Here is a 140909-nt window from a genome sequence, read left to right as displayed (position 1 = left end):
CAGGGACCCATCAAGACCACCACAGAGACACTGAATCGATATGCAAAAGCAAAGAACCTTTATTCCAAGCTGTTGAATGCAATGGTGAGAGCAGAGAGCCCCGAGCCCAGGCAGGGTAGGGTTTTTGTTTTGTTTTGTTTTTTTAATCATAGTAGAGGTTGGGGTGAGGGGATTTTCAGGGTTCAGGACTCTGAATAGCTGACATTTGTCTAGGGGTATCTTGATAAAAGATAAATAGGTGTGTGCTAGGCTCAGGGACATCTGGTGGTCTTATCGAATCTTACCTAACAGTTGGAATGTTTGGAATGTCAGGTACTTCCCCTTAGATGCTGGACCATTCCTGGATGGTGCCAGGGTGCTGTCAGTTTATGGCTTTTCCTGGATCTGGATGTTGCCTGCCAGTAAGCCTGTCATGGCAGCTGCGTGGTCAAGCTGTTTTGAGTCCCCGGCCCCCCCCCCCCGCCCCCCCGCCCACACACACACAGGTGTCCCTTCGTATCAGTAGAACAGTCACTAAGAAAGGCATCCTTTGCAGTCCACTCCCTGGTCCATCTGTGTCTGCTCCTCAGTGGGGCTGAGGAGCACAGCAATGTCCTGCTTTATTTGGTTAAGACTGCATATTTTAAGAAAATCTGCATTTGGTTGAAACACAAATTATGTACCAAAGTATTCTAATATTTAATACTGCAAGCACTCTGAGCCCTTCCAGTTGACATGCCATAATTCTTTCAATATTTGGAGGGAATCTATGGTTGGAAGATGATTGACTTGTATGTTATTATGAATACATTTCCCATTTTGTCGCATTATTTTTTGCTTGCTTTCTGTCACTGAATAATCAGTGTCAAATGTGTTCACTGTTTCCACAATGGCAGTTGTTAGGATCCTGCCCTCACCCCGCACATGCACAGCTCCGCACATGCACAGCTCCGGGTCTTGCATCCTCAGGGGGCGCTGATGACTATGTGCCCGGCCAGCGCACATGGTCACACAGTCTGTGCCTTAAAAGCCAGATGCAGACCCCACACTCGCTCTGCTCTCCCCCTCCCCCTCCCCCACCATCCTTCTCCCAGGCCTGGTCTCCTCTTCCCCCAATAAAGCTCTCCGTAACTAGGCAGCCACGGCCACGGCTGGTGACTTTTCCGCCACTAACCAGCGCTGCCACCAGCGCGTTTCTCAGCCTTTCAGCAGTGGCTGTCACAGCATCTAAGCTGTTGCTAGTCTTTGAAATGCATTAAATGCATCAAATTTAACAAAGAAGCCCCAGCTTGTCGATATGTTTCTTTCCTATTTTCTTCTTCATCGTTTTTTCATTGTGACAAAACGTGCCTCGGTGAGGCGAATTGTTCCGTTTGTCCGTCTGTCAATGCATCTGACAGTGGTCTTTAAGTAAAACAGTCTTAATAAGGTTTTTATCTCTGTGTAATCCAATGCAAATACATGATTACTTTTTAATAATTCATATGTACTTTCTTCAACATTTCCCTTTGCTCTCCTTTCTCTCATGAAGTCATGCTTAATGTACTCAAAATTCTGATTGTGTGTCCTTAGGACTTTAGCAAGTTAAACTGATGCAAGCTGATCAAACCCAGATAGAATTAGTTCTATGAAGAGCCATAGCTGTTAGTAATAGTTTGTGATGTTTCCCTCCTAACACCAAGCTAACTTGTTACTTTAAAATTAAATGCAAGAGGGAACAGAAGTGATATCCAAGCAAGGTGTAAAGCTAAGGCCGCAGAAGGTGACCTTTGTTCTTCTGGTTAAAGCTTTATCTATGGTAATTTTTATATGAATAACTCCAAAGAAAAAGAATGAGAAATAATTTTCTTTTTTTTTTTTTAAGGCATGAGCCACCACCGCCCAGCAAATATTTATTTATTTATTATGCATACAGTGTTCTGCCTGCATCCCTGCAGGCCAGAAGAGGGCACCAGATTACATTACAGATGGTTATAAGCCATCATGTGGTTGCTGGGAATTGAATGCAGGACCTTTGGAAGAATAGCCAATGCTCTTTACCCTCTGAGCTATCTCTCCAGCCCAAGAAACAATTTTCAATACTCAATACTATCAAGCAAGAAGTTTCCTCAAGCCCCCAAGGGAATGGAGACCCTCATCCAAATGCCTGACTTTGGGAAAAGGACTTCTTCTGGGGAGGAGACTCTATACAATTTCTTAACCTTACTATATGGACCTGTTTTCCTCATAACACTCCCAAAAGGGAAGGTCTGGATGTCTTATACTTTTCCCATTAGACTGTACCATTCTAATTTCTCTGTGTTTATTAACTAAACTCTTGCCCTTAATGGCCTCAGGCTTTAGATCTGAATTGTAGGCATTTCATCCTTGGGATCAGGTGTGTCTAGGAAATCTCTAACTTTCCTTTTGATGTAATTAGGAGGGTACATTGGAATTCCTGGTTCTGAGGTGGTGGGGATTTTTTTCCAAAGACTTATTTTTGTTTAGAGAGGCTACTATTGTACACATTTGTATCCTTTACCAAAGCCCACACCAAATTTCCAAAGGCAAAGGCATTAATATCGAGAATCATTAAAAATGAAAGTAAAAAGGTGCTGGAGAAGTGTGGTCTGCGATGTTGAGATGCTGGAACTTGTCAGGCAGCAGAAGTCACCATGTGGTCCACGCCACTCGGCTAACATAACATCCTTGTAATTTCCAGGAGATGTACTTAGACCGAACACTGCCACTTAATTAGGTTATAGGATTTGTTTCTACCTGGTTTTGTTTTCTCAAAAAAAAAACAAATAAACAAACAAACAAAAAGATTGTTATTGTTAAGTGCCAGAGACTACCTGACTAGAACTGGAACTTCAAACCCATTTTAAGCCAAGCCTACTGAAAAGTTTAAATCTCCATAGTGAGTAATGCCACCAATGCAATAAGCCAATCAAGCCAAATTAATAAATCTAGGCTTGATGTGAGCAGAGCAAAGTCCTCCTGGTGCCTCTCAGGAAGGCAGGGGATGGAGCACAAGAGCACATTGTTATGAATTTGCATGCGTGGGATCCCCAGATGGCCACGCCAGGGTATCCCACGTGTGCAGGGAACCATGTTGGCATGCTGGGCAGATGCAATGTCGGGTTGGCGGGTGACCCACACCATAGTGTCAGGGTGGCGGCAGACAGTCATTCATGACCCAGATGCTGCATCCACGTGGAAAAGGTTTTTTATAATAGAGAGGAAGAGAAAGATAACAAAGAGGGAAAGAAGGAGGGGCGGTCAAGGGTTCACACCTCATGGGAGAAGAGGCAGAAGAAGAAGAGAGGAAGGAGGGATTTCCTAAAAATGAGGCTTTTACATCAGGATGCAGGGTGGCACCAAGGGATGGGTCGTCAGGATATTAACACACATGGCAACCAGGTCTTAAGTAGCCTATAGGTGTGATCTTGAGAAGCGCCAGGGAGGACTGACTTTGGCGGGCTTTCTTAGGGGGCGGAGCCTAGGGAGAAAGAGAGGTGTGGCTTCCACCTAATCACCCCAGACTCCTTGGGTATATGGTCACTCCTTTTTTTCTTTACTTTTAGTACAGAAAGACAAGACTATAGTCTCAGAACTGAAGTTGAAGCATGAAAGGACTGAGTAGGAAAAGCAATCAATCACAGATGATCTCAAACAGTGTAAAGACAACCTCAAGCTGCTTTCACGTAAGGGGCTTGCTAGTGTGGTTCTCTTTGGATTTCCTTTCTTTCTACACTTAACATTAAATGCAAAGAGAAGAGTTTTCCGATGCTCTTTTATGTACAAGGGACTCAGTTCACCAAGGGGTTAAACAGGTATGGAAAGAGAGAGGGGAGAGGTGCTATTGGCTCTTGGTTTCTTTCCACACGGAAACTCTGGCCCTGGATGCCCGTGTTGGCAGCTCTGGACACAGTGATAGCTACAGCTCTGTTTGTGACAGATCTGGCCAACGCATCTCCACGAGCCTGTGTCCTGAGTCTGTGCGCTGTCCTCCCACCAGAATCTGGATTACACTCGTTCTGGGGACAAGCAGAACTGATTTTTTCTTCTTACCTCTTAAAACAGCTAAGTGCTAGAATACCAATTTAGAATCATTGCTTTTATTTACATAAAATAAATCTGTTTAGAGAGAGGATATAAAGTAGTAAGTTTTTTTCTAATGTAAGCAATAATTTTCTTATGAGATTTCATGTAATTTTTAAATTAGTATGTTGAGATTCAGAATATTATGATGATATAAAGTAGTTATAATTTTCCTTGGTTATGATAAAAGATAAATTAGATATGAAACTTTAGACTTACAAATATAGGATAGATGATAGGATGTTTTCTTTAATTTTGCCAAATACAAATAGACTAGATATTGTAACTGTAATTCTTGCTTGATAACTGTTTTGTTATATGTAATTTTTTTTTGGTTTTTTGAGACAGGGTTTCTCTGTGTAGCTTTGCGCCTTTCCTGGGACTCACTTGGCAGCCCAGGCTGGCCTCGAACTCACAGAGATCCGCCTGCCTCTGCCTCCCGAGTGCTGGGATTAAAGGCGTGCGCCACCACTGCCCGGCCTTGTTATATATAATTTTATTATGTTAAAGTTAAAACCTTCCTTTTTGATTAAACAGAAAAGGGGAAGTGCTGTGGGGTGTTGTTCTGTATGCTGTGAATATGTGTTGCTCTGATTTGTTGATAAACAAAACGCTGATTGGCCAGTAGCCAGGCAGGAAGTATAGGTGGGGCAAGCGGAGGAGGAGAATTCTGGGAAGAGGAAGGGCAGAGTCAGGAGTCACCAGCCAGACGCAGAGGAAGCAAGATGTCAAGGCCGAGCTGAGAAAAGGTACAAGTCACATGGCTAAACATAGACAAGAATTATGGGTTAATTTAAGTGTAAGAGCTAGTCAGTAATAAGCCTGAGCTAATGTCCAAGCAGTTATAATTAATATAAGCTTCTGAGTGATTATTTTATAACCGGGCCATGGGACTGTGGGGGCCTGGTGGGACTGGAGAAACAATTCTGGCTACAAATGTGTATTTTCTTGAGCAAACTAAAATATACCTGAGAGCAAAAATATAATTGCTTAACTTTAGTGCAATCAATTCAGACTCTTTAGTTAATCATAATGCAACTTACTCTTAAGTATTTAGAGAAATGTTTTCTTAAAAAGTCAAGTTACCTTTTCATATACAGCAGTTTAGAAAGCATGATTTTTTTTCTTTTATCTGTTCTTCCAAGCATATTTGATTTAGGAAAGAATTGTAGCTGTTTAGGTAAGCTTTTATTAACAATTTGGTTGTGAAGTAGAGCTAATTCACATTCAAGGTGTGTTGTGGAATATTATTTTAAGATGTGTTACATTCATTTATGCTATGGAACATTTGTTTAATGATGCAAAGTTGTGTTGCATTCTTTTACACTGCATTTGTTTAACTCTGTGAAGCTGTGTTACTTTGCCTGTCTAAAACACCTGATGGTCTAATAAAGAACTAAACAGTCAATGGCCAGGCAGGAGAGAGAAATAAGTGGGGCTGCCAGGCAAAGTGAATAAATAGGAGGAGAAGGAGGGGAGGATGTCAGGGGTCAGGTCAGCCACACAGCCACTCAGCCACAGAGCCAGCCACAGAATAAGAAGTAAAGAAATGTATGTAGATAAAAGATAAAAGCCCAGAGGCAAAAGGTAGATGGGACAATTTAAGAAAATCTGGCTAGGAACAAGTCAAGCTAAGGCCAGGCATTCATAAGTAAGAATAAGAATATGACTCTGTATTTATTTGGGAGCTGGGTGATGGCCCCCAAAGAGTAAAAAATCAACAATTACAAAAGTGAACTGATGTTACCTACCAATATATTTCTTGGTTGGATGTAAAACGGATTTTTTCTTTTCATTCTTGTAAATTGGGTCAGTTTGTTTATTAGTAGCACTTTCCCAGGGATGGTAGTGTTCCATGCACAGTGACACACCTAAGTACTGCTTCACAGTGTACAATCCAAACACAGAGGTTAAGGTTCAGGTATGGTCTGTGCAGCATCATAGTTATGACAATATCCTAAAGAATCACCGAATTAAGTTTTCATCAGCCAGTGAAGACTGGGAGGGAACGTCAGTGGGTTGCCTTGAATGCTCTATAAGAACACACAGATCTAGCCAGACATTGGGACAGGAGTTTAAGATACAATTTGCTCTGTGATGTTCCAGGGATTGTGATATGTCTGCTATCAAAAGGATAGACATCCGCATACAGATGAACTGAGGTAAAAATGCAGGCTTGCTCCAGAAATGTGCTTCTAGAAATCTGTTTTGTGGACATTGGTAAGTACACAAAATTTCAGCTACTGGGACAGGCCATTTGCTAAAACAGTCAACATTGTCACACTACAGACTGAACGCAGTGCTTGAGAAGGTATTGTGGGAAGGAAATGCATGCCATGTTAGAAAAACAACAAAACACCAAAGAAACAGGTAAAACCGTGTTGCCAGGGTTGAGCTGCCCTGGATGTACAGAGGGAAAGAGCCTGGATCAAAACCTGAAGAATCAATGGTGACGAAAAAATCCAGTGTCAAGCCTCCCCAGCAGCAGAGGCTCTGTAGCTTTGTGCCTTTCCTGGAACTCACTTTGTAGACCAGGCTGGCCTCGAACTCACAGAGATCCGCCTGCCTCTGCCTCCCGGTGCTGGGATTAAAGGCGTGCGCCACCACTGCCCAGCAATGTCTAGTTTCTTGAGTTCTTTACATATTTTGGAGATCAGCCCTCTGTCAGATGTGGGGTTGGAGAAGATCTTTTCCTGCTGTGGGATGGTCTGTATGTCAAATTGCTCTGATTGGCCAATAAATAAAACACTGTTTGGCCAGTGGCCAGGCAGGAAGTAGGTGGGACAAGGAGAGAGGAGAATTCTGGGAAGCGGAAGGCTGAGGCAGAGAGACACTGCCAGCTGCCGCCATGACCAGCAGCATGTGAAGACGCCGGTAAGCCACCAGCCACGTGGCAAGGTATAGATTTATGGAAATGGATTAATTTAAGCTATAAGAACAGTTAGCAAGAAGCCTGCCACAGCCATACAGTTTGTATGCGATATAAGTCTCTGTGTTTACTTGGTTGGGTCTGAGCGGCTGTGGGACTGGCGGGTGACAAAGATTTGTCCTGACTGTGGGCAAGGCAGGAAAACTCTAGCAACATTTTCCCACTTTGTAGGCTGTGGTTTTGTCTTATTGACCATGTCCTTTGCCCTACAAAAGCTTCTCAGTTTTAAGAGGTCCCATTTATTAATTGTTGTTCTCAGTGTCTGTGCTACTGGTATTATATTTAGGAAGTGATCTCCTGTGCCAATGCATTCAAGACTGCTTCCTACTTTCTCTTCTATCAGGTTCAGTGTAACTGGTTTTATATTGAGGTCTTTGATCCACTTGGACTTGAGTTTTGTGCATGGCAATAGATATGAATCTATTTGTAATCTTCTACATGTTGACATCCAGTTATGCCAGCACCATTGGTTGAAGATGCTTTCTTTTTCCATGGTACAGTTTTGGCTTCTTTGTCAAAAATCAGGTGTCCATACATGTGCTGATTAATGTCAAGATCTTCAATTTGATTCCATTGCTCCACATGTCAGTTTTTAGGCCAGTACCAAGCTGTTTTTTTTTTTATTATTATAGCTCTATAGTAGAGCTTGAGGTCAGGGATGGTGATGCCTCCAGAAGTTGCTTTATTATACAGGATTCTTTTAGCTATCCTGGGTTTTTTGTTTTTCCATATAAAGTTAACTATTGTTCTTTCCAAGTCTGTGAAGAATTGTGTTGGGATTTTGATTGATATTGCAATGAATCTGTAGATTGCTTTTGGTAAGATTGCCATTTTTACTATGTTAATTCTACCTATCCATGAGCATGGGAGATCTTTCCATTTTCTGATATCTTCTTCAATTTCTTTCTTCAGAGACTTAAAGTTCTTATCATACAGGTCTTTTACTTGCTTAGTTAGAGTTACCCCAAGGTATTTTATATTATTTGTGGCTATTATAAAGGGTGATGTTTCTCTGATTTCTTTCTCAGCCCTTTCAGCATTTGTATATAGGAGGGCTACTGATTTTTTTTTTTTTTAGTTAATCTTATATTCTGCCACATTACTGAAGGAGTTTATCAGCTGTAGGAGGTCCCTGGTAGAATTTTTGGGGTCACTTATGTACACTATTATATCATCTGCAAATAGGGAAAGTTTGACTTCTTCCTTTCCAATTTGTATCCCTTTGATCTCCTTTTGTTGTCTTATTGCTCTAGCTAGAACTTGACGTACTATATTGAATAAATATGGGGAGAGTGGACAGCCTTATCTTGTTCCTGATTTTAGTGGAATTAGTTTGAGTTTTGCTCAAACATTTAATTTGAAGTTGGTTATTAGCTTGCTGTAAATTGCCTTAATTATGTTTAGGTATGTTGCTTGTATTCTTGATCTCTCTAGAAGCCTTTATCATGAAGAGGTGTTGGATTTTGTCAAAGGCTTTGTTAACATCTAATGAGATGTTCATATGTTTTTTTTTCTTTCAGTTTGTTTATATGATGTATTACATTGACAGGTTTTTTATGTTGAACCACCCTTGCATCCCTGGGATGAAGCCTACTTGGTCATGGTGGATAATTTTTTTAATGTGTTCTTGGAGTCTGCCAGTATTTTATTGAGTATTTTTGCATCAATATTCATGAGGGAAATTGGTCTGTAATTCTCTTTCTTTGTTGTATCTTTGTGTGGTTTGGGTGTCAGGGTAACTGTAGCTTCATAAAAAGAGTTTGGTAATGTTCCTTCTGTTCTATTGTGTGGAACAATTTGCAGAGTATTGGAATTAGCTCTTCTTTGAAAATCTGGTAGAATTCTGCACTGAAACCATCTGGTCCTGGGCTTTTTTGGTTGGGAAATTTTTAATGACTGTTTCCTTAGGGATTATTGGTCTATTTAAATAGTTTATCTGGACTTGATTTAATTTTGGTATGTGGTACCTATCCTGAAAATCGTCCATTTCTTTCAGATTTCCAATTTTGTGGAGTACAGGTTTTTGAAGTATGACCTGATGATTCTCTGGATTTCCTCATTGTCTGTTGTTATGTCTCCCTTTTCATTTCTGATTTTGTTCATTTGGATGTATTCTCTCTGCCTATTGGTTAATTTGTATAAGAGCTTGTCTATCTTGTTGATTTTCTCAAAGAACCAACTCTTTTATTGATTCTTTGTGTTGTTCTCTTTGTTTCTATTTCATTGATTTCAGCCCTCAATTTGATTATTTCCTGGCATCTGTTTCTCCTCGGTGAGTTTGCTTCTTTTTGTTCTAGAGCTTTCAGGTATGCTGTTAAGTCACTAGTGTGAGATTTCTTCAACTTCTTTATGTGGGCATTTAGTGCTATGAATTTTCTTCTTAGCACTGCTTTCTTAGTGTCCCATAAGTTTCTGTGTGTTGTACTTTCATTTTCATTGAATTCTAGGAAATCTTTAATTTCTTTCTTTATTTCTTCCTTGACCCATTTGTGATTCATTTGGGCATTATTCAGTTTCCATGAGGTTGTAGGCTTTCTGTAATTTTTGTTGTTGTTGAAATCTAACTTTAAGGTATGGTGGTAGGATAAAATACAGGAGGTTATTTCAATTTTTTTGTATCAATTGAGATTTGCTTTGTGACCGAGCATGTGGTCAGTTTTAGAGAAGGTTCCATGGGGTGCTGAGAAGAAGGTATATTCTTTTGTGTTAAGGCAGAATGTTCTACAGATATCTATTAAATCCATTTGAGTTATAACTTCTGTTAGGTCCCTTATTTCTCTGTTAAGTTTCAGTCTGACAGATCTATCCAGTGGTGAGAGTGAGGTGTTGAAATCTCCCACTACTAGTGTATGGGGTTTAATGTGCAATTTAAGATTTAGTAATATTTCTTTTACAAATGTGGGTGCCCTTGTATTTGGGGCATAAATGTTCAGAATTAAGACTTCATCTTGGTGATTTTCCCTGTGATGAATATGTAATGTCCTTCCTGGTCTCTTTCAGTTGATTTTAGTTTGAAGTCTATATTATTAGATATTAGGATAGCTTACTTTGTAAGTCCATTTGATTGGAAAGCCTTTTCCCAGCCTTTTACTCTGAGGTAGTGTCTGTTTTCGAAGTTGAGGTGTGTTTCTTGTATGCAGCAGATGGATGGATCCTGTTTTCGTATCCATTCTGTTAGCCTGTGTCTTTTTATAGGCAAATTGAGACCATTGATATTGATGGATATTGATGACCAGTGATTGTTAATTCCTGTTATTTTTTTGGTGGTAGTTTTGTGTGTTTCTCTTCTTTGGTATTTGTTGGTGTGGGATTATCTATTACCTGTGTTTTCATGGGTGTATCTAACTTCCTTAGGTTGGATTTTCCCTTCTAGTGCTTTCTGTAGGGCTGGATTTGTGGATAGGTATTGTTTAAATCTGGTTTTATAATGGAATATTTTGTTTACTTTGTCTATGGCAGTTGAGAGTTTTGCTGGATATAATAGTCTGGGTTGGTATCCATGGTCTCTTAGTGTCTGTATAATGTCTGTCTAGGACCTTCTGGCTTTTAGAGTCTCCATTGAGAAGTCAGGTGTTATTCTTATGGGTCTGCCTTTATGTGTTACTTGGCCTTTTTCCTTTGCAGCTCTTAATATTTTTTCTTTATTCTGTATGTTTAGTGGTTTGATTATTATTTGACATGACAAAGGGAGTTGGTTTTTTTTTTTTAAATTCAGTCTATTTGGTGTTCTGTAAGCTTCATAGGCATTTGCTTCTTTAGGTTGGGAAAGTTTTCTTCTATGATTTTGTATATTTAACAATATATTTTCTGTGCCTTTGAGTTGGTATTCTTCTCCTTCTTCTATCCCTATTATTCTTAGGTTTGGTCTTTTCATGGTGTCCCAAATTTCCTAGATGTTTTCTGTTAGGACTTTTTTGGCTTTAGTGTTTTCTTTGACTGACAAATCTATTTCCTCTATCGTATTTTCAATACTAGAGATTTGCTCTTCCATCTCTTGCATTCTGTTGGTTATACTTGCATCTGTAGTTCCTCAGATTTTCCATTTCCAGCATTTCCTCAGTTTATGTCTTCTTTATTGCCTCTATTTCAGTTTTCAAATCTTGGATTGTTTCCTTCCCCTGTTTAATTGCTCTTTTTTTTTTTTTTTTTTTTTGCTTTCTTTTAAGGGATTTATTGATTTCTTCCTATTTTTTGTTTGTCTTTTTATCCAATTTTTTAAGTGAATTTTTCACTTCCTCTTTAAAGGCCTCTATCATTTTTTTTGTTTTTGTTTTTGTTTTTTGAGACAGGGTTTCTCTGTGTAGCTTTGTGCCTTTTCCTGGAACTCACTCTGTAGCCCAGGCTGTCCTCAAACTCACAGACATCAGCCTGACTCTGACTCCCGAGTGCTGGGATTAAAGGCATGTGTCACCACCACCCTGCTATTATCTTCTTAAAGTCATTTTTTAAGGTTGATTTCTTCTGCTTCTTCTGCATTGTAATGTTCAGGTCTTGCTGATGTAGAACCACCAGATTCTGATGGTGCCATATAGGTCTTTATGTTGTTGACTGTATTTTTGCACTGGCGACTACCCATCTCTACCTCCATTCCATGCAAGTGTCTGAGGCAGCCTCTCTTGTCCGGTTGATACTCTTGGTCTAATGGGAGCTCTTTGTCTATTCTGAGCGCTTGGTCCAATTGGTGCTGAAGGATTTTGTGTCTCAGGGAGCAGCTCTTAGTGCAATGGTCACTAGTGGGCTCTGTCTCAGGGATCAGCTATTCCCAATTGGTGCAGGGTGGGCTTATGACTCCGGTGGTTGCTGGTGTCACAGGTGATGGCTTTCTTGGTGGAGAGGAGGCTGCTGTTCAGTCCCTGGGGCTCCAATGGCTTTGGGAAGGGCCACAGGATGTGCCCCTGTGGCCTAGGGGCTAGAGACCTGGTCTGCCCAGTCTGGAGATGGGCCTTACCTGTTCCCAGTTTTGCAGGGTGGGCTTATGACTCTGGTTTTCACTGGTGTCACAGGGAGCTAGGTTTTTTTGTTTGTTTGTTTGTTTGTTTTTGGCAAGGGGGCAGGGGAAGAGGCAGTTGACCGGTCCCTGGGGTTCCAATGGCTTCACTAATGTGTAGCTTTAATCTTAAATTATGTAGTCCTAATGCTCCTGATCCAGAACAATGTATGCATATAATATGCAGAAAGTCTCAAACACAGAGATAGAAACACAGTCTAATAAACTGGATGCTCACCAAAAATGTTGAACTCAGGAGCATTTGAATATTAGTGGTTAAGCAATGATATTTGTAAACTGTTTGTTGTCTTGGTCAGTCGGGGTCAGTTGCTGTTATTGGTTACTCCCTAGTGAGACTCTGGGTGATTCTGTGAAGTACCCACTGTGATGCTCTCTTTGTGGTTCAGTAAGAGAGTGAGCAGTAAAAGGGACAGACACACACAGGGGCGGGGACAGACTTGTGAGACGGACTTCTCTAGACAGGTCCAGAATCAGATTCATACAACAACCAGAAGACTGAGGACACAGGGAGCCCTGAGCAGAGAGTTCGAGTCTGGACTTGTTCTTGGTTAAATGATCCCATGGGATGCTTTTATTTCTTTCCTTAAAGTGACACTGATGCAGTGCTGGTGACTCCGAGTTAATCACCGATGTGTTGAATCCACTCAGTCGGCACTAGGGGAGAACTTACTTCTGTTGTTGTTTGGTTACAATGACATGGTGCCTATCTGCCTTCTAAATACTTAACATTTGTAACTGTATGTAGGAGCATCTGTCATCCCTCATCAGAGACACATATTTATGCAGTGGGCTGTGGTGAATGCAGACTCACAACTGGCCAAAGTGCAGAGAATGCATACATGTCAAGTGCTCAGATCAGCTGTATCACATCCTCCAAGGCTCAGGGACTACTTTTAAAAGGGAGGCAGAGGTTGTGGATAAATGCTGGGAAATGATGTACACTACCCAATGACCACATTCATGTGATAATCTACACAAGACCTCTATAAAACTGGACCATCACCATTCCATCATGCATAGGCTCATAAGGCCCACCATCACTAAGATGCTATGGCCAAATAGTAGGTCATGGGAGAAGGGGTGTCGTCAAATTAAAAGAAAAGTTGCAGTGACCACACTTTAACTCTATCGATGTAGTAAGGACAACATGGCTGTTTGGCTGGAGTTTATATACTATATGAGCAATTTGAGTATGTACTCCTCAACAAAACTGGTTTTTGACTTGCAAAATCCAGTAAAAGTCTTTGGTGCCTGTTATATCCAAAGGAAACTCTAATTCCCAAAACTCTAAAAGGCAGCCCAGAGATCCAGAATTGAGTTCAACCTGGACTGTAGCATTTCTGTAGGTTCTATAAAAAGCCAGCGTTCCTCAGGAAGTTGTGAAGCTGTTTCCCCCTCTACCAAAAGGAGTCACTTTCCCTAAAGACCTGCTGTAAGGACAAACAGCTCCCTGGGGTGCCTGTCAGCACCCACAGCCCATGCTGGCCTCCAGGCTCCTTTAGTATCCCAGGTACCTGTTACACGGCTCAGTGTGTAAAAAGCCATTCTCCCTCCCCCTCCCCTAAATTCCTTCCAGTTCAAGGGTTTCTGATAACCCTGAGCTCGCTCTCTTTCTCCCTCTCTCTCCCCTCCCCTCTCCCTCCCCCACCTCTTTCTTCTCTCCCTCTTCCCCTCTCCCTCTCTATGTCTCCCCCACCTCTCTCTTCTCTCCCTCTTCCCCTCTCCCTCTCTATGTCTCCCCCACCTCTCTCCCTCTCTCCCTCTCCCCCTCTCTCTCCTCTCTCACTCTTCCCCTCTCCCTCTCCCCACCTCTCTTCCTCTCTCTGTCCTGCTCTGCTTCTCTCACAGCCAGTTCCTGTCTGCTGGCTATGTTCAGTCTGCTTCTTTCTCTTTCTGCTCTGAACCCTTCCGGATGCCTCTGCTGCTGCTTCTCTCTCTCTCTCTCTCTCTCTCTCTCTCTCTCTCTCTCTCTCTCGTCTACAATAAAAACCTTCCCCTTACCTATACAATAGAATTGATAGTCAGTTCATCTAACGCCAAGAAACAAAAATTTTTGCATAGTGTATTTTAATTGAAAACTATTAACAATTTGTGTACAAAGTTCAATAAATAGAATGTCCTCTTTGAGAGAATTATTTTTCTTTTGAATTTCTATATGTTTTAAAATTCTTGTTAATATAGATATCAATTTGACTGCTTCAGAGGACTATCAATCAACTGCAGCGCCAACTAGAAAGAAAAGCAAAAGCAAGAATTACTAGCAGTATCACCAGGAACATCGGTGGCATCATCGAGAGGATTATGGGCAGCAGCATCAGTGTCGATATTGGCATCATCTCATGCAGTATCATCAGCATCATTGTGTGTAAGTAGGTGTGTGAATTGGAAGCTCCTTTTTTGTTTTATGCTGCTTGTTTTGGAGTGTTTGTTTCTGAGATGATGCTATCCTCACAAGTCAGTGTATGGCCACAGAAAAGCAGACACTGATTAATATTTAACAGTTAGATATCTCTGTATATGCTTAGCCACTCCAAAAACACAAGGTTATCACTGGGAGAGAAAATAATTCTCATTCCAGAATAGGAGACAACCATGAACTAACTAACATTATTTGGTCAGTTTTGGTGGACTGACTTTGTTAATTTTATATTGTGTATTTTCAATACAATTGAGGGAAAATAATTTTCTTTTGGTACCAGATAAAGCCTATGTAGCAGCATATAAAGTAGGGAATTTATTAGTCATAAGTATTAGCACCAAAAAGAGTTAGTTTTCTGGGACAAAAAATCATGTATTTTAAACCACTGTTTGTGGACTAATTTACCCTGGCCCTCATTCTTTTTACTGGAAGCTTCTTGGTAAGATCTCCAGACTACCCTTGTAGAATCTGGTGTATCCCCCATGTCATCAGACATAAACAACAGGAAGGACAGGCCTGTTGTTGGTGTTCATGCTTGGTCTGAAGTGGCCAGTTGGATGTGCAGTGTGAAAAGCTAGGTCAGCGTCCTTAGCAGGATCCTTAGTGTCACTGGGACCACAAAGAGGAGCAGACTCTGGATCAATACTGAGCTTGTCAAGAGCCAGGTCAGCATTGTGAGGAGGGTCCCTGGTGTCGCCAGCGCGGTGACCAGGAGCAAGCTCAGGGTCAGTGTGCGGTTGCCATCTTTGGTGCTCAGTGCTGAGAGCCAAAGCAACTGGACGGGCCCGTTCAGCCGTGAACGCCTTGTCCATGTCACCCGCGTCACCCGCATCACCAGGGCAGGCAGCAGGAGCTGGTTCAACGTGTGCGGTAGCCCGCAGTGCAGCAATTCTGTGCTCAAAAGAGTTCAAACGGGGCACAAGCAGATACCCTGGCTTCTTTTCTTTAACCTTTAAAAAATATTGAGATGTTACTTTTCATTAAACATTAATATCACAGTCTTGATTTTAGTCCCCAAATGTTTGTTGTTTAGTCTAATTTTATCACTACAGTCACTGATATCCTGTAACCTCTGCTTCCTTTCTGCTTGAGTAAAAGGCCCAGGGTTTTCAGAGACCTCAAAAGGGAACCTGCTCAGATTTATGCCTTTCTTCCTCTGCTCTTTTCTACCTAACATCATCATTCTCTGTATAATGGGGAGATATAAAAATAAAAGGACAGAATGTGTCCTCTCCAAATGTTATGACCTGGATTTTACATTCCAGCCAGATTAATAGAATGTGACAATGAGGAGCTTCGGTAATGAAAGGAACCTCTGCCTTCTGTACTACATAGTCCTTTCCCCATGGCCTTTCACAATTGTTCATTGGGATCCTGAGATAGCAAAACAGTGAAAGTGACCTGAACATGCGTGAACAAAGTGTGTCAGTACCCATAGCAGTGGGGAGCTGCTGAGCTGCAAGTGTGGGTTCTGGAGATGCCTTCTGACCTCTTACTCCTTAACCATGACTGTTGTATGTGTGAGCAATGGCCTATTCCAGCACCACTGTGGTGGCTTGAATGAGAACAGTCCCCATACACTCAAACATTTGGATGCTTGGTCCCCAGTGGGTGGGACTATTTTGGAAAGATTAGGAGGTGTGGCCTTGTTGGAGGAGATGTTTCACTGGGGGCTGGGCACACATGTGTGTGTGTATTCGTGTGCTTGTGTGTGTTATGCTGCTGCTGTGTGTGAAGACCAGAGAACAACTTTCAGGAGCTGGCTCTCTCCTTCCCTGGGTGAAGCAGGGTCTCTCACTGCTTCTGTTCCTCTGTGTTCCAGTCTGGCTGGCTTGTGAGTTTCAGAGCCGCTCTATGCTCTCAGCCTCCTCTGTGGATTTAGGGTTGCTGGATTATATATGTCAGACACTTGCTACTTGTAGTGCTTCCTGGGATGGAACTCAGGTCATTAGACTTGCAAGGCAAGTGCTCTGGCCCTCTGAGCTGTGTTTCTGGCCCATATATGTATGTGAGTTTTTTTGTATTGGTTCAGAATGAAAATGATAAAGAGAAAACCATGAACTTGGCATGTGAGCTTTCTCTTTTTTCAAAGCTGGGTGTCACCCATGTACACACCTGTGTCGTTATAACCTTGTATGACGGTGCCTCTTTGCAGAGATGTCTGTTTGGCAATCTGTTAGCATGTGGTGGAGAACTGATATTATCTATCTCAGTCTGTGACTTTATACTTTTTATACTGCAACTAGCAGGTGGCTTCTGGGAAAGTCTTGTGTTAGTCTGGTTTTCGGTGTGTTTAAGAGTAGAAAAGTGATGTCTTTTTTCTTTCAGACACATGATTTATTTCTTTGAAGGAGGGAAACTTTTGGTTTGCCAGACTCTGGCATGTCTAATATCTATTTGCAATTATTGCTATTGGAGTTCATATTGTAATCATTTGCTTATCAAAGATGTGGTTCCTTTCATGCCCACTCTAGCTCCTGCGTAGTTATCATACTCAACACCATTGTCATTTACTTTCCACATCATCATAAAAATTCTACATTAGTGTTAAATTCTTCTATTTGTATTAAGTATGTTAACTTCCTAGGTTGTTACTCTTACAGTCTAATGAATTTTCACTTAAATCTTAGAGGATGACTGGAAAGTGAACGTATGTGATGAAGAACATTAGAATGATTCGAGAACATTTTCAAGCTAGGTTTCTTTTGTCTGGAACAATCCACAGTATTGAAAAGACAAGCTGTCCAGAAGATACTATCTTATTTTACAGTAAAATACTATACTTTTCCACATGGTGGGAATTACCTTTGTGGATATTTCTCTTCTAGAGTCATCAGGTGCAGGCTCTTCCTTAGGATGAATAATAAGTTCAGCATTTTCAAGTTGTTCATAAACCATCTTCTTTATGTTTTCTCTGATGTATTTTTTGAGGTGTTTGTACTGTAGTGCACTCTGCTGGTCTACTGTCACCTAATCTGTTTTCACAGAAGGCCATGACCATAAGGATGCACATTCAACATTGCACTTCTCCATTTCTTGTTCTTCAGTGATTTTCTATAGACAAGAAAACTGAGGGTTACTTTGATTGATTCAGACTCATGGGTTTTGTGTTTTGGTGCAGTTGTTTTCAAAATGGCTTTTTTGTGTCCTTACATTTTACAGGATATGGGCCCAGAAAAAAAAATAAGAAACTACATAATATTTAACAGGAATTTCTCTATATATGATCAGCTACTCCAAAGTCACTGGACTATCAATAACAAATGTAAATAATGTATAACCTCAGCTTAGACTAGGAGAGAAACATGAGCCAACAAACTTAACCTAGTAAATGTTGATAGGAATGAACACATATTATTTCACACATATTTTATTAAATATTTATTATTTCTTTCAAAAAATGAATGACATGCATGGTTCTGGATCAGATATAAGCTCTCAGCTGCTGCTCCAGTGCATGCCTACCTGCCTGCTGCCATGATCCCAGGCATGTTGGTCATGGATTTTCCTTCTGAAACTGTAAGCAAGCCCTCAATCAAATGCTTTCTTTGATAAGTTGCCTTGGTCATGTTGTCTTACAGTGGTAGAAAATTAACTACATATATAATCTATGTTAAGAGTCACTAGGTTGATTTTATGCCCTTATTCCCTCTTCCGGTGTAGACACTGAAGACACCTAGAGACCAGGAGGCAGAGTTAATTCTCTAAAGTTTTCCTGAGTGATTGGTAATAGGAAACTACAAATTTAAGCTCTGGGAATGATATTTTTATTTCAAACTAACTTAATGCCTATTACTGACGCATTGCTCATAACATCAATTGTTAATCAGGAGGCTTAAATTTTAAGATACATGTGTCATTTGGGGACATTTTACAAACAGGTCAAAAAATATTTTCAGAGTAAAACTGACCTCAATTGTAACTATATTCTAAAAATCACGTTTATCTGGAAGTTACTACAAATTCTAAGAGTTTGTTTTGTAAATTTCTATACTTCTGTACATTTTCTTGGTCTCTATACTAAATTTTTATGCAAATTATAAACCAGAGCTAAAAATGCAATGGTTTTTCAAGGAGACTTTAGATCCATATGGATTGTATTTAGAACAATGAAGCTGTTAAGTCAGAGCACCTCGAAAAAGCAAGAATTATGAGAGGGATGTGATATCTGACGCTATGTATAACCTACTCAACTGTAACCACTACTAACCTGTTAAAGCTTACATATTCTCTTGTAGGAGCAGAATTTTTATAATATAAAGGAAGTAGAAGCATGTTTTAGTGACAGGACTTCAGGCCACATTTCATGTTCATGGACAAAAGGCTCTAACACTGAGTCACATCCTGAACCCTAAATTCAATCCCATTTTCAAGACCTATCAATAATTTAAACCATTTCAATATAAGTCAGTACTAAACACCTTAAAACACTAAAGTCTTTGATATGATGTATAACAAAGAGTTTTTAAGTTCTAATGTTTATAATGGCAAAGTAAGTGACATCAAGAAGTACAGTCAGGTCCTTAGCACATTGATGCACATGTATGCCTCATTTGTAGGGTACCAGTCTGTAACCCTGGATCCAATTCTTTAAGAGCAACTGAAAACCCTGATTGCTGATGAAATTCCTGGAAGTCTAACTGATATTTCAGTTTGTGGAAGGAACTAAGTGGTACCAGCCGTTGGCTACACCCAGTCCCTTCATGTCAGTGGTTTCCAACAGCTTCTGTACAAAGAAAGCATTTTTGTGTGAATTTTTCTTTCTGTAGTATCATTTTTATTAAAATGCTAGAATATAGATAAAAGGGTTCAAACAATCTGTTTCTAACTCGTTAATTTATCCCTTATTCACAATGAGTTTCCCAGACTGTTGTTAAATGGACAATTGATTCCATAGGATGAGTGAAGTTAAATTACTAAATGGAGTCTTACTGCTGCTCTTATAAACTGTATATAAGCTGCATGGATCTCAGTGTAGAACACTGCAACACTAATGATGTCGGGGTCTGCGAGTTTAATAGACATGTTGAGATAGGATATAGCCTAGCTTCAATTAAAACAAAACAAGAACAACACAAAAAAACTGATTATTTGAGGTCACTGTGTTGTTGACCGGAATGAAAATAAAGGGTCAAGAAATCCTTAAGGGGCCAGACTCCATTTATTAAAAGAACACCCACTGGAAAATTTCAACAGCTCTTATAAGTGTCTGCAAATGACTAATAGATGTAAGGAAAACAATGTTATACTCAAAGCAAATGTCAGTGCAAAATAATATTTGTATTAACTTCTTCAACATGGAAAAAGAAAGGCTGACAAAGGGGGAATTACATGGGATAGATATGGAAATAAGACCTCCATTATGAAATCTAATTTCTTCCAGAGATGCCTTAAGTAGCTGAGATCTGGGAGTTCCCATACTGCACTGATCACTGGTTCATATCTAGTGTCAGAGGCTGGAGGGATATTTTTACATAAATATTTTTGTAGTGGGTAGCCATTCCAGCTTTGATCTGGAAGTTCCAACCCCCACTGAGGCTTCGGTAATTGTCACACCTACAAGGCAGGGCCAAGAGAGGACCCTGAAGACTCGAGATCCAAATGCACAGCCTTCTCTTGGTTCCTGGACCCTGGACACTGGAGGTAGACCAAGCAGAGTTCTCCAGAGAACACCACCAGACTGTGCTACATCTTCCCCAGACCCTGTAACCTACCTATTGCTTCATTTGTGAGTTATGCCACTAAATAAACATCCCTTTTAACTACATGGAGTGGCCTTAATAATTTCACCAATATCTGGCACCCAACATGGGGTGAATTCCACCCTCAGCCTCCTCCCCAGCTGGCGGGTACCTAAAACCCCTGCAAAGTTCCATATAACCAGGGAACGCCTACACGGTTCCATTCCCAAAAAAGGGAGCAGCTAGTCCAGTCTCAGTTCCCTAGCTTAGCCCCCAGACCAGAGACTGCTGTGAGTGAGGCATTCCCCTCCTCCCTGAGTGCCAGCTCCAGCTCCCTGCCATCTCAACTTCTGCCTTCAGCTGTGGCCAGCTAAGGTCACCAGCAGGCCCTGCTTTGGAGCTGTACCAATGTCTCCTGCTGCCTGAAAACTGCTACTACACCCCCCAAAACCACAAAAGGTAAGCTAGGCAAACAAGTGTTTTATTTCAAGTAAAAGTACTTGATAATTTTACACCTTAAAATTGACTAACAAATATTGAGTAATTCTTGTAATATGGCTGACAACATTACCTCACAAGAATTTAAAAACCTTTTTGCCTGTATGATGAATGACATTTTCCTGGAAATATACGACCTTTCTAAGGCATCTCTGGCCTGTACCATTTTGGCATTCATCATAATAATACACACAGTGTTCAAACACTGGTTTAATAATGAGAACAAAGATGAGTCATTATTGGGACTGATACAGGCTTTAAAAGATAGCAATGAAGGCTTACAGAAAAAGATTATTTCTCTGGAATCTGCTAACCAGGATTTACATAAAAAGATTCTGTCTCTGGAATCTGCTAATCAGGATTTACAAAACAGGCTTGTACCCAAAATTGATTGTATTGATAATAAATATGAATATTTAATAGATAGAACACTAACTCTCCAGACACTATATAAGGAAGAAAGATTATCATTAATTGATAAGATAAGGTCCATATAATCATGTGTTTCTGAAGAACAGAAAAACTTCCATGATTCCATGAGAAATATGGAGTCCCTTGCAAGAGAGGAGGTTCACTCCCTAGAACAGACCCTAGGTGCTTGTTTGCAAGACCTGGAAGAAACTCTCAGTAAACATGGCAAGGGACCTAATAAGCAGAAGGGCAAGACCATAGAGGTTGTAACATCTCCAAATGGCTCCTATACAATGGCTTATCCTGTTATCATCCATGAGAAGCCAGCAGATGACACACACCCCGAGCCATATATGACATATACATTACAACCAATTTCAACAAGGGACTTTAAAAATATAAAGGAAGCAGTAGTTACATATGGGATACATTCCACATATATAAAACAGATGATAAATTCGTGGTCTACCTCACATAGAATCATTCCAGATGACTGGCATCAGTTAATTTCAGCTGTTCTAGAATATAGCCAGCAGTTACAGTGGAAAAGCTGGTTGAGAGAAGAGGCAAAAAATTTAGAACAACAATGTAAACTCAGAGGTTTTGTGATCTCCCAAGATCAAATACTTGGTGAGGGATGTTTCGCTGACAGGAATGTACAAGCCACTTATGATGAGCATACAATATCCCTATGCTGTACAGCAGCTCTAAATGCTTGGGAAAAAATTCCAGAACCTGGAAAACCAACTGAGGTATACACAAAGATATTTCAGGGACCACACGAACCCTTCACTGATTTTTTACAAAGGCTGAACACAGCTATAACAAAAGCTGTGTCAGATAAAGAATTAAGAAAAGTATTAACTGAGTCCTTGGTGTTCGACAATGTTAATGCAGAATGCAGAAGAATACTTACACCATTAAAGATCAGATCAGCTCCTTTGGAAGAATGGATTCAATATACTACTGGTGTTCAGTCTCTTAACTACAGTAATGAGTCTTGGATAGGAGAGACAAATCCCAGAGGTGAAAGAAGGCCCTGTGGTACCAAATGTTTTAAATGTAGTACACCAGGTCATATAAGTAGAAACTGTATGTGGGGTACTCCTAGAAATAATACTCCTTTTATGAATAGCCTAAACAGGAGACCCCAACCACCTCCTGGATTATGTAGAAGGTGTGACAAAGGCCGACATTGGACCAGTGAGTGCAGATCAAAAATAGATATACAAGGCAACCCTTTACTGGCAGGAAACACCTCAGGGGGCCTCTTGCAGGCCCCCAAATCAAACGTAGTATGAACATTCCCAGCCACTGTGGAAGAAATTCCTCTCCAGGACAACTGAATAAACCAATGCCTAATGTAAAAACTGATACTGCAATGGATGATAAAACAGCTCTGACAGATGAATCACAGTTTACAAAGAACACAATAAAACAAATATTTTGGCAGACTTCCATAAATGAACAAAAACCAAAGCTTTGAATTTGAATTAGCCGGGCGTTGGTGGCGCACGCCTTTAATCCCAGCACTCGGGAGGCGGAGGCAGGCGGATCTCTGTGAGTTCGAGGCCAGCCTGGGCTACCAAGTGAGCTCCAGGAAAGGCGCAAAGCTACACAGAGAAACCCTGTCTTGAAAAACCAAAAAAAAAAAAAAAAAAAAAAAAAAAAAAAAGAATTTGAATTAATGGCCTGGTTCTGGAGGGCCTGGTAGACACAGGTGTGGATGTGACTATAATTACACCAAAATCATGGCATCTGAATTGGTCTCTTCAAGACATAGATGTCCAACTTTTAGGGATTGGCACCCTATCTCAGATAAAACAGAGTTTGAGATGGGTTGAATGCATAGGGCCAGAAGGACAGAAAGGAAGCCTGAAGCCATATGTAGCAAATGTAGCAGTAAATCTTTGTGGCTGAGATCTGTTACAACAGTGGAATACCCAGATTAGAATTCTGACACTCTTAGAAAAGGAATACAGACCAATGAATGTTTCTAGGAATAATATCATAACATGCTATAAAAAAAACAGTCACCAACCATTCAGGCTGTACACAAACAGAGCACAACTGCTGTTGAACTCTCAGATGTACCAATGGCCCTACCTTTAAAATGGCTAACTAATAAACCTGTCTGGGTTGGGCAATGGCCTTTGACAAAAGAGAAGCTATAAGCTTTAGAACAGCTGGTTCAAGAGCAGTTAAATGCTCAACACATTGAAGAATCTAGCAGCCCTTGGAATTCTCCTGTATTTGTTATTTTAAAAAAAAGTCTGGTAATTGGAAAATCCTGACAGATCTGAGAGCTATTAATAAAGTAATTCAACTGATGGGCTCCCTACAGACTTGGATGCCCTTGCCCTCTCTGCTACCCAAAGAATGGCCTATAATAGTTATTGACTTAAAAGACTGTTTCTTTACCATACCCTTACAAGAAAATGATAGAGAAAAATTTACCTTCACAGTACCTAATTATAACAGTTCTCAGCCAGTCAAGAGATATTAATGGAAGGTCCTTACACAGGGAATGTTAAACAGCCCTACCTTGTGCCAATACTTTGTGCAAAAACCATTGGAGATAATTCATGTAAAGTTTCCACAATCCATAATTTATTACTATATGGATGATATCCTATTAACTGATCCAAAGTCAGACACATTAGAAAGCATGTTTGAAGAAGTACAAAAAGTTTTGCCTTGCTGGGGACTGCAAATTGCTCCTGAAAAAATACAAAGAGGAGATTCTATTAATTACTTAGGATATAAGATAGAGCTACAAAAAATTAGACCCCAAAAGGTACAACTAAGGAAAGATCGATTGAAGACTCTTAATGATTTTCAAAAGTTGTTAGGAAGCATTTCCAACTTACTGGGTATCATGGGAATACCCAAAGATGGACTACAAAATTTGGCTAATACTCTAGAAGGGGACAAAGAGTTAAATAGTCCAAGAGAATTATCAGCCAAAGCTGAGAAAGAATTGGCTCTAGTAGAAAAGACAATTCAAGAGCACATGTGGATCATGTGGATCCAGAACTTAAATGCATTCTTGTCATATTCCCCTCCAGACATTCCCCCACAGGTATTTTGATGCAGAGGGAAGATATTATATTGGAATGGATATTCTACCACATAAACCAAATAAGAAATTAAAGACTTATATAGAAAAGATCTCTGGTTTGATTCAAAAGGGTAAATTAAGACTTCGACAGTTGACATAAATGGACCCAGCAGAAATTGTAGTACCTTTAACTAATGAGGAAATTTCATCACTATGGAAAGATAATGAATACTGGCAGAGAGCCTGCAGTAACTTTTTGGGAGAAATTAACAACCATTATCCCAAAAGCAAGAGAATAAAATTCATAAAGAAGACTGAATGGGTCTTTCCTCACATTGTACTACAAAAGCCAATTTCTGGAGTCTTCACATTCTATACTAATGCAAATAAATCAGGGAAAGCAGGATATAAATCAGGAGACTTAAGTAAAGTGGTACAAAGGCCATACAGCTCTGTACAAAAGGCAGAACTGTATGCCATTCTTATGGTAATGATGGACTTCATAGAACCTCTCAATATAGTCACTGACTCTCAATATGCAGAGAGAGTTGTTTTACATATTGAAACTGCTGAATTTATTCCTGATAATACAGAATTAACACTATTATTTATACAATTGCAGGAAATCATCAGACAAAGGGAACATCCTATATATATAACACATATCAGATACCATACAGGTCTGCCAGGACCTCTAGCACAAGGTAATGATGAGATTGATCAGTTACTAATAGGTAATGTGCTAGAAGCCTCAGAATGTCATAAGAAATACCATGTAAATAGAAAAGGTTTGAAGAAGGATTTCTCCATCACTTGGCAACAAACTAAGGATATTGTGAAAAAAAATGTCCTACTTGTTCCATCTATAACCAAACTCCATTACCTGCAGGGAGTAATCCAAAAGATATACAAAGAAATGAAATTTGGCAGATGGATGTGTTTCATTTTGCAGAATTTGGAAGATTAAAGTATGTACACCATACCTTTGACACCTATTCAGGATTTCAATGGGCAACTCCTATGAGTTCTGAAAAGGCTGATTCTGTGATTACACACTTATTAGAAGTCATGGCCATCATGGGAATACCTGTACAAATTAAGACAGACAATGCCCCAGCATATGTCTCCAATAAAATGAGACAGTTCTTTGCTTATTACAATATAAAGCATGTTACAGGTATACCACACAATCCCACAGGCCAAGCAGTCATAGAAAGATCCAATCAAACTTTAAAGGCTATGTCAAATAAACAGCAACAGGTAACAATGACTCCTAGAAATAGATTTCATAGTGCCTTATTAACCTTGAATTTTCTCAATGCTGATGAGAAAGAAACAACAGCTGCGGAGAGACATTGGACGACAGACAAAACTCCTGAGCTAAACCAACCAGTTTATTTCAAGGATGTGCTGATCTCAGAATGGAAACCTGGATATATTCTACATTGGGGAAGGGGTTTTGCTTTTGTTTCTGCAAGAGAAGAAAAGCTATGGATACCAACAAAATTAATAAAAATTCGATTCGAACAGGAGAAACCCCTTGATGAAGAGAAGTAAAAGATCATCCACCAATATGACGTCTCTACAAGTTGTAAGAAAAATTTAGCAATCAAAGGATGGGGGAAGGGTTCTGTTTTTGTCTTTCCAGGATAATGGAAATACCCATCTTCCAGAAATCATAAGGCCTTGGATATCTGGTTGTTTACAGCAGAAACAAAGAATCTATTGGTACCAATCTACACAGGGTAAAATCTCACTGTCTAAGATCTATATCTCTATCAATCTATAAAAGTTGTGGTTCCAATTCTATTATAAAACAAGTTGGCTTTGGTGATGGAATTGGCTCACTCCTTCTCTAAACCCAAGCATATTGATAAAAGAAAAGGTTGAGAGATTCTTCAGTCCCGTATCAGAAGAGCCCTCTGGTGTGGGACAGAAGGAAACCAATAAAAAGGAACCATTGTCATCAAGATTCTAATTCTCTCCATGCTTACTCTTCATCTCTCGGAATCCTTTCTTACATGTCCTCTTTAAATCCAAACTTTCCATTTTGATAAAAAATAAGTTTTTCCAATAGCAATCTCTGAAGTCTCCAGAAGGAAGATGGGGCTCCAACAACAACTCTACCCAATCCAGAATGATGCCATGGTAATCATCATCATACTACACTTCTTGCCAGAATTTCAGACAATCTTACCCATTGCTCTAAAAGTTGCTGTGGAACCTACAGTTAGTCTAACAGATTTAACTATCTGAGCTTTCTCACAGTACCCAACAGAGATACCATCACCCCCTAAAGAGCAGGAAGCAATTCTAAGAAAACGACGCCCCTTCTCCCTAAGGTTTCATATTTTTCAGGGTTATGGATGATGGTTATAGGGTTGAGGGTGGAAGAAAATATTAAACTCAGTATTCTCCTTAAGAAAAGAAAAATGTCTCAAAAAAAAGAGAAAAGAAGAAATGGAATGGATAGGTATAAGATATTATGGTAGATTATTCTATATACTAGTAAACAAATTTAGTAAAATAGCAGCCTTAGATAATTTGCACTGTAATTTGCACTGTTATGGATTATTATATGTTGATACAAATGTAAACTATTTTTATATTCCTGTTTAAGATAATTTGTATATTGATACAAATACAGAACTATATTTGTTATAATGTACATATATTTCTACTCTTATTTGAAATATTTGTATATTGATGCAAATGTAAATTTATACCTGTCATACTTGATGTATGTTCTACTTCTATTTAGGATATTCTGTATATTGACATATATTTAAGATTATTGTCATATTGCATATTGCACTATATATTCCTACCTCTGTTATAAATATCTTGTGTATTGTCACAATTTTGAAGTCATTGTTCTTTACCATACATTTGCTTATAGACTGTTTACCTTGTTTACATGAAGCCTTAGTCCTTAGGTTATTTAGGTAGATAAGACTTACAGATTTATAGTCACCTATGCTTGTCATCTCTATAGTTATGTTAGTTAGGTTCTCCAGATTTACAGATACATAGGTCAGATAGACAGGTAATCTTCAAACACTTCATAGACCTAGAGAATATGGCATTTAAATAACTTAGAATTCTGTTGACGTGAGACACAATTGCTCCTGGCAGCACCAATTTGATCCCAAGAGAATGTTGGGCTTCTAAGACATTTCCATTTGGAAGTTTGTCTTCTTGGCACAAAATGGCCTACTGGGCAAAGAACTGCCCTTGCCTCAACTGCTGACAGTATGAATGCTGTCCTTTCTGGACAAGTGTGACACAAGGAAAGTGACCACTGTACTCTGCCAAGACAGGGTAAGATGGTCTTTCAGAATTCCTGCTTCTGAAAATGGTCTGTCAGATACTGTAGGCCTGTAGCCAATTTAAATGCACCAACAATGCTGAGAAACATTAGGTGACTGTCCAGGCTGCCAGCTGTCTTGGTCTACTCTTGCAAGATTCCCGAAAATTGCTTGCATCCATCTTCCATTTCTCAGGTACCATTATATTCCTTCTCAAGTCTGATGGGATTGAAGACTAGCAGCCATTTTATTTAGACAAAAGGGGGAGATGTAGTGGGTAGCCATTTCAGCTTTGATCTGGAAGTTCCAACCTCCATTGAGGCTTTGCTAACAGTCATGCCTACAAGGCAGGGCCAAGAGAGGCCCTGAAGACCCGAGATCTGGATGCACCACCTTCTCTTGGTCCCTGGACCCTAGAGGTAGACCAAGCAGAGTTCTCCAGAGAACACCGCCGGACTGCGCTACATCTTCCCCAGACCCTGTATCCTACCTATCCCTTCATTTGTGAGTTATGCCACTAAATAAACATCCCTTTTAACTACGTGGAGTGGCCTTAATAATTTCACCAATATATTTTAACATGTCTATGCCCAGTCCCTATGAGATGTATACTATAAAATATTTTGTGTCTGTCCTCCTTCACTTAGCATTCTGAATTATTGATACACTCCTGGCTATATGCAACATAATCTGCTGGGGAAAAGCCATCAAGAGTCTCACCCAGTTATGAAACCTGTGAACTGTGATAATGACCAGTATGGCAAGATAGGACCATGCTGTAGTAGACAGCTTCACCCTCTGTAGTATACAGATGTTAAAATATATACATATATTCATATAAGTGAAGTTTAATGGCATTACTATATTATAAGGATCAGTTTTTCTCCTAGACACCATAGTCTATCAAAAAGTGCATTGCTAGGCATAAGTAATGCTTTTTTCAGTCCCATATATATCCTCCCTCCCCAATTAGGAGATATTATGGTGGTTCTTGATTAACCTTCAAAATTCAATGGTATGAGTCTTTTGCTGAAAGACTTGAGTCATAGGACATGGAGAAATCAATCTGGTACTAACCTGGAAGCTTCATCCCTCTGGGCTAGCTTTCAAGGTATTAGAAGGTGGTTTTCACACTACCAGAGAGGAAAGATCATCAACAATCTTAACCAGCTGTCAACCCTGTGAGCTACAATAACCACCAGCCTGGCAAGCCAAGCACACAGGTGCAATAATGGTATGAATTCTGTGGGAGTAACCAACCACTTTCTCGCTGGATTTAAAAGTTCCACAAAGACTTATAGCTGATACTGTTGACAGAGCCAAACACCCACAGCTGGGTAGAGCATAGGCCCTAGGGGAGATCCTGCTATTATCTTGCTATATTGAACTGTCTCCTGAGTTTTAACTTTAGACACATAGAATATTGCATGTCTCAACCACTGTTATAAAATATTCTCTTTACAGTAGACAATAATTATTAGATACCTACAACCCCAGTTTGTCAGCGTACACAGGATAAGGGCCTGTGGAGCACTCAGCTTTCCGTGACACAGCTTTATCACAGCCTCAGATCCCTGGGCTTAGGAAGCATATCAGAAGAAGGGAGAGGAAACAGATTGTAAGACCCATAGGTAGTGGATGTCCACAACAAAACAGTATTTGCTGGCTGAGACAGGGTTGCTGCACAATTAACTCATAGCAACTTTAACTGCATGCAACAGACATGCACAAGATCTGGCCAACCAACATCCCAGCATTAATGAGGGAGGGGCTCATGAAGTCCCACCCTGTGAGGAGCTATTGAAAGCTGATGGATGCTGAGGAAGGGGACTAAGATTTCTTCAGGGATGCAGCAAGCTGAGGCTATCCACGGTCCAGTAATTTTCTTACATCCTTGTACACTAATTGCACTCTGTTGTCTTTTTTAAAGAAAACATGAATTTGGGAAGGAATAGTGTTGGTGACATATAGGGAAGATTTGGATGGTTGTAAACTGTGGTGCATCTGGTCAAAATTTGTCACATGTATGTATACAGGGCCCAAAAAAAACCTTCACAGATTTCTTACAAAGGCTGTCTTCAGCAACAAATAGATACCAAGTTCACTAGACAGATAATAATAATTAAATCTCTGGCTTTTGAAAAATGTCAATGCAGCATGCAAAAGAGTAATTAGGCCATTAGAGGCAAGATTAGCATCCTTGGAAAAATGGATCAGAGATAAAATTAATATTGAATCTCATGACCATCATGATACTTGTATAGGAGAGGTCTGAAGAAAAATAATGTCAGATGCTTTATTTGTAGTAAACAAGGGCTGTAAACAGGGCATTCCTAGAAACAATGCTTCTTCAAGGAACAATGGCAACAGAATGCCCCTCCCTTCTGGATTATGTAAAAGACAAACATTGGACTAACAAATGTAGATCAACAGGGACAGACAAGGTAATCCTTTGCCTTTGCCATCAGGAAACTCCCTGAGGGGCCTCTCACAGGTCCCCATGGCAAATCTAGATCAGTCCTTTCCTGCCATCATAGAAGAAACCCCTTCTCAGAGCAATTAAATAACCAAATGTCTATTGTAAAAAAAAAAATCAAACAACAACAACAAAAAAAAGCCCATACTGCTTGGGTTAATAGAACAGCTATAGCAGAGAGAACAAAAAATTCAGGAGAAACCATAAAGCACATTTTGGGGCAAACTTCTATAAATGAACCAAGACCAAAATTAAAAATAGAAATAAATGACGATCTCACTGAGGGTCTTGTCAGCACAGGTTGGACATCACAATAATTGCACCAGAATCTTGGCATCTAAATTGGCCTCTTCAGGAGTTAAATGTTCAGCTGTTAGGGATTGGAACATTATCTCAAGTGAAACAGAGAGCAAGATTGCTCAAATGTAAAGGGCCAGAAGGACAGAGAAAAAAATTAAAGCCATGTGTGGCTAATATAGTATGGATTTATGGGGCCATGATTTATTACAACAATGGAATACCCAGATGAACATTCCTTCAACTTCAGAAACAAACCATAAACTAACATATGTTTCTGAGAAAAATATTAGGAGGCATTATTATAAAGAACAGTCACTGGCCATCCAGATTGTACAACAACAGGGCACAACAGCTGCTGATCTTCCAAAGACACCAACAGCTCTACCTTTAAAATGGTTAACAGACAAGCCTGTATGGGTTCAGCAATGCCTTTTAACAACAAACTGCAGGCCTTGGAATAGCTGGTACAAGAGCAGTTAAATGCTCAGCATATTGATGAATCAATCAGCCCTTGGAAATCTCCTGTATTTGTTATTAAAAAGAAATCTGGTAAATGGAGAATGGTAACAGACCTTAGAGCAATTAACAAAGTAATTCAGCCAATGGGCTCTCTACAATCTGGAATTCCTTTGCCTAATCTGTTACCAAAAGGATGGCCTTTCATAGTTATTGATTTAAAAGACTGTTTCTTTTCAATACCTTTACAAGAAAAAGACAGAGAAACATTTGCCTTCATGGTGCCTACTTATAATAATTCTTAGCCAGTTAAGTGAGATAAATGGAGGGTTCTCCCACAGGGAATGTTATATAGCCCAACTCCAAGCCAATATTTTATACAATAGCCATTGGAAGTAATACATAAATAATTTCCTAAATCCATAATTTATCATTACATGGATGATATTTTATTAGCTTTTTCAAATGCAGATACCTTAGAAAGAATGTTTGAAGAAGTAAAGAAAATTTTTGCCTTGTTGGGGATTACAACTTGAAATCATGAAAAGATACAAAGAGGAGACTCCATTAATTCTTTAGTATATAAAATAGGTCTACAAAAAATTAGACCCCAAAAGGTGCAAATTAGGAGAGACCTATCACAGACTCTTAATGACTTTCAAAGATTATTTGGAGACATTTCCAGTCTACAGACTGTTGTTGGGGTAAAAAATAACTGAGTAATTTGTTTAAAACCTTAGAGGGTGACAAGGACTTAAATAGTCCAAGAGAATTATCAGCTGAACCTGAGAGAGAATTGGCTTTGGTGGAAAAGAAAATATAGGGTGTACATGTGGATTGTGTGGATCCAAAGCTTGATTACATTTTGGTTATTTTACTTCTAAGAATTCTCCTACAGGAATTTTAATGCAGATGGAAGATGTTATATTGGAATGGATATTTATACCAATTAACAAGAGTAAAAAATTTAAAACTTATGTGGAAAAAGATCTCTGAGTTGATTTTAAAAGGAAAATTGAGACTTCATCAATTAGCAGGAATAGACCCAGCAGGAATTGTAGTACCTTTAACTAATGATGAAATTGACAAATTATGGGCAGAAAGTGAACCTTGGCAAAGATCTTGCAGTAATATTTTGGGAGAGATTAACAGCAAATATCTAAAAAGTGATAGAATTAAACTTATAAAGAGAGCTGATTGGATTTTGCCTTGCATTGTATGGGAAACACCCATATCTGGAGCTTGTACATTTTATACAGATGCAAACAAACAAGAAAAGGCAGGTTACAAATCAAAAAATTTAAGTAAAGTGGTCCAACGTCCTTATAATTTAGTTCAAACATCAGAATTATATATAGGCTATTTTGATGGTAATAATAGATTTCTCAGAACCTCTCAACATAGTTACTGACTCTCAGTATGCTGAAAGAGTGGTCTTACATATTGAGACTTTATTCCTGATGAGTCAGAATAATATACCTTTGTTATTTATTCAGTTACAAGAAATAATCAGGAATAGGAATTATACCTTAAATATAATTCCCATCTGACCCCATAGGGGTCTGCCAGGACCCCCAGCACAAGGTAATGATGAGATTGATAAACGATTGATAGGAAATGTGCTGGGGGCCTCAGAATTTCATTAAAAAAATCAAGTCAATAGTAACGGTTGGAAAAAGGGTTTTTCTATAACCTGGTAACAAGCCAAGGAAATCACAAGAAAATGTCCTACTTGTTGTTTTTACAACCAAACTCCAGAGCAGGCTGACCTGGAAAGGACAGAGGTCCTCCTGACTCTGCCTTCTGAGTGCTGAGATTAAGGACTACACCACCACCACCATCGACTCAGGCCTCTTTTATATTTTACGTTTGTTTTGTTTAACTCGGAGATCCAAGTGCTAGGATTAAAGGCATGCCTCACCACACCTGGCTTCCTTTTATTTCTGTAACTCCGGGAATGTTTTTCTCTGCCTGTTTTTAATTTCTTGCTTATTCCATTATTTTACTGTACATTTACTTTAGTCTCAAAAATGTATTTATTTGTCTCTGGGTATGCCTATGTGTGCACACAAAGTGTGTGTGTGACCCAAAGGGCACTCAAAGGAATGAAATCTGGCAGATGGATGTGCTCACTCACCATCACTCACCATCACTCACTCACCCATCACTCACTCACTCACTCATCACTCACTCACTCATCTACTCCATTTGTTCATTCACTCATTCATTTGTTCACTCAGAGATTCACTCATTCACTTACTCTTCCCCTAATTTGGACATTGATTCACTCATTCATCCATTCTTCATTCACTACTTCCTTCATTCATCTACTCATTCATTCAACATTCATCACTAGTTTGCTCTTCCAGTCACTGTTCTTTCAGTCCCTCATTCACTTAATCATTCAATCACCCATTCACTTCATTCACTTGTTCACTTCATAGATTTTTTTTCAAGACAAGGTTCTTTGAGACAAGGTTTCTCTTTGTAGCCCTGGCTGTCCTAGAACTCACTCTGTAGACCAGGCTGGCCTCGAACTCACAGAGATCCTCCTGCCTCTGCCTCCCGAGTGCTGGGATTAAAGGTGTGCACCACTATACCCAGACTCACAAAGGGTTCTTTTTTTTATTTTTTATTTATTTTTCCATCACAGGCAATTTATTTTGTTCTATTCATTCACAGTTAATACAGAAAATACTTGGAAACATTTCCATATAATATTTGACACAGAAATCATCAAATAGAAGTATACAATGTTGACAGGAGGCAGTACATTTATAATTTATAACCCCAAATGTATTTATAAATTAGAAATGGAAAGATCTACAAATGAAATTATGAAGGTTCACCAAAGTCATTTAATCTGTCAGTTTCTCATTCATTTTTATGTCTTAATAATATTCTATTGTATGAATAAGCCACATTTTATTTCTCTCCAGTATTTGATAGCTATTTGAGTTGTTTTAACTTTTTTACTATTAGCAACACACTGCTGTAAACCTTCATGTACATGTTTCATAGGTGCACATTTTCAGTAGTTTGAGGTTATATTCCTAAGGGTAGAATTGTTGAGTAACAGAGTAACAATGTTTTGCATTTTGACCAACCACCAGACTGTTTTGCCAAAGTGGCACACCATTTTACAATCTCACCAAATCCTTGTTTTTAAGGGTCTGATTTTTGTACAAAAGCATTCAATCATTCTGTCAGACCAAACCAGAAAAAGTAAGCTATAGTTCAGAGCTGTTCTATTCCATTTACTATGCAAAGCCAATCTTGGCATTTGCAACTCTCAGCCCTTTTGAGTATTCTTGCAGTGTTCACCTTTTCCTCCACCACTTTTTTTTCTTCTTTTTTTCTGGTTTATTTCTATCTATTACAAATGTATAAAAAATCCTCCATCAACACTGCTGATAGGAGCAGAACCTTGAGAAATATACCTTTGGTTTGCCTCAGAAAAGGAACACATATTGTACTGTAAAGTTTATAAAATTGGCGCAAAACATTGTAATAATGTTACAATACCAGTTTTAAGAGTTCAGTAACTAATGGGGAGCCGATGGGATACATGCAGAACTATGAAAGCGATCTCACTTAGCCAGCTGTACACATAGACTGTAAATCTACATTCAGATCATTTCTGAACTAAGACTATCATCTCAGTTTATCTGTTGAGGGAGGTCAACCAGGAAACCCTAGAATATACCTTGATTTTTGCAAAAAAACAAAACAGGGGGAGGGGTTTCTTCAGCATTTCAGTCCACGAGTAACAATATCCTAACAGGCAAAGTGTTCTCTCACTGTCAACATAGAATGAACTGCTGCTGGAGGTCAACTTGGGCTTTAATTTGTATTAGCACTTACATGCATAGTAGTCCAAGTTGTTGACCTCATGACTTTAAAAAGTAACTCTAAAAAAGTAAAATGGCCCTTCTTGGAAGACTAAAGAAAGACATCCAGCCACAGTTGTAAAAAGTCTCATCAAAACAATATACCCTTTTATGAATTACGCCTCAATTAAAAAAAAAAGTAGCCCCAAATAAGAAGCAGCTCTAAAAAAGAAAATATAACTTAAGATATTTGAAAAAAAACAAGGTGAATACAGGTTCAAAAGTAATTAAGATACATTTTCTTAAGGCTACCTAGAATTAGGCTTTAAAGAATTCTACCATTTCAAGTTTACCACTAGTTACTAGATACCTATTTACAAACAAGATGTTCACCTTTTTTGTTCCTTTATCAAGAGAAAAATCTACCTTCAGACTATGAGGGTGGTGATGGGGAGGGACTAGAAAACAAGATGCAAACAATCCCATGCAAATATCACATTTTTCAAATGGAAGAACTCCAAACTGCACTAGAAGTTCCAATCACTAAGACACTTTCCATTGAAATGATTTAAGTACAACTACATGGCATCAAGGTTTAGGCCTAATATAGGCCTGACAACCAAGTCCTTGTTTTCTGGAAGAAAGGCCTCAAAAGTCCCACTCAATTCCATATAACAATACTTCAAAGATCAATTAGGTTTTCCTTTCCTTAATATTTTTGTTTTTGACTTCTAATCCTAAAGACTAGATTAAAACTTAGCTCATTTCCCAGAAGGCATTGCTTCCCTTTGCTCTATGAAAGAGTCCACCAAGACCTCTTCCTCAAAACCATCTAGCCCCCAGCCTCCAGCCTTTGCTTGTGATGCATCTTTCTCAACATCCTGAAAAGGTAATGTAGGTAAAATATGCTCATAAACATTAAAACTAGTTGTTAGAAAGACGCAATTAGCTTTATAATTTAAGTTTTAAAGCATAAATACTTGCAGCTTAATCTGCACTAACAATGATTGTCGAAGCCTAGAATTCAACATTTACAAATTCTCATTCACACACACAAAACACACTATTATCACACAACTTGTGTCTTGAGAGAATCTTCTGATTTTTAAATCTTTGGCCTCCCAGTCAATCCCAAGTTCAACCAACTTTTCCGAGTTCTGGTAGTTACCTGGACCACTGAGGCATTGCCACAAGACTTCTTCTCTTTTGAAACATCCTTTTTCTCTAGATATTAGGATAGCTACACCAGCTTGTTTCTTCTGTGGTGTATGTTGGTGTGGGATTATCTATTGCTTGATTTTTCATGGATGTGTTTAGCTTCTTTGGGTTGAATTTTCCCTTCTAGTGCTTTCTGTAGGGCTGGGTTTGTAGACAGGTATTGATTAAGTCTGGTTTTATCCTGGAATATTTTGTTTACTCCGCCTATGGTGATTAAGAGTTTTGCTGGGTATAATAGTCTGGGTTGGCATCCGTGGTCTCTTAGTGTCTGCATGAGATTTGTCCATGATCTTCTAGCTTTCATAGTCTCTATTGAGTAGTCTGGTGTTATTCTGATGGGTTTACCTTTATATGTTACTTGGTCTTTTTCCTTTGCGGCTCTTAATATTTTTTCTTTGTTCTGTGTGTTTAGTGTTTTGATTATTATGTGGCGAGGGGACTTTTTTTTTGGATCCAGCCTATTCGGTGTTCTGTAAGCTTCTTGTATCTTCATATGTATTTCTTTCTTTAGGTTAGGAAAGTTTTCTTCTATAATTTTGTTGAATATATTTTCTGTGCCTTTGAGTTGGTATTCTTCTCCTTCTTCTATCCCTATTATTCTTAGGTTTGGTCTTTTCATGGTGTCCCAAATTTCCTGGACATTTTGTGTTATGACTTTTTTGTTTTTAGTGTTTTCTTTGACTGACAAATCTATTTTCTCTATCATGTCTTCAGTGTCAGAGATTCTCTGTTCCATCTCTTGCAATCAGTTGGTTATGCTCGTTTCTGTAGTTCCTGTTCGTTTTGTCAGGATTTCTATTTCCAGCATTCCCTCAACATGTGTTTTCTTTATTGTCTCAAATTCATTTTTCAGATCTTGGAATGTTTCTTTCATCTGTTTAATTGTTTTTTCTTGGCTTGATTTGATTTCTTCCCATTTTTTGTTCGTTTTTTCTTCCATTTCTTTAAGGGAGTTTTTAATTTCCTCTCTAATGGAGTTTTTCATTTCCTCTTTAAGGGAAGTTTTTATTTCCTCTTTAAGAGAGTTTTTCATTTCCTCTTTAAGGAAAGTTTTTATTTCCTCTTTAAGGTAGTTTTTCATTTCCTCTTTAAGGAAAGTTTTTATTTCCTCATTGAGGGAATGTTTTATTTCTTCTTTAAGGGCCTCTATCATCTTCTTAAAGTCATTTTTAGGGTTGATCTCTTCTGTTTCTTCTGTCATGGTATGTTTAGGTCTTGCAGGTGTAGAATCACTAGGTTCTGATGTTGCCATATAGGTCTTTATGTTGTTGCCTGTATTTTTGCACTGGCGTCTACTCATCTTTTCCTCTGTGCGGTGCAGGTGGTGTCTGTGTCTGAGAGTGCCTCTCTTGTTCTAATTTTTAGTCTTGGTTTAGTAGGGGTTCTTGGTTAAATTGGTGCTATTGGGCTGTTTCTTCAGGGACAGCTGATTTCAGTCGTTGAATTATATACTTATGATTCTGGTGATCTGGTTTGGTGACTGGGTAGCGCCTTCTTCTGTGTTCCCAGGTCACGTTTTGTTCATTTGTCAACTCCTCAGCTGATCTTGTTTCTTCAGACTTCAAACTGTAGGCATCTGAATCCTCTCCCAGATGGGTTTCAGCTGAGCAGGGTAGTCTCACCAACACCTCCAAGTTGTTGGGTTTCACAGGATCAGCAGTTGGGCCCTGGGTTGTCCCCAGACGGAGTGTCCAGACTCGCCCTGGTTCCAAGCCACGGAGATAGCCTCTTCCCCAGGTGTTGGGGCTAGGGGCGTCCCCGTTCCAAGCTGTGTCCGCTCCTCTCCGTCTCCGGGCCTGTCCACCCCTGTGGCCCACCGCCACAGGCCCACCTGCGTCCACTTGTCTCCACCGCTGGGCCTGTATGTCCCTGTCAGCTGCCGCAGGGTCTGTCTACCTCTGCGGGCGGCCAATGGGCCTGTATGTCTCTGCCGGCTGCTGCCGCGGGCCTACCCACCTCTGCTTGTCACTGCTGCCGGGCCCATCCACCTCTGCGAACTGCCACGGGGTCTGTATGTCTCTGCCGGTTGCCGCTGGGCCTGTATGTCCTTGTCGGCCGCTGCCACCGGGCCCTTCCACTTCCGCAGGTCGCCGACCTTCGTCTGCCTGTCTCCGCCGTGTGGCCTTTCCACCTCTGTGGGCCGCTGCCAGGCCTGAATGTCTCTGTCGGCCGCCGCCGCCGGTCCTGTCCACCTCCATCTGCTTATCTCTGCCGCAGGGCCTGTCCACCTCTGTGGGTCGCCGCTGGGCCTAAATGTCCCTGTCAGCCACTGCCGCCGGACCCGTCTACCTCCGCGGGCTGCTGCCACAGGCCTACCTGCGTCTGCTTGTCTCCGCCATCTTGAATCATTCGCAATTCCAGAGGGTTCTTGATGAAGCTGGGTGGCTATGTTTCAGGTGTGCCACAAGGCTTTCCACAACTCTGCCTTTCCTCTCCTCTCTCCTCTCCTCCCCTCCCATCCCTTTCCACCACCTCAATTTCTGAGATAGGGTCTCACTACAAAGTCCAGGTTGGTCTCCTGGCATGTCAATCACACCCAGCACAGCCCTTGCTGACACGTGCAGAGTGTGTCCCCGTCCCTCGCCTTTCTACAAACTCTGGGTAGAGTGGCCTGGATGAGAGCCGGGGCCAGGAGACACCATGGACTCCCAGAGGTCACAGCTTCAGGGAGAGTCCCCTCCTGGCAGTGCACTCAGCCTGTGCACCAGCTCCTGGGTGCTCTAGGACAGTGGTTCTCAGCCTGTGGGTCACAACCCCCAAACCCACTGGAAGACAGAAATATTTACATTATGATTCATAATAGTAGCAAAATTAGTTATGAAGTAACAGCATAATGATTTCATGGTTGGGGTCACCACAGCATGAGGAACTGTATTAAAGGGTCTCAGCGTTAGGAAGGCTGAGAACCGCTGCTCTAACCGTCTAGAGAAGGTTTTAAGCCCTGGGAGGACCCTGCAGCACTGCACCCTGTTCTAAGTTGTAAAGGGACCTGAGCATAGTGGATTTTTGTATCCTGGCATTTGGGAGATGGAAATAGGATCAGGAACTCAAGATCAACCTCAGCTACCCATTGAGTCTGAGGCCAGCTGGGACTACATGAGACTCCATCTCAAAAACAGACCCACAATAAAATAGACAACACTTTGAAGGGATGTTAACATAGGAATTCACTCCTAAATCTTCATCTGTCCACCCATGGGACCCTTGTGCACACATAAGGGTGTGCAGGCTTCCACACAGGTGGGTGGACAGATGTCACAGGCTGCAGGATTTCATCTGTATTCTACATGGTATGCAAGAGATATGAAGTCTACAGCCATACAATCACATGTGTGCTCATGTTCACAGCAACACAATACATAGCAGTCAAGAGGTGTGAAGTGTCCAAATGTCTGTCAAGATGGATACAAACTGTGGTCCATCTATAAAGTGGAAAATTACTCACCCAAGAACAAGAATGGAATTCCAACAAAATCTACAATGTGAATTAATGGGAACCATGACAGTGTTTCAGCAAACAAACACAAAAGGCCCACGGTGTGTGGCTCTTCAGCATCCACGTCTAGAACAGGGTGGCCCAGGGACAGGAAGTGGCATTTCAGTGACTGCCGCTGGTTGGAAGGGGTGGGAGAGGCTGCTGCTGGGGTGGGGATCCTCCAGGGGGTGGAAATGGCCTGAGACTGTGCTGTCTGGTGCAGTGGTGCAGATCCCGGCACTTGGGAAGCTTTTGGTGTTCTCCACGCATCTGTGTTTGTGTGCATGTGGAAGCCAGAGAGTAACCTCAGAAGCTGCCCACCTTCTTCTTGAGACAGGATTTCTCGCTTGATCTAGGGCTCAGGGATTAGGCTAGACTGGCTGGGCAGCCATCCCACGGGTCTGTCTGCCTGTGTGTTCCTCCCAAGTACTGGGATTATGCCCCGGCCTGCGGGGTGTCAATGGAGGTGACCCACCTGCGGGAGAGAATGAAAGGGACGGGGAGACACGAGAGAAGACAGCAAGACAGTGTTCTGATCAAGCTGCAAATTTTATTCTCCTCAGCAAGGCTTATATAGCATGGGAGGGTGAGGGGGCAGGAAGGAGGGAAGGGGTGCACGATGTGCCCTATGTGCAGGTGAAGGACTACGTGCAAGTTGTGAGGCTGCTGGGTGGTAAGGTCACTGTCAGGGCCCATTGTTCTGTTGCTATGCTACCTGACCTGCCTGACCTGTTCTTTATCTTTGGGGGCATCTGGGGGTTTAGGGCAGGGGCTTGTTCTCTGGCCTAGCCAGTACTTTCCCATGGTCCATGTTTGGTCCCTGACAGGATTACAGATGTGTACCACCAGCTCTGGCATTCAAACTCAGACTCCCATGTGCACACAGCACTTCACTGGACTCTCTCCAGCCCATAAACTTGTTTCAGGGCTGGGTCTCACCCATTCTGCAGCCCTGGGATTCTATAAGTAGACCAGGCTGGCCTCCAAAACACACACATCCACCTGCCTCTGCCTCCTGAGTGCTGGGGTTAAAGTTGTGGGCGGGCACAGCTAGCTGGATATTTTACTGAGGTCCCACTGGATTCCAGGTACAGACATGAGCCCAGAGTTGGAAACAGAGCAGTCCAGAGATGAGCAAGGGCTGGTGAGATGGTGCAGCAGGTAAAGGTGCTTCCTGTGAAGCCTGAAGACTTGAGTTTGATCCCTAGGAGCCACATGGCAGGAGGAGAGTATTCCCCCAAGTTGTTCTCTGACCCCACACTTATGGTGTGCCACACACACACACACACACACACACACACACACACACACACACAAAGACACATGGTGCCAGGAGATCCCTCTTTTCTGCCACAGGGTGGACAGGGAAAGCATTTGTGTGAACATGTGAAGGAAGAACATGTCAAGGGTTTTGAAGGATGAATAGAAGTTTGCCAAGTTAGAAAGTCCCCTGACGGCCGGGCGGTGGTGGCGCACGCCTTTAATCCCAGCACTCAGGAGGCAGAGGCAGGCGGATCTCTGTGAGTTCGAGGCCAGCCTGGTCTACCAAGTGAGTTCCAGGAAAGGCGCAAAGCTACACAAAGAAACCCTGTCTCGAAAAAAAAAAAAAAAGAAAGTCTCCTGACCAGAACTCAGTAGAATCTATAGAAGTAAGTAAGCCTGATTTTCCAAATGGACAGGCTGTTTCCACTTGGGTAGCTGAAGCCAGCCTGGATGGTGGAGGTCATGAGGTCAAGTTTTGCCTGAGGCTGTTTCTGTCCATGGCTAAGACTATGACAGCAGACTCCTCTGGCATAGGAGAAAGGGGAAGGCGGGCAGCAGTAGTCCTTGGGGCTGCTTAGACCCAAACACAGAGCCACTGTCCAGGCCTACCACCCCTGAGGCTCCAACCCCTCACAACCAGGTGGCATGTCTGGCCTTCCTCTTGTAGGCTGTCGGCCATGGGCCTGATGGACACACAAAAAATGGATGCAGGAGGCCAGGGCTGAGAAAGGGAGCGAGATGAACACAAGTCAGTGGGGTGACCTCAGGGTGCTGAAGCCAGACCCACCCATGCAGCATCAGCCCCTAATCCTTTCCTGCCGAGGTCGGAGCTCACTCTGATGCGACATCCAGTAGGTTGAACCAGAAACAAAACTAAACAAGAGGAAGCTCTCAGATGAGGGCATGGCTGTAGAGCGGCAGTTCAACAGCAGGTGAGGGTTTGGGGGTGTGCCCAACAAGCTGCCACTGCAGGAGGACCCAGCTTCTATTCTCAGCACAGAAACAAACGAAAAAACCAAAAATCTAAATCAGAGCAGACAGACATGTCGGTCTGACCGACAGGTAGGCAGAGGCAGGACTGGTCCAGCCGGTCTCTCCCTGGGGCTGAGCGGGATGGCAAGTGTCAACGGCCCAGATGCCCCCATTCCACCAGAGAGAAGCACGCTGGGCCAGGAGTCTTGTCAGAGCAGGAACTCGTTTTATTGTATCAGGAGTGAACTTTTATAGGTTGGGGGGTGGGGGGATGGGGTGAGGATAGCGGGCCAATGAGATGATGCCATCTCAGCAGTTCTAGGCAGAGGTGATTCTAGGTGGGGTGGTGCTGAGTCACTTGTATGCAGAAGTCATGTCCCAGGACAGGTCGCCAAACTCAAGCTAGGCTCAGGAAGTTACCTTGGGCCTCATGGGGCCCAACACTCCTCCTTTTGTTTTCTGGCCCCTGTCTTAGGTCGTTCCCCACTTGGAGATCTTACCCGTCATTGAGTACCATGTATCGTAAATAGGAGTGGAGAGGGTCGCTCCATGACCTGTCTTAGGTCATCTCAGCCCACCTGAGAGCTTACCTGTCATTGATCGAGTGGAGAGCAGAAGAAGGGGGCTCATAGGAGGATACCCAGCCATGGGAGGGACCAGACTCCTGAGTGGCTAATCTTTGGACCTAATTTATCTTAATCACCTCCAATCTCTGGTGGATAAATTGTGTGACCTTATTGAACACACAAGGCCCAGTGGTGAGAAGAATAAGGAGAAGGAAGGGTTCAAGGAAGGGAAGTAGGTAGGGTAAGAATCCATGAAGGCCTGTCCACAGAGGATTGTCTTAAAACTCCTCTCCAGGTTTTCCTGGAGTCTCTTTGTCTTATCCTGGACAATCCCCTACTTGTTAGTGTAGAACCAGCATTTTTCTTGTAAAAACAAAGACTCCCCTTTTCCACAGTTAGCAGATCTAACCCCCTCCTATTCTGGAGGACTACCTCAGCCAGACAGTCTAACTGACTCTGCAGGTCAAGAATGGTGTTGAAGATGGCCTTTACTTTCTGAAGAGATGTGAGGACAGGCCTCTCTCATGGCTCCTGTGGCCATGCCTGCAGTTACTCCCAGGCCAACAAGGAGCGGTATCATTTGAACGGCCCTCATAGACCTTACTTCTGTGTAGTCAAAAGAGGGTACTGGAAGAGCCTCATCACCAGGGACCATATCATATCCATGTCTAGGATCAGCATGGCAGGGGCACAAAGGCCTGTCCATGTCCCAGGGGGGAAACTAAAAGCCATGGTGGGTCACACCTGTTTAGAGGGGGGCTAGTGTGGTTGCCAGCACAAAAGAAAGAGGAGACCTGGCCCACATCAACGGTGTCTGAACCATTTTGTGGCAGAGCCCAGAGACAGGAATTAGTGGGCAAAACATGGAGGGGCAATTTCAAAAAACGTAAAGTTGGAATGGGAAATGTTAACAGGCAATGGCAATGGTTGAGGTGGCCCTGGGCAGAGGCAGAGCCAACAATTCTCAGCAAGGGAGGGGTTAGTCTGATTGAGCATGGAGAGATGTCCCCAGGATGGCCTGCGTATCAGCATCAAGGTTAAGATCCCCTGTCTGATCAGGGAGGACTGAGGGGGGTAGAAGGGCTCGGGAACTCAGCTCTGAGCAATTTTTCTGCTCTCTTTTGGATCTGTAACTCCTGCAACTGGTCCTGCACTCCCCCACTGTCGGAGTAACCGATGGCGGCCTCCAATTCCCAGCAATCATGGTCACTGGGGTGGACAAAACTGGGTTCAGTTCCCAGATGGGTGCCTTCCAAGGAAGAACCAAAAGTACATGAATGGCCAATGCCATTTCTGGTGGCAATCCAGTAGGTCTCATTATCAGTCTTTCTAATGCATTCATGCACCCCAGTGTAGCAGGTGGCATGCATGGATCAGTAAAAGGAGGGCCAGGGGCAGGGCCCAGGTTTGTCATCTACCTTGGGTACAATCTTAGGCTTTAGCACACATACCCACTTGTTGGACCCAGAAACCTGGGACCCAGAGGTATCAATGAAATTATGACTGACTGATGGGAGACCCACTTACATATGAAATCTCAAATGTTTCCCCATCGTCTCTTCTGGATGGCTCTGGCATCATGTGGGTTACCAAATCTCCATCATTGGGAGACATCAGCATCAGGACAAGCAACAGCACCTGCATCTTTGGTCCTTTCTGAGGAAGAAGCAAAAAGACTCCCTGGAGCCGTCATTATCATTGTCCCCTTGTTGGGGTAAATATTTGAGGTCTCTGGCCGGTACCCAGATGGGTCTCTTTTCATTTTGAGGAAAGACACATCCGAACCCTCTTCCTGCAGTGAGGAGTGAGTCCGGCCCTCTCCAGGCCCCAGTTAAGGGTCCTTTCACTTGACCCACATGGTACTGTAAGTAACTGAGGAGGACCAATGTTTTTGAAAAGGAGACAAAAATTTATCTTCCTTAGAAAAATTTAAAATATTTAAGGTTAATAATGCCTTTCTTAGTTGATCATGTGGGGGTAGAGACTCCTCCCTTTGTTTTTATAATTGGGACTTAAGTGTTTGGTTGAATCTTTCCATGATGGCCTGACCCCTAGGATTATAGGGGATGCCAGTAGAATGAGAAATTTTCCAGGTGTGTAGGAAATTTATAAAGGCTTTGCCAGTAAAGCATGGGCCATTATCTTGATTTGCCTGGGTAAACCAAGGGTGGCAAAGCATTGAAGCACACGGCTAATAGCATGTTTAGCTTTTCCCCCAGCATGGGCTAATGCCCAACAGGCACAGGAGAAAGTATCTATGGAAAGAAAAACATATTTAAGTTTTCCAAATGGAGAATAATGTGTGACATCAATCTGCCAGAGATGATTGGGGTAAAGTCCTCAGGGATTGCTCCCCATCTTTTGGAGGGGAGGAATCTGAAGGAAGGGCTGACAAGACTTACAGGTCCAGACAATTTTTTTGAGATCTTTAACCAGTACCTGAGGAAACTTATGTGTTAGGCTTCTCCAGTTAACATGGGTAAGTAGGTGGAAATCTGTGGCCCCAGTAACAGAATCACAGTGAAGTACAGAAGCCAGATGGTCAGCCAGCTGATTTCCTTTGGAAAGAAATCCTGGCAAATTTTGGTGGCCTCTAATATGTCGTAAATAAATGGGATTGAGTCTCTGTTTAAGTAAGGCACAAGCCTGAATCATAAGAGGAGAAATGGGGTTGGAAATCTAATTTAATTTGGACTTCAACCAGGTTGGGCAAAAGATTCACAGCATACAGGCTATCAGAGAAGAGATTAAATGACTCTGATATGGAGTCTAGCGCCATAACAACAGCAAACAGTTCCTTAAACTGTGCAGACCCCTCCACCTCGTGGGAGATTATTTTTATAGGTATAGGTGCCTCTCCTCATCCAAGGTGTGGGAACACAACTAGGGTGTCCCCCAAGTGTCCCCCATCAGTAAACACTGTACGAAAATCAGGGTTTGGACTCCTCCACTGTTGGTGGGGATGCAAACTTGTACAACCACTGTGGAAATCAGTATGGCGGTTTCTCAGAAAATTGAGAATCGATCTACCTCAAGATCCAGCCATCCCACTCTTAGGCATATACCCAAGGAATGCTCAAGCATACCACAAGAACACATGCTCAACTATGTTCATAGCAGCATTATTCATAATATAACCTGGAAACAATCTAGATGCCCGTCAACTGAAGAATGGATTAAGAAGGGGGCTAGAGAGATGGCTCAGAGGTTAAGAGCACTGACTACTCTTCCAGAGGTCCTGAGTTCAATTCCCAGCAACCACATGGTGGCTCACAACCATCCGTAATGAGAGCTCTCTTCTGCCCTGCAAGCATGCATGTAGGTAGAACACTGTATACATAATAAATAAATAAATCTAAAAAAAAAAGAATGGATTAAGAAAATGTGGTACATATACACAATGGAGTACTACTCAGCAGAGAAAAACAATGACAGCATGAAATTTGCAGGCAAATGGATGGAACTAGAAAATATCATCCTGAGTGAGGTAACCCAAACCCAGAAAGACAAACATGGTATGTACTCACTCATAAGTGGATACTAGATATAAAGCAAAGAACAATCAGACTGCAACCCACAGAACCAGGGATGCTAGCTAGCAGGGAGGACCCTAGGATGACTGTGGTTTATAATAAGTTTTGGTTTTACTCAATTACTGGGCAAGCCTTAGTGAAACATTTCACTATTAGGATAAGAAGTTATACTGTATCAAGTTGATAATAGAAAAATAAATAAATAAATAAATAAATAAATAAATAAATAAATAAATAAATAAATAAAATGAAAAAAAAGAAAATCAGGGTTTGGGTGGGGCAGAAAAATTCTAGGGTGTCTCCACTCCAGATGGGAGAAGGAACTCATCCATTTATAAGGGCTATAATGGCAGTCAACCTTCCCCAGATACCCCTCAAGGTATGGCAATTCTGCTATTATTTCTTTGAAGCCAGGTAAAGTCAGTAATTTTAAATGGAACAGTAACAGAATGAGGTTCTGTGCCAAATATCCTGACAGAAATATCCCTGCCCTTAATAATACAATTGGCTACCTGTATTATTAAAAACAATCCTTAAAAGCAATAATAGTCAGATACTAGGTATTAAGGATGGCAAGTATCCAGGGAAGTCCCCTTTGGGGGGTCCCAAATGGGATCAGTCTTTTATTCATTTTTCTTAAGTCATGCAGGAATCTTCAGGAACCATTAGCCTTTTGTATAACAAAAACAATAGAGTTCCAGGGGCTGGTGGATGGCCGAACATGCCCCAGGGGCTGGTGGACGGCCGAACATGCCCCAGGGGCTGGTGGACGGCCGAACATGCCCCAGGGGCTGGTGGACGGCCGAACATGCCCCAGGAAGGACTATTGTTGTTTAACCAGAGCATCAAGCTGTTGTGATTTAAAGGATGTAGAGGCCACTGCTCAACCCAAACAGGTTCCCCAGGTGCCCACTGAATCTTTGGCACCAGGGGGCGAGCAGTGGCCATTAGGATTAGGGGTGAACCTGGGAAAAGTCTCATCTGAGCTTCTCAAAATAGGAATCATCCCTATAACTGGGGTGAGTTTCCCGCCCCTCCTCAAACTGCTGTTGGTACTCCTCAGTGTCAAGCACGTCCTGATAAGGGGCCTCAGCTTGGTGAGTGATAAAGGCCTCAGCTTCCCCAAGGATGTCCTGGCCAAGAAGGTTGTTGGTTATACCAGGAACCACAAGGGAATGCACCTCCCCGTGATTACCAACTGGGCTGGGCCAGGACAACCAATTAGCTGTCTCCCATGACATAGAATAACCCCCGACACCAAGCACGTGGGATCCAGGAACCAGCCACCAGGAGGAGGGACTTCCTTCTTTCAGATGATGTGCAGTCAGCCCCAGTGTCTATGATACCAAATTAAAGGTTTTTCTTTCAATGGTTAGGGTCATCTTGGGCCTTAATCTGGGCACCAAGGGTACAGTCCAGTGGGCTTTGACCACCCCTTTCCCCTTATTTAACGAGGCTGGGGATGACCCCAGGGGAGTTTAAAGGCACCTCTTGGAGGTTGAATTTAGATTTACAGTCCTCAGCCCAGTGGAATCCCTTCTTACATCAAGGGCAGGGGGTACGGGGCAGGCCTGAGCCAGATGAGGCCAGCGGTGTGCCCCTGGGCTGGTTAGAGCATTTTCTCTTAAAGTGACCTTTACCTCCGCAGCTGAAACATGTGTGATTCCCCCTGTTCTTTAGCAGTACTCGCAGGGACTCCAAGGCAGGATTTAGCTTAGAAGAAGACTACCCCACATCTTATGGGGGTACACTCACCCGCAGACCGATTGGCCCTCAGCATTCTTCACTATTCACCAGTCTGTCGGTCTGACCGACAGGTAGGGCAGAGGCAGAACTGGTCCAGCCAGTCTCTCCCTGGGTCAACAGCCCAGACACACAGACACAGACACAGACACAGACACAGACACACACACACACACACACACACACACACACACACCCATCCCACCAGAGAGAAGCACACTGGGCCAGGAGTCTTGTCAGAGCAGGAACTCATTTTATTGTATCAGGAGTGAACTTATATAGGTTGGGGTGATGGGATGGGGGGGCGGCAGGAAATGCCATCTCAGCAGTTACTAGGCACAGGCAATTCTAGGACGGGTGGTGCTGAGTCACTCATAGGCAGAAGTCATGTCCCAGGACAGGTCGCCAAACTTGAGCCAGGCTCGGGAAGTTACACTGGGCCTCTCGCCCGGGCGTTAGGGGGCCAACACGCCGCACATGGGCTGAGAGTGGAGGTGGCAGCTAATGGGATCTTCTTAAAGGTGACTGGGATGTTAGGGAACCACAGGGTTGTGCAACAGTGTATATATGATATATGCCACCAAATGAATACTTGAAGTAGGGGTTCATGTAGCCCAGGCTGTTCTGGCACTTGTCTGTAGCCCACAGTGGCCTTGAACCCCTGATCTTCCTGTCTACACCTTCAGAGTGCTGAGATGACAGGTGTGCAAGGCTGTGCTCAATCTAAAAACAGCAAATTTCACATCTTCTGACTCGTGTGTGTGTGTGTGTGTGTGTGTGTGTGTGTGTGTGTGTGTGTGTGTGTGTGTTTCGAGACAGGGTTTCTCTGTGTAGTTTTGGAGCCTGTCCTAGATCTCTGTAGACCAGGCTGGCCTTGAACTCACAGAGATCCACCTGCCTCTGCCTCCCGAGTGCTGGGATTTGAGGCTGGTGACACTACCACCTGGCAGTTTGTTTATATTTTGACACAGGGTTTCTCTGTGTAGCCCTGGCTGTCCTGGAACTCATTCTGTAAACCAGGCTGGCCTCAAACTCGGAGATCTGCCTGCCCCGCCTCGAGGCGAGCACCACCGTTGCCCAGCATCTTCCAAGTCTTACTATGCACACAAAATGCACGGCCAGGGGCTGCAGAGAGCCCAGAGGTTCAGAGTACTCGCAGCTCTTGCACAGGACCAGAGCTCGGTTCCCAGCCACTTGTAACTCAACTCTAGGGCATGGGAGCACTCCACCGGCCTCTGCAGGCGCATCCCTACCCAGCCACAGACACTTGAAAAACTGGCTCAGGCTGGCTTTCTAGCATACTCTCAAGCACCCCTCCCCTCAAACAAAAACAATACACAAAGCTCTTGCTCCACTCTGTCCCCAGAAGCCCAGTGTGGTCCCATTCAGGACCTGCCCCCATCCTCAGTTCCAGACCCTTTTAAAACCTCCGTCCACTGGGAACCAAGTGCTCAACATACAAGTGTGTGGGGCACAGATCACCGTCAAACTTCCACCTCTGGGATGAGGGTTCAGTGGTTAGAGAGCCAGATGCTCTTGCAGAGGACTACATCCACCGCGCTCATAACCACCTGTAACTCCAGCTCCAGGGGATCCGACGCCCTCTTCTGGCCTCCTTGGGCACTGCACCCACCTCCACACAAAGACACAAATAAAAAGCTCTCTCAGGTGTTGTCACAGCAGTGGGAAGGAACTCATGCTCATTATTCCTGACAGCCACGATTATTTTCACCACAGGACTGCTACATTCATGTGCCATGCTGGAGGTCCTTCTTCCAGGCTGGGCCCCAATGTCTTATTCCCCCACCCTTCTTTTCCATGAAGGCGTTCTTTAAAAAAAAAAAAAAACCTTCGGCTTCTGATTTCATTGTGGTCTCCGATGTGGGTTGGGAACCAGTGTGCTCCTTGAACACGTAGTCCGGGGGAGGGTGTCTTTCATCTGTCAGCACAGGAAGACAGCCTTTTGGTTCAAATTAGGTCCTCTCTCAGTGGACGACAGCTGCATCCCAAAGACAAGCTGGTGGTTGCAGCTCCCACAGCGTAAGCCAGCCTGCCATCTTCACTTCCTGTTTTCTTTCTTCCATGGCTCCTTTCGGAGCTTTGCAGAGACTCCCCTTCCAATGCGGTCCAGGCTGGGGAGTGAATGACACCCCCGTCCCACACAGAGACCTTGCTCCCAGTGTGCAGGGTTTAAAAAGGGTCTCCGGGAAGCGGGGTGTGGCGGTGCACACCTGCCATCCCAGTGGAAGCAGGGTTTGGGGTTCAAGGTGTGCACATACAGGAGCCGCTAAAGCCAAGGGGCCTCTGTGGATAGTGCTTCCCTAGTGTGTGTGACCCTGGGCTCTTGCCCAGCCCCCAGTCCATCCAATCAGAGGTCTAGTCCCACAGTATGGGTGTGCTAATCGACCGGGGCCTCCTTTGTCCAAATTATCCCAAGGCCAAGTATCTCAGCCTTGTTTCCTAGACACCCCGTAGTGTTCACCAGCAAACCCCACAGAACCAGAGGAGGAGGGCTCAACCCCCTTGGAGCCCCAAGCACTGGAAGGGAACTTGTGTGGGATTTTCCCCTCTCCTACTTCTCTCCACTTTTTGGGGGACAGGATATCAGCTTGTAGCCCAGGGTGGACCCAGACACTAAGATTGAAGGTGTGCACCATGGCGCCCCCACTTCTGTAGTTGGGTGTCACCAGAGCTAGGCTTCATGTGATCATCTTGCCCAGCCTGTTCTTGTTTCTATAGCTGCAATCCTGTCAGGTCCAAAACAAAGTCCAGACAAATGGCTATCTGTGGTGCCTCAGCACACCAAAGCACATGCTGGCCTCCAGGCTCACCCCCTACCCTAAACTTCTCTGCCTCATGGACTTCCCTTCCCCTATATCTCATTCCTAAATAATCCTGCCCCATTCCAACCACTCACTCTTAGACGCCTCTCTGGGTCTCCTTTGCCCACTCTCTTCTCTTCCTCGCTCTCTCCTCCCATGGCCCAATTCAGTCTGCTGGCCATGTTCAGACTACTCTCCCCTATATTGGAGAAATTATTTTGGCCACTCCACGTAGTTAAAAGGATATTTATTTAATGGCGTAACTCACAAATTAAGTAATAGGTAGGTCACAGGGTCTGGGGAAGGTGTATTGCAGTCCAGCGGTGTTCTCTGGAGCTCTGCTCAGTCAATCTCCACCGTTCAGCGTCCCAGCACAGAGAGAGCGCACAGAGAGAGTGCTGGCCCATCCAGCTCTCGGGTCTCCCGGCGCCTCCCCTGGCCCCGCCTCATAGGCGTGACAGTTGCCAGAGACTCAATGGGGGTTGGAACTTCCAGATCCAAGCTGGAATGGCTACCCACTACACCCCTACTCTGGAGTCTTTCAGGTGCCCTGGCTTTAGTCTCCTCATACCTACAATAAAAACCTTCTCATCAACCTTATATTGGATGGTCCTCCTCACTCTATACATCTGCTGCTGAATTCCCACTTCATATAAATGCAATGCTAGTATGGGGGTGGGGGGTATGCGCTCATGTCATCCCAGTATTTTTGAAGCTGAGGCAGAAGGATCCGATTCCAGGCCAGCCTGGGTTTAAGAGAGCTCCGTTTTCATACCAATCAAAGGCAGCAGGAGCTGGGTATGCAGGGAAAGTGTGCCCTGGCAAGGTTGCTGGGGTGCAAAGACCTGCACTCTGTATACTTCACCTTCAGAACCAGGCGGCTCTGACTGCTGGGCCAGGATGTGATCCCACACTGAGCCAGAAGCATGGCTGCCTGCCATCCTGACCAGACTGGAAAACATGCTCTGAAGGGTTGAACAATACAGCTCTACCTGGGTCTTCGTTTCCCTGCCTGTGAATGTGGTGGGCAGCTGGCAGGGCGGTGGTCCGCAAGTCCTGGGTCACTCCGTACCCTTGGCCAGTCTCTCCCCTTGCCACCAGCTGTGTGGTCCCAGATACTCCACCAGGGCCTCAGGATCCAACAGGGACAGACACTGTGATGCCAGTGCAGGACTGTATGGACTATAGGAGGGAGCAGGTAGCTCCTGCTTTCCTCTCCCCTCCCCAGCAGAAGGCTGGGAGTGGGGCATGGAGCTGGACATGAGGGAGGATGCCCCTGAACTGAGTCTTTCTTTATTCTACAGGCTTGGCAAGTAGATGGCAGGGGCACATGTACTTACTCTGTGTGTGGGAGCACAGGCTTAATCCCAGCACTCATGAGCAGAGGCAGATGGATCTCTGTGAGTTTGATGTTGGTCTACAGAGACTTCCAGACCAGCAGAGCTGTGTAGTGAAACCTATCTCTAAAACCAAACTAAGAGTCTGGAGAGATAGCTGTTATTTAGAGCACTGGCTGCTCTTCCAGAGGACCAGGGTTTGATTCCCAGCAATCAACTCTAGTTCCAGATCTTCCAGGAGATATGATGCTCTCTTCTGGCCTCCGCAGGAACCAGGCATGCACGTGGTACATACATACATGTAGGCAAGACACTCATAAAAACTTTTTTAAAACACAGTATTTAAGTGGGAAAAAGAGTGACGGGCCAATAGGACAGCTTGGTGGGCAAGGGCCTTGCTGCTAAGCCTCATGACTCAACGGACTTCCCAACCTCCACAAGAATGTGGTGGCATATGTAGCCACATTCACTCACCACACATATCCACATCCATTTTAGCATGAGTATTTTACCCGCACATGTCTGTACACTGTGTGCAGTGCCTACTGAGGCCAGAAGAGGGCACCAGATCCCCTGGAACTGGAGTTGCAGATGGTCTGATCTGCCATGTAGGGGCTAGGAACTCTGGTCTCTGGAAAAGCAGCTAGTGCTCTTAGCCACTGAGCCAATCTCTTCAACTTCAATATATGTAATTTAAAAGATATTCTCAAGTGGCAACAAAACGCCTGTGAAAGTCTTAGACCATTGTCCAGCAGCTGTGAATGTCCCCTGGAAGTTCTCTTCTGGCTCCACAGTGGCCAAGCATTCCCAAGGAAACACTCATGAGCTGCTGGCTGTCGCATGTTGAGGGGCTCACATGTCTGCCACTTGGCTTTATGGATGTGGGAGGGGACCCTCCTGCTCTGTTCTGATTGAGCCTAGCTTGTTGAATTGGGGCCTCTGTGTAGGGTCCAGGATTCCCAGGTAAGGGACCTCCTGCTTCAGTGTCCCAAGCAGTCATGACCGTATGTGTGGCCAGCACACACAGCTTGCTATGTGAGTTTGGTTTTTCATGCTTCCGTCTAGTGCTTAGACACAGCCTCAGTCTCCCCGGACCATGGCAGCCGAGTGAGGGGTGCAATCTCCTGTACGAACACGTCATTACCACATGGCCCTACATTCAAAGTCACAGGGTATGCTGGATAGTTATGTCAACCTGACACAAGCTGGGGTCATGAGAGTGGGGAACCTCAATTAAGAAAATTTAAGAGCATAGGCTGCTCTCCCAGAGGTCCCGTGTTCAATTCCCAGCAACCACATGGTGTCTCACAACCATCTATAATGGGATCAGGCGCCCTCTTCTAGCCTGCAGGCAAACATGCAGACAGAACACTGTATACATAATATAGTAAACCTTAGCCGGGTGGTGGTGGTGCACACATTTAATCCCAGCACTCTGGAGGCAGAGGCAGGCAGATCTCTGTGAGTTCAAGGCCAGCCTGGTCTATAGAGTTCCAGGACAGCCAGGACTGTTACACAGAGAAACCCCATCTCAAAAAAAAAAAAAAAAAACCACTGAGGGCAGCCAGGGTGGTGGTGGCACATGCTGTTAACCTCAGCACTCAAGGGAGACAAGAACAAGGAAGATCTCTGAGTTCAAGGCCAGCCTGGTCTACACAGTGTTTCAGGACAGCCAGGGCTACACAGAAATTGTCTCCAAAAAACAAAAAATATGTAGAAAAAAAGAGAAGAGACCAGCATTTTTGAGGTGAAATCTTCTGGGAAGTACTTCCTGATAGCACATTAAGCTGTGTTCCAGAGACGGTGGATCTTGTACCCTTGCACTTGCAGGTGAACTTGGTAGTACTGGCTTTGAAGACATGAAAGGGTCATGGAAAGCAGCTGAGGCTTGGCACTGTAAGAGCCTACGAGAGGCTATTGGTACAAGTGTAGCCCAGTTGCAGCAGAAGACCCAGCATTTCAGAGATGCCAGCACCGTAAGATGACCATCACCAGCAGCAGCTGTGGAGTGGAGTCAGCCGGAGCCTAGATGAGCTGTGTGTGCTGCATAGGGCAGAGTCGAAGGGACCCTTTTGGAAGAACCTGGAAGATCACGAGTGGACCCAGACATGGGACAACGTGCTGTTTCCACAGCTGGAGAGTTTGGTTTTGCTCTGACTTTATTGTGACTGTGCCCTGGTTCTTCCCTCTTGAAGTAAGAAAAATACTTCTAATTTTACTGGAGTCTACAGTTGAGACTTTGAATTAATTTTTTTTCATTTCCTTTTTATTTTTGTCCATTGGTGTTTTACTTGCATGTGTGTCTGTGTGAGGGTGTCAGTCACATCCCCTGGAACTGGAGTTGTGAGCTGCCATGTGGGTGCTGGGAACTGACCCAGGGTCCTCCAGAGGGACAGCCAGTGCTCTTCACGGCTGAGTCCTCTCCAGTCCCCAGAGACTTTCGATTTTAAGAGGCCTGGAGAACTCCATCAGCATGCACAAGACACAGCCTATCAGCAGGTCTGGGATGCCTGTTACCATGGATGGGGCACTCACTATGAAGGCTGGCGATGTCTAGGGACACTTTATTGGCTCTGGGTTGGCAGACTGCTGTCAAGGCCTAGAGATGTGTGCTGTCTAGGCCTGGGGACATCTGCAGTGAGGGTTGGACCTGGGGATACCTGTCATCAGGGCTACACATGCCCTTACTGTCACTGAGACACCCGTCAGGCCTAGTCTGCACTGTGACCTTCCTTCCTCCTCACAGGACTGACTTTTTGAGACAGTTTCGTTCTGTGGCTCAGGACATCCTTCTACCTCAGTCTCCCTAGTGCTGAGATTACAGACTACATCCAACTCATTTCCTGTTCCTCCACACAGCATGTGACATAACTCGGGCTGACCTCAGACGCCCAATGCCTCCCCGGGGGCCTCAGTGACTGCAGTGCAGGGCCGGGCAGTGGGTCTGCTCCTCATTTATTCCGAGCACTCGACACGACAACACCATGACATCTTAGAGCCTCACAAACACAACAACGTCCGAGTGTGACATCACCAGTGTTCTTCTGCGTTTTACCAGGGACCAGAACCAACCTTCGCCAAGTACTTCCAGGAACAGGAGCGCGTCAGAGCCACAGCAGGCCAGGCCAGCACAGCTTTTGGAATCCATGGCCCTTGTGGAAGTGACCCTGGAACTAGAATGACAGGAGGAACACTGTGACAGGGGCAAGGCCACAGGACTGTCACCAGGTGTCCTCCACAGGCCTGCCACAGAGCAGCCTGGCTGGAGAATAAGGTGGCCTCAGGAGGGTGAGGACGGCGGGGTGTGTGAGGAGGGTCCCGGCAGCTTGCACGAATGGTGTGAGGTATGTGCCCCCTCTCCCTCCACCTGCCCTGTCCCCAGAAGAACCCAAGAATGTCATTTCTCAGGTTGGGAGGCAGCCCCTGAAGGTCTCTATTCCAGGAGTGACAGGAGACTTGGCACCAGGGCCATACCCACAATTCCTTAATCATCTTGAAGACCCAATGGAACAGCACAAAATGCAGATGCCTGGGGAGAAGCTGGAGAGACGAGGTGTTGTGTGCTCCAGCTGCGGAGCCCACCATGGACCAGGGTCCCGCTCCAACCCACAGTCAACATGAAAGCTGCTAGGAAAGTGAAAGAAAAGACCAGAGGACGAAGTTGCAGCCTGGGTCCTGACCTGTCAGCTCCCACCCTGCAGACTGGCTCAGGGTCAGACTGTGACCCAGCTGCAGCGCAGCATGCCCATAGCTACAAAGACCTGTGGTTGACAAGACAGCAGAAGAGTCGGGTGGGCCTGGGGCTGCACCAGCCATGAAGAAGGGGCACAGGGGGGTAAGAGAAGCCGAGGGCTAACCAGATCCTCCAGCTATGCTTGCGGCTGACACCTGACCACCACGTTCCCAGCCCTGACCCCAGACTCTCCACACATCCGTAGGCATTGCAAATGCCCACTTGTGGTGGGGAAGCTGGGACCCCAGCAAGAGTGTCTGCAGGGATCAGGGGCAGCAGGCACAGGCAGTGCTGGGCACAAGGAGGGCGCCAAGACAGCCGTCCATTACACCTGAGCAGTGGCCATCCTTCCAGAGGCCCCAGAAAGAGTCTAGGGAAGAGCTGAGCAGTGTCACAGCACTGCTCTGCGGGAGCCACCCCGAGGCCAGGGGTGCACGGGTTGGGGTTTTCCTCAGGATACACTCTCCAGGGACAGACAGGCATGTGCTGGGCATGTAAGCTCCGCTGTATTAAACTGGGGCTAAGATTCTGAGAAGTCTTCCAAAACAGAGTCCTGCTACACAGCCAGGCTAGACTTTAACTTGCCCTAATCCCCCTGCCTCAGACTGCAGAGCTCTCAGACGTCTGTAGGAGCTGAGATGCCATTGCTCAAAAGCAAGAATCCACACCGCTCCCTCTCCACCAGAGCCTGTGTTCCCAGATAAGCTCCAGAGACAGAAGAAGGCAGGGCTGTGTGGAGAGCTTGCAGGGAGCCAGGCCCTGGGCACTAAGGCTGAGGAGCCACCCTACAAAAGAGGAACAAGATGACAGACAGAGTCCGAGGCGGGAGGCAAGGGTGCCTGAGAGTGGCGGCTGAGTGTGCAGTGGCAAGGCCTGCGGAACCTGACCCGGGGATGTGGAGCTGGCCGAGTACACACCGAGGCTTAGGCTGCAGGCGTCCGGGGCAGGGTGACGGGAAGGGCAAGGCTGCTTCGAGGCTTATCTCTGTCGCCAGTGGCTCTGATCTAGTCAGGAAGAGAATGGCTGTTCAGAACTGAGCATGGAGCATTGTGGGAGAGAAGGTCAAGAACCAAGAATGAGGGCTGGCGATAGGGCTCAGTGGATAAGGGTGCTTGCTACCAAGCCTGAGGACCTGAGTTCAATCTCAGGGTCCCACATAGTGGAAGAACTGACTCACAAGTTGTCCTCTGCCCTCCACACGGGCACCTCAACACACCTGCTTACACACATATACACAGTAAATTAAAAAAAAAAAAAAAGAACCAAGAGTGGGATGGATGAGGCCTGTAGGCCCAAGGCCTTCACAAGAATAGCACTGGAGGCCCACAGGAAGGAAGGTGTAGGCTGGGCAAGGTCACAATCATCAAGTCTGTCCTGGCTGCTGGACCCTGCAAGGACTGTCATCTTTAAGAGAAACCCTGAGCAAGAGCACGCAGGGCCAAGAGTGGCCTGCTCCCATGACAGCATGCTCAAGGCCCAGCAGAGGCACTGGAGGTGAGATGGGAAGCCTGGGGCCAGCAGGCGGCCCCTTTATGAGAGGAAGCTTCCTCCTCTGCATGCCTGGACAGGAAGGGGGGCACATGGCAGGAAAGTCCTTTGCCTCACTCAGACTTCCTTTCTGGTGACATCAGGTGCTGGTCCGGGTCCTGGCACGCACCTATTTGCTGGCCCGCTTGTGTCTGTACATCTGCATCATGCGTTGGCGGAAGACGTCAAACGTGTCTTCTTTCTGCTCTGGCCCATCAGCCCCCAGGCCCTCTCCTTCTGAGAGCGTCCCCCTGCAGAGCAGAGGCAACAGTCAAGAGCCAGGGTCAGGGGTCAGCCAGGGTGCACAGGGACATGGGACACAGACATGCAAAGAGCAAAGGGTCACAGGGCTGGGGCATGGCTCAGTGACAGGGTGCTTGCCATTGCGTGGTGAGGCCCAGGGTTCTCTCCTTAGCACAGCAAAAATCAAACAAGTAAAAGACAAGCCACAAGCCACAGTGGAAAAGGAAACTACGTCTACTAGCTCATGGGAGCATAGACTTTCGTGCTGGAGACACAGCCTTTTATATAGCCCAAGTTGGCCTGTAACTCACAATTCCCCTGCCTCACTCTCTCAAGAGTTGGGATCATAGATGAGTGCCAGGCCTGACTGGAGCCTTCTGTGGGTCTGTAGCCTGACCAGAAGAAGATGCCTCACACAGGGGTATGTTGGGACTGAGGGACAGGCCCTCTGGATATATGAACAGGAACTGAGGATCTGTGTCCCCACCCTGGCTGCCTGTAATGCCTTTTAGAAACATCTGTGCCATAACTACCCAGAAAGGCTGCTTAGTTTCCAGGGCCATGAGCATCAGGGCCAAGAAGCTGTCCAGAGGTCTACAGAGGAAGGAGTCGGCCACATCTGTACACCCAAATGACCAGCTGTACACTGTGCCTAGCCCCAACAGAAAGCACCCAGAGTCCCCCAGGCGCGCCATACACGCTGACAGGCTCGCGGATGCCCTTCCCGAGGGAGCCCAGGCCGTGGCCCTCCTTCCAGCCCATCTTCTGCAGCATCTGGAAGCCCAGGTTCTTGTCTGTCAGTTTCTGCTGGGCAAACTCCAGGTCCTTGGGTTTCTGAGGACAGAGAGGTAGGGATGGGTGAACCCGTCTTCAGAGCACACTGGATCCCAAGTGCTGTCCTAACCCCGACACCTGGGATGGTGAGGCCCACTCACCTCCAGCTTCCCTGTAACACCCCTGGGGGTGGGGCTTCTTGAGTCCAGGTCCCTTACCCCAGGGTCACAACTGGCACCTGGCAGTGGGGTGGCATGCTGCTGCCCTGTGCTGAGCCTGCGAGGGAAACCCTGTGAGGAGGGCGAGGCTCAGGCCAAAGGCTCAGCAGGAATCATTGAGCAAGAGACCTGTAAGGACGAGTGGCCTCTCCTGTGAGTGGACAAATCACTGCTCTCCTGTGCACTGCACAGTTTATACTGTAGGGTCTGAATGGAGTCTCCAGCTCAGCCTCCTGAAGGCAGGGACATAGGCATTCCCATACCTGGCTGCTGTCTTGGGGATGGGGCTTGCTGTGATGCCTAGGCCAGCCTAGAACGCCTGTGCATGAGTAACCATCCTGCCTCAGCCTCCTGAACACCTGGGGCACAAGAGCATGCTCCACACCCAACGCTGCAAAGTGCCTGAAGGCTCTTTGTGAGCAGCAGCAAGTGTACCGTTCTGATCTTGCACCTGCAAGGGTCGGGGGTGTCACTATGAGATCACACACACCTTCTTTTTGGCTATGGGACGACCCCGAGGCCTGTCGTAGGCGATTCGAACTGGTTCGTGGACTAGAAGACAAAAGGGAGAGATCTGTCCACACCGCACATTTGCTCCATGTCCTTAGAGACAGACAGAAACGCTGCCTGGTGAAGACACACTCCAGTATTGTCTGCTGGGCCGTGACTGGCTGTGACGGAGGCAGCAGCACTGTCTGTGCTAAGGGCGTCACTCAGCCGAAAGTGCTGCCCTGTGCAGGGATCTGCTGCTTGGGCTGCTTCCTGCGGCCACAGGCAAGCCACAGCAGTACTGCACCCTCCTAGTTCCATCAAGAGGACATCAGAGGGACAGCTCCGGGAACCCTAACTATCAGTCGAGAACTCGGGAACTCAGGAGAGCACCACGCGCTCATCATGGAAGTCACTGAAGACAATGGCAGGGCTGTCTCACTGATGCCCAAGGCACCACGACTTCTGAGTGGGGTAAGACAGACATGCGCCTCCCCGCAAGAAGCATGGTTCAGCTCCCTGCGCCCCGAGACACAGGACACAGGGTCAAAGCTGGGCCAGTGGCCATCTACTACAGTGCTAAGGACAGTAAGGTGACAGTGTCACACAGAGACCGCGAGGCCCAAAGGCTGCTCTGCTCCCATCTTCACAATGCCTATGAGAATCTCTGGGGACTCAGAAGCTGGGTGTGCTTCAAGATCAAAGGTGGGAAGAGGTGGGAGACTGTCTAGCAGGGCCCAGTGGCGACAGAGCCCAGCAGATGAGAAGGGGCCCCTTGTAAGGAGGGCAGCTCCCCTTACTAGACATGCGGGTCCTGTGCTAACAACTGGGAGTGCAGTACACATTGGTTAAAAATACTTGAGCCAAGCACAGGCCCAGGGCCATGCAGCACTGGGTTACCTGGGCTCCCCTGCCAGCACCACGCACCAAGGAGAACCTGGTCATGGTGGCATACCTACACTCTCACCCTGTGGGAGCTGGGCAGGAGGATTACTCTATAACGCCAGCACAGGTCACACAGGTATGTTCTGTCTCAAAGAAAACCACAACAAAACCCAAAAAGACACTCAAATCCGCAGTCCTGGGAGCAGAGAACCCTGTGCACCGTGCCAGGCACCTCGGGCCCATCTGCACACACAAGGCCAGCAGGTGCTAGCAGGAGGCAGGTGACTGGCTGTGGCAGGTACATCTGGGATGGCTACTGAGTGTGCTGTCCCCCTCCCCCCAGGACTCAGGGGGCACTCACCCTTTGACTCCTGGATGAGACACACCCTCTTGGGGGCAGGGATCATGCCAACTTTCAGTGACTTGCTGCTGATTCTCTTCCTGGGGAAGCAGCTGCCGGAGGAGGTCTGTGACAGGCCAGGGGTGCCAGCCTGGTCCTCCCTGGACCCCTCTCCAGGGATGCTGTCAGTGGGGGAGCTGCCCTCGGAGCCTGGACACTTGGCAGCTCCTGCCTGTGGCCTGAGGGTGCAGGTCTCCTCTCCGCCCTCATCCTCCTCGTCCTCCTCCTCATCTTCCTCCTCCTCAGGCAGCACCTCAGGGCCCTCCAGTGTAGCCTCCTGCTGGGGACGCCCATCCTCTGGCTCACCCTCACCCTCCTTTCGAGCTGTGGGGCTCTGCACTGAGTCCCCCGCCTCACCAGTGGACTGGAAGGAGATGGATGGGCACAGTTCCAGCACCTTCTCTCGGTAGAACTTGAAAGCTGAGCTGCTCTGGTCGTGCAGGAACCTGAGGATGACATGCACTGCTGAGCTGCACGAGTGTGAGCTCCTGACTTGGCCCAGAACACAGGCAGCAGCAGGACATGACCTCCGCACTGCCCTACTACGGATTCACAGCCCAGCTAATCAGACAGAGCCTGCAGAACTTGGACTGGCTGAACCTAATAATCTTCCCTGGATGGGAGATGACCCTGAAGTTCATCAAGACCGGATGCTCATGCACCATGCACGACCCCGCCTCCCATTCCATCCCTAGAACCCTAAAAAAATGTCTTCGAGGCAGCTCAGCTAGTAAAACCACTTGCCGCACATGCCTGAGAACAGAGTTTGGTTCCCAGTCAGACTGTTTCCACTGACCTCCACAAATGCCCACAGCGTGCCCATACACACACACACACACACACGCACACGCACACGCACACACACGCACGCTCACACGCTCACACGCACACACACACTCCCCTCCGGCTTCCTTGCGTGTCCACACGGACAAGTGCACCAACACTCGTGGACACACACATCTGACAGCACACAGGCGCGCACACACACAAAGTCCTAGCAAGTACCAAGTGACTGACAGTGGCCGCCTGGGATGTGAGCGCTGGCAGGCAGAAGCGGGGGGGGGGGGGGGGGGGGGGGGGGGGGGGGGGCCGGGGGGGGGGCCAGGGTGATAGTCAGCTCGGCTGGCACAAGGGGATTTGGGGAGCAGAGCTGAGTGGCTGTGGGGCAGGCAGCAAGTGGGGAAAGGCAGCTGCAGACTGAATGCATCTCCACTCAGATGGAGCGGAGGGAGGAGGAGGGAGGAGAAGGAAGCCGCTGGAAGTACACACAGCTGTTCTGCTTCCTGGCATCCACAAGTCTGCTGTGCCCCTCGGCCTTGTCTCTAACTGGGAGAAATGAACCCAGATTCATCACCAACTGAGACCTCAGAGGCCACGAGCCCAGGTCAACCATCCCTCTCGTACGCTGTTTGTGCAGTTTGCTGACACCGAGAGGGGCAGGACCTGACGGAGGTCCTGAGGTCCCCTTCACGAGCACAAAGAGACACAGTCATTGGACAGCACTGTAAGGAGCATCATGAACGACACTGTAGGCTGGTGGGGACTCAAAGCCAGTCAGGAGGACAGACGCAAGGTGGGAAAAGAAAGGCCTGGAAACATTTTTTGCAGTGCTGGGTTAGAGCAGCTGAGCAAGTGCTTGGCACTGGGCTATGCAAAGGAGACCACGAAAGACGCACACACAAGATGGCTTCCTGCTGCTGAGAGGCGTCAGTGGGAAAGCCAGACTCCGCTATGTGATTTTTACTTTAGAACAAAATTGGATTAAAAATCCCAGCTGGGTTGCTGAGCCATGGTGCTGCACACCTTTAATCTCAGCACTGGGGAGGCAGAGGCAGGTGGATATCTCTATGTTCGAGGCCAGCCTGGCCTACAGAGTGAGTTCCAGGACAGCCAGGATTATTACATAGAGAAACCCTGTCTCAAAAAAACAAAAAACAAAAACACAAAACAAACAAACAAACAAACAAAATGCAGCTGGGCATGATGGAGCACGCCTTTAATCCCAGTACTCAGGAGGCAGAAGGACCTCTGTGATTTCGAGGCCAGCCTGGTCTACTAGTGAGTTCCAAGCCACCTAGGACTGCACAGTAAGACCGTCTCAAGAGCAAAACTCAAACTTTTCCCCCACCCTCTCCCCTACAAATACAAATACGCAGACCATCAAGATGGCTCAGTGGATAAAGACACTGCCTGCCTCCAAGCCTGACAACCTGAATCTGGTCCCTCGATCTACATGGCAGAAGGAGAGAACAACTCCTCAAGTTGTCCTGTGACCTCGACACTTATGCACACGGCTGCCACAAAGTAAATAAACAATGCAAAAGCACACAAATCCCACTGGGGTCTGTGTATGTGGCTCAGTAGAAAGGAGTGTCTGCTGTGCAGGAGCTGAGTGCCAGGACAGCAAGCTTTCTTTGTAAACTGTAATCTTCACTGAATTAAAAGAAAGCCCACTTAAAGGCCTGATATGAAGCATCTTCCAGCACAGGCCCAGGAGGCCTACGACAGCATCCCTGACAGTAAGTGTGGGCAGAAGCAGGATGTGGCTCAGAGTACCGCACCCTGGATCTCTGGGGAGCAGGAGTCAGCCTAGGCAGGTCAGTCACGGGCCAGGACTGAGGAGTGCAGGACACAGCATGCACCCACCAGGCCCAGGCAGTAGAGCAGCGTGCTTTGTTTGCACTGGACCCATAAGTTCTTTAAGACATGTAAGCCAGGGCTGGAGAGATGGCTCAGAGGTTAGAAGCACTGGCTGTTTTTCCAGAGGTCCTGAGTTCAATTCCCAGCAACCACATGGTGGCTCACAATCCTCCGTAATGAGATCTGGTGCCCTCTTCTGGCCTGCAGGGACACACGCAGGCAGAACATTGTATACATAATAAATGTTTTTTAAAAAAAAAAAGACATGTAAGCCAGCCTGTCTGCCTTCTGTCCATCCTGCCTACTTTCCATCCTTCCCTTCTGTGCTTTTTGAAGCAGGACCTCAAATTCCCTGTGGAGCAAGCATGACCTTGAACTTCCTGCCTCCACCTTCCAAGTGCTAACAAGACTGGTGTGTGACACCATGTAGCTTATGTGGTGTTGGAGACAGACCCTAGGCAAGAAGTCTACAAACTGAGCTCCTGCTCTAGCCCAAAGTGCACATTTCCAACTGGACTCCACTGCAGGACCAGGAACAGACCCAGGTCTCCTGCACCCAGCAACCACTCAACTGCATTTTCAGTCAGACCATGACACAGCTCTCCAGCAAGCGGGAGGAAGCCCAACAGTGCCAGGCTTGGTCCTAGGAACGCATGGGAGATCTCACATGGCCTCTGGAACAGCCCAGGAGTGCACCATCGAGGCCTTCTACCACAGGACAGAGCTCCCTCAGCAGCTGGGGCTCTTCAGGGCTGGTTTCTGGGCTTTTCTCAGACAACCTGTGAGGCACATGCCCAAATGTTGTTGGTGTACCCAGTCTCTGTGTGAGGGCCAATGGAAAAGAGGGCGAGGCTTCCCTGATCTAGGTGAAGGCTAACCCAAAGGAACCCATCCTGTCTGCTCAGTGTGTGGCTGTGGGATGTGGGGGTCCAAGGCACGTACCACAGGTCAGGGTTGTCGGTGCTGTTCTCTATGCTGAACTGCTCAATTTCGGGGCCCACCTGAGCCACAAATTTGGCCAGCTTCTCAGCGGTCTCCATGGTCTTCCGATCCACTACAAAACAGAAAGCAGTGGTTGTGGCTCTTTAGACCGACTCAAGCTACTTAACCTTGGTCCTTCCCTGCACCATGTGACTCTGGAGTCCTCTCCTTGTTCTAAGTAGTCAACAGGCAGACTGTGGCAGAAGCACCAACAGTCCCAGGGACGCCTGGGCTGGCTGCCAGGGGAACAGGCACATGGCTGTCACCCTCATCACATCAGCCAAGAGGCTGCCAACCTGCTGCTCAGACTCTCAAAGCTCAGGTCAGCAGATACCCTGCCAGCAGCTCAGGAGCCAAGAAACATGGCTCAGGCACTGTGTAGTCTGCGCATGTTCCCGCTGCAAGCTAGATGGGAGCACTGGGCAGAGTGACACTAGGCATCCAAGGAAACACCATGTGGGCTTGGCTGCATGGACCCTGCACCTGGAGATTGGTCCAGGCCAGGCTGAAAACACCTGCAACGGCCTCGGGGTACAGCTTGGGGGTGAGTGAGTGCCTAGCAGGCCTGTGGCCCTGCAGTCAATGGCCAGCACTGCTGAACCCAGACAGACCAATGAAGCCACTTAAAAAGCAACTGCCTCTGTCCATACTTTACATTCTCAACACCCCCTAAATAATACACGAATAAATACTCCTGCAGATCTATTGTTGTTGATATTATTATTATTATTATTATTATTATTATTATTATTATTATTGTAAGAGACAAGGTCTTACATAGGTGAGGGTGACCTTGAAGCCCAGGTCCTCCTGCCTCTACCTTCTAAGTGTTGGGGTGACAGGTGTACTCCACAACAGCCAGCTTCATGTAGCATGGGTGTTGTGTTAGATGCTGTAAGCTATCCAAACAAGATGAAAATGTAGTAGAGGCCAGACACAGGGACAAGGACAGAGCAGGTCAATGGCTCAAGTTCCAGCCTAGTCCCAGCTATACAATGTGTGCAGGACAACCAGGACTAGAGAGCAAGACCCTACTATCTCAAACAAAGTAAGCTCTTGCAGGCCATGGTGGTGCACACCTTTAATCTCAGCACTTGAAAGCAGAGCAGGCAGACTCTGTGAGTCTGAAGCCAGCCTGGTCTACATAGTGAGGTGCAGACCTATATGGAGAGATCCTGTCTCAAACCTCTCACAACCACATCCAAGACAAGCAAAGCATCAGGAGGGCGTGTGCAGGTTCTCTGAAAACTGTGTCCTTTTCCACAAGACTTCTGCCTCAGTGGACTCTGGCACATGTGAGGGTAAGGATGGTATGGCGGAGGCCCAGCAAGGACCCAGGTCAGCTGGATCATCAAGAGTGGGGGGTTCAGGAGGAACATGAAGGACAGTGTGGCCATGTACCCATCCTATCCAAGTTCTTTTGGCTACTCCAGCCTGCCACCTGGCCTAGACTGCTGAGCACCTGGTACCCCGACTCCCACCACCCCAAAGGACCCAAATGAGCATGGTGACGGAGGGTTAGTGGTGAGCACCTACCATCAGCAGAAGGGCAGGGAGAAGAGGCTGGCAGGGCTTCCGAGTCTTCCCCTGCTGTTGGCCGAGGAGACGGACCCAAGGCTCCAGGGCTGGAGGACTGAGGACAGGGTTTGGCAGGCTCTGGTGGGCAGTCCTGGGCAGCGTCACTTGAGTCCCTTGGTGGTGGCTTTACCTGCAAGGAGCCTGCAGCCTGGCGGCCGTGGTGTCTCTGCCGAGGGCTTGAGGACAGGGATGTGTGCTGGGCAGTGGCAGCTTTCTTGGCCTTCAGGCCTCGAGGACCCTGGGAGCGCAGCAGCCGCCTGCGCTGCCATGGGAGGAGCCTGCGCTTGAGACTGCGCACAGCTTGTGCATACAGCATGGCGCGCACTGCACACTGTGCTGGCGTTGGCCTCCGCTCCACGATGGGCCAGCTGTGGTTCAGCCGCTGTGACTCGGCCAGCTTCAGCTTGTAGTATTTATACTCCAGGCTGCTCTCATCAGACAGAAACCTGCCGAGCAGACACAAGGCAGGGCAGCACTGTGAGGGCAGTAGCACTGGGAGGGCAGCACTGTGAGGGCAGTAGCACTGGGAGGGCAGCACTGTGAGGGCAGTAGCACTGGGAGGGCAGCACTGTGAGGGCAGTAGCACTGGGCTCCGCAAGGCACAGCTGCCCTCCTAAGACTGCCCTCTGCTGTCCAGGTGCCCAAGAAAGTCAGCTTTGATCCAGCTGGGCAGGAGGCTTATTCTTAATCCTAGCGATGGGGAGGTTGGAGCAGGAGGACTGCAGAGAATTGGAGGCCAGCCTAGACTACAAAAGGAGCCGTTATCTTTTTGTTTGTAGCCCCGGCTGTCCTGGAACTCACTATGTAGAAAAGGCTGTCCTCAAACTCCGAGATCCACCATCCTCTGCCTCTAGAGTGTTGAGATTAAAGGTGTGCAAGCAAGAATTGGTTGGATCCTTTGTCAGCTTTGGTCACAGAAGGTGCTCAGAGTTCTGCATCCTGATCCGCAGGCAGCAGGAAGAGACAGCCACTGGGACTGGCTTGGGATTTTGAGACCTCAAGGCCCACCCTAGTGACACACCCCAATCCTTCCCAAGCAGTGCCACTCCCTGCTGACTCAGCGTTTCTCTTTCTATAGTGTGACACGGGGATAGGACCCGTGGTGGCCTCACATGCTGGGCAAATAAGCCACACTCAAGCTTGGTATTTTTTGTTTGTTTTGTTTTTTTGACAGACTCTCACTCTCCTCAAGGCTTGTTCAGACTTACAATGTAGCCAGAGCTGGCCTTCAAGTCTGGCTGTCTTCCTGCTTTAGCCTCTCTAGTCCTTGGGGGGGGGGGGGGAGGAGCACACACAGGTGTCTAGCCCATGCTTCTCTTTCTTCTTGGTGGCTCTTTCTCTAACACCATGTCTGTCTACATGCCACCATGCCTCCTGCCATGACAATGGACTAAACCCCTGAAACTTTAAGCCAGCCCCAAGTAAATATTTTCTTTTATAAAAGTTGGTATGGTCATGGTGTCTCTCCACAGCAATAGAACACTAAGACAGAAGTTGGTACCAGGAGTGGGGTACTGATGTGACAGCCTGGAGATGCTGCTTGTTGGTGGAACAAGGACTTTGGATTAGGAAAACAACTGAATGCTTTGAAGTGGGATTTAATGAGCCATACTAGTAGAAGCATAGAAGACAGTGGTGCTGACAGCAGTGTAGATTACAAAGGTCTGCTGGCTCAAGTGGTTTCAGAGGAGAAGAATATAATTAGTAAGTGGCCTACAGACTGGTCTTGTGATATTTTGGTGAAGAATGTGGTTGTTTTCTGCCCTTGTCAAAAAAATCTGTCTGACAGAGCGAGGTAGATCTCTGTGAGATTGAGTCTGGTCTACAGAGCCTGGTCTACAGAGCGAGATCCAGGACAGGCACCAAAACTCCACAGAGAGCCGGGCGGTGGTGGCGCATGCCTTTAATCCCAGCACTCGGGAGGCAGAGCCAGGCAGATCTCTGTGAGTTCGAGGCCAGCCTGGTCTACAGAGTGAGATCCAGGAAAGACACAAAGCTACACAGAGAAACCCTGTCTCAAGGGGGGGGAAAATTCTGCCTGAGGCTAAACTAAAGAGTTTTGGATTAATGGCTTTGGCAGAGGAGATTTCAAGATAGCCTAGTATTGACTGTGTTGTGTGTTTATTAGTGGTCACTCTTATGCAGATCTATAATGAAAATGAGTAATCTGAGCAAGGGAAAAAAATGCAAACTGTACAGTTGGAGGAGAAAAAGAGCACCAGGAAGTGTAACAGAGCTAAGTCCTGTGTTCAAAGGGAGTGGTGACCTCATGGTAAGACCTGACCCAGCTAAGCTTCCAATCTGTGACACAGAATTGAAGACAAGTTTAGGTTTGGTTGTAACATTGCTGGGGAGGCAGAGGCAAGTGGATTTCTGAGTTTGAGGCTAGCCTGGTCTACAGAGTGAGCCAGGACAGTCACATATAGGCAGTGAAGGAAACCACCTTATCAAAAGGAATTAAAGAAACGTTTAAGCGGTGGAGGACACCACTGAAAACAGAAAGCCGACGAAAAGCGTATTTGAACCAGGGAGCCATGTCCCAGTTCCAGCAAGCAGATACTTGGCAGTTTCAGCCACATGGTTCTGGCCTTAGAGTCAAGGATACATGAAAGGGATTGTGGAATCTCCCTCCACGGCTAGGGAAAGCCACTGAGGCCAGGCATGTGTCAGGGGTGTTCCTGCATGGAGGTCCAGAGAGGTCACTGAGTGACTTGGTTCTGGGACATTAGCAGCAGTTCCTGTCTCATGGTTCCGGTGCTTTCTCCACTTGAGAGCGCCCACTGTGCATGCACAGGCCTACACTAAATTTCCTCTCTCATCAGCCTGCTTGTCCAGATGGGTACCTCACCTTCACAGTGGCTCCCCTAAATCTTAGCTTTCTCAATCAATGCCTATTTCTGATCTTCCATTTGACCCTGTCCTCCAGCACACACAAGACCAACAATGGATTCTCTTGTGGTGACCATCAGCTGCTGGGCTAGGCCCAGTGTCCCTGTGGCAGAGGCAGTCCTCTCAGGACCATGTCCCTCCAGGGAAGTCACCCCTAGGCCTCTATACCTGGATGCCTTCTTACCACATGGTCTCTGCTTCCCTCACCAGTCTAAGGTTGTGTGGCCCCCTGCCCTGCTTAGCACTGGCTGAAGCTGGAGGCCCTGTATTTCATTTCTGCTCCAGCTCATTTCAGCTGTGCGTCCCGCAAGCACAATGCTTCTATACGTAAAGCAAGGATGGCCACAGACCAGCTCACAGGCAGCAGCCAGTGTAGAGTCAACAGTATGCTCAAAATCCCACTGAGCATACAGACAGCTACCAGACTGAGGCAGGAGGATCCTTCCAGCCCAGGAATCTGGGCAGAGCTTAGGCCAAAATGTAAGACCCCATCTCTTATAATTAAAAAATAAATGACAAACAAAATCAGGGAGGGGTGGGTGGAGAGATGGTTAAGAGCACTTGCTGTTCTTGCAGTAGATCAGGTTTGACTCCCAGCACCCACAGAGTGGCTCACAACCATCTATGACTCCAATTCCCGGGGATCCAGTGCTGCTTTCTGACCTCTTCAGGCATCAGGCATGTGGTACACAGCCACACATGCAGGCAAACTACTCTTTAGCCTCTTGCTTTGTTTTTACAGAGTTCTGTAGTCCAGGCTGGCTGCCAGTTCTGATCTTCCTGCCTCCCAGGGCTGTGGTACTCCTTAAGATGGGGTACCATACTCCCCTGGGGCACTGTCTCTCTGCACCCTAGGACAATCCAGCAGGGAGGGTGAGTGGTGCTCAACAGCTCTTGCCAAACATATAACAAAGGCTGGAGAGTTAGCTCAGCTGTACTTGCTGTTCTTCTAGAGGACCCAGCTTCAATTCCCAGCATACAATTCAAAATGGCACTTTAAAACTGTCTCTGACTCCAGTGCCTTGGTATCTGACCTTCTCTCTGGCCTCCTCAGACATTGGATGAACATGGTATACAGATATACATGCAGGCAAAACACATAATACAATCATTTTTTAAATAAGAACATGTCATCTAAAAAGACAAAACAAGCGTGCTCACCAGTAAGCAGGGTCCTGCAGGAGGAGTGTCCTCTCTCGAGGAGACAGCCTGCCTTGGATGACACGCATGACAAGCTGGTCAATGGTGTCCACCACCCTGTGATCCGCCCGCTGGGGGACTGCTGCGATACACAGAATGGATACTATGAAAATCAGTGGACCTCAAAGGCCTGGAGACCAGGACAGTGAACTGGAGGGCAGCATAAGACCCCAAGCCATCAGCAACTGGAACAATCATGGGACACTGATGTTAAAGAGGGAAACCTGGTTGAAACAGAAAATGTCCTTGTGAAGATGTCCCACCTCAGCCGTAAGCAGTGAGAGTCACTTGGCTGCACAGAGAACTAGGTATAGACTCAGAAAGGAGCTGCTAAGTGTTGATCCACCACCACCGCACACAAGCTTACCTGAGTTACCCAGCATACAGGGAAGCTGAGGTAGGGAATTGGAAGCTTGAGGCCAGCTAGCCTAGGTTACACATCAAGGCCCCATCTTACAAAAAAATAAATAAATAAAAAAGGAGGGGCTACAGAAGTTAATGGTGCTTGCTGGTACTCACGAGGACCAGAGCTTGGATTCCAGCACCCAAGCAATAAGCCAGTCTCCTCGCACACCTGTAACCTCAGTTCAATGATCTGATACCCACTTCGGCTTCTGTTCTCATATAGTCAGACATATGGACACACCAATGAAAAATTAAATCTTTCTGGGTAGGGTTGCACACATCTTTGAACCCAGCACAGAGGCAGAGGCAGGTGGATCTCTCTGAATTTGAGACCAGCCTGGTTACACAGTGAGTTCCAGGTCAGTTGGGGCCACATAAAAGACTCTTTAAAAAAGAAAAAAAATCAAGCAGGCAGTGGTGCTGTACACCTTTAATCAGAGGGGAGGCAGAAGCAGGTGGATCTCTGAGTTCCAGGCCAGCCTACAAAGAGAATTCTAGGACAGTCAAGGCTACACAGAGAAACACTGTCTTGAAAAAGCGCGCGCGCGCACACACACACACACACACACACACACACACACACACAAAACAACCTAAAAAGAGAGCAGAGCAGGTAGCTGCACTCTCAGGTCAGCGCGTCTGCCGCGGCAGCGCCTGGGTCCCCGGCTGGAGGGGGAGCTCAAGACCTTGGACCCTTCCTCCTCTACCCACAGCACCCGGCCCTTGCTACCCCATCCCCTCTGGCACTAGGGACCAGGGAGGAAACGCACTCAGCCTGCTTCTGGAAGAACCCTTCTTACAAGTAGCTGTGCCAGTCATCTGGGTTGGGACGTGTGCTGCCAGCCTGGTGCAATGAGGCCTCCATCAAGGGAGGGCAGGCAGTGGTAAAGTGACACTCCCTGGACTGGAGGTAATGTCACGGGAGAGAAAAGACGGGTGCCATGTCCTCGGGTACTGGGAAGGCTGGGTGTGAGAGACAGCACGCATGCTGGGAGCACGGGAGAGGGAGACCAAGCAGCTTCCCACCCTACTTCTGGACAACGCCAGAGCGGCTGCTGACCGTGAATCAGGTGAAAGGCACCAGCACCACCCGAATGACTCAGCTGGTCCCTGACATCCATCAGCACTCTGACCACCCTTCCCAACCCCTGGGCACAGGATCAACTAGGTCTTGGTGTCCCGTTTTCTCTGCCTTTGGTGACACCTAGTGACAAGGTACTTCAGAACATGGCATCCTAATCTTGATCCTATGGTGAAAGGGGTCGTTCATTGTTCCTAGTGAGGGCCAGCCAGCCCTCCATCTGATTCCCAAAGAATCCTAAGGCTGGGAACTGGGGCTTAGTGGGTACAGTACTTGCCTAGCAGGCACAAAGCCCTGGGCTCCATCCCCAGGACCTCAGGAAGCAGGGGAGGTAAGTACACACTTGTCATCTGGGCACTCAAAAGTGGAGGCAGAAAGATCAGAAGTTCAAGGCCAGCCTGGGCTACATGAGACTCTGACTCAAAATCAAGGGTAAAAATTGGGTCTTTGAGTTCTAGTCTCTAGAGGGGCTGGAGCGATGGCTTAGCAGTTAAGAACACATGCTGCTCTTGCAAAGGACCCAAGTTCTGTTCCCAGCACCCATGTTGTGCAGCACCAGCATCTTCTGACCTCTACCAGTTCCTGCACATATATAGTGTACATAGTCAGGGAAGCAAGCATGCACGCGCGCGCGCACACACACACACTAAATCACAAAGAGAGGTTCTAGATGGACAACATCTGTTCCCTTGCAACAATGAGGACCTGTGTTTGATCTCAGGTCTGATATAAAATGCCGTGTGTGGTCATACATGCATATGCCAAAGCAAGGAAGGTGGAAAGAGGTCTTCTGGGCCTTGCTGGCCAGCCTGTCTAGCCTAATTAGTAAACTTCAGGTTCAGTGAGACCCTGTCTGAAAGGTGGTAGACAGTCTTCCTGAAGAACACCTGAGGCTGTCTTCTAGTCTTTACACACACATACATGCACCTACACACACATATATGCACACACATTTTTAAAAAAACCTCAGGACAGCAAGATGGTTCAGTGGGTCCAAGTGCTTAAAGCCAGGCCTGATGACTGAAGTTCCATCCCTAGGATCCATGTGGTAGAAGGAAAGAACTGATTCCCACAAGCTGTCCTCTGATGACCTCTAAACATGTGCCCTGACACTCATGTATCCATCCACCCAAACACACACACACACACACACACACACACACACACACACACACACAGAACAAAAATACTTTAACAATGGTAATGATGACACTGTTTAAAAAAAGAAACCTTACCTTGGCTCAGAGTGCTTGCAGCCCAGGGCTGAGATGTGGTTTTCTGTTCTCTGGGCTCTGCAGGCACAGCCCTCTTGACCTGGAGAGGATAGCCGCTGGCCATGAGCCAGGCCTTCAGGTGGTCTATGTATTCCCTTCCAAACAAAGTGGAGTCCTCAAAGTTTGGGAAAGAAGCAGGAGATGGAGCAATGTCTTGGAGGCCCACAGCCTCTAGGATCTTCTCCTGCCTGAAGGAGGAGGCCAAGGAAAAGGTCTGGCCTAAGAGTGCCAGAGACTTCCTACACAGAGAGTTGGTGGTCTCCAGGGCCACAGCCAGGTCCAACGGGCTAGTGAGGGTCTTCATCTTGACACTCAGCTCGTAGGCATTACAGGCCATGAGCAGGGGCGTGACGCCCTTCAGCAGCCTGTCCTGGAGCCTCATGATGTACTTGTCGAAGGGCTTGATGATCTCAAAGAAGCAGTTTTTGGTCTTCACAGCACCTTTGTCTAAAAGCATGTTTAAAAACTCATTATCGACTCGGGGTGTTTTCAGAGCAGAGTGCTTTAAAAACTTGATAGTAAAAAAGCAGAAATCTCTGTGCTCCGGTTTCAAGGAGCATTTGAAGGAGGCCAGCATCTTGGCACAGGTCTCAGTTTCCAGTTCAAAGAGAGTCTGGAAGAGCTGGGAGAACTTGAGGTCATCCTTAATGGTGTGGAACCCCGCCCACTTGATAATTTCTATGCCAAACCTTGAGAACACATCTGCCTTGTCCATGGCATCAAAGCCCAGCTTCCTTCTGGGGAAGCTGAGGGTCCTCAGGTCCAGGCCCAAGGGGATCTTTAGAGCAGCGAACTGGATTTCATCCAGCCCTGGATTTGTTCCTAGGGTCACATCAGGACTTGGGGTGGCTTTCTGGATTTGGTTAGTACCCTGAGGTTTGGAAGTAATACGACTGACAACAGGTATTTTCTTCGTGGTCATGCTTTTCAGTGTGATAAGCTTCCCGACACCCTTTGCTGCAAGCAGGCCCTGAGTGTCCCCCTTTCCTAGGAGAGTGCCTTCCTGGTCAGCCATGTTAAGAGACCGGCCTCTGGCCAGGACTTGCCCACTGCCTCTAGACACAGAGTCTACCTCGCCATGATGGTCCAGGTCATAATCCCGACTCTCCTTCTCCAACCGCCTGGAGGAGGCCAAGTCCCCCAACACTGAAGACCCAAAACCATATTCCTGTGACCAGGAGGATTCTTGAGAAACTGGGTGGCCCAAGTCTTGCTCCCAAGAGCCACGGAGTGCAAGCTTCCAGTCCTGAGAAGGAAAATGTCCCAGTTTCCGGTGGCCAAAACTCTGGTCCCGGGAGTCAGTGTGGGCCACTTCCAGATCCCGGCCACATTCTTTTCGAAGATAGCTGTCCTCACCAACGGACTGATTGCTGGATCTGAAGGTGGGTCCCGCAAACATGTCACCTCTCAGGCTCTCTCTTCCCAAGTCTAGTGAGTACACTCCAGATCCACTAGTGGAGTACCTGTTATCACTGTGAATGTCCTCAAAGACATCTGCTCTGGCTCTCGAGCCTGTCCTTAAGAGATCTGAAATAGATGGCCACAGACAGACAGAAGGCACTTTAGAACATGGGCTGCAAGGAAATGGCCCCCACACTAGCCAACACAAGTGCTTTATACTCCCAAGTGTGAGGTACAAACGACTGCTGCTGCTAACACTGTTTAAAAAGGTAAAGAGACAGCAGGATGGCTTAGTGAATAAAGTGCTTGCCATGCAAGAGTGAGGACAGGAAACCAGATCCCCAGAATCCACAGTAAAACCAAGCAGGCGTGGTTGCCTGAAATCCCATGTTGAGGAGGTGGGGACATGGGATCCCCAAGACAAGCTAACCAGTTAGAGCTGAAATCGGTGACTCCAGGTTCAGCAAGAGACCAGAAAGTGGAGAATGAGCGCCTGGGGAAGACACCTGCACACACTGCACACAGGGAACACAGATGCACTCAGGCACCACACACACACACACTCTCTCTCTCTCTCTCTCTCTCTCTCTCTCTCTCTCTCTCTCTCTCTCAAGGAAATGCGTGTGGTGCTATCTCCAGCCCTCCACCAGGCGGTCTGCACTGGCCCACTGAGAACTGCCGCCAGGCACTCAACCAAGAGTCGCAGCCCCTGGAAAACCTGCCCCTGCGCTCACCTGCAGCTCCCCTGCAGCTCCCCAGCATTCTCCCTTCTACAGCAGCATGGAGACTGCTGCCACAATACTCAGTGCTTGCTGCATTTGGGGGGTTCGAAATGCATGGAAGACGCGCACACCTCCATGCTGCGCAGACGCCACCATGCCGTCACACGAGGGGGTATCTTCCGAGCTTGCACTATAGGGCGGGAGCCTCACGTCCTACGGGTTCTGAGAGGTGATCACAATTACCAGGCTTGTGCTTGCCCTTGTGACCATCTGCCAAGGCAGGGTAGCGGGTTACCCAACAGACACACCCTAACATCGGACACAGGCCCCCAACTCACCACCAGACACTACCCTCACCATCACTCCACCCTCCCGTTAGAGAAGGGACTTAGTTTCCATGCAGCCACACCCAGCCCACTTCAGGGTGTCCACTTCTGTCCACTTGTGCCGCTCTCACTGCCTCCTGGAGGACTTCACGTCCCACACTGCGACTGGGAGGCAGCAGCCTTGGCCCACGCCACACCCACCACAGCTGAGCAGGCAACAACCTGGCACCCGACCCCAATGTGGTGGAAAGGCCCGCGTGGTCCCTGGCTCTGCCTCTAGGGCTGAAGCAGACAGAGCAGGCGGGAGTAGAAGCAGCTGCACTAAGCGGGGCTAGGGCAGAGTGGAGAGTCATCGGGACGGGACGCTGCACAGAGAGTGCTGCAGGCCCTTTGTGCACAGAGGCTGCAAGACGCTGCCCAAGACGCCATCATGGCGGCAGCAGGCCTCGGGCAGCTTTCTCACAGCTGGATTTTTAAACAAAATCTAAAAAGGGGGGCGGGGGAATCAGACAAAAAGAGACTCAGGTCTGGTAACAAACACCAAGAAGTCCAGCATTCGGGAGATGAGGGAGGAGGACTGGGAGGTCAAGGCCAGCCTGGACTACACAGCAAGTCTGAGGCCGGTCCGGGTCACAGAATGAAGGGCCTGTCTGCACAAGCAGGACTGAGTCACACCCCAGGACCCACTTAACACCTCAGCACAAGACCATAACCCCAGGGCTGGGGAGGTAGAGGCAGCAGGGAGGTCTCGGGGCCGCCGGCCAGCTAATCTAACCACATCAGCAAGCTCCAAATGTCTCCAAAGCAAGGTGAGGCTGGAGATGGCTCAGTGGTAAGAGCACTTGCTGCTTTTGCAGAGGACCTGGGTTCAGGTCCTGGAACCCACATTAGAAAGCTCACAACTGTCTGCAACTCCAGCTCAAGAAAGCTGATGCCCTCTTCTGGCACTCAGAGTAACTCTCTTGTCCCTCAGGTGCACATGCTCACACACAGACCCACAAACCTGTAATTTAAAAATAAATATTTAAAAAGTAAAGCAAAGTGGCAAGTGATTAAGGAAGACACCAGATGTCAACCTTTGGTTACCACACATGCCTGTGCACTCCTACACAAACACACACAAATATGAACACCTGCATACGACACCACCACCCCAGGAAAAAAAAAAAGGCAAGAAAAGGGACAGGTACCAAGAAGCAGAAAAATGGAAGAAAACACAAAAATCCATACTCGTGGGCAAATACAAGTTCCCCTCTACAGTCAAGACTTACTGAGCACCTACTTTGTACACACTGGGCACTGTCATCACCGAGGGAAGGAGATAGATCAGTAGCAGAGCCCGTTCCGCCCATTTCTGGCCCTGGGTTAGGAAAACAGCACACACATCCCCACCCATGCACACCCACAGACGCACTGGGGAAGGTGGGTGCCGAGAGGGGCACTGCACTGGGGGAAACACAGGCACAGTGGGGGATGCCATCCTCAGAGACTCTCACCACGTGTGAAGTGGCAGCGCCTGGTGCTCAAGGGCTGCTGCTAAGGGGAGGGTGGAGGGGTGGGGTGGGTGGGGGGCAGACATGAATTTCCACCAGCAAGAAACAAACTGGAATCCTTGGCCCTGACTGTGGTCCTGGTGCAGTCAAGGCGGCAGAGCCAAGAGGCAGGAACGATGGCTGTATCGTACATGTCCCATGCCCTGATTTACAGAAAAGAGCCATGTACAGTGTAGAGCAGAAGCCTAAGGACAGCTGAGAGGCCATACAGCTTTGTTCCAGAACCACCCAGATGCTGTAAGGTTTACTGTTTCTCCACCAATCAATTTTCCTTTGTTTCTTTTTGAGGCAGGGTCTCCTTATATAGCCCAAACTGGCCTCAAACCCACAGGAATCCTGCCTCAGGCTCCTCAGTATGTACCACAACACAATGCCTCACCAGCCTTCTTGAGGAAATTACGATGTGATGTGTGGAGGCTGGGGAGATGGTTCAGTACAAGCAAGAGGACCCAAGTTCAAGTTCCTACCACCCATAAAAAGCCAGGCATGGCTGTACATAGCTGCAACCCCAGCACTGAGAGACAGAGCCTTGAAAGGGGGACAGTCTTAAAAGCTACAAAGCTTACACTAGAGAACTAATCAACCTAAAATCTCCTCTGTTTTTGTAACAATGACAAATCTTAACGTTTTCAGTAAGTTTATGAGTTTGTGTTGGACTACATCTATAGTGATCCACAAGCTGTGGTTTAGATATGCCTGCAAGAACTAAGATTCCAGTCCCAGCCAATTTGCTGGAGACGAGGCAGAGTGTTAAAGGGGGACAGCTGTTGAGATGGCTCAGGGAGTCAAGGCACTTGCCCCAAGCCTGAAGGACAACTGAGTTTGACCCTGGAACCCAGTCAACTTTTGTAAGCTGTCCTCTGACCTCTGCATGCAAATGCATGTGTACACACGCGCACACACACACACACACACACACACGCAGGAACCCTTCTGTAGAGGCTAGTGGCAGAGTACGTATGTTAGCATGAGTAAGGCTTGGATTATCCCCAACACCAACACTCTCAAAGTCTTCCGTGGCAGGGCATCTGGCTGACGTGCTCTATGTACCAGAAATAGCACCTCCTGCACACTGATTTAACTGGCAGGTGGGCCACAAGAAAGTAATCTCCTCCCGACAAATCCAGCAAAGATCAGAGTAGCTTGGCTTGCACCCAGAGCATTATAATCCAATGTGGCCCTCCTAAGCATCTTAACTTACCTTGAGCTTTAAGCTGGAGAGCTTCGCCAACAGCTTCAGAATCCCCATACCGTTTAGATTTCTCCTGTAATACGGTGTCCAAAGATTCCTGTGCCATCCGCCTTGCCGCCATGTTTCTCTCTCCTACAGTGAGAGAAGCCACACTAATCAAGACAGCTTGCCCCAGGGCAAAAACCACTACCAAAAAAGGGTAACAGAACTGGAAGAATGGCCTGGAAAAAAGGTATTTGGGAAAAGTGTGACCACCCAGACTTCCGTTTGGAAAAGGGCTTCCCAGAGCTCACTTCACCCTGAGAACCCTCTGGATGAGTGAATGACATTTTCACAAGGGGACGATGCGCTACAACTTTGCACTCTGAGCTAGTCTTAGTACAAGAGCTCCGAGTCTTTCAGGACAGAAGGAGCTGGGTGTGGTCCTGCAGGCCACTGATGCCAGCACTTACGAGGCTGAGGCAATGGGATGTCCAGATCCAGGCCAGCCAAGACTACACAGTGAGAACCCGCAAAAAGGGCTGAGGGACTGGAGAGGCAGCTCAGTGGTTAAGAGTGTCTGCCCACGTTGGGCACCCAACAATTACATACAACTCCAGTTCTAGGGGATCTGACAACCTCGTTTGGCTTCCACCTACCCACCTGCCTCTACCCAGCACGATAAATAAAATCTTTTTAAAAAGGGGGGAGGGGTGGAACTGAGATGGTTCAGTAAGGGGCCAAGCCTGACGGCCTGAGTGCAACCTGTCACCTGACGAGTTGTCTTCCGATTTCTACCCATGTCTGGCAAACAGGTACCCAGAAATACACAAAATTAGGAGAAAAAAGTGGGGCACAAGGACACATGTACCTGTAATCTCAGTGCTGAGTTAGAGGAGTAAGGAGGATCCCTGGAGCTTGGTGGCCAGTCAGACTAGCCAATCCATATGCGGACGTCAACTTCTGCCCTCCCCCCCCCCAAGAAAAGACCTAGTGGTATGCATGTGTAACCCCCAATATTTGGAAGGCTGAGCAACAGGGTTGCAAGTTTAAAGCCTGTGTGGGCTACCTGTTCCAGGCCAGCACATTCTACACAGCAAAACCCAGTTTTGTGTGTGCACGGTTTTCTTTTTTTGCTACTACACGAGAGTAGTCCATGCTGGCACTGGCACTGAACTCTGATCCTCCTGCTTCTGCCAAGTACTAGGATTACCGGTGTGCATTGCCGTGGAGACCCTGTCTTTTTATTTTATTTTTTACGTGTGTGTGTGTGTGTGTGTGTGTGTGTGTGTGTGTGTGTGTGTGTGAGGGTAGAGTAGAGGGGATCCAGATATGATCTACCCACATATTGTTCTCTGAATGGCCTCAAACTTAACATGTAAACTAGGCTGGCATCCAAAGTGAGTGTTCCTCCTGTCTCTGCCTCCTGAGCACTGGGATTACAGGTGTGAGCCGTCACACTCAGCTTGAGACCCTGTCTTTAAAAAAAAAAAAAAAAAGGGAAGAAAGAAAAAGACGTCAGGAGAAAAGCAGACTTCAAGAAGCGAACTTCAAGAAGCGAAGCAACCAAGGTCAGGTACCTTGTTCTGAACCAACAGGGCACTCACTGGGAATGAGGACACACTCTATAAGTAGGAAATAATAGGCAGCATTTGTATCAGTGACAGCCTGCGTCACGACACTTCCAAATTCAAGAGACAAGCCTGCCTTCTGGTCGTCTCTGTAACGATCATCCAGTTTCCCCACGCCCCCGAAAAACCACAGGGCGGCCCTTGCTGTCGCTGGGTGAGGAGCAGGGCCTCGGGGTCGGGCGGTCCTGAGATCTAACCAAGGCCCCAGTCTGTCTGCACCTCACTTTTCCCATCTATGGGATGGGCAGCCACGGAGGCTGCAGCGGCTGCCAGCAGCTGGAGGCCCGGCGCCGACCCCGTTCGCCCCCGGCCCGCCCGGCCGGCTGCGAGCTGCAGCAGAATGAATGGACGCGAGCCCGGCCGCGGAACGCGCTCGCCCCGGGGCCACCCGGGGGCCGCCCTGCCCCGGGGCCCGCCCTCCCCGGTCGCCAGGGCCCAGGCCTCACCCCGAGCGGTGCCGCCCCCGCCGCAGCCTCAGGCTCCGTACCCGCCGCCTCGAGAGGCGGGGAGATGCAAATCAGCCAACGGTTTCCGCAGCGCCGAGCTGCGCAGGCGCAAGCCGCCGCCTCGCCGCGGTGCGCAAGCGCGGGCTGCCACCGCCTAGGCCCTCACGCGCAGGCGTCGACGGCAGCCCTCGAGGCTCTCGCGCAGGCGCGCTGCTCGCTCCTTAGGGCGGAGGCTGCCGAGGTGGGGACTGTGTCCCTTTTGAGGGCAGCGATAGGCAGAAGCAGCGCGGGAGAGCGGTGAGGGCTCCAGGCCCACGTGTACTCTGTGGCTCCCTTCGCTTTACCTGCGGCCGTGGTCGCCCTTGTTGCCCCGGGAGGGAGCCTCTCGGCGGAGGGACGCCGAGGCGAGGCGGCGCCTCTGCGCTTGCGCGCATACGGTGGCCGGAAGGCGCCAAAGGCGGAGCCTCGGGCGGCAACCGCGAGCCCCCCCCTCCCCCCCCCACGTGGCCGTGTAGACCCGGTGAGGAACGCCGGCCGCCTGGTCCTGCGGTGGGAGCGGAGGGGAGTGGGCGGCGCGGGGTCGGGCTGGTGGTGTCTGCGCGACCCTCGGGGACTTGGTTTGGTGGAAGGAGAGGATCGGACTGAAGATTCTTGGGGACCAAATGCCTCGCCTCTCCGGGGTGCACGCTCCTTTCTTTGATACTGTGCATAGGTGCTGCAGCTGCGGGCTGAGTACCTGCTGCGTGTCCCGTTGCATGCTAGGCAGGAGAGCGAGGAGGACAGGGCGTGCAAGACTGTCAGTGTGGCTCTGGGCTCGGGGGACCAAGGTCCTGCTGTGGATATAATGGTGATGGAGCAGGCGTGGTTGGTGCCGCTGTCATTCCTGCTCGAGGGAGGCAGAGGCAGAAGTACCGCTATGAGTTCGAGACCGGCCTCGGCTACGCAGCCAGACCGACTTTTAGAATAAAAACGACCAAACGAAACAGCAAGAACAGGCGTCGTGGTGAGCTCGAGACGCGGAGGCAGGAAGACTCCTGCGAGTTCCATACCAGTTTGGGCTGTGTAGCCAGACCCTGCCTCAAAAACAGCAGATAAACCAGGGGTTTGTCGGAAGAGTCTGGAGGATCCGGAGTTCAAATATAGCTTTAGCTACAAAGCAAGTTAGAAGACAGTCAGCTCTACATAAGGCCCTGTCTTATAGAAAACAAAACGGAGGAAGTATTGAATGGGAGAGTGGGGCTGCTTGAACCAGTGTGTTTTTAATTTTTTTAGTTGTTTTTGTTTGTTTGTTTTTGTTTTTTGAGACAGTGTCTTACTGTGTAGATCAGGCTGGTCTGGAATTCACAGAGGTCCACCACTTCTGTCTCCAGCGTGCTGGAATTAGGTTGGCTTGTTTGTTTGTTTGTTGTTATTTTTCAAGACGTGGTTTCTCTGTAGCCCTGGCTGCCCTGGAACTTGCTCTGTAGACCAGGCTGGCCTTGAACTCAGATTAGCCTGCCTCTGGTTTACTTGTGCTTTAATAATAATAATAATAATAATAATAATAATAATAATATTTAAAGTTGTTTTTAATATTATCATTTGTGTTTATGTTATTATTTGTGTGTGTGTGTGTGTGTGTGTGTGTGTGTGTGTGTGTGTGTGTGTGTGTGCTCAAGCACCCAGGAAAGCCAGAAGAGGGTATCGGATCTCCTGTGCTGGAGTTACAGGTGTCTGAACTGCCAGATGTGTGTGCTGGAAACGGAGCTCTAGTCTTCGTGATAGAGCAACATGCCCTCTTAATCTTGAGCCTTCTCTCCAGCACCTCAGCCGCCACTCTTTCTTCCAGACAGCGTCTCCCTCTGTAGCCCAGGCTGGAGCTTGCAGTCCTCCTGCCTCGGCCTCCTCTGTGCTGGATCACAGGCGTGTACCATGAGGCTCGGCTAGCCACACATACCACAGTGCATGTGTGAATTTTAAAGTTTATTTTCATACATTCATTTACTCTGTGTGTGTGTCATATACACTGAGACCCACATGTAGAGATGAGAGGACTTGGGGGGTCAGTTCTCTCCTTTCACTGTGTAGGTTGCAGGGGTGGGCTTTTGTTTTTCTGAGACAGCCTCCTGTAGCCCAGGCTGAGCTTGAACTCTGACCCCACAGAGTCAGCGCTGAGACGACAGGTGTACCACCACACTGACCAATTGATGATTCTAGAGGAAGAGGCAGATGTCAGTTGTTACAGAGAGCACTGTCAGGAAAGCTTGATAACATTGATGATGGACTGTGTGTTAGAAAACAGCGTTCGGGCCAGGGAGGTGGCCGTCAGGTTAGAGTGCTGACCCCCAAACCTGGTGACCTGAGTTCAGCCCTCAGGACCCCGTGTGGGAGAGAACCAACAGTCACAAGTTGTTCTCTGGCCTCTGCATGTGCACACAGCAAATGCAAGCCAGCACTTACACATGGATAAAATGCAGTTTTTAAAATTTTAAATTAACTAGTATTAGAGAGCAGTCGGGCTTGGTGGCGGAACATGTTAGCATGCATGAGACCCTGGCCACTGTCCCCAGCACTGCCACATAACATTGTCATCTGTTGTATTTTGTTTACACCTTGATATATAAGTGAATGCCTTTTCCCCCATCTTTGGTGGATTGTTTATTGAGGTCAGGTTTCATGTAGCCTAGGTTAGCCTGGAACTCACTGTGTAGCCCAGGCTGGTCTTAAACTCCAGGTCCTCCTCCCTCAGCATTTCCTGTGAGGCCTCCTCAGTGTAAGCTACTGTGTAAGGCTGTCTTTGTGCCCAGTTACATAGAAACTTGTACTTAACTGTGAGGTAGGGTGAGATTCAGGGGCCAGTGAGACGGCACAGCGGGTGAAGGGGCTTGCTGCTCAGCCTGCCAACCTGAGTTCAATCCCCAGAGCCCACATGGTGGAGGGGAAGAATCGACAGCTGAATGCTGCTCTCCAGTCCCACGTCTGTGCCAGGGTTATATCTGCCCTCCCCACACAAATAATGTTGTAAGAAACAGACATGATCATTTTCTTCCTTTTCTTTTTTCTTTTAATTTAGCTGAAAGCCACGTTTGTTTTGAGATAGGGTCTCACTGTGTAGCCCCAGCAGGCCTGGACCTCTGTATGTGGACAAGGCTGTCCTGGAACTCCCAGAGACCCACCTGCCTGTGCTTCCAAGTGCTAGGGTGACAGCCTGAGTTCTGCACTTTTAGAAGCTCTGAGGAGCCAGGTGGTGGTGGCGGTGGCCCACGCCTTTAATCCCAGCACTCAGGAGGCAGAGGCAGACAGATCTCTGAGTTTGAGGCCAGCCTGGTCTATAGAGTAAGTTCCAGGACAGCCAGGGCTACACAGAGAAACCCTGTCTTGAAAAAATTAGAAAATAAGCTCTGAGAAGAGGTGAGGGTGATGTAGGTGAGAAGAGCATTTTCATGGTTGTCATTGTGGCCTGGCAGACTGCCTCAAGTGGCCTTTTCTTCTTTTTTCTTTTATGCTTTATTCATTTTATTTTGTGTGTGTGGGCCTGCAAATACCATGGCCTGAAAAAAAAGTCAGAGGACAGCTTTTGGGAGTCCATTCTCTCGACCATGTTGGTTCTTAGGATTGAGCTCAGGTCTTCAGGCTTCATAGCAAGGTCCTTTACCCGCTGAGCCATCCTACCGTCAGGTCTTGTCTTTTTCTTTTTGGCTTTTTGAGAGGGGGCCTCACTATGTAGCTCCCAGGTTGGCCTCCCGCCGTCCAGGACCCTTCTGTCTCCGCCTCTCTAGTGCCGCCGTCCAGGACCCTTCTGTCGCCGCCTCCCTAGTGCCGCTGTCCAGGCGTGCCCAGGTGGCATTTTCACCACTAGGGTAGCCAAACCCTCTGTTGCCTGCTGTCTCCTGACCAGATGTTCCTTTCCACTCGGCATGCAGAGATGGCTTCCAAGCGCATCACACAGGAAACCTTCGATGCCGCAGTGCAGGAGAACATTGAGGAGTTTGAGATGGGTGCGGAGGAGGCCGTTCGAGAAGCCGTGGAGCAGTTTGAATCACAAGGTAAGGTGGTGAGCTCAGTACTGGCTCTCAGAGGCCACAGCCCTCGGCCTGACATAACGGGGGTGCTACTGACCCCATCCCTGCCTGTGTCCGTGAATCACCAGTACCCCGCTTCACCGTAGAACCGCATGGAGGGGATAGCGTGGTAGGGCTACAGGGTGACGTGGTGGTGCTAGTCGGCTTTGGAGACTGAGCCACATGGCAAGGAGCAGGGGTTCAAGGTGAGTGTGACCACGTGTGTGCCGGGCCGCTGGTGGAGGCTGGGTGCTAGACATGAGCACACCCCATTTCCTCTCATCTCCAGCCTCAGTCTTGCTCTCCACTGGACCAGGGGGGTCAGCCGGAAGTTAAGATAGAATGTCTGCTCCAGAGCACAGAAATGGGGTGCCCTGTGGGCAGTCGGGTAGACACTGGGGCATGGCTGGAGAGGCTACTCACTCGCTGACTTGCTGAGTCTGCCCTGAGTTTGTCCCCAGAACCCACGTCAAAAAAAATGACAGAGTGTGTTTGTTTTTGTTTCTTTTCGGGGGGAGGCGCCTAGGTTTTTTTGTTTATTTGGTTTTTGGTTTGGTTTGGTTTGGTTTTTGAGACAGGATTTTTCTCTCTATATCCCTAGCTGTTCTGGAACTCACTCAGTAGACCAGGCTGCCTGACACTCACAGAGGTCCACTTGCATCTGCCTCCTGAGTGCTGGGATTAAAGCCATGCACACCAGACCACACCCACCTCCCCAGCCCCACAATGGGGTATGTTTGTAATCCTAACACTGAGAGGTGGAGACAGGTGGATTTCTGGGGCTTGCTGGCCGGCCAGTTTAGCCTAATTGGTGAGCTCCAGGTTCCAATGAGACCCTGTCTCTAAAAGAAGGATTACAGCTCCTAAGGAATGATGCCTGAGTTGGACCTTGGGCCTCCATGACCCTTGCACAGGAACACCCCCCTATATGACCATACACCCACCCCCCGCATGACCATCTACACACATACACACACCCCACATGACCATCTACACACATACACACACCCCCATGACCATCTACACACATGAACACCCCCACATGACCATCTACACACATACACACACCCCCATGACCATCTACACACATACACACACCCCTACATGACCATTCACACACATGAACACCCCCCCATGACCATCCACACACATGAACACCTGCATACACAGAAACACCCATACAGTTTTCAACAAAACACAGCATGGTGGTACATGTCTGTGATCCCAGCTCTTCCTTATCTTTATTATTGTTTAGTTTTTTTGTTGTTTTTTTTTTAAGACTGATTCATGTAGCCTAGGCTAGCCTCTTACTCATTATGTAGGTAAGGCTAGCTTAAACACTGATCCTCCTGCCTCCATTTTCCAGTGTAGAGATAACAAGTGTGAACCACTACTGCCAGCTCACTTCAGTGCTGGGGAGCTCAAAACACTTACCCTCTGGCTGATGTGGTGACACAATCTCTTGATCCCAGCATTTGGGAGACAGAAGAATGTAGACCTCTGAGTTTGAGGCTAGCCTAGTCTACATAGTAAGACTCTATCTCAAAAACAAACAAACAAACCTCCTAAACTACACACACACACACACACACACACACACACACACACACACACACACACACACATGCAAGCAAGAAGTACCTACCACAGAAGGGACGCCTTTGGGGCCTCAGGAGGCAGAGGTACCGATGGGACCGGTAGGGGTTCGAGTTCAAAGGGAGAAGCTCTGTGGGGTCCCCTCCCCATCGTCTGCCAGGCAGAATCTCCCACCTTACTACGCAGACGCAGCACGTGTGGCGTGGCCTTGCTTAGCAGTGTCACACACGTGCTCTGCAGTCTGGCTGGCCTGTGCAGCAGAGGGGCTGTTGGGAAGAACCCTGGAAGCAAGCGTTCAGCAGGGCCCTCCTAACCTGCGGGACTTGAGGGTAGGTGTCGCCCGTCTCCAGAAGCCCCATCTTCCTCTCTGCAGGGGTTGATCTGAGCAACATCGTGAAGGCCGCCCCGAAGGCGTCCTTGGACAGCCTCCAGGAGCCCACCCACGATGTCCTGCAGGTAGGAGCAGCTGCCTCCCTCATCGCTGGGGTGGTCTGGAGGGTCTCTGCCTCCCTCATCGCTGGGATGGTCTGGAGGGTCTCTGCCTCCCTCATCGCTGGGATGGTCTGGAGGGTCTCTGCCTCCCTCATCGCTGGGATGGTCTGGAGGGTCTCTGCCTCCCTCATCGCTGGGATGGTCTGGAGGGTCTCTGCCTCCCTCATCGCTGGGGTGGTCTGGAGGGTCTCTTCCCCATGTCCGTATGCCAGAAATCAGGGTCTGATGTTAGTGGTCTGTGTCTGCTGGTTCATCTTGTGACCATAGAGTCTACAGTCATGTGTCCCACGTCCATGTAAGGGCTGCCCAGCCTCTGGGGACAGCTGAGCTACTTTGAGGACATGTTGGAGACACACAGTGCACGTGTGATCTCACTGTCCAAGGGCCAGCTTCGTGTGGGTTCTGGGGATCTGAACTCAGATCCTTGTTCTTGCACAGCAAGTGCCCCCCACCCCCAGCCATCTCCCAGTCCTTTGAGTTTTATTAAAAACAAAAACAAAAACAAAAAAAACTCAGGGCCACATAATACAATCCTGTTCCACAACAGCAGCAAAATTCTTTGGTTTTTCATGACAGAGTTTCTCTGTTGTCCTGGAACTCACTCTGTAGACCAGGCTGGCCTCAAACTTGTAGAGATCCCCCTGCCTCTGCCTCCCGAGTGCTGGCTTAAAGGCGTGGGCCTCCACTTGATTTACAGAGGACTCTTTTGGGGGGAGCACACCTGCTGAGATGCACGTCTGGGGGTCAGAGAACAACTTTCAGCAGTTGGTTGTCTCCTTCTGCTCTGTGGACCCAGGATTAGGCTTGCAGAGGAAGCACCTTTACTCACTGAGACTGAGCCACCTCACTGGCTCCTTGGCTGTTTCAGTCTTCTGTTCCATGTAATGTGCTCTGCCAAGGTTCCTAAGGCCAGCTTGGGCAGGACTGCCGACAGCTGTCTCCGCTTGTCGTGGTAGCTGAATTCAAACCAAATCCCCTGGGCTGGTTTCGGCTGAGCCTCCCCTTCATGGGCATGTTGCCAGCAGCCTCAGGATCACTGGGCACGTTGACTTAGCCTTGGCCCATATTATGGTGCATCCTGAGGCCATGCCAGTTGCCGCTCAGACCGGCTAGCTCTGTGTTTTTCTCATAATTCCCCAGATGGTGTAGAACTGCATCTGAGAAATGTGTGTGTGATGTGATGTGGCTTCACTGGGAGTGGATGAGAGGGAGCTGTCCAGATGGGCAGGTTCTCCTTCCCCAAGCACCCTGGTCAGTTACCCTCTGCAGCGGCCCTTGCAGGGTCTCTAATGGCTTCCCACCTGCTGCTCTGACTGGGACTTCTTGGTGGCATCACGGTTAACTCCAGTGTGACTGCTCACGTGCATAGCTGCTTAGGGCACTGAGGTGGCGGCACTTCTATGTGGTGTGCGACCCGTGGTACACAGGGCTTCTAAAACTGCAGTGTGGCACAGTGATAAAGCACATGTCTAGCATGCAGGCCCTGGGTTCTAGCCCCGCTCTATTGGAAAAGAGTCAAGAGGGCTCAGTGGGAAACGGTATTGGCCACCGTGTCTGATGGCCTGAGTTCGATCCCTGGAACTGACCTGATGGAGGAGGGCCCTGATTCCCATGAGTTGTTCTCTGCTGTCTGCATGCTGCTGTGGGGTATGTGGCTGTGTTTGACATATAAGTAAAGTTTCTTTAACAAAAAATTAAAAATAAAAATTGAGGGCTGGAGATGTCTGTAACTCAGTGGTAGAGCACGTGCCGCTACATGAAGCCTTCCGCTCAATCCCCAGTTCTTAAAAAAGCAGGATCAGGAGGACTGGAGAGCCGGCTCTGCAGTTAAACCGCTGGTCCAGAGGACCCAGGTTCAGCTCCCAGCCCCCACATGGCAGCTCACAGCATCTGTAATTCCATTTCCGGGGATGTGACATCCTTTTCCGCCATCCTCGAGCATCAGGCACATAAGTGGTAGACAGACAGAAGTGCAGGCAAAACACCCATAGGGCATAAAATAACAGTCAAAGGTTTTGGTTTTTTCATTTTAATATGGTGGCTCCTATCTGGGATCCCAGCATTCTGGAAGTTGTTGCAGGAGGTTTCTGTAAGTTCAAGGCAAGGTTAAACAACATAATTTCAAGGCCAGCCTGGGCTATGTATCAAGACATAGACGCATAGAACAAGAGATGGCTCAGCAGTTAAGAGTGCTTACTGCTCTTACAGAGGACCCGGGTTCAGTTCCCAGCACCCACATTGTGCGGCTCACAACAGCCTGTAACTCCAGCTCCGAGGGATCCTATTTCCTGTTCTGGCTTCTGAGAGTATTTTCACACACACACACACACACACACACACACACACACACACACACACAAGATCCTGTCTTAAAACAGCAGTGTAGGTATAGAAATTTCCAGATGGATCTAGCCATCCTGGGCCCAGATTCTGGGGGTGAGGTTCACTGGTTCAGAGCCTAGTGGTAGCAGCTAACCCTGTGACATTCTCTGCAGGCTCTCAGTGATCTGCAGGAGTCCCTGACTGGGTCTCGGCCCCAGGAGGTGTCAGCCCACCTTGCCCGCTTCTGCGACCAGTGCAGGCAGCAGAAGGCCAGCCGCTACCTGGCCGCCCAGAAGGGGGCCTACCCAGTCCTGCTGGCCGCCTGGCAGCTCGCTGCCACGAGCGACCAAGGCCTTCTGCTCCAGGCTCTCAATGCTCTGGCTGTGCTGACTGATGGCCAGCCTGATCTCCTAGATGCCCAGGGCCTGCAGCTGCTCGTGGCCACGCTGGCACAGAATGCTGCCAACACCGAGCTCACCTGCTGTGGGCTCCGCTGCGTGCGCCATGCCTGCCTGAAACATGAACAGAATCGGCAGGGTCTGGTGAAAGCTGGAGTGCTGCCCCTGCTGACTGCTGCTATCACACGGCATGGCCAGCATGCCGATGTGGTCAGGGAGGCCTGCTGGGCCTTGCGGGTCATGACCTTCGATGACGATATCCGAGTGCCCTTTGGCCATGCCCATGAGCATGCCAAGATGATTGTTCAGGAGAACAGAGGCCTGAAGGTGCTCATTGAGGCTGCCAGAGGTAAGAGCAGCATTGGTAAGAGTGGGGTGGGTGTGCTGAGAGGGTGGCCCAATTATAGAGCCCTGCCTAGAATCCCCCAGGAGGGGCTGGGGGCGTGGTCATGGTGGAGCCCCGCCTAGACTCCCCAGTGAGGGGCTGGGGGCGTGGTCAGGGGTGGAGCCCTGCCTAGAATCTGCCAGGAGGGGCTGGGGGCGTGGTCAGGGTGGAGCCCCTGCCTAGAATCCCCAGTGAGGGGCTGGGGGCGTGGTCAGGGTGGAGCCCCTGCCTAGACTCCCCAGTGAGGGGCTGGGGGCGTGGTCAGGGTGGAGCCCCTGCCTAGAATCCCCAGTGTGGGGCTGGGGGCCCGGCTCAGAAACCTACCTGGGTACAGGATGTCCTGGGTTCATCCTCAGCGCTGTAAAATTAACAAAGCAGTCCTACACTTTTATCTATCCTCTTGTATAAGTACTTGGCACATACACGTGTCCAGCTCCAGGGGGCTGCTGAGTCAGCTGTGGGCAGTCACGCTGTTGATCTTCATACCTTAAATCTACTGCTATCTTCCAGCCTGTCCCTTTCATCCATTTGAAATGTCTGAAAGAGCTGGCTGTAGTGCACCATGGTGACACATACCTTTAATCTCAGCACTTGAGAGACAGAGACAGGTGAATTTGAGTCCATCCCAGTCTACATAGCAAGTTCTAGGCCAGCCAAAGCTACATCGTCTCAAAACAACAAAACCTGCCTGTCCCGTGACTGTAGCTCCACGGCTAGCCCTGTGCGTGGTGTTCTCACTCTGAGGGACAGGAAGGAAGGGCTGTGGCAGTCCCTGTTCACACCTCCAGAGAGGCTGAGAAATGGAGCTTGACCATCTGCAGTCGTCAGCTTCTTGAAGAATTGTTTGCATCTTCTGTGCTTGTGTGTAGCAGCCTGAATTAGGTTAGAGACAGTCCAGGAAGACAGACGGACGCGGGGCCTGTCAGCCTTGTCACTTGCTCCGCAGGGCTGTGGTGGAGCCCAGGGCCTTGCTAACATTAGTTCAGCACAAACCACTCTGCCAAGCCCAGGCCCCACCTCTAAGCTGCACCCCAGCCCCCAGGTAGAGAGGACAGCTCACATTCTGGTAGTGTGAAGGCCCCAGGGAAAACCAGATGCTCCCAGCAGCCCCAGGCAGAGTCTTTGTCCACTGAGAAGCCTCCGGTTCCCACTCACCAAAACCTGTACCTGATTGGATAAGCCCCACCCACTGCACCACACTCCTTCCTTTACTTAAAGCAATAGGATGGCAGGTTTGGTGGTGCACACTTTTAATCCCAGCACTCAGGAGGCCGAGGCAGGTGGATCTCTGTGAGTTCGAGGCCAGCCTGGGCTACAGAGTGAGATCCAGGCCAGCCAGGGCTACACAGAGAAACCCTGTCTTGAGGGAAAAAGAAAAGAAAAGTCATTCCCAGCTAGGGACCTCAAGGTCACATTAATAGTTTGACTGGCATCCCTCCTTCCCTCCCTCCCTTTCTTTCTTCCTTCCTGTTTTGCTATGAAGCCCTGGTACTAATTATGTTGACCAGGCTATCCTGGAACTCATAGAGATCCCTCTGCCCCTGCCTCAAGTGCGGGGTTAAGGTGTGTGCCATGCGCGGCCCTGGGCTTCTTTCCTTGGAGGATGCCGGGAGCAGGTCTGGCAGTTATTTGCCTCACTGTGATGGAGCAGTTTCAATAGCTGCCAGCAGGGGGCAGGGCAGGCCTAGCCAGGGCCAGTTCTCCCCTGGGATGTTGGATGGCCCCAGCCAGCCTGTGAAGTGGGGGTTCTCCCAAGACTAACGAGCTCCTTTCTGCACCTTCGTTTGTCCCTGGTCCCTCCCAACTCCAACTCTCACTTCCTGCCTCTGCACAGCGTTCCCTGACAACCCGGGAGTCCTGAGCGAGCTCTGCAGCACCCTGTCCCGCCTGGCTGTGCGGAATGAGTTCTGTCAGGAGGTCATCGACCTCGGAGGCCTTGGCATCCTTGTGACCCTGCTGGCTGACTGCAGTGACCACCAGGTGGAGCCCAAAGTTTTCCTCCTTCCCCGGGGCTCCTGCCCCTGAGGCCGCAGCTGGCCAGACTGACCCCACTGAGGAGAGGGCAGGGGTGAAAGTTCAGGTGCAGAAGGCCCGTCACACTCCCAGGGTTCTGGTCCCGCTCTTCCCCTTTTTTCTTGTTTGCTATACTGGTGAGGCTTTGAGCCTCCTGCATGCCAGCCCTCTGCCACCAAGTCATACCACAGCCCTTTTCACCCTTTTTACTCTATTTCGAAACTGGTCTTGATATTGCAATTCTTCTGCTTCAGCCTTCCAAGTACTGGGGTGACAGACTGTGTGTGTGCATGCATGCACGCATGTGTGTATGTGTGAGAGAGAGATAGGGTGAGGCAGGGTCACAAGGTCCCATGTAGTCCGAGCTGACCTTGAATTTGATCCATGTATGCTACCTTGCCCAGGCTCATTGTGGTTGGGATGGGTGCTAGAACTCAGGGCCTTGTGCATGGGGGGCAAATACACTACCAGCTGAGCCACACTGCCCAGGTCCCACTTGCACATTCTCTGCAGTGAGCAGGAGTGAGGAAATGGGAATACCGTCCTCAGTTCCGGCTGTTCGGTGCTCTCCCTGGGTCACATCTCATGCCCTACCATGTGAGTTGGATTAGGCCGATCACCCAGACTGCCCTTTCTCCGTATGGTGGGTCATGATCCTGTTGTCACAGGCTGGCCTGTGACCGTAGGATGGCCACATGTATTCAAACAGAAACAGCCGTAGAAGTTTTTCCCGCACCCCCTCCCAGCATCCAGCAAGCCTCCTTTTGCAGCTGGCACACATGCCGGGGTGACCTCGCCTTGCTGTCCACACAGGACCTCGTGAAACAAGTACTCAGCGCCCTGAGAGCTATCGCAGGCAATGACGACGTGAAGGACGCCATTGTCCGTGCAGGAGGCACAGAGTCCATTGTGGCTGCCATGACCCGGCACCTGGCCAGCCCCCAGGTACCCACCTCAGACACACATGGGCAGGATCACAGGATTGCCACCTCACTGTCAGCAAGACTAGGTGAAGGGCTGCACCCCATCAGGTTCTCTTGGGGTCAGTGCCCTCACCACCCCTGGGCACCCAGCCCGCCGCTGCTATGACACAAGCCAGAGGAGGCCCACTGAGGGGAGTTGCGGGGCATCAGGGTGGTTGGCCAGCCCTGCTAACCAGGGAGGTGGAAACCTGTCTGTTCTTCGGGCTCAGCTGCCGGTTCCCCACTCACAGGTCTGTGAGCAGAGCTGCGCGGCACTCTGCGTTCTGGCCCTGCGAAAGCCCGAGAACAGCCGGGTCATTGTGGAGGGCGGTGGAGCGCTGGCGGCCCTGCAGGCCATGAAGGCGCACCCGCAGGAGGCCGGCGTCCAGGTGAGTGTCGCTGTGCTCCCCAGGGCCTGGGACCTCAGGCTCCCTCCCTCTCCTTCTCGTTGTCTGAGCGGTGAGCCAGGTGTGGTAGCTAGGATCCCAGTCCCCAAGAAGCAGGAGGATTCCCACAAATTCAAGACCTGCCTGCCTTACAGTGAGTTTCAAGACAGCCTGGCCCTTTAGTACACATGTGCACACACAGCTCCGCCTGGGCTGTCCCATGTCTGTGTTTACCTCCTTTTCGTCTGGTTTTTGTTTTTGTTTGTTTTCTTGAGACAGGATCTAATAACCCAGACTGGCCTCCAACTTTATTGACTACAAAAACGACTTTCAACGCCTGATCTTCCTGCCTCCCCCTGCTAAATGCTGTAGTGACGGGACTGTGCCCCAACACTCATTTTGAGAACAGACCCCCAGGGCCTATTTATTACATGCTAGGCAAGCACTCTACCGACTGATCCCAGCTGCTTTTCCTTTGAACCAGGCCAGAGGCCTAGCGTGGCAGGACCGTCCATCTGGCTGTCATGTCTGACTGTCACTCCTGAATACTGTGACCGTGCTCACGGCGTCCCGATCATGTCGGGTGTTCTGAGCCACCCAGCCGTAAGGACAGTCTGTGGGAGCAACTGCTTCTCCGCAGACCCGGCTGTGGCATGTGGTGCCTGTGCATCAGGGATTTTAAGATCCACAAAGGTTCCTGAAACCGACCCAGATGGGTGACTCACTGAGAAATGAACTTTGGCACCCCTTTACCCATGGCCTCACTGTAGCATCTCCAGGGCCTGCCTCGGGATTATGGGTAGCTGTCTGCCCCAAAATCATAGTCTCCGCCCCAGATACTGTCTTGAGTGCTCACCTAGGAGATGTGGGAGATGGGGCTGAGAAGGTCATGTGAGAACATGGGGCTAGCCTGGCCCAGCGCAGCTGTCTGCCGAATGTCTCATGTTCTGAGGAGTACACTAAGGTCAGAGTGGACCCCAGCCAAGGCCCGTCCCCCCATTCACGCCCGTCCCCCCGCCCCCCCCCGTTCATGGCCCGTCTCTCTCCAGAAACAGGCTTGCATGCTGATCCGAAACCTGGTGGCCCGCAGCCAGGCCTTCGCGAAGCCCATCTTGGACCTGGGGGCGGAGGAGCTCATTCTGAGAGCCCGGGCTGCCCACCCGGACTGTGAGGATGTGGCCAAGGCTGCACTGCGGGACCTGGGCTGCCGAGTGGAACTTCGGGAACTGTGGACGGGAAAGAGGGGTGACCTGGCACCGTGACCCTGTCTCGGCGAGCTCTGACTCGAGAACATGGGAACTCTGTGCCCTGCACTCTGTCCCACCCATGCTACCCAGAGCACAAGTGTGTTCAGCAGGTCATTGGTGGGGGAGGGCAGAAGCAGCCCTTGGAGCCTGTGTCCCCACGGGCAGCCGTGATGACCTAGTGGCCCACCCCTTCCAGTGCCTTTCCCGCCCACAGTTTTTCTCAGCAGTTCTGGGGCAAAGGGCACATGGAGCTGCAACATTCTGTTGGAGTTTGGGGCCCCTGCAAGCCGGGGTCCTGACAGGTTGGCCACAGTGCTGAGGTTCAAGGCACCATGGGAGAGGCGCATCCACCAAAGGGGGCTCCCCAAGACCCACATGGGGGGAGGGGAGTGACTCCTGCAGATTGTCCACTGAACATAAATAAACTCCATTTATGCGCTGTGATGAGCGCACACGCACATAATAAATAAGTGTGATTTAAAAAGCCTGCTCCTCATTTTTCTTACATGTAAAATGGATCTAGAACTCCTGCTGCTGCTGGCCGAGTCAGGGATTTCAGACTCGTCCATCGGAGTCTGCCCTGGTCCCTCAATGCAGCCTGCCAATGCGGGCTTAGAGGGTCTCCCCATAGCTCTGTGGGGGCTGTGACTACAGATTCAGAGAGAACAGGGCACTCACTGGACACCTCGGCTTGCTGCAGGCACTAGAGGTATTTGGGGCACAGTCTAGACTGCAGAGCCACTGAGCTGGGTCAGGGTCACCGCGCTGGGGAGCAGACACTAAGCTCGGCCCCAGCCAAGCTCTGGTTGTGAGCAGGTAGTCTGTCTGACTTGTGGGGGCCTTGCTGTTTTTCCGCACTTTGGGGTGTGTTGGGAGGGAGACAAGGCATCAAGGCTCCAGTACCTGTCACCCCAGGAAGGGTGACACACAGGCCCTACCCTGTCACCCCTCACCGAGTGTCTTAAGCAGCCCACTTCTCTCTGAGCCTCAGTTTCCCCATCCGTGAAGTGCACACTGTTGTTGCCATCTCAGATTCCCACACCCCAACATTCTACAGGTTCCTAAGCAGCTGAAATCAAAGTGGAAGTCACAGCATGGTCACCAAGCTGCTCCTGAACCTGTGGGGCCCATGGGGCTCAGAGTGGCCTCAGAACCTCATATTCATAGACTTCCCTTCCCCCTCTCACAGCTCTGGACCTGGTGTGCCTTTCCCAGAAGGCTCTTGGTTTCCATGGAAACCAGCTATTGCTGCTGGCTGCTTTCATGTATTGGGGAGGGGGTTATCCCAGCTCAGCCACCCAAATATCCAATCCTCCCCCACTGGACAGGGAGAGGCCCTGCCAGCTCAAAGACAGACATGAACCTTGGACCAGGTCACCCCGCCCTTCTCCACACTCGGGACCTGCCAGGATATAGGTGAAGGGTCTTCCTAGTCTCATATTGCCTAGACTGGGTGACTTGGTGCCTGGGTCAGTGATGTGTGTGACCATGGGCAGGCTTCAAACCAGGGATTCCCAAAGGCTGGCCCTGTGATTCTCATCCCATCACAGTCCCAGTCTACCCCAGACTGCCCTTTGTTCTCCATTCAAAGGCCATCTGCACCCCACAGACCACCCCCACTTCCCACCATTTTCCTCACAGCTTCCTGCTTATTTTCCAGCCACCCCAGCAGTTGTTGTTTTGTGGTTTTCATGCTTACGTGTGTGTATCAGGAGGCATGGAGGCCAGAAGAGGGCATTGAATCGCATGGGGCTGGAGTTACAGGCAATTGGTCAGCTCCAAGGAGCAGAGGTCACCTTGCTTGTAACTTCACACGCATCTCCCCGACTGTCTGTGCACTCCTTGTGGGTGGGTCCTGTCCCCGAAGGAGCCCCCAGCCTCACACACTCAGCACAGTGGAAGGCGGGAATCCACCCTCAGCTCCAGCATCCTTTAGGCAGCCAGCTCCACAGGACACTCGACCTGGAGTGGAGCCAGGAACTTTAGGCCTGGTGGGGCCTCAGTGAGGGCTGAAGACATCCCTCCTCATCTCATTGTTCCCATCCGAACTGGGCCACCTCAGGCCTGTCACCTCCCCTGCCTCAGCTCCCAGTGACTCCTCAAAGGATGCCCCTCACAAGGTACCCCCTCCTTTAAGGAGCCCTTCTGCTCCTTAGGACTTGATGTCCTTTGTAATAACGCTGGAGAAATGGGCTGAGAGAGACTCAGAGCCTGTGTGTGTGTGTGTGTGTGTGTGTGTGTGTGTGTGTGTGTGTGTGTGTGTGTGTGTGTCCTGCCTTCTGCTGTGTGTTCCTGGGTAAGTGGACTGACTTCTCTGGGACTCAGAATGAGTGAAATCACCTCTATCTCAGTCTGGATTCAAAGTCACCCTGGCTTTGTTCAGGATGCCTGCAGCAAGGGATCCACCTAGGGTCCAGGGATCAGAACAACATTGCCAATTTGTGAGGTTTTATTTGATTTGTTTGTTTGTTTGTATATTGAGGCAGAGTCTCACCATGTAGCCCTGGCTGGCCTAGGACTTACTATGTTGATCAGGATAAATCAAATTCAAAGAGATCCACTTGCCTCTGCCGCCGAAGTGCTGGATTAAATGTGTGTGCCATCATGCCCAGTTGTTTTTGTTTTGATTTTTAAAATAGGATTTTTATTATTTTTAATTATGTGCATATGTGTAGGTAAGTACATGTGTGTGCAAATACCTGTGGAGGTCAAAGGCATCAGATCCTCTGTAGCTGGAGATACAGTGGAGTGTGAGCCTCCTGGTGTGGGTGCTGGGTCGGTCCTCTGGAGACCTACACGTGCTCTCAACTACTTAGCCTTTTCTTTTTTCTTTTTTTCTTTTTCTTTTTTTCTTTCTTTCTTTCTTTCTTTTTTTTTGAGACAAAGTCTCTCACATAGCAGAGAATGGCCTTGAACTACTGATTGGCCTGCCTCTGCCCCCCAGTACTAGGATCCCAAGTATCCCCACCATGCTCTGCTGTTAATGCCTTTTCCTTGTTTGCAAATCTCTGACTCCAGGACCGTGACCCCATTTTCCAGATGAGACATGGAGTTGCACCCATTTCAGAGGCCGCATTGCATTGAGGCCCTGGGTCCCTCTCATGCCCCATCCCTCTCCTTTAACCAACCTTGCCTTCCCTAATCTTGGGCAGGTGACTTTTTGGCTTTAGTTGACCCTGGGCCCTGACCTACAGTTGACTGAAGACATACCCCTGGGATTCCCAGAGGGAGAGGAAGCAGGGAGAAGCAGAGACAGTGTCTTGCCTGGGGCCGGGCAGAGAGGCTGAGATCCTGCCAAGTGCTCTCCACTGGGGCCACAATGGAGTGTCAGCTGCAGCCGCTGCCAAACCCAGGCCCAGCCAGTGCCTCTGGCACCATTGGCAGAGGCCGCTCAGGGCTGGACCACTGCCTGACCCTTGCCTCAGTTGGCATTGTCGGTAGGGAGCCATGAGGCCTTCCAGGAGCTTGCCTCCCTCCCTCGCTCCCTCGCTCCCTCCCTCCCATCTCACAGCCTGGTGAGACCACAGTAAGGCTCTTATTCTCCGGATGGGGACACCGCACTCTTTGTGTGGCCATCTAACCCTATTGTTGCTGGAGCTGTTAGGGTTGGAGCCTCAGCTCTGCTGGCCCTAATAGGTCAGGCTGAGCCATTCATCTTCAGTGGTAGGTCTGGGGCTGGACCTCTGTTGCCTGAGTACCCCAGGTATGGTAGCATACACTTGACATCCCAGCACTCAGGAGGTCGAGGCAGAAGAATCAGGAGTTCAAGGTCATCCTTGGCTACAAGTCTGACTACAGTGTAGGCTACGTGAGACCCTGTATGAACAATTTAACGTGGGAGGCAAGGCATGGTAGCACACGCTTTTAAATCTCGGCAGTGGGGAGGCAGAGGCAGGTGAGTCTCTGAATTTCTGGCAAACCTGGTCTACATGGTGAGCTCCAGGCCAGCCAGGGCTACATAGTAACACAGTGTTACTTCAAAGCCTGTGGTACTGAGACAGATGGGTTAGTGGCTAGGAGGTGGCTTGCTCTGCTATGAAAACAAGGTTTGGAATCTCCATTCCCAGCACCCACATAAAAGAGTTGGGCATGGCCACACATGCTTGTTACCCCAAGGCTGGACCAGGTGGGCAGAAACAGGAGGATGTCTGAGGCTTGCTGTCAGCACAGTCTGGAGACCCAGGTTCAGGGAAAGGCAGAGAGCAAGTGAACAGCCAGTCTGCAGCAAGACACTGGCTTCCTGCACAGCAGTGCACACACTCACAAGCAGTAGTGAATGGCCACACTGCAGAGAGGAGCAAGTGCAGAGGTTTGCCGATCCCAAAGTCCAGTTTTAGGGTCCTGATACAAAGTTCAGGATTAATTTTAATTACATTTATTTATGTATGTATTTAGTTTATTGTGAGTGTGCATCTCACATGACAGCTCATGTATGGAGGTCAGAGGACAACTTTCCAGAATCAGTTCTCTCCTTCACTGTGTGGGGTCTGGGGACTGAACTCAGGTTGTCTTTGTGCTATCTTCTCACAAGCTCAAGGTTCACGTTTAAATAGAAGGCAAGAGGTATGCACAGCTAAGTGGTCCTGTTCAGGCAATAGTCCTTTGCTTGTCATTGACCAGTGTCTGTCTCAGCTCCAGTCACTCCCGCAAGGTGGCCTGACAGGAAGTCAGAACTGTATGGAGTCTTTGCTAGTGCCAAGTTCAGTTCCAGCTTTGGCTGCAGAGGGTTTCAGTCTTCTCCTCCTTGCAGCAGGAGAATCCTGGGGAAACCCTCATGTTTCGGGTCCCTTGTTTAAACATTCTGATAGACAAGAGAGGGGCAGAGGTGCCTCCCTCATGTGTATGTATGTATGTACGCCCACACAAATGTATGTGACTTCGTGTGTGCATATGTCTGTGGAGTCCAGAAGAGGGCATCGGGTCCCCTGGAGGCGCCATGCGGGTGCTGGGATCTGAACCCAGGTCCTCTGCAAGAGCAGAGTCATCTCTCCAGCCCCACGGGTGTCTCTTTAGAATATCTTCATTCCCACCCAGAAGGCTGCAGTGAACGAATCCGTGGGGAGTACCACAGCGGCAGGCAGATAGTGGCTTCCACAATGTGAGTCTGCTTATTTGAACTTAGGAAATGCAGATCTGGGGACTTCACACAGCTCTGAAACCTGAGTCCTTAATATTAAGCCTAGCCCTGCCCAAGATCTTCCGGTGCTGAACTTGATCTCCACTGGCCCTGCCACCACTGCCCAGCTCCAGAAATGAACTCTTATTTCATTTATTTATTTATTCTTAGTTCATTTCTGGAGCTGGGCAGTGGTGGCGCATGCCTTTAATCGCAGCACTTGGGAGGCAGAGGCAGGTGGATCTCTGTGAGTCCAAAGCCATCCTGGTCTACAGAGTGAGATCCAGGACAGCCAGGACTACACTGTAGATGTAACAGTTTTATTAAATAAGAATCACAGAGCCAAATGCAGAGTTAAAAGCCCAAGAGGTCACAGCAGCAGCCAAGAGCTGAGACTAAAAACCCTTTCTTACCCCTCGCTGCCGCTGTCGCCCTTCCCCTCAGAAAGAGACCTACTTCCTGTGTGTCTGTCTTTTTATAGTGTTTCTGTTCTGCCTTCTCATTGGTTGTAAACCCAACCACATAACCTCTTCATCACTGCATGTCTGTACAGACCTCCAGGTCTTCTATGGTTGGTATTGAGATTAAAGGCATGTGTCTCCATGCTGGCTGTATTCCTGAACACACAGAGATCTGCCTGTCATGTGATCGGGATTAAAGGTGTGCACCACCACCTGGCTTCTGCTATGGTTTGCTATTAGTTCTGACCCCCAGGCAACTTTATTTATTAACATACAAATAAAATCACATTTCAGTACAAATAAAAAAATCACCATATTACACAGAGAAACTCTTTCTCAAGAAAAAGAAAGGAAGGAAGGAAGGGAGGGAGGGAGGGAGGGAGGGAGGAAGGAAGGAAGGAAGGAAGGAAGGAAGGAAGGAAGGAAGGAAGATGCTCCCGAGAAGTCAGAAAACAGAATAGGATTGTAGATGGTCCTGGGGACAAGGAGCATGGGATGGTGTATGTCCCTCAGCTGTGATCATCTTCAAAGCCTGCCTGTGATCCTCTGCCATGGCACAGGTGTGTGGAGGTCAAAAGACAACCTTTGAGAGTCTGTTCTCTCTTTCCACCATATGGGTCAGGATATTAAATTCAGGTTGTTAGGCCTGGTGGGCAGGCCAGTGCCTTTATGAAGAACCAGCCTGCCTCCATCTTGGGTTTAAAGTCATCAGAGTAAAGACAACTAGGCTCATTCCCGTTTATGATTAAATTTCTGTTTCTCAAGGACTGCCCTATGCCCCACTTGTAACCTTAACTACAAAGGGTTCTGTACTGCCTGTTCCAGGAAATGGCAACCATGTCTGTTTCAAGAAGTTGTTATGTCCACCTTGTTATGTCCACCTTGCTGTGTCCACCTTGCTGTGTCCACCTTGTTATGTCCACCTTGTTATGTCCACCTTGCTGTGTCCACCTTGCTGTGACCACCTTGTTATGTCCACCTTGCTGTGTCCACCTTGCTGTGACCACCTTGCTGTGACCACCTTGTTATGTCCACCTTGTTATGTCCACCTTGCTGTGACCACCTTGTTATGTCCACCTTGCTGTGACCACCTTGCTGTGACCACCTTGTTATGTCCACCTTGTTATGTCCACCTTGTTATGTCCACCTTGTTATGTCCACCTTGCTGTGACCACCTTGTTATGTCCACCTTGCTGTGACCACCTTGCTGTGACCACCTTGTTATGTCCACCTTGTTATGTCCACCTTGTTATGTCCACCTTGCTGTGACCACCTTGTTATGTCCACCTTGCTGTGTCCACCTTGCTGTGACCACCTTGTTATGTCCACCTTGTTATGTCCACCTTGCTGTGACCACCTTGCTGTGTCCACCTTGCTGTGGCCACCTTGCTGTGTCCACTTTGCTGTGTCCACCTTGCTGTGACCACCTCATACCATGTCTTGTTTCAGAAGTTGGTATAACTAACTTGTGCTTATGATCTGCTTCTGTAACACCGCCTATTTGCCTGCCCAATCCCCTATTTGGAAATCCCCTACCTTATCTTCCCCATGTCCAATGTTGCTTTCTTAAACCCCACCTTAAGGAGAGACAGCCCATGTACACACACACACACACACACACACGCACACGCACACGCACACGCACACGCACACACACACACACACGCACGCACACACACACGAAGCTTCCTTTAGTTAATTGCTTGCTTTAATTTGGCCATGATTTGGGTCAGTGGTCTTCCTCCTCGCATCTGTGGAGTTAACATTTACCCACTGAGCCGTCTGGATGGCTTCCTTGTTCTGTTTCCATACAGGGTGGTGAGGGACCGGCTGAGCCTCAGGATTGTTCTGCCCAAGGCGTGAGCAGAGTAGCTCAGATCACTCTGTTCCCCATTGCCTTACTCCCTTTTCGAGGAGCTCAGAGCTTCACATTCACATTGAACAGCTAAAGTGCTGTGTCACCTCAGGCAAAGCGCTTGACCTCTCCGTGTTAGTTTCTGTGTTCCCTTTGACCCGTGATCGTGTTTATTGTTCAGTTAATTCACTTAAGGCTTAGCAGAGACAGGTCCCACAGGGATGTCTTAAGAGCTTGTGAAGGATAAAGCTTGGACCCAGAGACGTCACTTTCAGAGTCAGCCAGACAGCGTCAGCAGGATTCCACTTTTGATTTTCACGTTTGCACACGAGCTCGAGTTGCAGAGGGAGGCTGAGTGACCTGGAGTTTCTGCCCTTTGTGTCATCTGCAGGGGGGCAGGAGTGGAGGGAGAGGCTGAGAAATAACCAAACGTCCTTCAACTGTCAAGGTCTAAGTTCAAGGAGGAGTAGGCTTCTGCGCTGTGCCGGAACCCGAGCGCCCGCGCCGGGTGTGGGAGCCGAGCGCGGGCAGAGCAGATCTTCGGGCTGCACCTGGCGCGCCCTGTCCTGGAGGGTGCACCGCCCACGGGGGCTGCCATTGGTCACAGTACGTGCACGTCTTCAGAATCCAATCATCGTCGCCCTCCGGGCTACACCCTCCGCTCGTCCAGCCTTGCCCTCGCCGGGCACCCCAGCCCGCTCCAGTCCGGACCTTGCTCTTCTGAGATTGGCCGAGAGCGCTGCCCGTCTGATGCCAGGCTTCCATCCTCGCGCCTCTGCCCCCCCCCCTTCAGTTATTGGGCAAAAGCGCTGCCCGTCTTCTGCAGGCTCCAATGCTTGCTTCGGTCCCGCGAACTCTCAGAGGACAAGAGCCGCCTCTCCACGTAGCTCCGCCTATGCCCCCAGGCAATTGGTCCAGCGCCCTGCCCGTTTTCTGCGGGTCCCAATTCTCGCACGCCTCCCCGCCCGGCTTCCCGGCCTCGGACCCGGTGGGGACCGCTCGGAGGACCGGAGCCACCCTCCCGGAGCCTCGCCCCCTCCGTCAGCGATTGGTCAGGCAGAGTGTCCGTCCGCGGCATGCCTCGCAGTTCGCGCCGTCTCCGACGCTGATTGGTCAGGACCTGGCCAATGGCGGCACGGCCTGGGCCCCGCCCGGGCCGCGAGCCTCGGGGAGCTCGAGGCGGGGCTGCGGCGGCTGAGGCGGCTGTGGCAGTGGCGGCGGCGGCGGCGGCGGCGGGAGGCGTCCGGGCAGGTGAGCGCGACCCCGGGAGCGCAGACGCCACGGGGCGACGCGGGGTGGCGGGGCCCACGAGGCCCGGGCCGGGAGGAAGCGCGGCACGGGCCGTTTCGTTATGACAGCAGCGCCGCGAGCGCCGAGAGGTGACAGATCCCCTCTCACTGTGTCGCGCGTCCTCGGGGTCCGCACGGCCAGGCCGAGCCCTGGTCTCACCCCGAGCTGCCCTGCGGGTGACAACCCACGGAGGCCGAGGTGGCAGCTCTCACACCCGTGCCTCGGTGACCCATCCCTCCCCATCCTCCGCAGCCCCGGTCCCTCCTCGGACCCGGGTGGAAGCTTCGGGGGCCACCCGGCTGCGGCTGCCCTCTGCTGCACACGTGCACCTGCGTGCCTTTCCCGGTCCCGTCGCTCAGCCGTCGCTCCACTCCCAAAGCAAAGCCCACCTAACTGTTCCCCTGTAGTTTTAAAGGATTATGCGCGGGGTGGTTTGCTTTTGGAGTCAGGGGTTCACTGTGTAGAGCCGGCTGGTCTCGAACTCGGAGATCTCCCTGCCTCTGCCTCCGGAGTGCTAGGATTAGACAGAGGTGTGCGCCAGTACACCTGGCCTCTTACTGTTTTAACGGTGTTTTTTATTTATTTCTGCTTTTTCCTTTTATTGTATTTGTATTGATTATTTTCGGGGTCAAGGTCTTGCTCCGTAGCCCAGGCTGTCATTGAACTCTCATGAAGTGTGCTTGAGGGCAGGTGAGATGGCCCAGCAAGTTCCATCCCCAGGATCCAGAAAGAGAACCGACTTCCAAAAGTTGTCCTCTGAAGTCCACATGGGCTCCATGGTTCCCCCGCCCCTGCCCCGCTAATATAATATTATTGTGTTATCTGTCATCCCAGCCCTGGACAGGTAGAGGTGGAAGGATCGGGAGTTTCCACACAGTGAACTAGAGACAGCCTGGGGGGGGGGGGGGGCACAAGCGAGCAAGCGGCGGGACTGGAGCTGGGTTGGTAGAGTGCTGGTTGGAAGCCCTGGGTTCCATCACCACACACGCCAGGTGGTGGTGCTCTTGTCGTCTCCGCACTTGGCAGTGAAAGCAGGGGATTGGGAGTTCATGTCCAGCCTGTGCTATGCAGAGACCCTGTCTCAAAAAGACAGGTCGTTTCTGGCCTTAGAGTAATGCTGTCAGCCTGGTCCCCACAGTGACCCCCGTTTTACCAGCCACAGAGCTGAAGCCCTAGAATGCTGCTGCGGGCTCTGTCCCCCTTCAGCCCACTCCCTGTCAGCGGCTGGTTGCTTGTGTTTATCTCCCTGGAAGAGGTGGAGGAGGGGAACCCTACCACACTCCACCCCATTCCCAGGCATTTCTCCCAAGTCGTGACTGATTGGATCCGGAAATGCTTAGCTGGAAGGCACAGCCCCTAGGTGGCTGCCCGAGCATGTGTCTCCAGGCCTTGGCAGGCGGGTGGGCGGGTGGGGTATTGAACATCTGGGGTGCTGTTGGTTGTGGCCAGACCGGGCCCTCTCCGTGACCTGCCCAGGCTCCTTGACTGTTCTACAGTAAGGAAATACTTCTCAGAGTTGAGAGGGATAGTGTTTCAACTGCTTAAAGCTTCTGGTGAAAAGGGGGGGGGGGCTGGGTTGGGGGAGAAGGATTCTTCTGGAAGCTTTGTAGTTCTCCTGAGCCTGTTTTACGTGTGTGCAGCACAGAAGGAGGACGGTGGTAGATCATAAAGGTCTGTTTCCTATAAGGTTGCCCGCTGTCACTTTCAATGGTCTTTCCCTTCACTGAGGATGGTGCCAGAATGTTCCTCCTGGTCATGTCACCTTCAGCTTCTCCTGTGGAAACTGTAGCCTTTGGGACTTTCCATTCGATTTCAAGCAAGGTCACAGGGTACAGCTCAGTAGTAGAATTCTTCCCTAGTATTTTCAAGGCCTTGGGTTTCACCCCCAAGCCTTGCAAAAAATATATAATAAGAATATGTGTATGGTGTATATACTTGTATATAAGGTTGTGTTTATATGTGCCATGTATATATGCATATGTGTGTATACAGCTGTTCTTTTTGTGTATGAGTGTGGCGTATGTGAGATGTGTGCATGTTTGTGCAGTTGTGCATGAACACACAGAGGCCAGAGGAGGATGTCTGGTTTTTCTCCAGCAACCATGCCTGGCTTTTTACATGGATGCTGGGGATTTGAACTTGGGCCTTCATGCTCGCCTATAGCAAGAGCTCTTACCTGCAGCCATCTGCTCAGCCTCTGTGTGCACATTCTCCCCCGCCAGTCCCCTACACCCCCCAGACAGGGTTTCTCTGTAACTTTGGAGCCTGTCCTGGAACTCACTCTGTAGACCAGGCTGGCCTCAAACTCACAGAGATCCACCTGCCTCAGCCTCTCAAGTGCTGGGATTAAAGGCGTGGACCACCACTGCCCAGCTTATTCTTTTATATACACATTTATAAAATGTGTATATAAAATTAAATTTTGATAATGTAAGTGATATATGTAGTTAAAGATCAGTACATATTAGCAATGGTGCACTTAATTCTAGCCCTTGGAAGGCAGAGGCAGGTGGATCTTTGTGAGTTTGAGGCCAGCCTGGTCTACATAGTGAGTTTCAGAATAGCCAGGGCTATATAGTGAAACTCTGTTTCCAATAAATCAGTATTGTGATCCTAGTTCCAGGGAGGCTGAGGCTGGAGGGTAGTGAGTTCAAGGCCAATGTGAGATACTTAGCTAGACCCTGTCAGAACAAAACACAAATAGAAAAGTAATGTTAACCACCTGAGTGTTTTGGTGAGTGTAGTGGTGAAGGCCTGTAATCCAAGCATAAAGGAAGCTGAGACAATACTGAGGCCAGCTTTGACTTCTAAGATCTTGTTTCAACAAAACCAAACAACCAAAAAGCCCCAGAAGTGCTTATTTGCTGCTAATAGCCAACACACCAGCATTTGGGAGGTGGAGACAGGCGTATAGGAGTTCAAGGTCATCTTCAGCTACACAGCAAGTTCAAGATCCACTTGGGTTACTTGAGACTCTGTATCAAGCAAAGCAAAAAACAGTTATTAAATAGCAAGATTATAGCCGTCTGCAGGGTCTGCACAGGGTCCTGCTGCACAAGGGCCAGTAGGGAATGAACATGGGGGGGTCAGCAGCCCACTCCCCATGTGCAGCCCCTCAGAGTGCCCCCTGCCTTCTTGTTGAGGTGCAGCTGCCGGGGCCCAGCCAAGGGGACTCCTAACTGGCCGTTGTTCTCTTGGGGAGAAGGTGGGAGGCCTGCTTCCTCCAGTAGCCAGCTCAGACAGTGTTGCTTTAAGGGCTCAGGCCTGCCCCTGTGGCAGGTTAGCAGTGGTGCAGCAGCCTTTGATCTCCCCCTGTAGACTGCAGGCTCAGGAAGCAGGCCTCACCAGGAACTTCTGATCCTCCTCACAGTGAGGTGAGAGACCAGGATGTATCCCAGGCCCCTCTCTGCAAAGCACTAGGGGAAATCTTGGAGAGGAGACCAAATGAGACCTGCTGTCATGGAGTGGGTGGTCAAGATTAACACAGAGGATGACACCTCTGACCGTGAGTGGCACCCAGACTTGGGTCTTGATATTTAGGATAAGGCACCCCAAGGAGAACAGTTGTGGGGCAGGGGAGATGGCTGACCAGCGCTTGTTGCACAGACGTGAGGCCCTGAGTCCTAGAACCTCTCTGAGAAAAGTGTGGAATCCCTGGGCAGGAAGGTAGAGACCCGTAAGTCCCTGGGGCTTGCTGGCCTGCAGGCCTAGCTTGACTCTCAACCCTCCTGATGCTGGGACCCGTTAGTACAGTTCCTCATATTGTGGTGGCCCTCAAACATAAAATTATTTCATTGCTACCTCATGAATGTAATTTTGCTACTGTTATGAATTGTAATGTGAAGATCTGATATGGAACCCCCCCAAGGGGGCCAAGACCCACAGGTTGAGGACTACTAGGCTAGAGAACTATCTCAGCTGTTAAGAGTACCATTCCAGGGAGCCACCTGATAAGAACACACATGCATAAGTGCATGCATGTATGCACACAGACACACATACACAATGCATGCATAATCTTGCACATACCCATGCACACACACTCATACACACAGGAAGAACTAGTCACCTGTTGTTTTGGTGTTGAAATGATGACCAAGGGTTCATGGCAGCTAGGCAAGGGTTTTACCAGGGAGCTCTGCTTCCAGACCATCTGTTGTCTGTCTAACTGCCTATCGATCTACCTATCGATCTACCTATCTATCTACCTATCATTTGTGAAACAGGGTCTCCGTACATAACCGTAGCTGCTCTGGAACTCACTCTAGATCAGGTTGGCATAGAGTTCAAGAGATCCACCTGCCTCTGCCTCCTAAGCCATCTGAGCCATCTCTCCAGCTCTTGGGAGGTTTTTTATTTTTATATTTTTGGTGGGGAGTATGCAAGGATGAGAGGGTGGGCCTGGGAGGAATGGGAGGTGAGTGTAATTGGGGTGCATTGCATGAGATTCCCAAATAACTAAAAAAAAAATATTATGTTGGAAAAAAAAGAACCAAGGGCAAAATAACCATTTCAGTTTTGGCTAGGGGCATGGCACAGATGTAGGGCACCCGCCAGACCCTAGGAAGTCTTGGTTCCATTCTCAGTACCACACAAAAACATGCATTTTGTTTACTTATTTTTTCTTTATCTTTCTGTGCGTGAGTGCATATTTACAGGTCGTGGTGTATGCCTGGAGATCAAAGGACAACCTTGGGTGTTCCTCCTCAGACAGGGTCCCTTGTTCTCAACTGTGTAGGCCAGGATGACTGGCCCTGATTTCCAGAAACTCTGCTTTTTGCACCTCCCATTTCACTTCTGGGATGACAGATGCACACTTAACACTACACCTGGCTCCAAGGGGTCCTCAGTGCTGTGTGGCAGCTTCTCGGGGTCTCAGACTTGTGCAGCAAGCTTTTGCTCTGCTGAGCATTGCCAGAACTGTGTTCGTGTTTGTGTAGTGGTGGTGCATGTCCAGGTGCGTCTGCACACACCTGGGTATGTATATGGAGCAGATGTTGGGTGTCTTCTCCCATCCCACCCTATTCCCTTGAGACAGGACCTCTCACTGAACCCGAGGCTGGCCATTTTGACTAGGCTAGTTAGGTGACCAGCAAGCTCCTGGGATTATCCTGTTTTTGCATGTGTATTTCCTGGTTTTTATATGTTGTTTAGAGTTAATATACATACAAGACCATGCCTGGATTTTCATGTGGGTGCTTGGGATTTGAACTCAGGTCCTCTTTGAGAAGTTGTAAATTACATTTATTTATTTATCTGTGGAGGGTGGGTAGAAGTGTGAGTGGCGTGCGTGTGACAAGGAGCAGGTGTTGATGGAGGTCAGAGGACTTGTGGAAGTTGGTTCTTTCTACCGTGTGGGCCCGGAGGTGGAACTCAGGATCAGGACTGGCAGCAAACCCCCTGCATCTGATGAGCCCGCTCACGTACCTAGAACTCCTGTCCTCTTGCTTTTACAGCAGGTACCCACATAGCCATCTCCCGGAGTCAGAAGTGCAGTGGAAGGTTTTTAAAGATATGGTTATTTTATGTGTATGAGTTCTTTGCCTGCATGTACCTCTATGTACCACATGCATGCCCAGTGCCAGCAGAGGCCAGAAGAGGGCATCGGATTTCCTGGAACTGGAGTTACAGATGTTTGTGAGCACCATGTGGGTGCTGGGAACTGAACCTGGGTCCTCCTAAAGAGCAGTCAGTGCTCTTAAACACTGAGCCAGCTCTCCAGCCCCAGAAATGCATTCTTAATGTTAACTACTAAATGCCTGAAAAGTAAGATTCTCTGACAGTAGTGATGCGTGCCTGTAATTTCAGAATGCTGTGGAAGGAGAATAGAGCATCCCAGGCTGGCCTGGGCTACATGGTAAGATCCTGCCTAAAAAAGAAAGAAAGAAAGAAAAAAGAGGAGAAGAAAACCATTAATCCCAGCACTCAGTAAGCAGGTGGATATCTGTCTACAGAGTCAGTTCCAGGACAGCCAGGGCTACACAGAGAAATCCTGTCTTGGAAAAATTTAAAAGACCCAGTCTCAAAAATAAATAGATAGATAGAATACATAGGTAAGTAGATATATGGATGGATGGATGGACGGACAGACAGATAGGTAAAATAAAAAAGAAAGAGAAGTAGTATGTGGTGTGAAAAGAAAGTGTATAAAATAAGTAACATGTAACAGGCTGTCCCTGCTGAGCCTCCTGGGTCATGTACTATTTTTAAATGTGCCTGTTGGACATCTGTTTTCTTTTGCTGTGACCGTCTTGTAGCCTGCTCACATCCCAGGGGCCTTTGCTCTGTGAAGGGAGCAGAGGAGAAGAACACACAACTTTTACTACAGTTCACTGTTTATTGTCTCATTATTGGCTGTTAAGCTTCCACTGCAAGCCCAGGGAGGTTCCACAAGCCAGCGCTGGGGAGGCTGAGGCCAGAGGATCCCTGGGTTCAAGGACAGCCTGGGCTGTATGTTAAGACCTTGTTTCAAAAGTGGTGCCAGAGATGTCCAGAAACTGTCATCTTGGAGTCCTCATGAGGAGAAGAGATGACAGAGACACCTGGCAGGGAGAGGGCCGGCAGGATGTAAAGGAGCTCCTGGAGTGATGGGACCACAAGCCAGAAACCTCCAAGGCTTGTTGGGAGCCACCAGGCCTGGGACAGAGGGACCTGGTCCTGCCAACCCCTCCACCAGGCCTCCTAGCCAAATAGAGGGCTCTTCTCTGCAGTCCCACGTCATCCGCGTCATGGCCGTCTGTGACAGCAGCTACAGGGAGGGAATACAGGAGGTGCATGGTGACTGTCCTGCCTACAGAAACACAGCAAACACATGTGATGCCAACGCTGGGGTGGGTAGGCGGGAGGAGGCCAGAGATTCACTCAGAGTGGCCCACGTTGTTTCCAGACTCTGGAAAACAGCTGGGCATGGTGCTACCTGCCTGTGGCCCAGCACTTGGCATCCCAGCATTAGGAGGATGAGGCAGGAGGGTCAGCCTCTACTATGTACCAGGCTGGAGGCCAGCCTTGGCTACTTGATACCCCGTCTCAAAACACACACGCACACACACACACACACACACGCACGCACGCACGCACGCACGCACGCACATGCAGAGTGAATCCAGTCAGATAACGAGCTGCTCATGTCATGCTGGTTCCTAAACCCTCTGTTTAAGTCCCTCACCTCTCTGTCTGTCTGCTCCTTCCCTCCTCTTCTCACTTTCCCCCTCCCTCCTTCCCTCCCTCCCTTCTTTTCTTTCTGACAAGGTCCCCCCCCCCCATGTAGGCCAGGCTAGCCTTGAACTTGTCCCCCTGTCTCAGCCTTCCCAAAGCTGGGATCACAGGTGTGTGCTGCCATGTCTGGCTTCCCCCATAGATGCCCTCCATTTGTTTTTGTGGTTCTGGGCGTGGGACCCAGGGCATTGTACATGCTAGGCAAGTTTTCTCCCATTTAGCTATGAGTTATATTCCTTAGCCATTTTTATCTTTAATTTTGATACAGGGTCTCACACTGTAGCCCAGGCTGGTGTGGGCTCTTTGTGTGTGTGTGTGTGTGTGTGTGTGTGTGTGTGTGTGTGTGTGTGTGTGTGTGTAGGGATGTTTTGCTTACATATATATTTGCACCACGCATGTGCCTGGTGCCAGCAGAGGTCAGAACATGACATTAGATCTCTGGAACTGCAGTTACAGATGGTTGTGAGGCACCGTGTGGGTGCAGGGAGCCAAACCCCTGACTGCAAGGACAGCCAGTGCTCTTAACCTCGGAGCTGTCTCTCCAGCCCCTGGCTTTGGTCCTCCTCTCCCTTAGCCTTCTGAGTGGCTGCAGTGCCAAGCTCTCTAGGTCCTGAGACTACAGGTCATCTTAGGTCATTAGAAGCTGAAATAGTGTCAGTGCTGTGCCCACAGTTGTAACAAGGTGTTGTTTAGGGACCTAGGACAAGAAAAACAGCGCAGATGGCAGAGCTCACAGCTTCCTCAGGTGTGGCTTTCTTTTCTGCAGAATGGGTGGGTGCAGCAAACTTCTGGCAGCTCTCAGCAGGAGTCTAGGCTGCTGTCAGGAATCCTGCGGCCACTGCATCCTCCTCTGCAGTGTGTGGTTCCCTCATCCTGACCTGGAGGAAACAGTCCTGGTGCCCCGCTCCCAGTGTGGCGGGAGGAGGATCTGCTGCCTCTCATGCCCTTCCGTAGAGCAGACAGCATTTAAACATGGCAGAGAACAGCTAAAAGTATCCTTCCTCCCAGCACTCAGGATGTGGAGGCAGAAGGATCAGGAGTTCAAGGTCATCCTTGGTTATATAGTTGAGTTCAAGGCCATATGTAAGACCCTTTCTCAAATAAAGAGGTCGGCATCATGGTACACTCCTTTAGTCCCAGCATTTGGGGAGGCAGAGGCAGGAGGATCTCTGAGTTCAAGGCCAGCCTGGGCTACAGAGTGTGACCCATCTCACAAATAAACAGAAAGATGGTGGGGAGTGCTGGGCTGGCAGGTGCGTGGCCCATTCAGAGCATTGGTTGTCAGGCTCCGTCTTGTTAGAGCAGCAGTGTGATCCGTCCCCATCGGGGGCAGCAGTGGGCACAAGGGCGGGAACAGCTGGCACGGCTAGAGCACCAAGCAGATGCTGCACATCTGGGTCCTTCCTAGGCCCTGGCCTTCTATGACCCCCAGTCTAAGTGGGGATCAAGGAAAAATGGGTAGGGAAACACTTCTTTTGGGGGGCGGTTCACAACAGGGTTTCTCTGGGTAGCCCTGGTTTTCTTGGAACTCTGTGGACCAGGCTGGCCTTGAACTCAGAGCTCCTCTTGCCTCTGCCTCCTGAGTGCTGGGATTAAAGGCGTGCGCCACCTCTGCTCGGCTGAAGAACCACTTCTTGAATACTCAAGGCACAGGAAATACTGGGAACAGTAAGGACGGGATTTTTAGGATGGGTTTCGAAGAATGCAGAAAATTTTTCTAGCAGAGCAAAGCATGAAAATGTGGAGTTCATTGTGTCCAGGTAATTTACCTACCTGTCAGTCAAATAACTGTGAGTGGCCAGGTGCACAGCACCGTAGTGCACCCCATGTGGTGAGAACCTGGGCTTTTGGAGGTAAGCAGCAGTAACCGAGGGGGACCCAGCATCGGGGCGTGAGTGCACATCCGAGGGCCGCTGGTGATAGTGTGGGTCGGCGAGAACAGAGGACGGTGACTTTATGTCCACTTGTTTGTTTATTGTGGTGGGGGAGGGGGTGTGCTCTGCAGCATGTGTTGGGGGTCAGAGGCCACTGGCAGGAGTCAGCTCTCTTGGTTCACCAAGCGGGTTCCAGAGATGGAACTCTGGCCAGGAGGCTCAACAGCAAGTCTCCACCGCGGAGCCGTTTCACTGGCCTTTTTTTTTTAATTTTTCCTTTTCAGTTCTGGAGATGGAACCCAGAGATAAGCAATCTCCCACTGAGCTATATGTACCCCACTCCTCTATGTACCTTTCCATTTTTGAGACAGAGTCTTACTAAGTTGCCCAAGCTGGCCTGGGACTGTCCATGTATACCACCCAGGCTGGCCTTGTAACCTCAGATCCCATGTGCCGGGTCAGCAGGTGTGCCCTGTGTCCAGAGTTGTCTGGGTCTTTTGAGACATGCATAGCGCTCCCAGCCAGGGGGCCAGTCATTGTCTCCAGAGCACAGAATGAGGCTGGCAGGCAGTCAGGGTTAGCAGCCAGCAGTCGCCACGCCAGACACACCAAACTCCATGAACTAGGAGAGAAAGCAGCCCTTATCATCGGCAGACAGGTGGTAATTGGCTTCTGACGGCTGTCATTGTGGGAGCCACTGCAGGCTTGGAGACCGTCACTGAACAGTCATGCCTTCTAGCTATAGGGCAGGCCCGCAACCTCCAGCTGCATCCTGAGCAGTGGTGCAGGTGGTGGCCCCCCTGGGTAGCCAGAGGTCTGACACTCAAGGATGCTGAGGATGGAACCCACGTCTCCCACGTGCTCCGTGTGCTCCTCACCTGACCTCCCCACTTGCTGTCTGGGGGTTGTTACGGCATCACTGCCCGCCCACCTTGCTTGTGTGGGCAATGGAGTGATGGCCAGAGTAAAACAGTGAAACGGGAGAGGGCAAGGTAGCTCAGTGGTGCAGTGTTTGCTGAAAAGAAGTTAGTTTGAGCCAGGTGTGGGGTACGTTCCTGTCTTCCCAGCACTCAGGAGGTAGAGGCAGAAGAGTCCGGGGTTTACAGTTGTTTTCAACTACACAGCATGTTTTTGGCCAGCCTCAAGGAATAGCAGCACAAGAGCCTGTTGGGAAGAGGACTTGGGTACAGCTCAGTGCTTTAGCAGTTTCTCAACACCCAGGAAGCCTCAGTTCAAACCCAGGCTGACAAACAAAATTGGCTTTGAGCCAGACATGGTGCTGCACATCTATAAACCCAGCACTCGGGAGGCTGAGGCAGGAGGATCAGGAGTGCAAGCCAGCCTAAGCTGTATGAGACCCTGTCTCAAAAACAAAGACAAAGCCGGGCGGTGGTGGCACACCTTTAATCCCAGCACTCAGGAGGCAGAGGCAGGTGGATCTCTGAGTTCCAGGCCCGCCTGGTCTACAGAGCGAGTTCCAGGACAGCCTGGACTACACAGAGGAACCCTGTCTCAAAAAAAAAAAAAAAACCTAAAAACAAAACAAACACCAACAACAAAAACAGGATAGAAGACATATCTATTCCTACAAACCAATCTGGGTCACACAGATCAATATTTTCCCTGCTTCATAGTTGGCACTTCATCTGCCCCACACACACACACACACACACAGAGGCGGGGGAACAAAGTGATCATAGAGAGCAGAGCACAGAGGTGGCAAAATGGCCACTCTGCCCAGAGACGCTTAGGGACCTCACCTTAACTAGGAGGTCCAGGCCTGAGCGCTGAGCCCCTGGGCTGTGTCTCCCCAGGCTCACTGAGAGCACAGCTGCCCTGTCCAGCACTGGGAGGACACACGGGCAGCGTCCCCATGCCTGTCCCATCTTGAGCAACAGAGGCTGGGGGAGGAGACAGGAGGCGACACAGATCAGAAAGTCAGGGTGGGGATCGGAATGCTGACGTCGGGGAAGGTCGAGAGGGACTGGAGCAGACCCCAGACAAAGCCTGGTCCCTGCCGCTGTAGAGACAGGGCCACAACAGCGCCCCCTGCTGTCCCCTTGTGTTCCCACCCCTCCCCTCTGTAAAGCGCTGCGCTGTTTGCCTAGACCCCAGTGTGTCCTCCCTAGCGGACAGAATACAGGCTGGAGTGCAGATGCCGGCCCTCTGTGTGGTTCCGGAAACTGTGAGCATGCTCGGTGCCGACGCTCTGTTTGACCCGGTGCCTGCTCAGCAAGCTGCCTACACCATCAGCTCTCGCAGACAATTTCCGTGTTTGCTTTTCAAGTCACCATGGGTCACTGTCCACTTGACCTAACTGGCTGCCTCTGGGGAGCAGAGCCTCACAAATGGCGAGGCACATTCTACAGAATCCTCACATTCCCGCTTGTGTACAGGAACCCCATCGCGTCCTCCTGACCCGACATCTCTAGCCAAACCCCACCTAGCTTCGTCTGGGGACAGGCGCTCCAGAGCACCAGCTGGCGCATCTGCTTCTCTTCTTTGCCTTTGAGGTCTGGTCTTGTGCCTCATGAAGGCCAGGGTGATTATTATTACCTGAAAAAAGTCTTGGTATATAGAGCCCAAACCTTGGATTTGACCCCCTGCAACAGCCTCCAATGCAGGGCCACAGGCTGTTTGGCAGCGCAGGAGATGGAGGCCACATAATTGCACCGGCCGGGAAATCGCCTCCCCACTAGGCACCATTGCCTGCCCAAGATTTTAAGTCATGCAGGCCTAGTCTCTTAGCCTCTCTCAGAGTGCTTTCCTGTCCCCCTCCCCAGGCTTGTAAAATGCTGGGGTAGCCTCAGGCCAAGGCTGGGTACCCTGCCTGCCGTCCCTCACGTGGGTTTCCCCACCCCGTCTTCTGCTAGGCTGTATGAGGCCTTAGCCACAGCAAGGGCAGGCTAACCAGCCCTTAGCCTGGTGCTTCAGACACTGACTTCTGTCATGACTTCAGAGAGGGACTCCCCGAGTGCTGGAGCCAGCTTCCAGGGCACTGAGCTGCTCGGGACACTGCCTGTGGCAGGGTGATGTTCTCTCTGGCTTTGGGAACGATGTCCAACCTCCCCACCCCGACCCTGTGGATGCTCCTCTGCGATCAGTGAAGGCTTAATTAAGGAACACATGTTTTCTTAGGACAGCTTTGAGGTCTGGGCTCCCTAGGGATCTCCTGCAGCTTTGGAGTCCCGTGCTAGGCTTGGCTGAACATCTCCAAAAAGTAAGGGAGATTCCTTAGTAGAGGGCGAGTGAGCAACTACAAATGCACACCAGTAACCACCTGGAGTCACAGTGACTGTCACCTTTGTGGATCAACAGGTCACAGCCTCCCCACCTACAGAAGATGGGGGATTTTTGTAGATTTTAGGCTGCTGGCAGTGGGGGGTAGGGAGCAAGGGGCAGCCATACATGGCCTAGGATGTAACCCCACCGCTCCCACTGCCTTTCATTGGAGAATTCTAGGCAGGGCTCCACCCCTGACCATACCCCCAGCCCCTCACTGGGGATTCTAGGCGGGGCTCCACCCCTGACCACACCCCCAGCTCCTCACTGGGGATTCTAGGCAGGGCTCCACCCCTGAGCCACACCCCCAGCTCCTCACTGGGGATTCTAGACAGGGGCTCCACCCTGACCACGCCCCCAGCCCCTCACTGGGGATTCTAGGCGGGGCTCCACCCTGACCACGCCCCCAGCCCCTCACTGGGGATCCTAGGCAGGGGCTCCACCCCTGACCACGCCCCCAGCCCCTCACTGGGGATTCTAGGCGGGGCTCCACCCCTGACCACGCCCCCAGCCCCTCACTGGGGATTCTAGGCAGGGCTCCACCCTGAGCCACACCCCCAACCCCTCACTGGGGGATTCTAGGCAGGGGCTCCACCCCTGAGCCACGCCCCCAGCCCCTCACTGGGGGATTCTAGGCGGGGGTTCCACCCTGACCACACCCCCAGCCCCTCACTGGGGGATTCTAGGCGGGGCTCCACCCCTGACCACGCCCCCAGCCCCTCACTGGGGATTCTAGGCGGGGCTCCACCCTGAGCCACACCCCCAACCCCTCACTGGGGGATTCTAGGCAGGGGCTCCACCCCTGAGCCACGCCCCCAGCCCCTCACTGGGGGATTCTAGGCGGGGGTTCCACCCTGACCACGCCCCCAGCCCCTCACTAGGGGATTCTAGGCGGGGCTCCACCCCTGACCACGCCCCCAGCCCCTCACTGGGGATTCTAGGCAGAGGCTCCACCCTGAGCCACGCCCCCAGCCCCTCACTGGGGGATTCTAGGCGGGGCTCCACCCCTGAGCCACGCCCCCAGCCCCTCACTGGGGATTCTAGGCATATGCTCTGTCAGAGTTTGATCCTCACTCCCCATCTGTAAAGCAGACCTAGCCATCTTCAGCTCAGACAGATTAGAGAAGGGCAGGTCTGGCGTGTGACACACAGTAGCTGCTCCTGTGCCGTGTCTGTGATGTGTGTCTCCTGTCACTCCATCCTCACCCCTCCACACAGAGGCCAAGGGCAACCGTGGGTGAAGAGTTTCACCAAAGGCTCAGAAACCTTAGGAGACCACCTAGCACAAAGCCCTGCAGAGGGTGCCTCCCTTAGTGCTCTGCATGTGCCCTGCTGTGGTCCTGCCGCCCCAAAGGCACTGCTGTCAGGACGCTGCAGTGCAGGCCCGTCACCCGACAGCCAGGACATCCGAAACAGCCCGTGACACTCCTGGCCTGTCATTTTCATTTTACTTATTTATTCATTTGAGGCGGTTCCCCACTCTGTTGCCTAGACTGTCCTTGAACCTCCTGAGTGCTGGGGTGACAGGTATGTCCCACGGCACCTGTTGTCGTGTGGTGCTGAGGTCGGAAACCATGGCTTCCTGACTTCACCGACCGAGACCCAGCCCGGGCCCTAGTTTTGGTCTCTTTTTGATTTTCAAGACAGGGTTTCTCTGTGTGCCTGTCCTGGACCTCACTCTGTAGCCCAGGCTGGCCTCGAACTCAGATCCGCCTGCCTCTGCCTCCCGAGGGCTGGGATTAGTGGTGTGCGCCACCACGGCCCGGGTAGTTTTAGTCTCTTTACCCTGCATATTGCTTACTTGTGGTAATTTTATTTGTTTTTATTTGCATGTGTATGGGTGTTTTTCCTGCATGTAAGTCTGTGTATCACATGTGTGCAGTGCCTACCAAGGTCAGAAATGGGTGTCCAGTCCCCTCAAACTGGAGTTACAGATGTTTGTGAGCCAACATGTGACTGCTTGGAAATTGAACTCAGGTCCTCTGCAAGAGCAGCCAGCATTCTTAACTGCGGAGCCACCTCTCCAGCCCCTCGGTAGTTGTTTGGTTTGTTTTTGTTTTTGTTTTTTGTTTTTTTTTTTTTTTTTTTTTTTGAGGTGCTGCATGTGGAACCCAGCAAGCATTGTCCACTGATCTGCAGCAGCTCCTCATTCTCATGGGACCCCATCTCATCCTCAGCACCCACCCTGGCCCCTCATGTAAGCCCAGCCTGCATGGTGGTTGGCTGGCTCACGAGCACGGCTTTCTGTACAGAGCACAGCTCCCTGAGGGGCTCAGCTCCACACTGACTCCCAGGAATGCACAATTGAACTTGCAAGTCAGCTGTTCTGGATGAGCCCTGGATCCCTGGGCCGTGCTGAGCTTCGGCCTGGCCGTCCTCAGGGTAAACATTGACAGAAATGGCTTCCTTTCACTTGTTTTGTTTTTCTGTTTTTGAGACGAGGTCTCCCTGTGGAGCTCAGGCTTGTCTGGAGCTTCCGATCCTCCTGCCTCATCCTCAGAAGTAACTCCTGGGCTGCTGTCACTCCTTGGGATATCCAGGAGTCTGGGTGCTGAGAGGAAGCCGGTGTCCTGAGGGGCCCAGGCTAGGTACCGCAGACTGCAGGGTGGGGGGTTGTCCCCCCTCATGGGACTGGAGTGTCACTGGAGCTGGTGAGAGCCGGCTGAGATTCTAGGATACTCCTGGCTTTATGAAGCAGCATCACTCACTTTCTAACTCAGCTATGTCAAGTTAAGCTCTGGAGTGGCTTATCTGGACTCGGGCCAGACTCGGGGTTTAAAGACAGCATCTGATCTGTTCCTTGTCATTCCTCTGGGGATGGAACCCAGGGCCTTACACATGAAAAGCTCTACCACAGAGCTATTCCCTAAACTCCTTCCCTTTTTTTTTTTTTTTCTTCTTTTTTGTAGTCCTGGCTGCCTGGACTGTAGACTGCTCTGTAGACCAGAATAGCCTCAGCTCAGAGATTCACCTACCTCTGCTTCCCAAGTGCTGGGATTAAAGACGTGTGCACCAGGACAGGCTAGTCCTTCCTTTTATTTAAAAAAAAAAAAACACACACACACACACACACACACACACACACACACACACACACACACACAAGGTCTCGTGTTTCCCCGGCTGGCCTTGAACTCCTCCTGAGCTTGAAGTGAGAGGCGTGCACAGGCCTGCCTGGGCTCCAGACCTCTTCATTTTCCTCCCTGGCAGTGCTGTTGGTCCGACAGTTTCATGCACTAGGCAAGGACACACCTGTGTCACTGTCCCTTCACCATGCATGTCCTGTTTCTCACAGTTCCGCTGGGAGGTGAGTTTGAGAGTCAGGGCAGAAGGGAAGGCCCTTGTCACACCGCAGTGGAGCACAGCCTGCCTCAGAGCCCAGAGTCCACATGCGCACAAGCACCACATTCCATAAACGTCCTGTCTGCTCAGCGCCTGCGCAGCCTCCTGGGGACCTCGACTTACTTTTTTTTAAAGATTTATTTATTTATTATGTACACAGTGCTCTGCATGCATGTATGCCTGCAGGCCAGAAGAGGGCACCAGATCTCACTACAGATGGCTGTGAGCCACCATGTGGTTGCTGGGAATTGAACTCAGGACCTCTGGAAGAGCAGTCAGTGCTCTTAACCTCTGAGCCACCTCTCCAGCCCCTCGACTTCCTTTTTTTGTTACATTTATTTGTATGGAGGTTGTGTGTGAGAGAGAAAGCACACCCACCCACAAGTCCCAGTGCACACAAGGAGGTCGGAGGACGACAGCTTGTCGGGTTTTCCCTTCGACCATGTAAGTTCTGGGGAGTTCAGGGCTCCCTGCACAGGAGAGTTCTTTCCTTCGGCAGCATCTTACTCATCTACTCAGTGTGGAGTCCTGGAGACTCACATGTCCTCCTCCCACCTTCCAGCTGCCATCCTGTTTCCTACCCTGGGACGCCCTCTCTGAGCACCTCAGGGTACTGCGTGCAACCTCACATTTGTGTTCCTGTCCCAGCCTCAGTTGTTTTTGTTTGTGTTTGTGTTTTCTTTCTTCCCTTCCTTCTTTCTCTTAAGTTACTGGGGTTAGAAACTAGCACCTTCTACAGGCCACAAAGAGCTCTGCTGCTGAGCCATGCCCTCCCCGGGGTGGGGGTCGGGTATGTCTACACAGAGGCTCCACCCCTGAGCCATGCCCCCAGCCCCTCAGTGATGGGTTCCGGGCCAATGTTCCCCCACCTCCCCCACCGGGCCACACCCCCACCTCTCCTTTACTTTTTACTGTTGCCAGGCTGACCTTAAGCTCACTGGCCTTGGACTCAGGTCCTCCTGCCTCAGCTCCCAAATGGTAGGGTGACAGTCCTGTACCACCAAGTCTGGTGATTAGATCGTGCATCTCTGTCCTTCCTCCATCCCTGCTTCCCCTGAGGTCCAGTGTCCTGAGAAGGTGGGGTCTGAACACAGGTGCCTGTGCGGGGCTAGGTCTTCAGGGAAGAGTGCAGGGAGAAGGCCTTCCTTTACACAGCTTCTTCCTGCAGAGCACAGGCCGCCGGTGTCGAAGAGAACCCTTGGGTCTAGACCATGCTGGAAGACCACCCTGGATGGGCTGGGCAGGTGCTCTGGGCACGCGGGTTCTGCTAGCACTGGTCCAGAAAAACAGACTGCGATGGCCACGTGCAGGTGACAGGAAAGAGAGACGTTTGTTAGGATGAAGCCTCAGCCCAGGGCACAGGGGCCTCAGCATTGGACTGACATCAAGAGCAAGGGCATCTTCTCCATCTTGGGAATGGAGAGCCAAGAGTCCAGTAAGGGAAAGGCCATGGCGCTGGCCTGGTCGGCTTTGGCTGGACATTCACCTCCTGCTCCTCTTACCCAGCCTTTCTCGTTCCTCAGGACTGAGTCTCCCCCTGTCCAGCACGCCTGGGATGGGTAATGGTGTGCAGGAAGGCTCCGTGCGCCTGCGCGAAGATGCCGAACCGGTTCTGTCTGGGGCTGCCTCCGCAAAGGCAAGTACTGCCATCTCCCTCCCCGTGACTCTTCAGTACAGTTCCTCATGTTGTGGCGACCCCCAGCCACACAGTTATTTTCATTGCCACTTCGTAACTGTATTGTAATAGCTGTGTTTTTTGATGGTGTCAGGTGACCCTTGTGAAAGGGTCATTCAGTCCAAAGGGGTCTGGACCCACAGGTTGAGAGCCAGTGCTGTAGGGTGGTCTCCGGGGTCCTCACTGGGTCAGCAGAGAGCAGTACAGTCCTCACCACCCTCACTCCTCCACATATCATGTATCATTTCTATCTTTGCTTTTTGTGAGCAAGGGCCATGAGGCATCACGAGAAGACACCTGCTCCTGAGGCATCATCAAAGCCTACTTGATGCACGAATCCCGCCAAACCCAACAGCTGGCAGGAGGCCAAGGCCTCACCCGCCATTGCGGGAGGCACTGGAGAGCAGGGACTAAAGGGTGGAGAGCAGGGACTAAAGGGTGGAGAGCAGGGACTAAAGGGTGGAGAGCAGGGACTAAAGGGTGGAGAGCAGGGACTAAAGGGTGGAGAGCAGGGACTAAAGGGTGGAGAGCAGGGACTAAAGGGTGGAGAGCAGGGACTAAAGGGTGGAGAGCAGGGACTAAAGGGTGGAGAGCAGGGACTAAAGGGTGGAGAGCAGGGACTAAAGGATGGAGAGCAGAGACTAAAGGATGGAGAGCAGAGACTAAAGGGTGGAGAGCAGGGACTAAAGGGTGGAGAGCAGGTGGCAGTCTTGCTGCAGTTGAAGGAGACCGTCCTCTAAAAGTGAGAGCGGGGCTGGGCAAGCTAGCACGCCTCTGTAGTCCCACTCCTCGGGAGTCTGAGGCCGGAGAGCGGGGCTGGGCAAGCTAGCACGCCTCTGTAGTCCCACTCCTCGGGAGTCTGAGGCCGGAGCGTCACGAGTTCCCAGCCTGCTTGGGCTGTAAAGCAAAAACCCATCTCTAAAACCCTGACGACAGCCAGTCAGTCAGCTTGGCCCACCCTTGTTCCCTGTGGGCATCTGCTGCCAGTGATGTCCTGCTGGACTCACCACACAGGCTGGCACAGCCGCAGGCCTCCCTCGGCCTGGCAAGCACTACACCAACAGTCACAAAGTCCATGGGGTCAGTGGCTGAGCTGGCAGTGCCCTGTGGTCCTTCTGACCTTTCCCTGGGTAACAGGAGGCACCTGGGACTGTCAGGGGGACAAGAGGATGCACTTGCCAGAGCCAGCTGGGAAGTCACTAACGGGGTACTTATGCATAGTCTTTCTGAGGCTAGCTGACTGCCTGACAGAATGGAAAGCATTAAGCATTCCAGAGAGCCTCCGGTACAGCTCTTGCCCACACACCGCCCCCCGACCCTGACCCACTGAAGACACCACCACCAGTGAACTCACTCAGTCACCACTCACTACTACCCTCGCCTGTGGACCACCAACATCGCCCCCTGGTGGCCACTGGATCCCCAACAACACCCCCTGGTGGCCACTGGATCCCCAACATCGCCCCCTGCTGGCCACAGGATCTCCAACATCACCCCCTGGTGGCCACTGGATCCCCAGCATCACCCCCTGGTGGCCACTGGATCCCAGCATCACCCCCTGGTGGCCACTGGATCCCAGCATCACCCCCTTGCTGGCCACTGGATCCCCAGCATCACCCCCTTGCTGGCCACTGGATCCCCAGCATCACCCCCTGGTGGCCACTGGATCCCCAGCATTGCCTGCTAGCCATTACTTGCGTGCTGTTCTGCCCTTATGGTAGCCCCATGGAGGGGCTGATTACCAGCTGGGTACAGTGTGCACACCTGTGATCTCAGCTCCAAATTTTGGCTCCAGTACTGGGCGGTGGTGGCACACACCTTTAATCCCAGCACTCAGGAAGCAGAGGCAGGCAGATCTCTGAGTTCAAGACCAGCCTGGTCTACAGAGCGAGTTCCAGGACAGCCAGGGCTACACAGAGAAACCCTGTCTCATAAATAAATAAATAAAATTTAAAAGAATAAATAAATAGGGGCTGGAGAGATGGCTCAGAGGTTAAGAGTACTGACTGATCTTCCAGAGGTCCTGAGTTCAATTCCCAGCAACCACATGGTGGCTCACAACCATCTATGATGGGATCTGGTGCCCTCTTCTGACCTGCAGTCATACATGCTGTATACTAAATAAATAAATCTTAAAAAAAAAAAAAAAAAGAAGAAGAAATAAATAAATAAAATTGGCTTCAAAATGCCATGTTGTAGTTATACAAACAAGGGTGGGAATGGGAAGCCAGGGATTGGCCAAGGGGGTTGTGAAAACCAGGAAGTTGGAATGATAGCTCAGGACAACTCCCAGGGGTAACTGTCAGCCTCACTCCCAAGAGGCTAACTGCACAAGGATTTCAAAGGACACTGAGGCTGAATAGGGAATGGGAGGTGGGCCAGGGATGGTAGTGCACACTTGGGTAGCTGAGGATTTAGGACAGTCTGGGCTATGGAGCAAGGTCCTGGCTCAAAGTGTGGGGGTGGGGTGGAGGAAGGAGCCACATGACACACGCCTTTAATCCTAGTGCTCCAGAGGCAGAAGCAGGAGGATCTCTGTCAGTTCGAAGCCATCCTGGTCTACATAAGCAGGTTCCAGGCCAGCCATGATTGCACAAAACAAAACAAAAAAAAAGAAGAAGAAGAAAGACAAGGCGGTGGTGGTGGCGCACACCTTTAATCCCAGCACTTGGGGGAGGCAGAGCCAGGCAGATCTCTGTGAGTTCGAGGCCAGCCTGGGCTACCAAATGAGTTCCAGGAAAAGGTGCAAAGCTACACAGAGAAACCCTGTCTCAAAAAACCAAACCAAAACAAAAAAACAAAAAACAAAAAAGACAAGGAAAAAGGGCTGAGGGAGACGGCTTTTCAAGCTTGGAGACCAGAGTTCAGACCCCAAGACCTGTGGAACCGCGACGGCATGTGTCTGTGAGGCCAGGCTAAGGCAGGGAGGCATGTAGACTGGAGGAGCCTGGAGCCTGCTCACCATCCAGTCTAGCTGAGTCAGGAAGCCCCAGATCCACTGAGAAACACCAGTGAGAGAGGAGAACATCTGATGCTGGCCTCGGGCCTCCACATGTACAGGTGCACTCACACACGTACAGGTGCACTCATGCACACCAACACTAAAGGACGTGGTGACCACTTTGCTTTCTGAGCCTGTGACCTGGTGCTCTGTTGCAGAGAGACCACAGGCAAGTGCTCAGCTCCCTGCTGTCCGGAGCCCTGGCCGGTGCACTTGCCAAGACAGCAGTAGCCCCGCTGGACCGAACCAAGATCATCTTCCAAGGTAAGGCCTGTGCTTCTGCCCTTGTGCATTATGGAAGCGGCCGGCGGTCACCTCCCCTTCTCTCCACAGCCCCAAGACTTATACTTGGTCTCATATTGTAGCCCAGACCGGCTTCAGATTCACTTTAGAGTCCAGGTTGGCCTTGAATTTGAAGAAATCCTTCTGCCTCAGCCTCCTCAGTGCTGGGATCACATGTCTTTGATACCACACCCAGCCCGTGTTCTTCAGAGATACCAGTCACTGCTGGGGGTCACCTGCCTGTACCCTGAGTCTGCCACACCCACAGTCTTCATTTACAAACCCAGTCACCTTTTCGGGGGCCTGGATGAGGACATTGTTATAACTTTTGGGGCTGGGCCTCCTGCCTATGGTCAGATGATGCAGCCTCCCTCAGCTTCTGCAAGAGGGGCTGTCGCTGGGTCCCCTGGCTGCTCAGGACATGGAGGGATGACTAGAGAAAGAGCAGGCCTCTGTGTGACTGTCTTATCCCTGACGCCTGCTGTCTGAGCACGGCTGTGGCTCCAGGCCCTGGGCAGGGATTTCCTCAGCCTTGGGGCCTGTACTTCTGGATCTTTCCCACAAGTCCTTCTGGCCTACATAGCTCAGCCTCCTGGCCCATAGGGTGACTAAAGACATGTAGTGTGGAGCGAGGCCGGCGTGTGGGGGCCTGGGGAGGCAAGCTAGTGCTCCTGTGCTGGGTGGGGGCCTGAAGAACAGAGCAGACCAAGAGGCCTTGGCACTTGTCCTGGGGAGGCTCGGGTTCAGGGCGGGCAGCAGGGTCAGAGAACTGGGGTCCCTCCCAAGTGTACATCCCCAACACACAGCCTCACAGCTTCTGCCCAAGCCCCTTGCCATTCTTAGGCGGCGCCCTGTGCTGGCTCCACTACCCGTCCTGGGTCCTGGGCGGAGCACCCCACCCTACCACATTCCTGTCCACCGCCCACACCAGTGCAAAGCCAGGGTCAGGCCCCAGAGCCCGGAGCCTGACCGTTACATCTCACGGTCTCTGTGCTTTTGTTTGTTCCAGTGTCTTCGAAAAGATTTTCTGCCAAGGTGAGCTGCTACAGGGACTAGGAGCGGGTGGTCGGGGTTTCCCAGGAGCCCAGCGGGCACAGGCCTCCTGGGAGGAGCGGCAGGCTGCTGTCCTGTGGGTGGGACTGGAAGCCTGTTTCTGGAACGCTTTTGAGGGTGTCACGGTCAGATCAACAACCCTGTGCTGTGTGCTGGGCTCCCAGCCAGCCCCGCCACCCCAGATTCTGTCCATCACTAGACACAATCAGCATTTGAGGGGGCCTGAAAGCAGGGTGCAGGGAGCCCAGGTGATCACAGCTCAGGCTCTACTAGCTGGGCAGGCCCAGGGAGGGGCGCCACCACCCACCCTCTGCATCCGAGGGTGCTGCCCGCAGAGTGCGCCCAGGGCCGGTGGCGGCAAAGAAGTGCTGACCCCCCATCTTCTCCAGGAGGCCTTCCGGCTCCTCTACTTCACCTACCTCAATGAGGGCTTCCTCAGCCTCTGGCGTGGGAACTCGGCCACCATGGTTCGCGTGATTCCATACGCTGCCATCCAGTTCAGCGCTCACGAGGAGTACAAGCGTGTCCTGGGCCACTACTATGGCTTCCGTGGAGAGTAAGGCTCCTGCCCACGGGGACCCGCCCCTCCTCCCAAATCACTCGCCCCCTCCGGCTCCTCTTTGCCCAGGCTGTGCCCCTCACTAACACCTCCTATAGGGCCACAGCCTCCCGTCTCACCCTTCGCCCCACCCTCCCTCCCTTCCCCTGCGCTGTCTTCTCAGTGTCATTGAATTACCCCTCGGATTGTCCAGCCTTGGGGAAGGCGCCCCTCCTGCTCATGGGGAGGGAGACCGGGGTTGCATTTGACCCTGGCATAAGCTCGGCCGCTTGGAACCCTCCTGGGCTCCTGTTCTTCTGTACCCCCAAGGCTGAGGTGTGGGCATCCCCGTCCCTACCCAGGCCTCAGCTTATTCTGCTTTCCGCAGAGCCCTGCCCCCGTGGCCCCGCCTCTTGGCCGGAGCCCTGGCGGGAACCACAGCTGCTTCCCTCACTTACCCTCTGGACCTGGTCAGAGCGAGGATGGCCGTGACGCCCAAGGAAATGTGAGTCCTACCCTGGGGTCCATGCTGGCTGCTGTTACCAACAGAGGTGTATGTGGGGGTGCTCACTGGGGATCCCTCCAATGAGTGAGATTCTGCAGGATTCTAGAAAGCATCACTGTGTCTCAAAGAATACCTAAGGGTAGCCAGCCATGGTGGCGCATGCCTTTAGTCCCAGCACTCAGGAGGCAGAGGCAGGCGGATCTCTGAGAGATGGAGACCAGTGTGGTCTACAGAGTGAGATCCAGAACAGCCAGGCTACTCAGAGAAACCCTGTCTCTGAACAAAACAATCAAAAAGCCAAGGGTCAGCAGCCCTTGAAGATGGACCCCAAAGCTGTCCTCTGGTCTGCATCTGTGCTCAGTGCCACCGACACCCCTTGCTCCACAGTAAATAACTAAATGTCTAAAAACAACAACAAGCAAAACCAAATAAGAAACTGGGCACAGTGGGACACACCTGTGACCCAGACACTGGGGAGGCAGAAGTGGCGTCAGGGTTCCCAGTTGAGCCTGGGACACAGATCCAGACCCCTCTCAACAAACAAGGCAGTGAACGAGTACCTTAATAACGGGACTGGGGAGCTGGCTGGGCAGTGAGGAGCACTGGCTGCTCTTGCAGAGACCTGGGTTGGACGATGCCCAGCACCCATGTGGTGGCTCACAACTGTCTCTAACTCTAGTTCCAGGAGATCAGATGCCCTCTTCTGTCCTCTTCCAATGTGTGTGTAGACCTACATGTAGGCAAAACACCCATGCACACTAAGAGAGAGAGCCAGGTGTGGGGGGAGGGGTGGTACCACATTTAATTCCAGCAGAAGCAGACAGATCGCTATGAGTTCGAGGTCAGCCAGTCCTATGTAGTGAGGCCCTGCTTCAAAACAAACAGAAAAACTAGAGCTGGAGGACTGAGCATCAAGGCAGAGATATGAGGGTCTCTGAGTTCAAAGCCAGCCTGGTCCACTTAGCAGCTCAGGTACTGGGACACTTGCCTGGCACATGTACAGAGCATTGGTCCAGCCTCGTGTCTGGCAGAGCAGGCAGTGCCGTCTCCATGGAGTTCCCTCATCCTCCTGGACGGGAGGAGTGAGTGGGGTGCAGGCACCAAGCCCGGTCACGTGGTCTCGGCAGGTACGGCAACATCTTCCACGTCTTCATCCGCATCTCAAGAGAGGAAGGGCTGAAGACCCTGTACTTCGGGTTCATACCCACTGTGCTGGGTGTCATTCCCTACGCAGGACTCAGCTTCTTTACGTACGAGTCACTGAAGAGCCTGCACCGAGGTAAGGAGAGGTGGAGAGGTGGGATTTCGGGGAGGTGTCCCTGTGGACTCTTCTCATCCAGAGCCACACAGGACAGGCAGGGACCCAGAGCCCAATTCAAAGACGTCCTGTGTCAGGTGGAACCCAGGAGCTTGGATTGTAACCTTTAATGCGTCCATTCATTTTTATGCAGTTCTTTAGAAAAGGTCTCCCGATGTAACCCAGACTGGCCTCACGTTTGCCTTGCAGCCACCAAAGACCTTAAATTCTGCCTTTCTCCTTCCTCCACCTCTCCAGCACTGGGGTCACAGGCTGTCCCCCCACACTCATCTTAGGAGGTGCTAGGGATAAAACTAAAACCCAGAGCCTCTTGAACTTGAGGGAGACACCCTGCAAACGGGCGGCAGCCCCGCCCCCGGTGTTCTGTTAAGTAGTAAGTCTCTGGGGAGCTGAGGCCTCTCGCTGGGACTGTGGTGCACCTGGGATCTGAGCAGTCAGGGGAATGAGACAGGATTGCTGCGGGATCAAGGCCAGCCTGTGCTACATAACAAGACCCTGTATGAAAATCTCAGTTGGTTGGCAGGACAGTGGCCTGTCTGTGGCCTGTCCTGGGCCCTCACGGCCCCTTCCGTGCAGCGGCTCTGTGTGTGCAGAACCTGCACCTGCCCCCGGCTTGGCACGGCCGCAAGGCAGGCCGCAAGGCAGGCCGCTAGATGCAGAGACGCTGGCTGCCCAGCTGTCGCACTGCGTTCAGCTGGCGACTCGGAAAAGAAGGAAGTCTGCGCACACTACAGATACAGGCAGTTAAAACCCTTTCGGTCTAGCTGTGTGTGGTGGCTCACGCCTGCCGTCCCCCTCAGGAGGCTGAGGCAGGAGGATGACAGGAGGTGGAGGCCAGTCTGGGCTAGCCAGTGAGACTGTCACGGAACACCAACAGTAGAGCCTGTCCATCCGAGGTGACTTGAGCCTGGGCTGTACCTGCTGCAGGTGCCTGGTGACCCCTGGCCGCTGTGACCCTAGAACCCACAGCAGCAGGCCTGTATCTTCCTGTCCTATGGTGTGGGCTAGGCTGGGCCTTTGCTCTGTGGAGCCATGCCTGCAGCCCCCAGCAGGACACTGAGATGTCCCTGCACATCACTGCATTCCTCGTTCGTTTATTGAAGTCAGGCAGAGGTAGGAGGACGCCATCTGTGTACCCTGTACTCTTAAGAATTCAAGGCTTCCGTGGGGGAATCGTAGGACGCACCCCCACAGATGAGGGGGCACTGAAAACTGTCCCCGTAGATGAGGAGACTATTGTACATGTGGCCTAGGTAACCTTGTCAGTCTCACGGTTGTACAATGTGTCTTATGTTAGGCTGGGGTGTGGCTCGGTGGCAGAACACTGACCTGGCCTCCATGAAGCCCTGGGTCCCATTCCCCACACCAGAACTAAGAGGGGGTGGCCTGCAAGTGGGGTCTCGGCTCTGCAAGTGTGGCGCTCACGTGCCCTCTGCCCTGCAGAGTACAGCGGCCGCCCGCAGCCCTACCCCTTTGAGCGCATGGTCTTCGGGGCCTGTGCCGGCCTTATCGGGCAGTCAGCCTCCTACCCTCTGGACGTGGTGCGGCGGCGCATGCAGACGGCGGGCGTGACGGGCCACCAGCACGGCTCCATCCTGAGCACTCTGCGCTCCATCGTGCGTGAGGAGGGCGCCGTGCGGGGCCTCTACAAGGGCCTGAGCATGAACTGGCTGAAGGGCCCGATTGCTGTGGGGATCAGCTTCACCACTTTCGACCTCATGCAGATCCTGCTGCGCCGGCTGCAGAGCTAGGCCCACACAGCAGTGGACGGTGAGCTGGTGGGCTGAGGGCATGCAGCTGTAGGCTGGCAGCCCTGATGGTACCTTGAGGATGGGCAGGAGGGTGGGACCTGGCTTGGGGCCGAGAGCCCATAGCAAAGTGGTGATGGATCTTGGTTGTGCCCCTCCCTTCAGCTCCTTGCTAGTGGCCGGTGAGTCTCCCAGGGGTGTTACCCAAAGGCCCCTAAGGGGTCAGCTGCACTGCCTGGCCTCCTGCTGATTCTAGTGCCCACTAGCACACTGGGCTCAGAGCCCATCCCTTCTTGCTACGACCGTGCCTGGCCTGCAGATGTGACGGCCCTTCTCTCAAAGCCACGCACTGGGGGTCGCAGCTTGCTCAGTGGTGGCTGGCTGTTCCTGTGTCCCTCAGCCCTCCACCATGCTGCTCATCCTCTCCCAGGTGACAGATGGCTGCTCTTGCCCACACAGCTTTCTCCCCAGAGCACTGTGCCCATCCCATTCCTGAGGGCTGCACTTGATTGTTGCCAATTCCCTGGCTTGTGACTTTTCCAGGAGGCCCCACGGCCACCAGGCAGGAGGTGCGGGTACAGGCCCCACTGGAAATGCCCATGTGGGTCTCCCTCACCTGGGATGTCTTCCAAAGCACGTTACCCGGGCCACCATGCAGGCCCAAAGGCTTTTGTTTGCACAGCACCCATGGAGATGGGGCGCAAACTCCTGAAACTGCCCAACCCTGAACTCTGGGCCTTCTGAGGTCCCTGGTCCCCACCCAGGCTGTCATTTAGCGAGGCCAAATGAAGGCCACGATGGGCAGCGTGGCCTGTGAGAAAGTGCAGAGGTGACTTGGGCACCTGGGGACCACCATCCAGCTGATCGCAAGGAGAACTCTCCTGGGGTCCCCGATGTGTCACAGGGACTTCATGCCTTTCCTGGGGCCTGGGGCTCGTGATTTGGGGTCTTTGAGACAGCCCCCCAGAAGCCCGGCTAGCATGCCCCTCAGTGGGTCGCCAGGGCTAGCCTCCACCTTGCAGCAATCCTTGCCTCTAGATTCTAGTTTTCCACTTATCCTGGCACAGGTCTGCACACACAAGCCCCTGCCCTGTGCAACCCAGTTCTGGCGCAGAGGTGAGCTGGGTGTTGGCTCCCACGGCTGGATGGCAGCCATCTCACACGTGGGGCCTGCGCAGGGCGGCTTGACCCCCAGGCATTTTCAGTCTGGACTGCAGTCCTTCTCTTCCTGTATTTCTTACCTTGTGCCTGTGATGCTCGGCCATCTCCCTGCCTCCTTCGCAGATGGTGACGGGCCATCCCCACCATGTCCCCAGGCACCCTGCGGTGGCTGTGAGGGACCACCCTCATCCTCTTGTGAGTGTACTGTCCACTCTGTTCCTTGCCTGGCCCCCACACCGAGGTGGAGAGGCAGGGCACCCCACACCGGGAGGCTGGATAGGACAGGTGGCACCATGTAGATGGCTGGGCAGAGCCCTGCATCGGGCAGCCGGCTGGGTGGGAGAGGTGAGGGGGTCACAGGTCCCTGACCTGCTTGCCCACATGCCTCCCAGTAGCTCTGGCCTGGGCTCTTGGCCTCTGTGGCTGCCCTCTCCCATGGTCACTGTCCAGTCTGGAGTTCTATTTTGATGCCATGAAAACATTTTGTTTATATATAATGTTTATATATTTTAAAGATTTGTGCCAAGAGAGTATATTTAATAAAAATTTAAATAATTTCTGCTTCTCACTTCTTCAACTCTGGCCCCTCCCCCATGTGTGAACGTCAGCTCTGAGACAGGGCTGGGCTCTTTGGCGCTCTTAAATACTCTGTATGTGGAGACTGGAATTGCAGATGATCATGAGCTGCCATGTGGGTGCTCAGAACTGAACCTGGGCCCTCTGCAAGAGCAGCCAGTGCTCTTAACTGCTAAGCCGTCTCTCCAGCCCCCTTGTTACCCTTGTTAAGAGAGTTGAGGTTTCTAAGTGTGATGCCCAAGCACTCTGTACATCTTTCTGCTCATAGATGCATGTGTGACACAGGCTGCCGGGAAAGAAAGTGACGGCCAAAGATGGAGGACTGACTGGGGCGTGGCTCTGGGTGGAGCCCCTGTCTAGAACCCCACAGTGGTGGGCTGGGGTGTGGCTCTGGGTGGAGCCCCTGTCTAGAACCCCACAGTGGTGGGCTGGGGCGTGGCTCTGGGGCAGAACACTTACTATTACAAACAAAAGGTCCTGGGTTCCTTTGCCAACACAAAAGAGAGAGTCAAGAATATAGTAACCGCATACCTGAATCTGCCAGTAACAAAATGCTCCTTGTGTTTATTTACACATCTGGGATATACAGTCCAGCTGACTTGGAATTCCTGCATAGAGCTGGCCGCCCGCCTCTGCCTCTGAGTCGTTAGCCATGCTCCACCATGCTTGGCAGCAGAGGCATCGGCCACAGGAACCTGTGCCCCGGTCTGGGCGGGACCACCTGAGGCTGCCCTCCACCCTGAAGTCACTCTGAAGCCCCAGAGCAGAGCCTTGGTTTTCCAGAACTGTCTCTTTCTGCGCCTCCTGATTCCCACAGAACCTCACAAGCTCCCACAGCCCCTTGTCAGGGTCCGTGTGGGAGTCTGTCCCAAGAGGCAAGGAAACTCCAGACACGCCTTGGAAATCTTGTGTGTCCATACCACACACACACTAGCCCTGCTTGCTGTAGTCATGAGGGTCTGAGCTCCAGTCCTCAGGACCCACACAAGGAGGACAGAGCAGCATTCCTGTGGCAAGGTGGGGGTGGAAACCAGAGACTCCCTGAAGCTTGTTGAACAGCTAACCTGAGGAATTCGGGGTGAACAAAAAATCTCAAGGCAGAAGGCAAGGCCTGAGTGCTAAGCTGTCCTCTGGTCCTGTGGGCACACACAGTCGCATCCCGAACAGAGACAGGCGCCTTCTCCCGTGAGACCTCGGCTATGACAGCACTGTCCTAACAAAGCACGCTCCAGACCACCAGCAGTGTCGCGGGCATCACTGCGGGAGCCCTCCAGTTTTATTCTCAATGTACATTCTGCATATGTGGAAGAGTCATGCAAGCCATGCATGTCTCATAAACACACGTGTACACACACTAAGTCACAGCAATAGGACAGCTCTGGAGGTGGTGGTGACCCTGTCACCAAGGCCTTGAAATACATGACGGCTGTCAGCTCACAGCTTCAATTTCTCTCCCTCTCCTTCCTTACAGCTCACATTCCTTCCCTTCCCTTTATTTTTTTCTTCTTGTTTTGGAGATATGGTCTTGTTACTAGTGTAGGCTAATGCTCCTGCCTCAGCCTCCCCAGTGTGCTGGGGAGATGGGCATGGTGACCCTTGTCTCTTTCCTTCCTAGTGATAGTGACAGACCCAGGGATATTGAGATGCTGGGCATAGTCAGGCGGTGGTGGCACACCCCTTTAATCCCAGCACTCGGGAGGCAGAGGCAGGTGGATCTCTGTGAGTTCGAGGCCAGCCTGGTCTACAGAGTGAGTTCCAGGACAGGCAAGGCTACACAGAGAAACCCTGTCTCGGAAAAAAAAAACAAAACAAAACAAAACCAAAGCTGGGCCAGCCCCACCCCTCGCTTTCCCCTGGCCGTCTCAAACCTCCTCCTCATCTTCCCACGCCTGTCTAGTATCACTCTCTCCTAAGTCCTCACCAGCCATGTCTCCCCTGCCCTCCTCAGCCTCTGGGGTATTTCTGTAGAAGTAGCCCACCCCTTTTATTGAGAGGAGCCTCCCACTGAAATCCTGAACGCTCGCGCGCGCACGCGCGCACACACACACACACACACACACACACACACACACACACACACACACACACACACACACACACACGGGACCATGGCCTCCAGGTCCAGGGGAACCTGACTCAAGGGCTTCATGATCCAGGCACCAAGGTGACGGAGGTGGTGGGGAGTCCCCACGCTTACCCCTGGGTCATCTGGGGGCACTAAGGCACACACATAGGAGACAGTCCCCGTCCTGGTGGATCACGCTAGGAAGCTGCCAGGTGCTGGTGGAAATAGAGGCCAAAGAGGCTGGAGAGCAGCTGGCAGGCCGCGGTCCACCAGATGAGGTAGGCCAGCACACCACGGAGGAAGAGGGGCGTGAGCAGGCTGCCCAGAACCCCTGCGACCTGGGCTGCAGTCTGCTGGACTTCATCCTCTGCAGGGTCCACAGAGATGAAGGTGTCTGAGGCCTGGGGCGGGGCCGGTGAGGTTGGAGCAGGGCCCGGGGCCCAAGAGTAGCCGCCTGCAAGAGGGAAGAAGGGGATTATGGGTGGAGACAGAACCGTGGGAGTCTAGAGGCTTTCATACGCCGCCCACTAGGTTATACCCCACTGACCTTAGGGGCCTCCATCCTCCCACTCTGCTGATCCCACCTCCAACCTCCCCGTCTATGGGTCTTGTCCCCACAGGACAACAGTCTGTAGCCTTGCCCAAACGCTGCCCTCACTTTCTATAGATGGCCCCACCTTTACCAAGCCATGTCCTTGCTCAGACCCTACTCCTAGCTTTTATCTGAAGGCCCCACTTGACCAGACCTGTCCCCATCCTCTCTCCGCGGGCCCCGCCCTCTTCCCCGCCAGCTCCTCACCCAGGGTCTTGAGCAGCAGCGTGCAGTGCAAAGTGAGGATGACGGGCGTCAGGTACTGCAGACTCACCACGGCCACGTAGCAGTAAACCCGGACCACCTGGCGGGGAGGCGGCAGAGGCTGCAGAGGGGGTGGTCTTCCCACGGCAGGGACCCCACGGCCAGGCCAGGCCCCCTTAGCCCAGGGACTGTCCCACCTGGGGTGCATACCCGCTGCTGAATCTCGCGGGCCTCGATGCGGCCAGCCTCTTTGCGCAGCTGCTCCACGCGAGACTTGGCGAGGCACAGGTAGGCCTGCAGGTGTGGCCGGGTCACGGCCAGCCGCAGCAGGCACAGCGCCACCAGCACCCAGAGGCGCAGGGAGTCGAAGGTCCCTTCTGATGGCCTGCAACAAGAGCCAAGCAGGCAGGGAGTCTGGGTGAGCCCTCCCTCCCCAGGCCACAATCCCTCCAGTTCATCCCGGTCTCAAGACACCCCAGGTCCCTCAACTCCCCAACACACGCACAGAGAAGAGGTCATGTTCCTCCTGGGTGTCTGGTATAGGAAGTCACGGGCCACAGGCTTTGTCCAGAGCCACAGGGTGCAGAGGGGCGACAGGAAGCTGGTATGCAGGAGCAGCCTGGGGGGGGGGGAGCACCAGGTGGGGCCAGGCTCCTGACCCCCAGCCTCTACCTCAACCCCCACCCCACCCGGGAGCCCCGCCTAACTGCAGCAGCGGCCGATCTGCAGACAGGGTCAGCGCGTCCTGGTGGGTCTGGGCCAGCCTCAGGCCCGGGAAAATGAGGAAGGCGCCCAACAAGGAGCCTAGCACCGCAAGCCCAAGGCGGAGGGCCAGCTTGATCACAGGGAGTCTGGGGAGAAGAAAAGGTCTCAGGGAATCCACGGCTGGTGGATTCAGCCTTGCGGGGTAGGGATCCAGATGCTCCCTCTACCTGTACCTCCCCACAAGATCCAGTCCCCAGGACTCACGCCCAGTCCCAACCCTGCTTCTTCAGAACAGGCTCCAGGTTCTGGGTCACACTGGCCAGACCTAGGGGAAGAAGATCAAGTGTGTAGACTGTTACGGTTTCCAAAGCTGGCCAGCTTTCCAGCTCCCAGAATGCACCCGTCTCTGCCTGCCCAGTGTGAAGTTTACAGGCACTGGCAGCCAATGTCCACCTTCGACACGGGCGCAAACTCCGGTCCTCTGGCTTGCTGCAAGCGCTGTCTCACACTGGCCCAAGCCCCAGCTCTGACGATCTATTCTATTTTATCTGTTTTTTTGTATATGAATGTTTTGCCTGCACGTATAACTGCCACATTGTGTCTGATGCCTGTGGAGGTCAGAAGAGGGCATCAGATCCCCCGGGTAGTTGTGAGCATTCAGTGTGGATGCTGGAAATTGAACCTGGGTCCTCTGCAAGAGCAGCCAGTGCTCTTAATCACTGAGCCGTCTCTCCAGCCCCAGACAATCTATTTTAATCGTCTTTTATTTTCCCGTGCTGGAATGCAACCCAGAGCCGCCAGATGTGGTGTGCAGGTGCCCTGTCACTGAGGCGCACAGAGACCTGCAGGCCCAGACTGTGCGGGACTCTTCAAGAAATAGAACCTGGGGCTGGGGAGGAGGCACTGGCTGCTTTTCCAGAGTCCTGAGTTCAATTCCCAGCACCCACATGGTGGCTCCCAACCATCTGTAATGGGATCTGATTCCTTCTTCTGGTGTGTATGAAGACAGAGCACTCATATACATACATACATACATACATACATACATACATACATACATACATACATACATAAATAAATCTTAACAAACAAACAAACAAAAACAACAGCCAAACCCGGCCAGGTGGGCAGTTCAGCAGTTAAGGGCGCCTGCTGCTCGCACAGGACTCACACAGTGGCTCACAGCCTAAGTAACTCCAGTTCTGGGGTCCAGTGCCCCCTTCTGGCCTTTCCAGGGACTTCAGTCTTAACACACAGACACACATGACGGCAAAGCATCTACACATGGAATGAGAATAAACCTTTAAAAACAGTAATAACGTAAACCTTTTTTAAATTTATGTGCATTGGTGTTTTGCCTGCATGAGAGTGTTGGGTCCCCAGCAGCTGGAGTTACAGACAGCTGTGAGCCACCATGTGGGTGCTGAGAACTGAACTCAGGACCTCTGGAAGAACAGCCAGTGCCCTTAACCACTGAGCCATCTCTCCAGCCCCCATAATAACATTAGTCTTAATTCCAGGATGCGGGTGGCAGAGGCTGGAGGATCTCTGTGAGTCTGAGGCCAGCCAGGGCCATAGAATGAGACCGAGTCTCAAAAGAAAACAAAGAAACAGAAACAGAAAGCGAACAGGCAGGTGAACAGGGAAGCACACCCACCTGACTCCAGCCCCAGCTCCAGGGTCTCCTCCCGCACCACCTGCACCAGCATGGCCAGGAGGAGGAAGAGGAAGGCAGAGGCCAGACACACTGAGCGCTCGCCACCCTCCTTGGCACCGAAGTACAGCCGGGTCACCGCGAGGAACACCTTGCTGGGGGTGAGGTTAAGGAAGCGAGGGACAGCTCTCCGAGGCAGAGGCAGGCGGATCTGAGTCTGAGGCCAGCCTGGTCTATAGAGCGAGTTCCAGAACAGCCAGGGCTACACAGGGAAACCCCGTCTCCAAAAACAGAAACAAAGAAAGATGGGCCAGCTCCTAGCAAGCTGTTCCCTGGTTTTCCCAAATGTATAGCCCTGGAGGGACAGGAACCCATCCAGTGGGGCCAATCCAAAAATAAATAAATAAACAAACCAGACTGTGTGTTCAGTGTGGTGACACACACCTGTCACTCAGCACTCAGGAGGGTGAGCCGGGAGTTTGAGATCATGCTGGCCTGCATACCTCTACAGCACAGTGGATGATCCCACAGCCAAGTTAGAGGGCCAGGGAAACTCGGCCGAGTCCCACTCCCCACACCCTGAACCCCAGAGGAAGGATACAGAGAGAAGGCCAGTGTGAGCAGGCACCAGAACACAGCGATGTTGGCCTCCTGAACTGGGCCCAGCACGAAATAGTAGGCCTCCGTGAAGAGGTACACGCCCACGGAGTACACAGCGAAATCCACGAACCACTGGTACTCCAAAAAGAAGCGCAGGACTGGGGGTACAGGGGCTCAGCTGCCAGAGCCGCCCGACCCCCACCCCACCCTTCCGCCTGGGCAGGGCGACCCCGCAGCAGGGGAGGGGAGTGGGGTGAGCTGGGGGTTACCTAGGGCATCCACAGCAGTGAGGGGACAGGTCTCCAGCCGGAAAGGGGCGTCTCTAGGCACCGACAGTGGCTTCTCATCATGAAGGCCATTGGTCCAGCTGAGCACATGAGGACAGTGAAGGGTGAGGTATAGTGATCCCCTCTGGGACGCCAGAGAATCCGGATTGGGAAAGCGCTTCAGCCACATCAGGTGTGGGGGCAGCCTGGGCCCAGGGCCGGCCAGAGCAAACAGCCAGGCCACAGGATGCTAACTGCACCCACCTGTGCCAAGCACCCCACCGGAGCGAGGGCAGGCTCCGTCCCTCAGCTGGAACCTCGGGCAGGACCGAGGCCTGGCCCCGGGCAGGAGGGCCTAGCCCTGCCTGGGCCCTGTGGAGTCCACTCACCGTTCCTTCCTGCTTCTGGGCCTCGGTTTCCCGGCTAGCACCCGAAGCTCCTCCTCCGACGGGTGGATGTATCGGAACAGACTGAGGGAGAAGAAAGTCAGGGAAGCGTGGCCTGAGGGCACGAGGCAGAGAACCCAGATCTGGCCTTGAGGACAGAGCACGAGGCAGTGGCAGAGCTGAGGCAGGGTACGGCCCTGTGGGAAGGTGGCCCAGGGGGCCTGGGAGTAGCCATAGCCAGGGGAATTCTGGGAAAATGAGATGGGGGAACTGATCCAGTCACAGGGGGGCTTGGGAATCCAGGATACCCTTGAATCTGTGAGCTGACATTTTTCTAGGGAGAAAACATTCCCACAGTGTCCTCTGCAGGAGGACAAAACAGTGCAAACAGAGAGGGCTGGACGACAAAAGGCCAGGAGCGGGGAGTAGGGATCCAAGATGCACTTTGCAGACACTAGAGGACACTAGGCGCACAGGTAGCTCACGGCCGCCTGTGACTCCCATTCTGACGCCTCTGGCCTCCCCAGGCCTCGGCACTCATGTGAGCACCGCACGTGGAAACACACCTACACATAACTAAAAGTAACAGTCTTGGAGAGAGAGAGACGGAGGGAAGGAGGAGGAGGAAGCGTACCCCGGAGGCTCCCGCAGGTGGGTGGGCGTGGCCACAGGCTCCGCCCACGGCCGGGGGGGGGGCGGGCTTACCTGCCGTTGCACAGCAGCCAGCGCGCGAAGGAGCAGTGGGGGGCCAGCCTGTGCATGAGGGTAGCGGTGAGCAGGGTCACCACCAGCTGCACGCCGAGGACGGCCTGAGGGAGCAGCTCCAGTCAGTCAAAGCTCCCTGAAGTGACCCGAGCTATTTACCCAGAAGACGGGCGGACGGGGAGCGCCAGCCCCGGGCTTGGTGGCCTCTCTCGGGAGGCGACTGCGGTGGCGGCAGCGCTCATCTTGGGAGCCCCAGACATCCCCACCACCCTTCTAGGCCTGACCTCTGCCCCCATCGTCAGACCCCTGACGTTTTTGTTCTGTGAGCCCTGCTTGTCCCCGTGCAGCCACGAACCTGCGGAAATCCGCCTGCCTCTGCCTTCCCAGTGTTGGAAATTGAAGGCCAGAGCAACCACATCCAACTATTTAAAGAATGTTTCCTACCCCGGTGGCGGGGGTGGCCACGCCTTTAATCCCAGCTCTGGGGTGGGAGGCAGAGGCAGGCAGATCTCCCTGAATCTGAGGCCAACCTGGGCTACAGAGTGAGATCCAGGCCAAGGCGACATGGTAAGACCCTTTCTAAATGATTTTTTTTTTCAGGGTTTCTCTGTAGCCCAGGCTGGCCTTGAACTCACAGAGATCCTCCTGCCTCTGCCTCCCGAGTGCTGGGATTAAAGGCGTGCGCCACCACCGCCCATCTAAAATAGAATTTTTTTAACGGGTTTAAAAAAAGAAAAGGAGGGGGAGGATGGAGAGATGACTGTGGTTAAGAGCACTGGCTGCTCTTTCAGAGGACACGGGTTCAATTCCCAGCCCCACACGGCAGCTCCTAACTGTCGCTAACTGCAGTCCAGAGAATCCCACAGCCTTCCCTGGCCTCTAAGGACAGCAGGTATTCACGTGGTGCACAGACGGACACACGAACATCCATACTTAATGAATAAACATAACAAAATAATGAAGACAAAGTATCTTTTAAAAAGAAAAACGGAACACCGTGCATGGTGGCACACGCCTGTCACCCCAGCACTCCGGAGGCGGAGGCAGGAGAATCACAAGTTTGAGGTCACCGAGGCTATGAAGAAGATCGAGCACAACCCGGGCTGCAGAGACGCTGTCAGGAGGCAAAGCCTGCTGGTCCCGGCTCGCTCCGGAGAGCCCCGGCTTCACCTCCCACCGCGTCCCGCACCACCCACTGCACCCCACTGCCAGTCGCCCTCCCGCCCTCCCAGCTTTCGGGGTCTCCCTCAGCTCGGCCAGGGGCCTCCACCCTCGCGGCCCCGGGCCTCCCTCCGCACCGCCGGACCCCACACGTCCCGCGGCAGGGACCCCACAGGGCCTGCTCACCATGTCTGCTCCCCGAGCGCACCCACGCACAAGGCTGGAGGTGGGAGGCGACGCGGATCTTGGCCAATTAGAGACGGGACGCTGTTGACGAGCAGCCTGAGAAACCGGTCATCGGGCAAAGAGCGGGGAGGGGTTCGCAATGAATGTCGGGAATTGTAGTTCTAACAGGAGCAGGCGCCTTTACGTTTGCTCTTTCCTTTTCCTCCTTTTCTTCCTTTCCTTTCTTGTTTTTCCGTGTGTGTGTGTGTGTGTGTGTGTGTCTGTGTGTGTGTGTGTGTGTGTGTGTCTGTGTGTGTGTGTGTGTGTCTGTGTGTGTCTGTCTGTGTGTCTGTGTGTGTCTGTGTCTGTCTGTGTGTGTCTGTGTCTGTGTGTCTGTGACTGTGTGTGTGTGACACAGAGACACAGAGAGAGAGACAGAGTCCCTGTGTAGCCCTGGCTGTCCTGGAACTCCCTATGTAGACCAGGCTAGCCTGAACTCACACAAGTCTACGGGCTCTGCTTCCCTAGTATGGAGATTTAAGGCACACGCCACCACGTTGGACCTTTTTTTAAAACTGGTTTTTAAAAAGCTTCATAGCCTGGAATGGTTGTGCACACTTTTAATCCCAGCTCTGTGGAAGCAGATCTCTGTGAGTTCAAGGTCAGCCTGGTCTGCAGAGCAAGTTCCAGTTCAGCCCGGGATATTACACAGAGAAACCAAGTCTCGAAAAACCAATAAATAAACAAGCAAATAAGATTCCTTTTATTTTTTAGTATGTGTCTGTATTCGTGTGGGTTTGTGCACCTGACTACAGTGTCCTCGGAGTCCAGAGGAGGGGGCCAGACCCTTTGAACCTGAAGTTACAGCGGTGGTTTGCAGGCTGAGCAAAGTGCTTGGAGCTGGGCCTGGGGCCCCAGCAAGAGCAGTAAGTACTCTCTCCTAACCAATGAGCCGACTTTCTTAGCTCCTGATTTGTTTTGATTGGCGGGAGGATGGTTTTTATTTTTTGTTTTTTTGAGACAGGGTTTCTCTGTGTAGCCCTGGCTGTCCTGGAACTTGATCCGCAGACCAGGCTGTGAAAGACTCTGGTCAGCTTGAGCCTAGAGAGCATGGCTCTGGCAGCCTTGCCCTTCTCCCCATTTCCTCTGCCTTGTTAAGAACCATTAGATTGCATTCCTAAAGCTAGCCACCTAGGTCTATTCCCGCTACCAAGCTCCAGCTATCAAAGGCCCCCTTTGGCTCACCTAATTAACATCCCCAATTAAAATTAAACACCTCATCCTATCGTGGGGTTTCCCCCTTTACCTTTATAAACTGTCATTTGCCTATGCACCACATCCGTCTCCCTTCTATCCAGAGGCAGTCCTTGGTCCTTCTGGAACAAATACCCCTCCCCCCTCCCTTCCCCCCTCCCCTTCTCCCTCATCACCGGCTCCTCTACCACTGCATCCTAGCCCATTCTGTCACAGTCCTCCCCTTTCCCTCCTCTCAAAAATTACATCTGCAAGGTCATTTGCTGTGCTTTTCTGCCTGAGTCAGAAAGCGGCCACTTTAACTTTTCTTCCCTGCTTAATAAAGAATCTCTCTATAAAAACAGGTGTTTGGGTGTGATCTAATTCGGGATCCAGGAGGAAGCCCCCACTGTGGGTGGGGGATTTCCTTCAGACTGGCCTTGAACTCACAGAGATCTGCCTGCCTCTGCCTCCCGAGTGCTGGGATTAAAGGCATGTGACAGTGTACCTGGCTCGTTTTTTTTTTTTTTTTTTTTTTGTTTGTTTTTTATTGCATTTATTTGTGTGTGTGTGTGTGTGCGTGCGCGTGCGCGTGCGCGTGCGTGTGCGTGTGCGTGCGTGTGCGTGTGTGTGTGTGTGTGTGTGTGTGTGTGTGTGTGTGTGGTGTGTAGGACAGAGGACAACTTGCTGGAGTTAGTTCTCTCCTTCTGTCATGTGGGCCTCAGGGGATCTAACTCAGCTAATCTGGCTTCACAGAAAAGGCCTTAACATACTCAGTGGTCTTGTTGGCCTATTTATTTTTAGATGGGGTCGGAACTTGGTTCTACGTTATGTGGACAAGGATGACCTTGAAGTTCTGGTCCTCCTGCCTCAAGTGACAGACGTGTGTGCTGGGTCAGTTTTCTCATTGCTGGGGACGAAGCCTAGATGTGCACAGACAAGCCTTGTACTGTGTGAGTGACCCCCTGCTCACTCCCCCACCCCAGTTCAGAAGGCAGCCGGACGTCGGTGTGGCTGCCTTCCCTGAGGCACTCTTCTCACTAGCCATCAGGTGTGGCAGATCACATGGCTGTCTACTCACATGGAGGCTGAGGCAGGAGGATGTTTTAAGTTCAAGCTGGTCAAAGGGCCTGAGTTCCAACCCTGGCACAAACATGGTGGAAGGGGAGAACCAACTCCTGGAGTTGACCTCTGACCTCTACAGCACTCAGACACACATTATGCACAGACACAATGCTAGTTAGTGATTTTTGGAAAGGGGGTGCTGCATGGGCTTGGTGGCTCACCTCTTTAATTCCTGTACTAGCAGGACAGAGCGGGCCCGTTTTTTGTGCGTTTGAGGCTAGCCTGGTCTTCAGGACGTCCAAGCCAGTCAGGGATACACTGTGAGGCAATAGCCCACGAAATAAAATCTTAAAACGCAAATTCCAAACAGCCCAGACAACAAAGGGAAAACTTCGGCTCCTGTAATAGAAAATGCTAGAGTAGGCCAATTCACAAGGTGGTGTGGTGCTGCACACCTGTAATCCAGCGTTTGGGAGGCTGAGGCTGGAGGTTTGTGAATTTGAGACCAGCATGAGCCGGTGGTCCTAGGTTCTGTAAGGAGACTCTGCTTTGTCTCACAAACAAAACAAAAGCCATCACTTACAACAACCTTGGCTTCAGACACAGCTTGATGAAGAACTCAGTGTGGGGTTGGGGATTTAGCTCAGTGGTAGAGTGCTTGCCTAGCAAGCGCAAGGCCCTGGGTTCGAGCCTCAGCTCAAAAAAAAAAAAAAAAAAAAAAAGAACTCAGTGTGGACCTCGGGACCCTACGGCATTTCCAGGTAGCTTGGAGGGAGGGCTTCTGAGTGTGAAATTCTGGACACGACTGGGGGTACATGCCCATGGGCAAGAAGTCCACACAGTTGACTGTGTTGTCTCTGTGGGTGGTCCTGTCATTGTTTATGAATCCAGGTGGATGTCTGTGTGAGGCAATTCACAGTGACTTTGGTCCTCTGGAGTCAGACTGTCCCACTGAGAGAGGGTGGGCATCTCTGCTTCCCACTGCTGGAGCTAGACATGCCACGCCTGGCCTTTTTGTGAGTACGTGATTCAGACTCAGG

The 140909-nt window shown here is 50.0% G+C and overlaps 4 protein-coding genes and 2 long non-coding RNA genes across 25 annotated transcripts in view; 3 read left to right on the top strand and 3 right to left on the bottom strand.

Moving 5' to 3' along the window:
- The window catches only part of LOC121823419 (uncharacterized), a 15151-nt gene extending 747 nt beyond the window's left edge, over window positions 1–14404 (top strand). Inside the window, exons 2-3 of the long non-coding RNA XR_006064859.2 lie at window positions 6169–6282; window positions 14181–14404. This is a non-coding gene — a long non-coding RNA (uncharacterized LOC121823419). The remainder of the gene's footprint in view (window positions 1–6168; window positions 6283–14180) is intronic.
- Window positions 14050–17472, bottom strand: LOC107399802 (uncharacterized). The gene is made up of 3 exons (XR_001576525.3): window positions 17224–17472; window positions 14824–15368; window positions 14050–14228 (listed from the first exon to the last, which is right to left on the bottom strand). It is a non-coding gene; the product is annotated as an uncharacterized LOC107399802 (long non-coding RNA).
- Window positions 17473–54306: 36834 nt separating this feature from the next.
- On the bottom strand, window positions 54307–79384 carry Sugp2 (SURP and G-patch domain containing 2). 16 transcript variants are annotated; one of them, XM_076553058.1, is made up of 13 exons: window positions 79280–79384; window positions 76889–77011; window positions 71647–73212; window positions 68887–69007; window positions 64795–65282; window positions 63220–63331; window positions 59599–60083; window positions 58354–58415; window positions 57807–57935; window positions 57569–57705; window positions 56759–56879; window positions 56019–56105; window positions 54307–54541 (listed from the first exon to the last, which is right to left on the bottom strand). In XM_076553058.1, the coding sequence occupies exons 2-11, from the start codon at window positions 76998–77000 to the stop codon at window positions 56759–56761; spliced, it is 3333 nt and encodes a 1110-aa protein (XP_076409173.1). In that variant the 5' UTR covers window positions 77001–77011; window positions 79280–79384; the 3' UTR covers window positions 54307–54541; window positions 56019–56105. The 16 variants fall into 16 exon arrangements, with proteins under 16 accessions (XP_076409173.1, XP_076409168.1, XP_076409169.1 ...); XM_076553053.1 differs by lacking the exon at window positions 79280–79384 and adding an exon at window positions 78936–79110; XM_076553054.1 differs by lacking the exon at window positions 79280–79384 and adding an exon at window positions 78562–78916.
- Armc6 (armadillo repeat containing 6) lies at window positions 79155–93260 on the top strand. 4 transcript variants are annotated; one of them, XM_076553070.1, is made up of 8 exons: window positions 79155–79176; window positions 82838–82960; window positions 84945–85027; window positions 87559–88132; window positions 90003–90148; window positions 90995–91126; window positions 91395–91532; window positions 92579–93260. In XM_076553070.1, the coding sequence occupies exons 2-8, from the start codon at window positions 82840–82842 to the stop codon at window positions 92789–92791; spliced, it is 1407 nt and encodes a 468-aa protein (XP_076409185.1). In that variant the 5' UTR covers window positions 79155–79176; window positions 82838–82839; the 3' UTR covers window positions 92792–93260. The 4 variants fall into 4 exon arrangements, with proteins under 4 accessions (XP_076409185.1, XP_006995523.3, XP_076409183.1 ...); XM_006995461.4 differs by lacking the exon at window positions 79155–79176 and adding an exon at window positions 79320–79455; XM_076553068.1 differs by lacking the exon at window positions 79155–79176 and adding an exon at window positions 79449–79938.
- Window positions 93261–101307: 8047 nt separating this feature from the next.
- On the top strand, window positions 101308–129049 carry Slc25a42 (solute carrier family 25 member 42). Of its 2 annotated transcripts, none has more exons than XM_006995462.4 (8): window positions 101308–101459; window positions 118735–118847; window positions 122046–122151; window positions 123179–123204; window positions 123612–123778; window positions 124149–124265; window positions 125393–125544; window positions 127027–129049. In XM_006995462.4, exons 1-8 carry the CDS (start codon window positions 101336–101338, stop codon window positions 127332–127334), a joined length of 1113 nt encoding a protein of 370 aa, XP_006995524.2. In that variant the 5' UTR covers window positions 101308–101335; the 3' UTR covers window positions 127335–129049. The 2 variants fall into 2 exon arrangements, with proteins under 2 accessions (XP_006995524.2, XP_076409167.1); XM_076553052.1 differs by lacking the exon at window positions 101308–101459 and adding an exon at window positions 104971–105003.
- Window positions 129050–129600: 551 nt separating this feature from the next.
- Tmem161a (transmembrane protein 161A) lies at window positions 129601–137719 on the bottom strand. Its single transcript, XM_006995464.4, has 12 exons — window positions 137593–137719; window positions 136246–136349; window positions 135544–135624; window positions 135158–135255; window positions 134890–135046; window positions 134292–134443; window positions 132899–132959; window positions 132637–132780; window positions 132435–132548; window positions 132140–132314; window positions 131933–132029; window positions 129601–131587 (listed from the first exon to the last, which is right to left on the bottom strand). The coding sequence occupies exons 1-12, from the start codon at window positions 137593–137595 to the stop codon at window positions 131331–131333; spliced, it is 1443 nt and encodes a 480-aa protein (XP_006995526.1). The 5' UTR covers window positions 137596–137719; the 3' UTR covers window positions 129601–131330.
- Between the last annotated feature and the right edge of the window lie 3190 nt (window positions 137720–140909).

This window comes from Peromyscus maniculatus, chromosome 17 (genome assembly GCF_049852395.1).
Source record: "Peromyscus maniculatus bairdii isolate BWxNUB_F1_BW_parent chromosome 17, HU_Pman_BW_mat_3.1, whole genome shotgun sequence".
Classification (NCBI taxonomy): Eukaryota; Metazoa; Chordata; class Mammalia; order Rodentia; family Cricetidae; genus Peromyscus; species Peromyscus maniculatus.
The sequence above is the reverse complement of the archived record's forward strand: the minus strand, read 5'-3'. Positions and strand labels throughout refer to the sequence as shown.

Coding starts and splice junctions, on each gene's coding strand:
- Sugp2 (XM_076553058.1), bottom strand. CDS start 77,000: ATGGCGGCAAGGCGGATGGCACAGGAATCTTTGGACACCGTATTACAG. Junction 65,283..68,886: donor CTGCAGGACCCTGCTTACTG/GTGAGCACGCTT, acceptor TCTGCTCGGCAG/GTTTCTGTCTGATGAGAGCA. Junction 56,880..57,568: donor ATCCGCGAGCCTGTCAGCGT/GTATGGCGCGCC, acceptor TCTGCTCTGCAG/GGGGACGCTCTCAGAAGGAG.
- Armc6 (XM_076553070.1), top strand. CDS start 82,840: ATGGCTTCCAAGCGCATCACACAGGAAACCTTCGATGCCGCAGTGCAG. Junction 82,961..84,944: donor GGAGCAGTTTGAATCACAAG/GTAAGGTGGTGA, acceptor TCCTCTCTGCAG/GGGTTGATCTGAGCAACATC. Junction 85,028..87,558: donor CCACCCACGATGTCCTGCAG/GTAGGAGCAGCT, acceptor CATTCTCTGCAG/GCTCTCAGTGATCTGCAGGA.
- Slc25a42 (XM_006995462.4), top strand. CDS start 101,336: ATGGCGGCACGGCCTGGGCCCCGCCCGGGCCGCGAGCCTCGGGGAGCT. Junction 122,152..123,178: donor AACCAAGATCATCTTCCAAG/GTAAGGCCTGTG, acceptor TGTTTGTTCCAG/TGTCTTCGAAAAGATTTTCT. Junction 125,545..127,026: donor ACTGAAGAGCCTGCACCGAG/GTAAGGAGAGGT, acceptor TCTGCCCTGCAG/AGTACAGCGGCCGCCCGCAG.
- Tmem161a (XM_006995464.4), bottom strand. Junction 135,625..136,245: donor TGGCTGCTGTGCAACGGCAG/GTAAGCCCGCCC, acceptor CTTCTCCCTCAG/TCTGTTCCGATACATCCACC. Junction 132,315..132,434: donor AGGAACATGACCTCTTCTCT/GTGCGTGTGTTG, acceptor CTCTTGTTGCAG/GCCATCAGAAGGGACCTTCG.